The sequence below is a fragment of the Electrona antarctica genome, assembly GCF_951216825.1.
Source record: "Electrona antarctica genome assembly, chromosome: 14".
Lineage (NCBI taxonomy): Eukaryota > Metazoa > Chordata > Actinopteri > Myctophiformes > Myctophidae > Electrona > Electrona antarctica.
Window position 1 is genome coordinate 19,081,236 of NC_136795.1, and position 144,179 is coordinate 19,225,414.

A 144,179-nucleotide genomic window follows, 5' to 3' on the forward strand; every position below is an offset into this window, starting at 1 on the left:
TGCAGTGGACTATGCCGATCGGGTGTCCGCACTAAGTTCGGTATCGATATGGTGCTCCTGGGGGAGCCCGGGACCACCAGGTTGCCTAAGGAGGGGTGAACCGGCCCAGGTCGGAAACGGAGCAGGTCAAAGCCCTCGTGCCGCTCAGTAGTGGGTTCGCGCCTGTGAATAGACACTGCAGTGCAGCCTGAGTAATACAGCGAGACCCAGTCTTTTATGCCTTCTTCTAATACAGAGCTGAAATGTATAATTATTTCTCACATCTGTCAAAAAACGGCTTTCCTCTTCAATACTGGCAATAGTATTACAAATTACGTAATTTCTCTCAAAGATAAAAGCCCTAGAAGTGTCTGTGTCTCTCGCCGGGTGCAGTGGCGTGTGCCTGTAATCCAAGCTACTGGGAGGCTGAGGCTGGCGGATTGTTTGAGCGCAGGGGTTCTGAGCTGCAGTGGACTATGCCGATCGGGTGTCCGCACTAAGTTCGGTATCGATATGGTGCTCCTGGGGGAGCCCGGGACCACCAGGTCGCCTAAGGAGGGGTGAACCTGCCCAGGTCGGAAACGGAGCAGGTCAAAGCCCTCGTGCCGCTCAGTAGTGGGTTCGCGCCTGTGAATAGACACTGCAGTGCAGCCTGAGTAATACAGCGAGACCCAGTCTTTTATGCCTTCTTCTAATACAGAGCTGAAATGTATAATTATTTCTCACATCTGTCAAAAACCGGCTTTCCTCTTCAATACTGGCAATAGTATTACAAATTACGTAATTTCTCTCAAAGATAAAAGCCCTAGAAGTGTCTGTGTCTCTCGCCGGGTGCAGTGGCGTGCGCCTGTAATCCAAGCTACTGGGAGGCTGAGGCTGGCGGATCGTTTGAGCTCAGGAGTTCTGAGCTGCAGTGGACTATGCCGATCGGGTGTCCGCACTAAGTTCGGTATCGATATGGTGCTCCTGGGGGAGCCCGGGACCACCAGGTTGTCTAAGGAGGGATGAACCGGCCCAGGTCGGAAACGGAGCAGGTCAAAGTCCTCGTGCCGCTCAGTAGTGGGTTCGCGCCTGTGAATAGACACTGCAGTGCAGCCTGAGTAATACAGCGAGACCCAGTCTTTTATGCCTTCTTCTAATACAGAGCTGAAATGTATAATTATTTCTCACATCTGTCAAAAAACGGCTTTCCTCTTCAATACTGGCAATAGTATTACAAATTACGTAATTTCTCTCAAAGATAAAAGCCCTAGAAGTGTCTGTGTCTCTCGCCGGGTGCAGTGGCGTGCGCCTGTAATCCAAGCTACTGGGAGGCTGAGGCTGGCGGATCGTTTGAGCTCAGGAGTTCTGAGCTGCAGTGGACTATGCCGATCGGGTGTCCGCACTAAGTTCGGTATCGATATGGTGCTCCTGGGGGAGCCCGGAACCACCAGGTCGCCTAAGGAGCGGTGAACCGGCCCAGGTCGGAAACGGAGCAGGTCAAAGCTCTCGTGCCGCTCAGTAGTGGGTTCGCGCCTGTGAATAGACACTGCAGTGCGGCCTGAGTAATACAGCGAGACCCAGTCTTTTATGCCTTCTTCTAATACAGAGCTGAAATGTATAATTATTTCTCACATCTGTCAAAAACCGGCTTTCCTCTTCAATACTGGCAGTAGTATTACAAATTACGTAATTTCTCTCAAAGATAAAAGCCCTAGAAGTGTCTGTGTCTCTCGCCGGGTGCAGTGGCGTGTGCCTGTAATCCAAGCTACTGGGAGGCTGAGGCTGGCGGATCGTTTGAGCTCAGGAGTTCTGAGCTGCAGTGGACTATGCCGATCGGGTGTCCGCACTAAGTTCGGTATCGATATGGTGCTCCTGGGGGAGCCCGGGACCACCAGGTTGCCTAAGGAGGGGTGAACCGGCCCAGGTCGGAAACGGAGCAGGTCAAAGCCCTCGTGCCGCTCAGTAGTGGGTTCGCGCCTGTGAATAGACACTGCAGTGCAGCCTGAGTAATACAGCGAGACCCAGTCTTTTATGCCTTCTTCTAATACAGAGCTGAAATGTATAATTATTTCTCACATCTGTCAAAAAACGGCTTTCCTCTTCAATACTGGCAATAGTATTACAAATTACGTAATTTCTCTCAAAGATAAAAGCCCTAGAAGTGTCTGTGTCTCTCGCCGGGTGCAGTGGCGTGCGCCTGTAATCCAAGCTACTGGGAGGCTGAGGCTGGCGGATCGTTTGAGCTCAGGAGTTCTGAGCTGCAGTGGACTATGCCGATCGGGTGTCCGCACTAAGTTCGGTATCGATATGGTGCTCCTGGGGGAGCCCGGGACCACCAGGTTGCCTAAGGAGGGGTGAACCGGCCCAGGTCGGAAACGGAGCAGGTCAAAGCCCTCGTGCCTCTCAGTAGTGGGTTCGCGCCTGTGAATAGACACTGCAGTGCAGCCTGAGTAATACAGCGAGACCCAGTCTTTTATGCCTTCTTCTAATACAGAGCTGAAATGTATAATTATTTCTCACATCTGTCAAAAACCGGCTTTCCTCTTCAATACTGGCAATAGTATTACAAATTGCGTAATTTCTCTCAAAGATAAAAGCCCTAGAAGTGTCTGTGTCTCTCGCCGGGTGCAGTGGCGTGCGCCTGTAATCCAAGCTACTGGGAGGCTGAGGCTGGCGGATCGTTTGAGCTCAGGAGTTCTGAGCTGCAGTGGACTATGCCGATCGGGTGTCCGCACTAAGTTCGGTATCGATATGGTGCTCCTGGGGGAGCCCGGGACCACCAGGTTGCCTAAGGAGGGGTGAACCGGCCCAGGTCGGAAACGGAGCAGGTCAAAGTCCTCGTGCCGCTCAGTAGTGGGTTCGCGCCTGTGAATAGACACTGCAGTGCAGCCTGAGTAATACAGCGAGACCCAGTCTTTTATGCCTTCTTCTAATACAGAGCTGAAATGTATAATTATTTCTCACATCTGTCAAAAAAACGGCTTTCCTCTTCAATACTGGCAATAGTATTACAATTTACGTAATTTCTCTCAAAGATAAAAGCCCTAGAAGTGTCTGTGTCTCTCGCCGGGTGCAGTGGCGTGCGCCTGTAATCCAAGCTACTGGGAGGCTGAGGCTGGCGGATCGTTTGAGCTCAGGAGTTCTGAGCTGCAGTGGACTATGCCGATCGGGTGTCTGCACTAAGTTCGGTATCGATATGGTGCTCCTGGGGGAGCCCGGGACCACCAGGTTGCCTAAGGAGGGGTGAACCGGCCCAGGTCGGAAACGGAGCAGGTCAAAGCCCTCGTGCCGCTCAGTAGTGGGTTCGCGCCTGTGAATAGACACTGCAGTGCAGCCTTAGTAATACAGCGAGACCCAGTCTTTTATGCCTTCTTCTAATACAGAGCTGAAATGTATAATTATTTCTCACATCTGTCAAAAAACGGCTTTCCTCTTCAATACTGGCAATAGTATTACAAATTACGTAATTTCTCTCAAAGATAAAAGCCCTAGAAGTGTCTGTGTCTCTCGCCGGGTGCAGTGGCGTGCGCCTGTAATCCAAGCTACTGGGAGGCTGAGGCTGGCGGATTGTTTGAGCTCAGGAGTTCTGAGCTGCAGTGGACTATGCCGATCGGGTGTCCGCACTAAGTTCGGTATCGATATGGTGCTCCTGGGGGAGCCCGGGACCACCAGGTTGCCTAAGGAGGGGTGAACCGGCCCAGGTCGGAAACGGAGCAGGTCAAAGTCCTCGTGCCGCTCAGTAGTGGGTTCGCGCCTGTGAATAGACACTGCAGTGCAGCCTGAGTAATACAGCGAGACCCAGTCTTTTATGCCTTCTTCTAATACTGAGCTGAAATGTATAATTATTTCTCACATCTGTCAAAAAACGGCTTTCCTCTTCAATACTGGCAATAGTATTACAAATTACGTAATTTCTCTCAAAGATAAAAGCCCTAGAAGTGTCTGTGTCTCTCGCCGGGTGCAGTGGCGTGCGCCTGTAATCCAAGCTACTGGGAGGCTGAGGCTGGCGGATCGTTTGAGCTCGGGAGTTCTGAGCTGCAGTGGACTATGCCGATCGGGTGTCCGCACTAAGTTCGGTATCGATATGGTGCTCCTGGGGGAGCCCGGGACCACCAGGTTGCCTAAGGAGGGGTGAACCGGCCCAGGTCGGAAACGGAGCAGGTCAAAGCCCTCGTGCCGCTCAGTAGTGGGTTCGCGCCTGTGAATAGACACTGCAGTGCAGCCTGAGTAATACAGCGAGACCCAGTCTTTTATGCCTTCTTCTAATACAGAGCTGAAATGTATAATTATTTCTCACATCTGTCAAAAACCGGCTTTCCTCTTCAATACTGGCAATAGTATTACAAATTACGTAATTTCTCTCAAAGATAAAAGCCCTAGAAGTGTCTGTGTCTCTCGCCGGGTGCAGTGGCGTGCGCCTGTAATCCAAGCTACTGGGAGGCTGAGGCTGGCGGATCGTTTGAGCTCAGGAGTTCTGAGCTGCAGTGGACTATGCCGATCGGGTGTCCGCACTAAGTTCGGTATCGATATGGTGCTCCTGGGGGAGCCCGGGACCACCAGGTTGCCTAAGGAGGGGTGAACCGGCCCAGGTCGGAAACGGAGCAGGTCAAAGTCCTCGTGCCGCTCAGTAGTGGGTTCGCGCCTGTGAATAGACACTGCAGTGCAGCCTGAGTAATACAGCGAGACCCAGTCTTTTATGCCTTCTTCTAATACAGAGCTGAAATGTATAATTATTTCTCACATCTGTCAAAAAACGGCTTTCCTCTTCAATACTGGCAATAGTATTACAAATTACGTAATTTCTCTCAAAGATAAAAGCCCTAGAAGTGTCTGTGTCTCTCGCCGGGTGCAGTGGCGTGCGCCTGTAATCCAAGCTACTGGGAGGCTGAGGCTGGCGGATCGTTTGAGCTCAGGAGTTCTGAGCTGCAGTGGACTATGCCGATCGGGTGTCCGCACTAAGTTCGGTATCGATATGGTGCTCCTGGGGGAGCCCGGGACCACCAGGTTGCCTAAGGAGGGGTGAACCGGCCCAGGTCGGAAACGGAGCAGGTCAAAGCCCTCGTGCCGCTCAGTAGTGGGTTCGCGCCTGTGAATAAACACTGCAGTGCAGCCTTAGTAATACAGCGAGACCCAGTCTTTTATGCCTTCTTCTAATACAGAGCTGAAATGTATAATTATTTCTCACATCTGTCAAAAAACGGCTTTCCTCTTCAATACTGGCAATAGTATTACAAATTACGTAATTTCTCTCAAAGATAAAAGCCCTAGAAGTGTCTGTGTCTCTCGCCGGGTGCAGTGGCGTGCGCCTGTAATCCAAGCTACTGGGAGGCTGAGGCTGGCGGATCGTTTGAGCTCAGGAGTTCTGAGCTGCAGTGGACTATGCCGATCGGGTGTCCGCACTAAGTTCGGTATCGATATGGTGCTCCTGGGGGAGCCCGGGACCACCAGGTTGCCTAAGGAGGGGTGAACCGGCACAGGTCGGAAACGGAGCAGGTCAAAGTCCTCGTGCCGCTCAGTAGTGGGTTCGCGCCTGTGAATAGACACTGCAGTGCAGCCTGAGTAATACAGCGAGACCCAGTCTTTTATGCCTTCTTCTAATACAGAGCTGAAATGTATAATTATTTCTCACATCTGTCAAAAAACGGCTTTCCTCTTCAATACTGGCAATAGTATTACAAATTACGTAATTTCTCTCAAAGATAAAAGCCCTAGAAGTGTCTGTGTCTCTCGCCGGGTGCAGTGGCGTGCGCCTGTAATCCAAGCTACTGGGAGGCTGAGGCTGGCGGATCGTTTGAGCTCAGGAGTTCTGAGCTGCAGTGGACTATGCCGATCCGGTGTCCGCACTAAGTTCGGTATCGATATGGTGCTCCTGGGGGAGCCCGGGACCACCAGGTTGCCTAAGGAGGGGTGAACCGGCCCAGGTCGGAAACGGAGCAGGTCAAAGCCCTCGTGCCTCTCAGTAGTGGGTTCGCACCTGTGAATAGACACTGCAGTGCAGCCTGAGTAATACAGCGAGACCCAGTCTTTTATGCCTTCTTCTAATACAGAGCTGAAATGTATAATTATTTCTCACATCTGTCAAAAACCGGCTTTCCTCTTCAATACTGGCAATAGTATTACAAATTACGTAATTTCTCTCAAAGATAAAAGCCCTAGAAGTGTCTGTGTCTCTCGCCGGGTGCAGTGGCGTGCGCCTGTAATCCAAGCTACTGGGAGGCTGAGGCTGGCGGATCGTTTGAGCTCAGGAGTTCTGAGCTGCAGTGGACTATGCCGATCGGGTGTCCGCACTAAGTTCGGTATCGATATGGTGCTCCTGGGGGAGCCCGGGACCACCAGGTTGCCTAAGGAGGGGTGAACCGGCCCAGGTCGGAAACGGAGCAGGTCAAAGCCCTCGTGCCGCTCAGTAGTGGGTTCGCGCCTGTGAATAGACACTGCAGTGCAGCCTGAGTAATACAGCGAGACCCAGTCTTTTATGCCTTCTTCTAATACTGAGCTGAAATGTATAATTATTTCTCACATCTGTCAAAAAACGGCTTTCCTCTTCAATACTGGCAATAGTATTACAAATTACGTAATTTCTCTCAAAGATAAAAGCCCTAGAAGTGTCTGTGTCTCTCGCCGGGTGCAGTGGCGTGCGCCTGTAATCCAAGCTACTGGGAGGCTGAGGCTGGCGGATCGTTTGAGCGCAGGGGTTCTGAGCTGCAGTGGACTATGCCGATCGGGTGTCCGCACTAAGTTCGGTATCGATATGGTGCTCCTGGGGGAGCCCGGGACCACCAGGTTGCCTAAGGAGGGGTGAACCGGCCCAGGTCGGAAACGGAGCAGGTCAAAGCCCTCGTGCCGCTCAGTAGTGGGTTCGCGCCTGTGAATAGACACTGCAGTGCAGCCTGAGTAATACAGCGAGACCCAGTCTTTTATGCCTTCTTCTAATACAGAGCTGAAATGTATAATTATTTCTCACATCTGTCAAAAACCGGCTTTCCTCTTCAATACTGGCAATAGTATTACAAATTACGTAATTTCTCTCAAAGATAAAAGCCCTAGAAGTGTCTGTGTCTCTCGCCGGGTGCAGTGGCGTGCGCCTGTAATCCAAGCTACTGGGAGGCTGAGGCTGGCGGATCGTTTGAGCGCAGGAGTTCTGAGCTGCAGTGGACTATGCCGATCGGGTGTCCGCACTAAGTTCGGTATCGATATGGTGCTCCTGGGGGAGCCCGGGACCACCAGGTTGCCTAAGGAGGGGTGAACCGGCCCAGGTCGGAAACGGAGCAGGTCAAAGCCCTCGTGCCGCTCAGTAGTGGGTTCGCGCCTGTGAATAGACACTGCAGTGCAGCCTGAGTAATACAGCGAGACCCAGTCTTTTATGCCTTCTTCTAATACAGAGCTGAAATGTATAATTATTTCTCACATCTGTCAAAAAACGGCTTTCCTCTTCAATACTGGCAATAGTATTACAAATTACGTAATTTCTCTCAAAGATAAAAGCCCTAGAAGTGTCTGTGTCTCTCGCCGGGTGCAGTGGCGTGTGCCTGTAATCCAAGCTACTGGGAGGCTGAGGCTGGCGGATTGTTTGAGCGCAGGGGTTCTGAGCTGCAGTGGACTATGCCGATCGGGTGTCCGCACTAAGTTCGGTATCGATATGGTGCTCCTGGGGGAGCCCGGGACCACCAGGTCGCCTAAGGAGGGGTGAACCTGCCCAGGTCGGAAACGGAGCAGGTCAAAGCCCTCGTGCCGCTCAGTAGTGGGTTCGCGCCTGTGAATAGACACTGCAGTGCAGCCTGAGTAATACAGCGAGACCCAGTCTTTTATGCCTTCTTCTAATACAGAGCTGAAATGTATAATTATTTCTCACATCTGTCAAAAACCGGCTTTCCTCTTCAATACTGGCAATAGTATTACAAATTACGTAATTTCTCTCAAAGATAAAAGCCCTAGAAGTGTCTGTGTCTCTCGCCGGGTGCAGTGGCGTGCGCCTGTAATCCAAGCTACTGGGAGGCTGAGGCTGGCGGATCGTTTGAGCTCAGGAGTTCTGAGCTGCAGTGGACTATGCCGATCGGGTGTCCGCACTAAGTTCGGTATCGATATGGTGCTCCTGGGGGAGCCCGGGACCACCAGGTTGTCTAAGGAGGGATGAACCGGCCCAGGTCGGAAACGGAGCAGGTCAAAGTCCTCGTGCCGCTCAGTAGTGGGTTCGCGCCTGTGAATAGACACTGCAGTGCAGCCTGAGTAATACAGCGAGACCCAGTCTTTTATGCCTTCTTCTAATACAGAGCTGAAATGTATAATTATTTCTCACATCTGTCAAAAAACGGCTTTCCTCTTCAATACTGGCAATAGTATTACAAATTACGTAATTTCTCTCAAAGATAAAAGCCCTAGAAGTGTCTGTGTCTCTCGCCGGGTGCAGTGGCGTGCGCCTGTAATCCAAGCTACTGGGAGGCTGAGGCTGGCGGATCGTTTGAGCTCAGGAGTTCTGAGCTGCAGTGGACTATGCCGATCGGGTGTCCGCACTAAGTTCGGTATCGATATGGTGCTCCTGGGGGAGCCCGGAACCACCAGGTCGCCTAAGGAGCGGTGAACCGGCCCAGGTCGGAAACGGAGCAGGTCAAAGCTCTCGTGCCGCTCAGTAGTGGGTTCGCGCCTGTGAATAGACACTGCAGTGCGGCCTGAGTAATACAGCGAGACCCAGTCTTTTATGCCTTCTTCTAATACAGAGCTGAAATGTATAATTATTTCTCACATCTGTCAAAAACCGGCTTTCCTCTTCAATACTGGCAGTAGTATTACAAATTACGTAATTTCTCTCAAAGATAAAAGCCCTAGAAGTGTCTGTGTCTCTCGCCGGGTGCAGTGGCGTGTGCCTGTAATCCAAGCTACTGGGAGGCTGAGGCTGGCGGATCGTTTGAGCTCAGGAGTTCTGAGCTGCAGTGGACTATGCCGATCGGGTGTCCGCACTAAGTTCGGTATCGATATGGTGCTCCTGGGGGAGCCCGGGACCACCAGGTTGCCTAAGGAGGGGTGAACCGGCCCAGGTCGGAAACGGAGCAGGTCAAAGCCCTCGTGCCGCTCAGTAGTGGGTTCGCGCCTGTGAATAGACACTGCAGTGCAGCCTGAGTAATACAGCGAGACCCAGTCTTTTATGCCTTCTTCTAATACAGAGCTGAAATGTATAATTATTTCTCACATCTGTCAAAAAACGGCTTTCCTCTTCAATACTGGCAATAGTATTACAAATTACGTAATTTCTCTCAAAGATAAAAGCCCTAGAAGTGTCTGTGTCTCTCGCCGGGTGCAGTGGCGTGTGCCTGTAATCCAAGCTACTGGGAGGCTGAGGCTGGCGGATCGTTTGAGCGCAGGGGTTCTGAGCTGCAGTGGACTATGCCGATCAGGTGTCCGCACTAAGTTCGGTATCGATATGGTGCTCCTGGGGGAGCCCGGGACCACCAGGTCGCCTAAGGAGGGGTGAACCGGCCCAGGTCGGAAATGGAGCAGGTCAAAGCCCTCGTGCCGCTCAGTAGTGGGTTCGCGCCTGTGAATAGACACTGCAGTGCAGCCTGAGTAATACAGCGAGACCCAGTCTTTTATGCCTTCTTCTAATACAGAGCTGAAATGTATAATTATTTCTCACATCTGTCAAAAACCGGCTTTCCTCTTCAATACTGGCAATAGTATTACAAATTACGTAATTTCTCTCAAAGATAAAAGCCCTAGAAGTGTCTGTGTCTCTCGCCGGGTGCAGTGGCGTGCGCCTGTAATCCAAGCTACTGGGAGGCTGAGGCTGCCGGATCGTTTGAGCTCAGGAGTTCTGAGCTGCAGTGGACTATGCCGATCGGGTGTCCGCACTAAGTTCGGTATCGATATGGTGCTCCTGGGGGAGCCCGGGACCACCAGGTTGTCTAAGGAGGGATGAACCGGCCCAGGTCGGAAACGGAGCAGGTCAAAGTCCTCGTGCCGCTCAGTAGTGGGTTCGCGCCTGTGAATAGACACTGCAGTGCAGCCTGAGTAATACAGCGAGACCCAGTCTTTTATGCCTTCTTCTAATACAGAGCTGAAATGTATAATTATTTCTCACATCTGTCAAAAACCGGCTTTCCTCTTCAATACTGGCAATAGTATTACAAATTACGTAATTTCTCTCAAAGATAAAAGCCCTAGAAGTGTCTGTGTCTCTCGCCGGGTGCAGTGGCGTGCGCCTGTAATCCAAGCTACTGGGAGGCTGAGGCTGGCGGATCGTTTGAGCTCAGGAGTTCTGAGCTGCAGTGGACTATGCCGATCGGGTGTCCGCACTAAGTTCGGTATCGATATGGTGCTCCTGGGGGAGCCCGGGACCACCAGGTTGCCTAAGGAGGGGTGAACCGGCCCAGGTCGGAAACGGAGCAGGTCAAAGTCCTCGTGCCGCTCAGTAGTGGGTTCGCGCCTGTGAATAGACACTGCAGTGCAGCCTGAGTAATACAGCGAGACCCAGTCTTTTATGCCTTCTTCTAATACAGAGCTGAAATGTATAATTATTTCTCACATCTGTCAAAAAACGGCTTTCCTCTTCAATACTGGCAATAGTATTACAAATTACGTAATTTCTCTCAAAGATAAAAGCCCTAGAAGTGTCTGTGTCTCTCGCCGGGTGCAGTGGCGTGCGCCTGTAATCCAAGCTACTGGGAGGCTGAGGCTGGCGGATCGTTTGAGCTCAGGAGTTCTGAGCTGCAGTGGACTATGCCGATCGGGTGTCCGCACTAAGTTCGGTATCGATATGGTGCTCCTGGGGGAGCCCGGGACCACCAGGTCGCCTAAGGAGGGGTGAACCGACCCAGGTCGGAAACGGAGCAGGTCAAAGCTCTCGTGCCGCTCAGTAGTGGGTTCGCGCCTGTGAATAGACACTGCAGTGCGGCCTGAGTAATACAGCGAGACCCAGTCTTTTATGCCTTCTTCTAATACAGAGCTGAAATGTATAATTATTTCTCACATCTGTCAAAAACCGTCTTTCCTCTTCAATACTGGCAATAGTATTACAAATTACGTAATTTCTCTCAAAGATAAAAGCCCTAGAAGTGTCTGTGTCTCTCGCCGGGTGCAGTGGCGTGCGCCTGTAATCCAAGCTACTGGGAGGCTGAGGCTGGCGGATCGTTTGAGCTCAGGAGTTCTGAGCTGCAGTGGACTATGCCGATCGGGTGTCCGCACTAAGTTCGGTATCGATATGGTGCTCCTGGGGGAGCCCGGGACCACCAGGTTGCCTAAGGAGGGGTGAACCGGCCCAGGTCGGAAACGGAGCAGGTCAAAGTCCTCGTGCCGCTCAGTAGTGGGTTCGCGCCTGTGAATAGACACTGCAGTACAGCCTGAGTAATACAGCGAGACCCAGTCTTTTATGCCTTCTTCTAATACAGAGCTGAAATGTATAATTATTTCTCACATCTGTCAAAAAACGGCTTTCCTCTTCAATACTGGCAATAGTATTACAAATTACGTAATTTCTCTCAAAGATAAAAGCCCTAGAAGTGTCTGTGTCTCTCGCCGGGTGCAGTGGCGTGTGCCTGTAATCCAAGCTACTGGGAGGCTGAGGCTGGCGGATCGTTTGAGCGCAGGGGTTCTGAGCTGCAGTGGACTATGCCGATCAGGTGTCCGCACTAAGTTCGGTATCGATATGGTGCTCCTGGGGGAGCCCGGGACCACCAGGTCGCCTAAGGAGGGGTGAACCGGCCCAGGTCGGAAATGGAGCAGGTCAAAGCCCTCGTGCCGCTCAGTAGTGGGTTCGCGCCTGTGAATAGACACTGCAGTGCAGCCTGAGTAATACAGCGAGACCCAGTCTTTTATGCCTTCTTCTAATACAGAGCTGAAATGTATAATTATTTCTCACATCTGTCAAAAACCGGCTTTCCTCTTCAATACTGGCAATAGTATTACAAATTACGTAATTTCTCTCAAAGATAAAAGCCCTAGAAGTGTCTGTGTCTCTCGCCGGGTGCAGTGGCGTGCGCCTGTAATCCAAGCTACTGGGAGGCTGAGGCTGCCGGATCGTTTGAGCTCAGGAGTTCTGAGCTGCAGTGGACTATGCCGATCGGGTGTCCGCACTAAGTTCGGTATCGATATGGTGCTCCTGGGGGAGCCCGGGACCACCAGGTTGTCTAAGGAGGGATGAACCGGCCCAGGTCGGAAACGGAGCAGGTCAAAGTCCTCGTGCCGCTCAGTAGTGGGTTCGCGCCTGTGAATAGACACTGCAGTGCAGCCTGAGTAATACAGCGAGACCCAGTCTTTTATGCCTTCTTCTAATACAGAGCTGAAATGTATAATTATTTCTCACATCTGTCAAAAAACGGCTTTCCTCTTCAATACTGGCAATAGTATTACAAATTACGTAATTTCTCTCAAAGATAAAAGCCCTAGAAGTGTCTGTGTCTCTCGCCGGGTGCAGTGGCGTGCGCCTGTAATCCAAGCTACTGGGAGGCTGAGGCTGGCGGATCGTTTGAGCTCAGGAGTTCTGAGCTGCAGTGGACTATGCCGATCGGGTGTCCGCACTAAGTTCGGTATCGATATGGTGCTCCTGGGGGAGCCCGGGACCACCAGGTTGCCTAAGGAGGCGTGAACCGGCCCAGGTCGGAAACGGAGCAGGTCAAAGTCCTCGTGCCGCTCAGTAGTGGGTTCGCGCCTGTGAATAGACACTGCAGTGCAGCCTGAGTAATACAGCGAGACCCAGTCTTTTATGCCTTCTTCTAATACAGAGCTGAAATGTATAATTATTTCTCACATCTGTCAAAAAACGGCTTTCCTCTTCAATACTGGCAATAGTATTACAAATTACGTAATTTCTCTCAAAGATAAAAGCCCTAGAAGTGTCTGTGTCTCTCGCCGGGTGCAGTGGCGTGCGCCTGTAATCCAAGCTACTGGGAGGCTGAGGCTGGCGGATCGTTTGAGTGCAGGGGTTCTGAGCTGCAGTGGACTATGCCGATCGGGTGTCCGCACTAAGTTCGGTATCGATATGGTGCTCCTGGGCGAGCCCGGGACCACCAGGTTGCCTAAGGAGGCGTGAACCGGCCCAGGTCGGAAACGGAGCAGGTCAAAGTCCTCGTGCCGCTCAGTAGTGGGTTCGCGCCTGTGAATAGACACTGCAGTGCAGCCTGAGTAATACAGCGAGACCCAGTCTTTTATGCCTTCTTCTAATAGAGAGCTGAAATGTATAATTATTTCTCACATCTGTCAAAAACCGGCTTTCCTCTTCAATACTGGCAATAGTATTACAAATTACGTAATTTCTCTCAAAGATAAAAGCCCTAGAAGTGTCTGTGTCTCTCGCCGGGTGCAGTGGCATGTGCCTGTAATCCAAGCTACTGAGAGGCTGAGGCTGGCGGATCGTTTGAGCTCAGGAGTTCTGAGCTGCAGTGGACTATGCCGATCGGGTGTCCGCACTAAGTTCGGTATCGATATGGTGCTCCTGGGGGAGCCCGGGACCACCAGGTTGCCTAAGGTGGGGTGAACCGGCCCAGGTCGGAAACGGAGCAGGTCAAAGCCCTCGTGCCGCTCAGTAGTGGGTTCGCGCCTGTGAATAGACACTGCAGTGCAGCCTGAGTAATACAGCGAGACCCAGTCTTTTATGCCTTCTTCTAATACAGAGCTGAAATGTATAATTATTTCTCACATCTGTCAAAAACCGGCTTTCCTCTTCAATACTGGCAATAGTATTACAAATTACGTAATTTCTCTCAAAGATAAAAGCCCTAGAAGTGTCTGTGTCTCTCGCCGGGTGCAGTGGCGTGCGCCTGTAATCCAAGCTACTGGGAGGCTGAGGCTGGCGGATCGTTTGAGCGCAGGGGTTCTGAGCTGCAGTGGACTATGCCGATCGGGTGTCTGCACTAAGTTCGGTATCGATATGGTGCTCCTGGGGGAGCCCGGGACCACCAGGTTGCCTAAGGAGGCGTGAACCGGCCCAGGTCGGAAACGGAGCAGGTCAAAGTCCTCGTGCCGCTCAGTAGTGGGTTCGCGCCTGTGAATAGACACTGCAGTGCGGCCTGAGTAATACAGCGAGACCCAGTCTTTTATGCCTTCTTCTAATACAGAGCTGAAATGTATAATTATTTCTCACATCTGTCAAAAAACGGCTTTCCTCTTCAATACTGGCAATAGTATTACAAATTACGTAATTTCTCTCAAAGATAAAAGCCCTAGAAGTGTCTGTGTCTCTCGCCGGGTGCAGTGGCATGTGCCTGTAATCCAAGCTACTGAGAGGCTGAGGCTGGCGGATCGTTTGAGCTCAGGAGTTCTGAGCTGCAGTGGACTATGCCGATCGGGTGTCCGCACTAAGTTCGGTATCGATATGGTGCTCCTGGGGGAGCCCGGGACCACCAGGTTGCCTAAGGTGGGGTGAACCGGCCCAGGTCGGAAACGGAGCAGGTCAAAGCCCTCGTGCCGCTCAGTAGTGGGTTCGCGCCTGTGAATAGACACTGCAGTGCAGCCTGAGTAATACAGCGAGACCCAGTCTTTTATGCCTTCTTCTAATACAGAGCTGAAATGTATAATTATTTCTCACATCTGTCAAAAACCGGCTTTCCTCTTCAATACTGGCAATAGTATTACAAATTACGTAATTTCTCTCAAAGATAAAAGCCCTAGAAGTGTCTGTGTCTCTCGCCGGGTGCAGTGGCGTGCGCCTGTAATCCAAGCTACTGGGAGGCTGAGGCTGGCGGATCGTTTGAGCGCAGGGGTTCTGAGCTGCAGTGGACTATGCCGATCGGGTGTCCGCACTAAGTTCGGTATCGATATGGTGCTCCTGGGGGAGCCCGGGACCACCAGGTTGCCTAAGGAGGGGTGAACCGGCCCAGGTCGGAAACGGAGCAGGTCAAAGTCCTCGTGCCGCTCAGTAGTGGGTTCGCGCCTGTGAATAGACACTGCAGTGCAGCCTGAGTAATACAGCGAGACCCAGTCTTTTATGCCTTCTTCTAATAGAGAGCTGAAATGTATAATTATTTCTCACATCTGTCAAAAACCGGCTTTCCTCTTCAATACTGGCAATAGTATTACAAATTACGTAATTTCTCTCAAAGATAAAAGCCCTAGAAGTGTCTGTGTCTCTCGCCGGGTGCAGTGGCGTGCGCCTGTAATCCAAGCTACTGGGAGGCTGAGGCTGGCGGATCGTTTGAGCTCAGGAGTTCTGAGCTGCAGTGGACTATGCCGATCGGGTGTCCGCACTAAGTTCGTTATCGATATGGTGCTCCTGGGGGAGCCCGGGACCACCAGGTTGCCTAAGGAGGCGTGAACCGGCCCAGGTCGGAAACGGAGCAGGTCAAAGTCCTCGTGCCGCTCAGTAGTGGGTTCGCGCCTGTGAATAGACACTGCAGTGCAGCCTGAGTAATACAGCGAGACCCAGTCTTTTATGCCTTCTTCTAATAGAGAGCTGAAATGTATAATTATTTCTCACATCTGTCAAAAACCGGCTTTCCTCTTCAATACTGGCAATAGTATTACAAATTACGTAATTTCTCTCAAAGATAAAAGCCCTAGAAGTGTCTGTGTCTATCGCCGGGTGCAGTGGCGTGCGCCTGTAATCCAAGCTACTGGGAGGCTGAGGCTGGCGGATCGTTTGAGCTCAGGAGTTCTGAGCTGCAGTGGACTATGCCGATCGGGTGTCCGCACTAAGTTCGGTATCGATATGGTGCTCCTGGGGGAGCCCGGGACCACCAGGTTGCCTAAGGAGGCGTGAACCGGCCCAGGTCGGAAACGGAGCAGGTCAAAGTCCTCGTGCCGCTCAGTAGTGGGTTCGCGCCTGTGAATAGACACTGCAGTGCAGCCTGAGTAATACAGCGAGACCCAGTCTTTTATGCCTTCTTCTAATACAGAGCTGAAATGTATAATTATTTCTCACATCTGTCAAAAAACGGCTTTCCTCTTCAATACTGGCAATAGTATTACAAATTACGTAATTTCTCTCAAAGATAAAAGCCCTAGAAGTGTCTGTGTCTCTCGCCGGGTGCAGTGGCGTGCGCCTGTAATCCAAGCTACTGGGAGGCTGAGGCTGGCGGATCGTTTGAGCGCAGGGGTTCTGAGCTGCAGTGGACTATGCCGATCGGGTGTCCGCACTAAGTTCGGTATCGATATGGTGCTCCTGGGGGAGCCCGGGACCACCAGGTCGCCTAAGGAGGGGTGAACCGTCCCAGGTCGGAAACGGAGCAGGTCAAAGCCCTCGTGCCGCTCAGTAGTGGGTTCGCGCCTGTGAATAGACACTGCAGTGCAGCCTGAGTAATACAGCGAGACCCAGTCTTTTATGCCTTCTTCTAATACAGAGCTGAAATGTATAATTATTTCTCACATCTGTCAAAAACCGGCTTTCCTCTTCAATACTGGCAATAGTATTACAAATTACGTAATTTCTCTCAAAGATAAAAGCCCTAGAAGTGTCTGTGTCTCTCGCCGGGTGCAGTGGCGTGCGCCTGTAATCCAAGCTACTGGGAGGCTGAGGCTGGCGGATCGTTTGAGCTCAGGAGTTCTGAACTGCAGTGGACTATGCCGATCGGGTGTCCGCACTAAGTTCGGTATCGATATGGTGCTCCTGGGGGAGCCCGGGACCACCAGGTTGTCTAAGGAGGGATGAACCGGCCCAGGTCGGAAACGGAGCAGGTCAAAGTCCTCGTGCCGCTCAGTAGTGGGTTCGCGCCTGTGAATAGACACTGCAGTGCAGCCTGAGTAATACAGCGAGACCCAGTCTTTTATGCCTTCTTCTAATACAGAGCTGAAATGTATAATTATTTCTCACATCTGTCAAAAAACGGCTTTCCTCTTCAATACTGGCAATAGTATTACAAATTACGTAATTTCTCTCAAAGATAAAAGCCCTAGAAGTGTCTGTGTCTCTCGCCGGGTGCAGTGGCGTGCGCCTGTAATCCAAGCTACTGGGAGGCTGAGGCTGGCGGATCGTTTGAGCTCAGGAGTTCTGAGCTGCAGTGGACTATGCCGATCGGGTGTCCGCACTAAGTTCGGTATCGATATGGTGCTCCTGGGGGAGCCCGGTACCACCAGGTTGCCTAAGGAGGGGTGAACCGGCCCAGGTCGGAAACGGAGCAGGTCAAAGTCCTCGTGCCGCTCAGTAGTGGGTTCGCGCCTGTGAATAGACACTGCAGTGCAGCCTGAGTAATACAGCGAGACCCAGTCTTTTATGCCTTCTTCTAATACAGAGCTGAAATGTATAATTATTTCTCACATCTGTCAAAAAACGGCTTTCCTCTTCAATACTGGCAATAGTATTACAAATTACGTAATTTCTCTCAAAGATAAAAGCCCTAGAAGTGTCTGTGTCTCTCGCCGGGTGCAGTGGCGTGCGCCTGTAATCCAAGCTACTGGGAGGCTGAGGCTGGCGGATCGTTTGAGCGCAGGGGTTCTGAGCTGCAGTGGACTATGCCGATCGGGTGTCCGCACTAAGTTCGGTATCGATATGGTGCTCCTGGGGGAACCCGGGACCACCAGGTCGCCTAAGGAGGGGTGAACCGTCCCAGGTCGGAAACGGAGCAGGTCAAAGCCCTCGTGCCGCTCAGTAGTGGGTTCGCGCCTGTGAATAGACACTGCAGTGCAGCCTGAGTAATACAGCGAGACCCAGTCTTTTATGCCTTCTTCTAATACAGAGCTGAAATGTATAATTATTTCTCACATCTGTCAAAAACCGGCTTTCCTCTTCAATACTGGCAATAGTATTACAAATTACGTAATTTCTCTCAAAGATAAAAGCCCTAGAAGTGTCTGTGTCTCTCGCCGGGTGCAGTGGCGTGCGCCTGTAATCCAAGCTACTGGGAGGCTGAGGCTGGCGGATCGTTTGAGCTCGGGAGTTCTGAACTGCAGTGGACTATGCCGATCGGGTGTCCGCACTAAGTTCGGTATCGATATGGTGCTCCTGGGGGAGCCCGGGACCACCAGGTTGTCTAAGGAGGGATGAACCGGCCCAGGTCTGAAACGGAGCAGGTCAAAGTCCTCGTGCCGCTCAGTAGTGGGTTCGCGCCTCTGAATAGACACTGCAGTGCAGCCTGAGTAATACAGCGAGACCCAGTCTTTTATGCCTTTTTCTAATACAGAGCTGAAATGTATAATTATTTCTCACATCTGTCAAAAACCGGCTTTCCTCTTCAATACTGGCAATAGTATTACAAATTACGTAATTTCTCTCAAAGATAAAAGCCCTAGAAGTGTCTGTGTCTCTCGCCGGGTGCAGTGGCGTGCGCCTGTAATCCAAGCTACTGGGAGGCTGAGGCTGGCGGATCGTTTGAGCTCAGGAGTTCTGAGCTGCAGTGGACTATGCCGATCGGGTGTCCGCACTAAGTTCGGTATCGATATGGTGCTCCTGGGGGAGCCCGGGACCACCAGGTTGCCTAAGGAGGGGTGAACCGGCCCAGGTCGGAAACGGAGCAGGTCAAAGTCCTCGTGCCGCTCAGTAGTGGGTTCGCGCCTGTGAATAGACACTGCAGTGCAGCCTGAGTAATACAGCGAGACCCAGTCTTTTATGCCTTCTTCTAATACAGAGCTGAAATGTATAATTATTTCTCACATCTGTCAAAAAACGGCTTTCCTCTTCAATACTGGCAATAGTATTACAAATTACGTAATTTCTATCAAAGATAAAAGCCCTAGAAGTGTCTGTGTCTCTCGCCGGGTGCAGTGGCGTGCGCCTGTAATCCAAGCTACTGGGAGGCTGAGGCTGGCGGATCGTTTGAGCTCGGGAGTTCTGAACTGCAGTGGACTATGCCGATCGGGTGTCCGCACTAAGTTCGGTATCGATATGGTGCTCCTGGGGGAGCCCGGGACCACCAGGTTGTCTAAGGAGGGATGAACCGGCCCAGGTCTGAAACGGAGCAGGTCAAAGTCCTCGTGCCGCTCAGTAGTGGGTTCGCGCCTCTGAATAGACACTGCAGTGCAGCCTGAGTAATACAGCGAGACCCAGTCTTTTATGCCTTTTTCTAATACAGAGCTGAAATGTATAATTATTTCTCACATCTGTCAAAAACCGGCTTTCCTCTTCAATACTGGCAATAGTATTACAAATTACGTAATTTCTCTCAAAGATAAAAGCCCTAGAAGTGTCTGTGTCTCTCGCCGGGTGCAGTGGCGTGCGCCTGTAATCCAAGCTACTGGGAGGCTGAGGCTGGCGGATCGTTTGAGCTCAGGAGTTCTGAGCTGCAGTGGACTATGCCGATCGGGTGTCCGCACTAAGTTCGGTATCGATATGGTGCTCCTGGGGGAGCCCGGGACCACCAGGTCGCCTAAGGAGGGGTGAACCGGCCCAGGTCGGAAACGGAGCAGGTCAAAGCTCTCGTGCCGCTCAGTAGTGGGTTCGCGCCTGTGAATAGACACTGCAGTGCGGCCTGAGTAATACAGCGAGACCCAGTCTTTTATGCCTTCTTCTAATACAGAGCTGAAATGTATAATTATTTCTCACATCTGTCAAAAACCGGCTTTCCTCTTCAATACTGGCAATAGTATTACAAATTACGTAATTTCTCTCAAAGATAAAAGCCCTAGAAGTGTCTGTGTCTCTCGCCGGGTGCAGTGGCGTGCGCCTGTAATCCAAGCTACTGGGAGGCTGAGGCTGGCGGATCGTTTGAGCTCAGGAGTTCTGAGCTGCAGTGGACTATGCCGATCGGGTGTCCGCACTAAGTTCGGTATCGATATGGTGCTCCTGGGGGAGCCCGGTACCACCAGGTTGCCTAAGGAGGGGTGAACCGGCCCAGGTTGGAAACGGAGCAGGTCAAAGTCCTCGTGCCGCTCAGTAGTGGGTTCGCGCCTGTGAATAGACACTGCAGTGCAGCCTGAGTAATACAGCGAGACCCAGTCTTTTATGCCTTCTTCTAATACAGAGCTGAAATGTATAATTATTTCTCACATCTGTCAAAAAACGGCTTTCCTCTTCAATACTGGCAATAGTATTACAAATTACGTAATTTCTCTCAAAGATAAAAGCCCTAGAAGTGTCTTTGTCTCTCGCCGGGTGCAGTGGCGTGCGCCTGTAATCCAAGCTACTGGGAGGCTGAGGCTGGCGGATCGTTTGAGCGCAGGGGTTCTGAGCTGCAGTGGACTATGCCGATCGGGTGTCCGCACTAAGTTCGGTATCGATATGGTGCTCCTGGGGGAACCCGGGACCACCAGGTCGCCTAAGGAGGGGTGAACCGTCCCAGGTCGGAAACGGAGCAGGTCAAAGCCCTCGTGCCGCTCAGTAGTGGGTTCGCGCCTGTGAATAGACACTGCAGTGCAGCCTGAGTAATACAGCGAGACCCAGTCTTTTATGCCTTCTTCTAATACAGAGCTGAAATGTATAATTATTTCTCACATCTGTCAAAAACCGGCTTTCCTCTTCAATACTGGCAATAGTATTACAAATTACGTAATTTCTCTCAAAGATAAAAGCCCTAGAAGTGTCTGTGTCTCTCGCCGGGTGCAGTGGCGTGCGCCTGTAATCCAAGCTACTGGGAGGCTGAGGCTGGCGGATCGTTTGAGCTCGGGAGTTCTGAACTGCAGTGGACTATGCCGATCGGGTGTCCGCACTAAGTTCGGTATCGATATGGTGCTCCTGGGGGAGCCCGGGACCACCAGGTTGTCTAAGGAGGGATGAACCGGCCCAGGTCTGAAACGGAGCAGGTCAAAGGCCTCGTGCCGCTCAGTAGTGGGTTCGCGCCTCTGAATAGACACTGCAGTGCAGCCTGAGTAATACAGCGAGACCCAGTCTTTTATGCCTTTTTCTAATACAGAGCTGAAATGTATAATTATTTCTCACATCTGTCAAAAAACGGCTTTCCTCTTCAATACTGGCAATAGTATTACAAATTACGTAATTTCTCTCAAAGATAAAAGCCCTAGAAGTGTCTGTGTCTCTCGCCGGGTGCAGTGGCGTGCGCCTGTAATCCAAGCTACTGGGAGGCTGAGGCTGGCGGATCGTTTGAGCTCAGGAGTTCTGAGCTGCAGTGGACTATGCCGATCGGGTGTCCGCACTAAGTTCGGTATCGATATGGTGCTCCTGGGGGAGCCCGGGACCACCAGGTTGCCTAAGGAGGGGTGAACCGGCCCAGGTCGGAAACGGAGCAGGTCAAAGTCCTCGTGCCGCTCAGTAGTGGGTTCGCGCCTGTGAATAGACACTGCAGTGCAGCCTGAGTAATACAGCGAGACCCAGTCTTTTATGCCTTCTTCTAATACAGAGCTGAAATGTATAATTATTTCTCACATCTGTCAAAAAACGGCTTTCCTCTTCAATACTGGCAATAGTATTACAAATTACGTAATTTCTCTCAAAGATAAAAGCCCTAGAAGTGTCTGTGTCTCTCGCCGGGTGCAGTGGCGTGCGCCTGTAATCCAAGCTACTGGGAGGCTGAGGCTGGCGGATCGTTTGAGCTCGGGAGTTCTGAACTGCAGTGGACTATGCCGATCGGGTGTCCGCACTAAGTTCGGTATCGATATGGTGCTCCTGGGGGAGCCCGGGACCACCAGGTTGTCTAAGGAGGGATGAACCGGCCCAGGTCTGAAACGGAGCAGGTCAAAGTCCTCGTGCCGCTCAGTAGTGGGTTCGCGCCTCTGAATAGACACTGCAGTGCAGCCTGAGTAATACAGCGAGACCCAGTCTTTTATGCCTTTTTCTAATACAGAGCTGAAATGTATAATTATTTCTCACATCTGTCAAAAACCGGCTTTCCTCTTCAATACTGGCAATAGTATTACAAATTACGTAATTTCTCTCAAAGATAAAAGCCCTAGAAGTGTCTGTGTCTCTCGCCGGGTGCAGTGGCGTGCGCCTGTAATCCAAGCTACTGGGAGGCTGAGGCTGGCGGATCGTTTGAGCTCAGGAGTTCTGAGCTGCAGTGGACTATGCCGATCGGGTGTCCGCACTAAGTTCGGTATCGATATGGTGCTCCTGGGGGAGCCCGGGACCACCAGGTTGCCTAAGGAGGGGTGAACCGGCCCAGGTCGGAAACGGAGCAGGTCAAAGTCCTCGTGCCGCTCAGTAGTGGGTTCGCGCCTGTGAATAGACACTGCAGTGCAGCCTGAGTAATACAGCGAGACCCAGTCTTTTATGCCTTCTTCTAATACAGAGCTGAAATGTATAATTATTTCTCACATCTGTCAAAAAACGGCTTTCCTCTTCAATACTGGCAATAGTATTACAAATTACGTAATTTCTCTCAAAGATAAAAGCCCTAGAAGTGTCTGTGTCTCTCGCCGGGTGCAGTGGCGTGCGCCTGTAATCCAAGCTACTGGGAGGCTGAGGCTGGCGGATCGTTTGAGCGCAGGAGTTCTGAGCTGCAGTGGACTATGCCGATCGGGTGTCCGCACTAAGTTCGGTATCGATATGGTGCTCCTGGGGGAGCCCGGGACCACCAGGTTGCCTAAGGAGGGGTGAACCGGCCCAGGTCGGAAACGGAGCAGGTCAAAGTCCTCGTGCCGCTCAGTAGTGGGTTCACGCCTGTGAATAGACACTGCAGTGCAGCCTGAGTAATACAGCGAGACCCAGTCTTTTATGCCTTCTTCTAATACAGAGCTGAAATGTATAATTATTTCTCACATCTGTCAAAAAACGGCTTTCCTCTTCAATACTGGCAATAGTATTACAAATTACGTAATTTCTCTCAAAGATAAAAGCCCTAGAAGTGTCTGTGTCTCTCGCCGGGTGCAGTGGCGTGCGCCTGTAATCCAAGCTACTGGGAGGCTGAGGCTGGCGGATCGTTTGAGCGCAGGGGTTCTGAGCTGCAGTGGACTATGCCGATCGGGTGTCCGCACTAAGTTCGGTATCGATATGGTGCTCCTGGGGGAGCCCGGGACCACCAGGTCGCCTAAGGAGGGGTGAACCGTCCCAGGTCGGAAACGGAGCAGGTCAAAGCCCTCGTGCCGCTCAGTAGTGGGTTCGCGCCTGTGAATAGACACTGCAGTGCAGCCTGAGTAATACAGCGAGACCCAGTCTTTTATGCCTTCTTCTAATACAGAGCTGAAATGTATAATTATTTCTCACATCTGTCAAAAACCGGCTTTCCTCTTCAATACTGGCAATAGTATTACAAATTACGTAATTTCTCTCAAAGATAAAAGCCCTAGAAGTGTCTGTGTCTCTCGCCGGGTGCAGTGGCGTGCGCCTGTAATCCAAGCTACTGGGAGGCTGAGGCTGGCGGATCGTTTGAGCTCAGGAGTTCTGAACTGCAGTGGACTATGCCGATCGGGTGTCCGCACTAAGTTCGGTATCGATATGGTGCTCCTGGGGGAGCCCGGGACCACCAGGTCGCCTAAGGAGGGGTGAACCGGCCCAGGTCGGAAACGGAGCAGGTCAAAGCTCTCGTGCCGCTCAGTAGTGGGTTCGCGCCTGTGAATAGACACTGCAGTGCAGCCTGAGTAATACAGCGAGACCCAGTCTTTTATGCCTTCTTCTAATACAGAGCTGAAATGTATAATTATTTCTCACATCTGTCAAAAACCGGCTTTCCTCTTCAATACTGGCAATAGTATTACAAATTACGTAATTTCTCTCAAAGATAAAAGCCCTAGAAGTGTCTGTGTCTCTCGCCGGGTGCAGTGGCGTGCGCCTGTAATCCAAGCTACTGGGAGGCTGAGGCTGGCGGATCGATTGAGCTCAGGAGTTCTGAGCTGCAGTGGACTATGCCGATCGGGTGTCCGCACTAAGTTCGGTATCGATATGGTGCTCCTGGGGGAGCCCGGGACCACCAGGTTGCCTAAGGAGGGGTGAACCGGCCCAGGTCGGAAACGGAGCAGGTCAAAGTCCTCGTGCCGCTCAGTAGTGGGTTCGCGCCTGTGAATAGACACTGCAGTGCAGCCTGAGTAATACAGCGAGACCCAGTCTTTTATGCCTTCTTCTAATACAGAGCTGAAATGTATAATTATTTCTCACATCTGTCAAAAAACGGCTTTCCTCTTCAATACTGGCAATAGTATTACAAATTACGTAATTTCTCTCAAAGATAAAAGCCCTAGAAGTGTCTGTGTCTCTCGCCGGGTGCAGTAGCGTGCGCCTGTAATCCAAGCTACTGGGAGGCTGAGGCTGGCGGATCGTTTGAGCTCAGGAGTTCTGAGCTGCAGTGGACTATGCCGATCGGGTGTCCGCACTAAGTTCGGTATCGATATGGTGCTCCTGGGGGAGCCCGGGACCACCAGGTCGCCTAAGGAGGGGTGAACCGGCCCAGGTCGGAAACGGAGCAGGTCAAAGCTCTCGTGCCGCTCAGTAGTGGGTTCGCGCCTGTGAATAGACACTGCAGTGCGGCCTGAGTAATACAGCGAGACCCAGTCTTTTATGCCTTCTTCTAATACAGAGCTGAAATGTATAATTATTTCTCACATCTGTCAAAAAACGGCTTTCCTCTTCAATACTGGCAATAGTATTACAAATTACGTAATTTCTCTCAAAGATAAAAGCCCTAGAAGTGTCTGTGTCTCTCGCCGGGTGCAGTGGCATGTGCCTGTAATCCAAGCTACTGAGAGGCTGAGGCTGGCGGATCGTTTGAGCTCAGGAGTTCTGAGCTGCAGTGGACTATGCCGATCGGGTGTCCGCACTAAGTTCGGTATCGATATGGTGCTCCTGGGGGAGCCCGGGACCACCAGGTTGCCTAAGGTGGGGTGAACCGGCCCAGGTCGGAAACGGAGCAGGTCAAAGCCCTCGTGCCGCTCAGTAGTGGGTTCGCGCCTGTGAATAGACACTGCAGTGCAGCCTGAGTAATACAGCGAGACCCAGTCTTTTATGCCTTCTTCTAATACAGAGCTGAAATGTATAATTATTTCTCACATCTGTCAAAAACCGGCTTTCCTCTTCAATACTGGCAATAGTATTACAAATTACGTAATTTCTCTCAAAGATAAAAGCCCTAGAAGTGTCTGTGTCTCTCGCCGGGTGCAGTGGCGTGCGCCTGTAATCCAAGCTACTGGGAGGCTGAGGCTGGCGGATCGTTTGAGCTCAGGAGTTCTGAGCTGCAGTGGACTATGCCGATCGGGTGTCCGCACTAAGTTCGTTATCGATATGGTGCTCCTGGGGGAGCCCGGGACCACCAGGTTGCCTAAGGAGGCGTGAACCGGCCCAGGTCGGAAACGGAGCAGGTCAAAGTCCTCGTGCCGCTCAGTAGTGGGTTCGCGCCTGTGAATAGACACTGCAGTGCAGCCTGAGTAATACAGCGAGACCCAGTCTTTTATGCCTTCTTCTAATAGAGAGCTGAAATGTATAATTATTTCTCACATCTGTCAAAAACCGGCTTTCCTCTTCAATACTGGCAATAGTATTACAAATTACGTAATTTCTCTCAAAGATAAAAGCCCTAGAAGTGTCTGTGTCTATCGCCGGGTGCAGTGGCGTGCGCCTGTAATCCAAGCTACTGGGAGGCTGAGGCTGGCGGATCGTTTGAGCTCAGGAGTTCTGAGCTGCAGTGGACTATGCCGATCGGGTGTCCGCACTAAGTTCGGTATCGATATGGTGCTCCTGGGGGAGCCCGGGACCACCAGGTTGCCTAAGGAGGCGTGAACCGGCCCAGGTCGGAAACGGAGCAGGTCAAAGTCCTCGTGCCGCTCAGTAGTGGGTTCGCGCCTGTGAATAGACACTGCAGTGCAGCCTGAGTAATACAGCGAGACCCAGTCTTTTATGCCTTCTTCTAATACAGAGCTGAAATGTATAATTATTTCTCACATCTGTCAAAAAACGGCTTTCCTCTTCAATACTGGCAATAGTATTACAAATTACGTAATTTCTCTCAAAGATAAAAGCCCTAGAAGTGTCTGTGTCTCTCGCCGGGTGCAGTGGCGTGCGCCTGTAATCCAAGCTACTGGGAGGCTGAGGCTGGCGGATCGTTTGAGCGCAGGGGTTCTGAGCTGCAGTGGACTATGCCGATCGGGTGTCCGCACTAAGTTCGGTATCGATATGGTGCTCCTGGGGGAGCCCGGGACCACCAGGTCGCCTAAGGAGGGGTGAACCGTCCCAGGTCGGAAACGGAGCAGGTCAAAGCCCTCGTGCCGCTCAGTAGTGGGTTCGCGCCTGTGAATAGACACTGCAGTGCAGCCTGAGTAATACAGCGAGACCCAGTCTTTTATGCCTTCTTCTAATACAGAGCTGAAATGTATAATTATTTCTCACATCTGTCAAAAACCGGCTTTCCTCTTCAATACTGGCAATAGTATTACAAATTACGTAATTTCTCTCAAAGATAAAAGCCCTAGAAGTGTCTGTGTCTCTCGCCGGGTGCAGTGGCGTGCGCCTGTAATCCAAGCTACTGGGAGGCTGAGGCTGGCGGATCGTTTGAGCTCAGGAGTTCTGAACTGCAGTGGACTATGCCGATCGGGTGTCCGCACTAAGTTCGGTATCGATATGGTGCTCCTGGGGGAGCCCGGGACCACCAGGTTGTCTAAGGAGGGATGAACCGGCCCAGGTCGGAAACGGAGCAGGTCAAAGTCCTCGTGCCGCTCAGTAGTGGGTTCGCGCCTGTGAATAGACACTGCAGTGCAGCCTGAGTAATACAGCGAGACCCAGTCTTTTATGCCTTCTTCTAATACAGAGCTGAAATGTATAATTATTTCTCACATCTGTCAAAAAACGGCTTTCCTCTTCAATACTGGCAATAGTATTACAAATTACGTAATTTCTCTCAAAGATAAAAGCCCTAGAAGTGTCTGTGTCTCTCGCCGGGTGCAGTGGCGTGCGCCTGTAATCCAAGCTACTGGGAGGCTGAGGCTGGCGGATCGTTTGAGCTCAGGAGTTCTGAGCTGCAGTGGACTATGCCGATCGGGTGTCCGCACTAAGTTCGGTATCGATATGGTGCTCCTGGGGGAGCCCGGGACCACCAGGTCGCCTAAGGAGGGGTGAACCGGCCCAGGTCGGAAACGGAGCAGGTCAAAGCTCTCGTGCCGCTCAGTAGTGGGTTCGCGCCTGTGAATAGACACTGCAGTGCGGCCTGAGTAATACAGCGAGACCCAGTCTTTTATGCCTTCTTCTAATACAGAGCTGAAATGTATAATTATTTCTCACATCTGTCAAAAACCGGCTTTCCTCTTCAATACTGGCAATAGTATTACAAATTACGTAATTTCTCTCAAAGATAAAAGCCCTAGAAGTGTCTGTGTCTCTCGCCGGGTGCAGTGGCGTGCGCCTGTAATCCAAGCTACTGGGAGGCTGAGGCTGGCGGATCGTTTGAGCTCAGGAGTTCTGAGCTGCAGTGGACTATGCCGATCGGGTGTCCGCACTAAGTTCGGTATCGATATGGTGCTCCTGGGGGAGCCCGGGACCACCAGGTTGCCTAAGGAGGGGTGAACCGGCCCAGGTCGGAAACGGAGCAGGTCAAAGTCCTCGTGCCGCTCAGTAGTGGGTTCGCGCCTGTGAATAGACACTGAAGTGCAGCCTGAGTAATACAGCGAGACCCAGTCTTTTATGCCTTCTTCTAATACAGAGCTGAAATGTATAATTATTTCTCACATCTGTCAAAAAACGGCTTTCCTCTTCAATACTGGCAATAGTATTACAAATTACGTAATTTCTCTCAAAGATAAAAGCCCTAGAAGTGTCTGTGTCTCTCGCCGGGTGCAGTGGCGTGCGCCTGTAATCCAAGCTACTGGGAGGCTGAGGCTGGCGGATCGTTTGAGCGCAGGGGTTCTGAGCTGCAGTGGACTATGCCGATCGGGTGTCCGCACTAAGTTCGGTATCGATATGGTGCTCCTGGGGGAACCCGGGACCACCAGGTCGCCTAAGGAGGGGTGAACCGTCCCAGGTCGGAAACGGAGCAGGTCAAAGCCCTCGTGCCGCTCAGTAGTGGGTTCGCGCCTGTGAATAGACACTGCAGTGCAGCCTGAGTAATACAGCGAGACCCAGTCTTTTATGCCTTCTTCTAATACAGAGCTGAAATGTATAATTATTTCTCACATCTGTCAAAAACCGGCTTTCCTCTTCAATACTGGCAATAGTATTACAAATTACGTAATTTCTCTCAAAGATAAAAGCCCTAGAAGTGTCTGTGTCTCTCGCCGGGTGCAGTGGCGTGCGCCTGTAATCCAAGCTACTGGGAGGCTGAGGCTGGCGGATCGTTTGAGCTCGGGAGTTCTGAACTGCAGTGGACTATGCCGATCGGGTGTCCGCACTAAGTTCGGTATCGATATGGTGCTCCTGGGGGAGCCCGGGACCACCAGGTTGTCTAAGGAGGGATGAACCGGCCCAGGTCGGAAACGGAGCAGGTCAAAGTCCTCGTGCCGCTCAGTAGTGGGTTCGCGCCTCTGAATAGACACTGCAGTGCAGCCTGAGTAATACAGCGAGACCCAGTCTTTTATGCCTTTTTCTAATACAGAGCTGAAATGTATAATTATTTCTCACATCTGTCAAAAACCGGCTTTCCTCTTCAATACTGGCAATAGTATTACAAATTACGTAATTTCTCTCAAAGATAAAAGCCCTAGAAGTGTCTGTGTCTCTCGCCGGGTGCAGTGGCGTGCGCCTGTAATCCAAGCTACTGGGAGGCTGAGGCTGGCGGATCGTTTGAGCTCAGGAGTTCTGAGCTGCAGTGGACTATGCCGATCGGGTGTCCGCACTAAGTTCGGTATCGATATGGTGCTCCTGGGGGAGCCCGGGACCACCAGGTTGCCTAAGGAGGGGAGAACCGGCCCAGGTCGGAAACGGAGCAGGTCAAAGTCCTCGTGCCGCTCAGTAGTGGGTTCGCGCCTGTGAATAGACACTGCAGTGCAGCCTGAGTAATACAGCGAGACCCAGTCTTTTATGCCTTCTTCTAATACAGAGCTGAAATGTATAATTATTTCTCACATCTGTCAAAAAACGGCTTTCCTCTTCAATACTGGCAATAGTATTACAAATTACGTAATTTCTCTCAAAGATAAAAGCCCTAGAAGTGTCTGTGTCTCTCGCCGGGTGCAGTGGCGTGCGCCTGTAATCCAAGCTACTGGGAGGCTGAGGCTGGCGGATCGTTTGAGCGCAGGGGTTCTGAGCTGCAGTGGACTATGCCGATCGGGTGTCCGCACTAAGTTCGGTATCGATATGGTGCTTCTGGGGGAGCCCGGGACCACCAGGTCGCCTAAGGAGGGGTGAACCGTCCCAGGTCGGAAACGGAGCAGGTCAAAGCCCTCGTGCCGCTCAGTAGTGGGTTCGCGCCTGTGAATAGACACTGCAGTGCAGCCTGAGTAATACAGCGAGACCCAGTCTTTTATGCCTTCTTCTAATACAGAGCTGAAATGTATAATTATTTCTCACATCTGTCAAAAACCGGCTTTCCTCTTCAATACTGGCAATAGTATTACAAATTACGTAATTTCTCTCAAAGATAAAAGCCCTAGAAGTGTCTGTGTCTCTCGCCGGGTGCAGTGGCGTGCGCCTGTAATCCAAGCTACTGGGAGGCTGAGGCTGGCGGATCGTTTGAGCTCAGGAGTTCTGAACTGCAGTGGACTATGCCGATCGGGTGTCCGCACTAAGTTCGGTATCGATATGGTGCTCCTGGGGGAGCCCGGGACCACCAGGTCGCCTAAGGAGGGGTGAACCGGCCCAGGTCGGAAACGGAGCAGGTCAAAGCTCTCGTGCCGCTCAGTAGTGGGTTCGCGCCTGTGAATAGACACTGCAGTGCAGCCTGAGTAATACAGCGAGACCCAGTCTTTTATGCCTTCTTCTAATACAGAGCTGAAATGTATAATTATTTCTCACATCTGTCAAAAACCGGCTTTCCTCTTCAATACTGGCAATAGTATTACAAATTACGTAATTTCTCTCAAAGATAAAAGCCCTAGAAGTGTCTGTGTCTCTCGCCGGGTGCAGTGGCGTGCGCCTGTAATCCAAGCTACTGGGAGGCTGAGGCTGGCGGATCGATTGAGCTCAGGAGTTCTGAGCTGCAGTGGACTATGCCGATCGGGTGTCCGCACTAAGTTCGGTATCGATATGGTGCTCCTGGGGGAGCCCGGGACCACCAGGTTGCCTAAGGAGGGGTGAACCGGCCCAGGTCGGAAACGGAGCAGGTCAAAGTCCTCGTGCCGCTCAGTAGTGGGTTCGCGCCTGTGAATAGACACTGCAGTGCAGCCTGAGTAATACAGCGAGACCCAGTCTTTTATGCCTTCTTCTAATACAGAGCTGAAATGTATAATTATTTCTCACATCTGTCAAAAAACGGCTTTCCTCTTCAATACTGGCAATAGTATTACAAATTACGTAATTTCTCTCAAAGATAAAAGCCCTAGAAGTGTCTGTGTCTCTCGCCGGGTGCAGTGGCGTGCGCCTGTAATCCAAGCTACTGGGAGGCTGAGGCTGGCGGATCGTTTGAGCTCAGGAGTTCTGAGCTGCAGTGGACTATGCCGATCGGGTGTCCGCACTAAATTCGGTATCGATATGGTGCTCCTGGGGGAGCCCGGGACCACCAGGTTGCCTAAGGAGGGGTGAACCGGCCCAGGTCGGAAACGGAGCAGGTCAAAGCCCTCGTGCCGCTCAGTAGTGGGTTCGCGCCTGTGAATAGACACTGCAGTGCAGCCTGAGTAATACAGCGAGACCCAGTCTTTTATGCCTTCTTTTAATACAGAGCTGAAATGTATAATTATTTCTCACATCTGTCAAAAACCGGCTTTCCTCTTCAATACTGGCAATAGTATTACAAATTACGTAATTTCTCTCAAAGATAAAAGCCCTAGAAGTGTCTGTGTCTCTCGCCGGGTGCAGTGGCGTGCGCCTGTAATCCAAGCTACTGGGAGGCTGAGGCTGGCGGATCGTTTGAGCGCAGGAGTTCTGAGCTGCAGTGGACTATGCCGATCGGGTGTCCGCACTAAGTTCGGTATCGATATGGTGCTCCTGGGGGAGCCCGGGACCACCAGGTTGCCTAAGGAGGGGTGAACCGGCCCAGGTCGGAAAAGGAGCAGGTCAAAGCCCTCGTGCCGCTCAGTAGTGGGTTCGCGCCTGTGAATAGACACTGCAGTGCAGCCTGAGTAATACAGCGAGACCCAGTCTTTTATGCCTTCTTCTAATACAGAGCTGAAATGTATAATTATTTCTCACATCTGTCAAAAACCGGCTTTCCTCTTCAATACTGGCAATAGTATTACAAATTACGTAATTTCTCTCAAAGATAAAAGCCCTAGAAGTGTCTGTGTCTCTCGCCGGGTGCAGTGGCGTGCGCCTGTAATCCAAGCTACTGGGAGGCTGAGGCTGGCGGATCGTTTGAGCTCAGGAGTTCTGAGCTGCAGTGGACTATGCCGATCGGGTGTCCGCACTAAGTTCGGTATCGATATGGTGCTCCTGGGGGAGCCCGGGACCACCAGGTTGTCTAAGGAGGGGTGAACCGGCCCAGGTCGGAAACGGAGCAGGTCAAAGTCCTCGTGCTGCTCAGTAGTGGGTTCGCACCTGTGAATAGACACTGCAGTGCAGCCTGAGTAATACAGCGAGACCCAGTCTTTTATGCCTTCTTCTAATACAGAGCTGAAATGTATAATTATTTCTCACATCTGTCAAAAAACGGCTTTCCTCTTCAATACTGGCAATAGTATTACAAATTACGTAATTTCTCTCAAAGATAAAAGCCCTAGAAGTGTCTGTGTCTCTCGCCGGGTGCAGTGGCGTGCGCCTGTAATCCAAGCTACTGGGAGGCTGAGGCTGGCGGATCGTTTGAGCGCAGGGGTTCTGAGCTGCAGTGGACTATGCCGATCGGGTGTCCGCACTAAGTTCGGTATCGATATGGTGCTCCTGGGGGAGCCCGGGACCACCAGGTTGCCTAAGGAGGGGTGAACCGGCCCAGGTCGGAAACGGAGCAGGTCAAAGCCCTCGTGCCGCTCAGTAGTGGTTTCGCGCCTGTGAATAGACACTGCAGTGCAGCCTGAGTAATACAGCGAGACCCAGTCTTTTATGCCTTCTTCTAATAGAGAGCTGAAATGTATAATTATTTCTCACATCTGTCAAAAACCGGCTTTCCTCTTCAATACTGGCAATAGTATTACAAATTACGTAATTTCTCTCAAAGATAAAAGCCCTAGAAGTGTCTGTGTCTCTCGCCGGGTGCAGTGGCGTGCGCCTGTAATCCAAGCTACTGGGAGGCTGAGGCTGGCGGATCGTTTGAGCTCAGGAGTTCTGAGCTGCAGTGGACTATGCCGATCGGGTGTCCGCACTAAGTTCGGTATCGATATGGTGCTCCTGGGGGAGCCCGGGACCACCAGGTTGCCTAAGGAGGGGTGAACCGGCCCAGGTCGGAAACGGAGCAGGTCAAAGTCCTCGTGCCGCTCAGTAGTGGGTTCGCGCCTGTGAATAGACACTGCAGTGCAGCCTGAGTAATACAGCGAGACCCAGTCTTTTATGCCTTCTTCTAATACAGAGCTGAAATGTATAATTAGTGTGGTTGCCCTAAAGGGGCAACCAGACTATTGTAATCGTAACACTTTCTTTCTTTATTTCGCTAGAGTAACCCTAACTTTGTAGTACTACTCCTCCCACAGTTTTGATTGTACATACTTGAGCCATATGTCAAATTGACCGGAAAAATCGGGAATCGTGTGCTTGCTCATTGCTAAGAGAAATATTGTATAGTTTAATTGATATGAATTTATTTGTGCATTAAATTTCCCCATTGACATGAATGGGAAAATGCGAAAACTCACGTTCAAGTATTTTTTCCTCGGAGACCGTAAGCGATATAGTTACAAAACTTGGAGGGATAATTCGTAATACTTACTAAAATTAATTAACTTATAATTATATCGGTCGGCCTCAAGGTGGCGCTATAACAGCCCACTTTACGTTTTGGCTTATAACTCTTGAACCGTAGGTCGTAAATTCAAAATTCCTTTCTCCCTGTATTCCTTGGGCCATGACGCATCTACCCATATAGGCCACGCCCATTTGCGTCAGGATAGATTTTCCGCCATTTTGAATTTTCTTCAAAACACACTTTTATTTTCTAAATCTACAGATTTTGTCCGAATCTCACAGAAATCGGTACACTTGATCGCTGGACCTATCCGACCGCGTTTACATTTTTTTCAGATTTTTTTGATTTTTTTTTTGTCCGTATCGTTCGGCCTTAATCGTCGTCCGAATTTAGCGGGAGGGGCCTATTTTACAAAAATGCCACAAATCACGAACGGAATGTCCAATCCATCCCAAATTTGAATCAGATGTCGCGGGTGGTTTAATCAACCAAAATCCAAAAGCGATTCCATTTTCATCCATAGGGGGCGCCGCAAATGCGAAAAATGTAACCGTTTCTTGCAGAAAAATGATTTTTGGGGGGATAAATCCCCTCCGAATTACTTACGCATGATCGCAGGGGTGACGCGACATTGTAATTGGCTGGCAATATCAGTGGGAGGGGCATATGTAAGCCACTGCGGCAACCACACTTTGCAATTTTTTAAAATTGCGACCTTTCTAGTTATTTCTCACATCTGTCAAAAAACGGCTTTCCTCTTCAATACTGGCAATAGTATTACAAATTACGTAATTTCTCTCAAAGATAAAAGCCCTAGAAGTGTCTGTGTCTCTCGCCGGGTGCAGTGGCGTGCGCCTGTAATCCAAGCTACTGGGAGGCTGAGGCTGGCGGATCGTTTGAGCTCAGGAGTTCTGAGCTGCAGTGGACTATGCCGATCGGGTGTCCGCACTAAGTTCGGTATCGATATGGTGCTCCTGGGGGAGCCCGGGACCACCAGGTCGCCTAAGGAGGAGTGAACCGGCCCAGGTCGGAAACGGAGCAGGTCAAAGCCCTCGTGCCGCTCAGTAGTGGGTTCGCGCCTGTGAATAGACACTGCAGTGCAGCCTGAGTAATACAGCGAGACCCAGTCTTTTATGCCTTAATTCTAATACAGAGCCGAAATGTATAATTATTTCTCACATCTGTCAAAAACCGGCTTTCCTCTTCAATACTGGCAATAGTATTACAAATTACGTAATTTCTCTCAAAGATAAAAGCCCTAGAAGTGTCTGTGTCTCTCGCCGGGTGCAGTGGCGTGCGCCTGTAATCCAAGCTACTGGGAGGCTGAGGCTGGCGGATCGTTTGAGCGCAGGGGTTCTGAGCTGCAGTGGACTATGCCGATCGGGTGTCTGCACTAAGTTCGGTATCGATATGGTGCTCCTGGGGGAGCCCGGGACCACCAGGTTGCGTAAGGAGGGGTGAACCGGCCCAGGTCGGAAACGGAGCAGGTCAAAGCCCTCGTGCCGCTCAGTAGTGGGTTCGCGCCTGTGAATAGACACTGCAGTGCAGCCTGAGTAATACAGCGAGACCCAGTCTTTTATGCCTTAATTCTAATACAGAGCTGAAATGTATAATTATTTCTCACATCTGTCAAAAACCGGCTTTCCTCTTCAATACTGGCAATAGTATTACAAATTACGTAATTTCTCTCAAAGATAAAAGCCCTAGAAGTGTCTGTGTCTCTCGCCGGGTGCAGTGGCGTGCGCCTGTAATCCAAGCTACTGGGAGGCTGAGGCTGGCGGATCGTTTGAGCTCAGGAGTTCTGAGCTGCAGTGGACTATGCCGATCGGGTGTCCGCACTAAGTTCGGTATCGATATGGTGCTCCTGGGGGAGCCCGGGACCACCAGGTTGCCTAAGGAGGGGTGAACCGGCCCAGGTCGGAAACGGAGCAGGTCAAAGCCCTCGTGCCGCTCAGTAGTGGGTTCGCGCCTGTGAATAGACACTGCAGTGCAGCCTGAGTAATACAGCGAGACCCAGTCTTTTATGCCTTAATTCTAATACAGAGCTGAAATGTATAATTATTTCTCACATCTGTCAAAAACCGGCTTTCCTCTTCAATACTGGCAATAGTATTACAAATTACGTAATTTCTCTCAAAGATAAAAGCCCTAGAAGTGTCTGTGTCTCTCGCCGGGTGCAGTGGCGTGCGCCTGTAATCCAAGCTACTGGGAGGCTGAGGCTGGCGGATCGTTTGAGCGCAGGGGTTCTGAGCTGCAGTGGACTATGCCGATCGGGTGTCTGCACTAAGTTCGGTATCGATATGGTGCTTCTGGGGGAGCCCGGGACCACCAGGTTGCCTAAGGAGGGGTGAACCGGCCCAGGTCGGAAACGGAGCAGGTCAAAGTCCTCGTGCCGCTCAGTAGTGGGTTCGCGCCTGTGAATAGACACTGCAGTGCAGCCTGAGTAATACAGCGAGACCCAATCTTTTATGCCTTCTTCTAATACAGAGCTGAAATGTATAATTATTTCTCACATCTGTCAAAAAACGGCTTTCCTCTTCAATACTGGCAATAGTATTACAAATTACGTAATTTCTCTCAAAGATAAAAGCCCTAGAAGTGTCTGTGTCTCTCGCCGGGTGCAGTGGCGTGCGCCTGTAATCCAAGCTACTGGGAGGCTGAGGCTGGCGGATCGTTTGAGCGCAGGGGTTCTGAGCTGCAGTGGACTATGCCGATCGGGTGTCCGCACTAAGTTCGGTATCGATATGGTGCTCCTGGGGGAGCCCGGGACCACCAGGTTGCCTAAGGAGGGGTGAACCGGCCCAGGTCGGAAACGGAGCAGGTCAAAGCCCTCGTGCCGCTCAGTAGTGGGTTCGCGCCTGTGAATAGACACTGCAGTGCAGCCTGAGTAATACAGCGAGACCCAGTCTTTTATGCCTTCTTCTAATAGAGAGCTGAAATGTATAATTATTTCTCACATCTGTCAAAAACCGGCTTTCCTCTTCAATACTGGCAATAGTATTACAAATTACGTAATTTCTCTCAAAGATAAAAGCCCTAGAAGTGTCTGTGTCTCTCGCCGGGTGCAGTGGCGTGCGCCTGTAATCCAAGCTACTGGGAGGCTGAGGCTGGCGGATCGTTTGAGCTCAGGAGTTCTGAGCAGGAGTTCTGAGCTGCAGTGGACTATGCCGATCGGGTGTCCGCACTAAGTTCGGTATCGATATGGTGCTCCTGGGGGAGCCCGGGACCACCAGGTCGCCTAAGGAGGGGTGAACCGGCCCAGGTCGGAAACGGAGCAGGTCAAAGCCCTCGTGCCGCTCAGTAGTGGGTTCGCGCCTGTGAATAGACACTGCAGTGCGGCCTGAGTAATACAGCGAGACCCAGTCTTTTATGCCTTCTTCTAATACAGAGCTGAAATGTATAATTATTTCTCACATCTGTCAAAAACCGTCTTTGCTCTTCAATACTGGCAATAGTATTACAAATGACGTAATTTCTCTCAAAGATAAAAGCCCTAGAAGTGTCTGTGTCCCTCGCCGGGTGCAGTGGCGTGCGCCTGTAATCCAAGCTACTGGGAGGCTGAGGCTGGCGGATCGTTTGAGCTCAGGAGTTCTGAGCTGCAGTGGACTATGTAGATTGCAGCCTGAGTAATACAGTGAGACCCAGTCTTTTATGCCTCCTTTTAATACAGAGCTGTTTTCACTCGGTCCTGATTGACACTTAATTCATCTAAAGTTGATTGAGTATATGCTTGTTCATCTGCTGAAAATATTAGCCTAAGAACAAGGCTCTTTAGAATTTAAATTCTGAAAACATAGCCTACTGCATGTAAAAGGAGGCTGAACTTATAGTCAACAACAAACATTCATACATCAATTTAAAAATAAAATGTTTGTTGGAGAAAATTAACACATAATGTAAATAAAGATCACATATATTATCATTATAATATGTGATTACTAGGCCTACTTTAGACACAGTTCTTATGTTAAGTTGGGAGTTTAGATGCTTTCTCCCCATTTTCTTCGTTTTCTTTTTATGTTAAAGGGGAATACCACTCATTTTCAACATTTTACTATGTCATTAATATACCTTAGAGCTGTTGTGTGGACATAATAAAAAAAAGTCCCCCCATTCTGTGTTTCCTAGAACTGGAGGTATGACAAAAATCATTAACATTGTGAATCACATCTTGATGATGGTCACCTAAGCTTAAGGAGGGGTGAACCGGCCCAGGTCGGAAGCGGAGCCGGTCAAAGCCCCCGTGCTGCTCAGTAGTGGGTTCGCGCTTGTGAATAGACACTGCAGTACAGCAAGACCCAGTCTTTTATGCCTTCTTTTAATACAGAGCTGTTTTCACTCCGTCCTTATTGACACTTCATTGAGTAGAACTATACTTGTTTTTCTGCTGAAAATATTAGCCTAAGGAATCAGGCATCTCTTTAGAATTTCATTTCTGAAACATAACCTATACTGTAAGTGTAAAAGGAGGCTGAACTTATAGTCAACAACCTACACTTATGCATCAATTTGAAAATAAAAAGTTTGTTGGAGTCCGCTCCAACCTATTGCTTAAAGTCCCTAATGTTCGACATACAGTACATGTTCACGTGTCGTGCTTGCGGTTATGATTAGGTTTGGGGTTTGGGGTAGTTAGTAATAATAATGTCCGACATACAGTGTTCACCCGTGGTGCCACTCAAAGTGACTACTGGGTTATGGGATTGCTGGATGCATGCATGTTCTAACCCCTAGTATTATGCATAGAGTATAGGTATTATGTCTGTCAGAAGCAGTTGAGGGATGAAAACACCCGCGTGCCCCGTTTGCCCGGATGCGGGACGTGAGACTATTTTTTTTTCCTAGGACGGTGCCAAGCGCTTCGACAGTGATCTTCAAACCCAACTGGGCATCCTAAAAACCCAACGAAACAAGCTAAGAAACATTGTAACTACCATGACTAAATCAGCTAAAAGTAACTTTATCAATGATAAAGCAGAGGAAAACAAAAACAATCCTCGTGAGCTCTGGAAGCTACTAAACAATCAACTAGGCTGCGGTCAGAAACTAAAAAACAGGTTTTCAAACATAAACATCAAATCGAACGACACTCTCATCACTGACAAGCTTGATGTGGCCAACTACTTGAACATCTTCTTTACAAACATAGCAACAACTCTGGTTAACAAACTGCCCTCCCACTCTGGGCTCTTTGGTGTAGAGCACATTAAAACCTTCTAAACCTAGGTGTTTGTAAAGATGATTTTAAACTAGTTATGGTAACAACTGATGAGGTAATTAAGAAAATGAGTGCCCTCCAATCCCACAAGGCCACTGGCCATGACAATATTCCCTCCAAATTCCTCAGAGACTCAGCCATCTCTATAGCTCCAATTATCACCCACATAGTAAACCTCTCCATCAAACAGGGACAGGTCCCCCAAGATTTCAAACTGGCCAAAGTAACCCCCTTGCACAAGAAAGGGAGTAAATTAGACCCCGGCAACTACCGCCCTATTTCTATTCTAAGCTCCATCTCGAAAGTGATGGAAAAAATAGTCTATGAACAGGTTGAAAAGTATCTTGCCACAAATAAATTAATGTATGAGTTCCAATCTGGGTTCAGAACATCCCACTCCACTGACACATGCCTTCTCTATTTGAGCGACCACATCAAACATGAGGTGGATGCTGGCAAATACTGCGGCATGGTCATGCTGGACCTCCAAAAGGCTTTTGACACCGTGAACCACTCCATACTGGTTAACAAGCTTAAAGCAATTGGTTTCGATAGCACATCAGTGAGCTGGATGCAATCCTACCTGGAGGGGAGAGAACAGATGGTGGAGGTGAATGGAACACTGCCCCCCCCCCCCTCCCAGTGAGCTGTGGCGTTCCACAAGGAAGCATACTAGGGCCTTTACTGTTCCTAATATATGTTAACGACATGACTTCAGCTTGTGACTGCAACTTGTTCCTGTTCGCAGATGACTCGGCACTGCTAGTCTCAGACAGGAACAAACTGCAGGTTGAAAAGGCCCTCAGCTCTGAACTCGGTATAATCTGCACCTGGCTCGCTGATAACAAGCTATCTTTACACCTGGGAAAAACTGAATCCATTCTCTTTGGCTCTAATAGTAATCTCAGCAAGGCAAATGGCTTCTTGGTTAGAGTGGGTGACAATGTTATCACACGTAAAGATGAAATTACCTACCTATAGGTTCCATCCTGGAGGCTAATCTTTCCGGTGATAAAATGGCCACCAACGTAATCAAAAAAGTCAACCAAAGAACAAGATTCCTTTACAGGATCTCCTCACTGGTCAACAAAAACACCTTGAAGACCTTAACAGGAGCCCTCGTACAAGGTTTCTTTGACTATGCATGCACCTCCTGGTACCACAGCACCTCAAAGGCCCTTAAATCTAGGCTCCAGACTTCCCAAAACAAACTGGTCAGGCTCCTACTTGGCCTCACCCCCCGAACCCACCTCATCCCTGCCCACTTTGACAGGCTGGAATGGCTTAGGGTCGACGACAGAGTACAGCATCTTGCAATGGGTCTGGTCCACAAGATTCGATACACCACCAAGATACCCATGTACCTGTCTAGATACTTCCTTAACGTTAACGAAGTCTACACCCACAACACCAGAGGGAGTGCAACGAACCATGTACAACCCAGATTCGGTACAAACAAGGGACTAAATTATTTTCGCTCCTATATCACCAAAATGTTGAACGCCCTACCAACAGTCATTAAGACATGCAAATCCCTTGACTCCTTCAAAACCGCTCTCAAAGGGAACCTACGGATGGCTGCAATTCGAAACTGGCCCCCGTAAAATCTGAATCCCCCCCCCCTTTTCCCTCACTGTATATGTTTCTTTTCCCTTTTTACCTCCATTTTGATGAATTCCTGTTTTGTTCTTTGTCTATATAGAAGTGTCTATTTGTACGTCTCTAAATGTTTTGATGATGGTGGACCCTCTTGTAAACAAGTGTAATGCTTAATTGGGTCGTCCACTCACAGTTAACAGCCTTTGTATTGAGTTTGTGCTTGAAATGTACTGTAATTCTGCAAACTGTTAATACATATTTCAATCAATCAATCAAAAAGGAAGGAGTGCTTGTTTTACATCGGGAATGAGCGACCACGCGGGCGGGGCTTTCCCACACTAATACAACCACAGAACCCAATTTTGGCAGCCACATCGCTAGTCCAGTGGTCTAGAATCTAGACTAGAAAGTCGAACATCTAGACTGAGTCTAGATGGACCTCACGAGTTCTAATTCTACTGCTACTATGTCCAGCTATGTCCTATGTCCAGCTTTGAGGGTCAATCCGTGCACTGAAAACAAGACAAAAGTGTGTTAACACAAACATTGAAGACAAAAGTGAGGACTCAAATGGTAATAGTGGCCAGAATGAGATGATACATGTACATGACATATGATATGATGATAAGAGCGCCCCTCACTTCACACGGGTGTGATTTTTCCAACAACTGCGGACTACTTTTTTGGAAAATAAAGTCGTTTTTGTGAGGTTAGGGTTAGTGCGTTTTGACAGCTTGAGAACAATGTCGACGATGTCGCCCAAAATATAAATTATTATTATTTATTTATTTTTCAATTTTTGTGTGTGTGAAAAAAGCCTGGTGACGCGAGGTTACTTCCTCTTCTTCAGAGTATTCCTCTCTAACCTTAGCCCCTCAGTCCCTACTGAGGGAACACTCTAACCTATGATTGGACACATTTTGATGCCATTCACCTTTGCCAGCCAATGACGGTCAAGCATTTGCGGGTCGTGGGCGTTTCTTTTCGTCTTGTACAACGGAGAGGAGGCAGGCAGCAGCAGCAAATTAGCAATAGCAAAACGTGCGGCGGCAGGCAGACATTCAAGCATTGAAGCAGACGTCCATTTAGCAAGACGTTGACGGTACGTGCTAACATCTATATAATATCATGCATTATTATCAGATTGTGACGACTTTACCCAGTGAGTGGCCGAGAAGAACGGTAAAATATAGTATTAAAAGGCCTTCTTAATGTAGCGGCATATCGGGCAAAACGGTCCCGCAGCAACTAGTCTTTGTTCATTGAACCAAAACCTAGCTAAGGCTAATGCTAGTTAATGGAGAGAAGATAATGGCTGCTTTCCTCCAACCTAGACCATTGTGAAACTCGCTGTTTTAATCCCTATTTTGCGCGTGTGTATTTGGGGTTGTTTGTCTGAGGTCAGTGTTGGTAAACACAGACATTTAACCGGGTGGTGGTGTGTTCGCAAGACTGCTATGAGGCTAAAGTTAGCACGGAGAGGATAATTTGGGGGGTGGGGACTAAAAAGCCCCACCAGGCAGCAGCCACACATAGCGGGTTAGAATTAAAATGGCGTCTCGTCTGGACCGATTCTCTCCTCCTGGCGAGGCTGGTGTGGTTATCAGTGGCCTGTCTTACATTTAACTCGTCCATTTTGTGTTGTTCCATTTGATGCACTCGCAGAGTTAACAGATGGATGAAATACAACACGTGAGGATTTGATTGTGTAAGACAAAGGAAGAGGTTAGGTAACCAGTGGCCTCAGCCAGTCTTCATCTCTAGTACCGTAGTACATTTAAATCAGAGTAACAAATGGAACGTGGATCCATTTGGTTCCCTTTGTCCACTCAGGTGGATAAATTAACCTGCATACGTAAGGCGAAGATGATGTTGGAATGCATGATTCAACAGGTTCTACCTGGAACGGATCACTGCTTAGATTTATAATTTCAGCTCTTTCATTCTAAGACTTGCTAACATGTGTTTTGTTTTCATGTCATTCATTCCCTAGCCTAGCCTAGCCTTGTTTACAGACATACTGCTAACAGAGGGTAACAGAACAGACCATTAAAACGAACTGGCCTTTTTTAACACCAAATTCTTGTCTTCATTTTGGGTTGTATAACTGCTTAAACGTGGGTGTTTTGAATGTAACCGCTGCCCTGCAAGTGACGTCCCACGATTATTTAGGCTGGGTGCCTGGCAACTCATTTAGCCCAATCGGGGGTGCATACTTAGTTTAGACTAGTAAATACTGCACCCCACAATCATTCACATTTCTGCCAGTGACGGCACTTAATTTAACCTAAACAGAAAACTAATCTGTAAAGGTGTTAATTTGGTTACAGTATTTGTATCATAAATCTCTTGCTGTGTAGGCCACATATTCGTACATATATTTGGGTTGGCCGTAACGGAGTCTGAGTGGGTAGAGAATGCCACCTAGAAATCAGAATTTATAATCTGCACTACGCAGCGTTTAGTGAGTGTAGGTTTTGGTCAATGTTTGCCCCCATAATATGGAGGTTGCTAGGGTTCATGTGGTTTCTCCCTGTTCATCATAGCCATAAGCAGAACCCTTTCCATCTCTAGCATTCCTGTTGAACCATATAGGTCAGGCTCTCCACAAAACTGAAACATATAATTTTAAATTACTTAATCTCGTCTTGTGTCTTTTCTCCAAAAGGGGCCAAAGTTACTGTCCTCTGCTGCTGTGAAGACCTTTAGCACTGCCATTCACTGACTGGACTGAAGAGGAGTCTACTCTCTGCTGACCAACTATGGTAATTTAGTATGACCAGACATCAACCCATGGATACATGCCAATACTTTTGTAACAACTTTAAACCTTGCGCCCCTAATTTGGGCATGTCGATCAAATCAATTAGAACAGGAGTATTCAACGGGGGTCAGAAATAGCAGATCTACAAGCTTGTAGATGTTTTCAGCTAAGAGGTTTGGTTTAGAGGCAAAAAAGAGCAGACCATGTAGGGAGCCAAAGGTTGAGGTAATTGACCTTTTACATGGTTAAATGTCTGAAAATGCACTTCAACATGAATCCAACACTGAGGATATTGTTGTCAAACAAGTCTATGAAACTATCTATGAAAAAGTAATCTCCAACACAATTTTATACAATATGTAGTGGGGGGGGTCCCTGCTTCATCTTTCTCTCTCAGCTGAAGGCCTCGACAGAGTCTGTTTTGCCGTGTGGAGGGGTGAGTCAAAACGCACACAACAAACGCAATGTTATTTAGTCCTTACATAGTCCTATTGTAGGCTTGCATCTTGCGTAGGTCTATAATGTGCAATCAACTATTCGTCCACTAGATGGCAGCTATGACAGATTAGTTTGTACACACTGTAGGTACTGACACATGGCCACTTTATTTTTGTTATGAGTTGAGCTGTAGTTATAAATGTATACAGTGAGTTTTACACTATCATCATCATAATTTAAGTATATACCACTGCCTGTGCTGTCCAATCTACAAGCTCATACCGTGACGCGTTGCAAGCTTGAAACTTGTTTGTTCTATTTTAATTGACCCAGTTTTGCGTCTTTTGCTAGTGATGTAATCAAGACAATTAATCATTGCGTTCACACGGGGCAGATTAAACGATGCAGTCTACCATTAATTGTCAAAAGAACGGAAAACACGGTTTGTTGGTCGCGTCTCTAAACGGCCAAATTGTCAACAAATGGAAGCATAGGATTAGGAGACTTGTGTCGAGGACCTTCTTGGGCTGCGTTGGATTGGGGTTCGTTCCTAAGCTGACGCAAGGGGAGATTTCTCTCACCCTCTGTTGCTTAGCGCTTCCTGCGTCGATTACGTTCGACTCTGTAAAGCACTTAAGGGGTCATTGGCCTGACATTTTTGAAGACCCCTGAATTAGAACGTTAATTCTAACATTTTGTACTTTCTGACAAAATAGTGGTCGTCAAGGACTCTCCAAAATTGTTCAGCTTTTGTCGGTATGGGTCCCATGACATGATCAATCTAACCATATAGGAGGAATTTAAGGCTTGTGGCATCCTGTGCCAGTATGTTGTCACTCAGTACAAGCTGCTCTAGACTGTAGAAACACATGCCACTGCTTCCACTTCAGTGCCCTGCTGACTGTAAATACGTTTCGGCAACATGCATGCCTTATGTCAGCATTAAGCGCCATTGGTGTTTTTGTTAAACCTAACAAAACTGATATTAAAAGATACTAGCAACACAGATGTGACTTAATTGTGACCATGGTACAGACCTTCACATTTTTAGAAAAGTAAGCTAATGGTGTGAATTAAATGTTAATTCAGTCATTCTGAGGAAACCCCATTTGAATGTAAAATACAGTCATTCACACTTCTATTTAGGGACTAGATTTAAATCCCAGGGCACATTATGCGAAGAAAGGTGTTGCATTCCTCCTTTTGTATTCCCATGGGGTCTCTTCTGTCTGAGGGGGCGCTCCCAACACCCTCTCCTAGCTGGATAGTTTTTTTCCCCCAGTAGAAGTCTGACAGGAAACGGGGAGTGATTCTGCTAATAAAAATATAAATTTACCATTTACGGAAAAACATAAGCAGTTGAAGTATGGAGATGGAAGGTTTCTGCCCGACAGCAACAATGCATGTTAAATAAATCTTCTTACTGAAGAGCTGTCCTCTTTTCTGTTCACAGCCTCCTCCAATGCGGCACCGCGGCATTCGCATCTTCATGAATGACGATCGTCACGTCATGGCCAAACACCAGGCCATCTACCCCACACAGGAGGAGCTGGAGAGTGTCCAGAACATGGTGTCTCACACAGAGCGCGCCCTCAAGGCTGTGTCCGACTGGTTGGATGAACAGGAGAAGGGTACTACTGTTACCATCAAGACGGAACCGGATGCCACAGAGACTGAGAAAGAGAGGTGAAGGAACATGGAATGTCAGACAGTAGACAAACTAAACATAACCGTCACGTGAATCCTGGTTTATAGTTTGGTAATGATTTCGGTGTCACAGAAATGGCCCATATACAAGCTTATTGATCGGCTATTTTGGTGCGCAACACCATGACATACACCCAAGTATAAATAAGCATAGCTAGTGGAGCGGTGCTCGTTCCCTGTGGAGAGTGGCAGACGGCGGACGCACTGGAGAGAGAGCACATAATAGACTGTATACTGTACAAGCCAGTTCTCCAGCATTCATATTATATTAGTAACATTGCTGTATGTTTGTAAATGTGTGCAGTAATATCCTGCATATAAGTGCTGCATTTTCAGGAATCAATACATTTGTGTGCAATTCCTGGCATTCAGGCCCTGATGACATTCAATTATTAGATTATAATATAATCCTTCATGTTGCCCAGCCCTACTCTGCAGTGGATTGTTTTTTGTTAACACATTTTGCCTGCTTATTCATTTATATTTAAATATTGAACTCCGTGTGAAGTGAGTGGTGCAACTCCGTGTGGGGGTCCCCGGAAGTTCCAGACCCCCAGGAACGCGCCCAGGGGGCCGGACCAATTCCGGCAAGCCGCCCCGAAACGGCTTGCCGGAGAAATGACAGTTACCGTGTGGTACCCTCTACTGTACTGTACTGGCACACCCAAAATCATCATATATACAGTTAATATGTTTGTTGGGTTGCGCACAGGTGGTGAAAAACAACCATGCTATCTTCGTGCTCATACCCACCCAGCCAGGCACCCACACACATAGCTCCGTAAGGGAGTGGTTGCACCACTCAAATGTGTTCTAACTAATCTCTCCTTCCCTTCCTCTGGTGTCTTCTCTCAGTGACCCCAAGGAGCTGGCAACCCGCTCTCTGCGTGGCGTGATGAGGGTGGGCCTAGTGGCCAAGGGCCTTCTGTTGAAGGGAGATTTAGATCTGGAGCTGGTGTTGCTCTGTAAGGACAAGCCCACCATCACCCTGCTGAAGAAAGTGTCAGAAAACCTGGCAGTGCAGCTCCAGGTGAGAGGAGGTTGCATATTTATTTTTCTCAAAGGGCACCCAGTTTGATATAGATTAGGCCACAGGTCCTCATTTGATAAAATGTCTGTCTCTGGGAGCCCAGTCTACACTACAGTGTAATGTGTTGAGTTGAAGGAGAGCCCTAGTTAAAAAAAATCACACCCGTGTGAACTGAGTGGTGTAAGGTCTTATATAGACTGATCAACTGTGGTCTGACGTAATGTCTGACGTAATGAAATCACACCCGTGTGAACTGGGTGACCATAGCAACCATGCTCATGTTTTGGTACGAACAGACACGTAAACTAACAAAGCCAGTTGTAGGAGTGGTTTACACCACTCAAAAACAAGGTAACTAAGTCATAGATTGAGTGCAACGTAGTGCCTAGAGGAAACTTGGATACCAGGAAAACAATGAGCGGTATGGGCGTTTTAATTGCCTTATAGGTGTGCATCAGCAGTTTGTAGTGTGCGTGTAGAAACTATGCTGTTGAATGGGGAGGGAGGGTGCTACAGCATTCTAGATCATTGGTGGCTTAAGTGAGCATGCCCAGAAGTCAATAATTTGGTAGTTTCACTGGTCCAGTCAGTGGTTTGTGAGATTAGCTCCAGACACACAAACCGTCCAAGCCTCATGGATGGTTAGAGAGCCACGCTGTTCGATGAAATGTACAATGGAGAGGGAAAAAAAGATGTGCCGGTTCTATGCAATGGAAAAACACCATTAGTCCCCAACTGATCTGCACAACACAAATCACACGATAAGCCTTAATTTTCTCCTTCCTCTGTCATAGACTATTTCGGAGGACACATACGTGGTGACCCAGCACGTCCGCGAAGCCACGATTGTCATCAAGACCACGAAGGAGCCTCCACTCACCCTCACTATTCACATGACGTCGCCGCTGGTCCGCGAGGATGTGGAGAAGGCGGCCGCAGGAGGTAAGATGCCACGCAAGGGCTCCACGTCTTCCCCATGCAGCGGAGCCCATGCTGAGCAGAGAAGCCAAGCAGGCAGCCTAGAGAGATATTGTTTATTGGGCTGTCAATGGAGCTAGGGGATACGAGCCAGCTGTCATATAATGAACCTGTGCTATGTTTATAGCTCTTTAGACATTTGTCATAGTTCCATGTAATGTGATTGTACATTTTTTGATGGCCCAATATACAGTATAGGACAGCTAGTCTTAACTGACCACAATGACCGTCGGACATGGCTTTCTCTCCCCCTTTTTATGGTCAAAGAACCGACTATATGAAGGCTTACTGAGAATTTAACACAAAAAAACCAGAGACCACTTTGTTTGCATGTGTTTTTATCTTGATGATGAACGGTTTGCATTGCAGCAAAAATGACTGGCAAAAACAAAAGGAGTGATGAGAACGTCTTTGGTCGCTAGACCCAACCAATGGCTGCACAGTGTCTGGCATTCCTCAGTAGGGAAGGGGCGAAGGGTTAGAGATGGTGCTCAGGGACCCCTTTGACTCTGCATGGCTGAATGTCATGTTCGCCCAGTCACAGTCAAATACCTACCCTAATTGTTCACTGGGCTAGAGGAGCTTAAGGTACTGTAAACACTTGAAACCGGCTGCTCTTTTGGAGATGGGCTCTGAAAACATTCAGTGCTCGAGATAATGGTCGCTTTACTACAACAAGAAGATGGGGTTAAGCACTTTCATCCTGGTGTCCCTATTTTGGGCATGTCATCATAGTTGGGGAAAAACTGCAAAAATGGCAGACTTGAGCTTGCACATTGGCTATTTTTGCGATTCATCACATGACTAAGTATAATGGCGCTTAAATTGTTAACCATTTTTATACCTTATATACTTTGTTGACTGTCCCCCAGGGGTCTATCCATGGCCCACTCTTTTTCCCTCTACACAAACATCTTTTCACTAAAATTAGCTGATCTACAAGCTCACAACGCATCGCAGTGTGGTGCTTTGTGAGCTTGTGGCTCAGCTATGGTCACAGATAGTTCACCTATTATGACATGCCCAGAATAAGGATGCTAAGGTTCATGTGGTAATCAGTTGACCAGGTGTCAACCCCTTGAATTCATCTGTAACCCCATGCCAGCAGCCATACCCCAAGCTTTTGGGTCTTCTATTAAAAGCCATCAGTTTTGCTGCAGTGTGGACCTGTTTGAATATCCGATTTTTTTTGTGCATCTGATAACTGCTGCCTGTGGTTCCAATTCTGATTCTCTCTCTGTCAAGCCTTCTAGTTTGTCAATTTTTAGGGACGCTGGACCTTTGACCAACTGGACGCTCTCTGTCTCGGAAGGGGCTAAGTGCAGTGTACCCAGTACAGGGGCGGAGGGGAGGGGTTCTGCCTCCCGTTTAAAAAAAAAAAAAAAAAAAAAAATGCACCTCAGAACTTTAACCACTGGAACTGAGGCTTACATTATTGAGTTAACATGGAGATGCAACCTCCCTTTCTGACAGTTTGCTTATCACCCCCATACATACATTGTTTTCCAGGTACCACACACAAATCCACATCACATAGTGTAACTTGTTACTCCCAAGTAGTCTTTTTTTAGTTGAGGGACCATTCTAAAAAGCCATATTAACAGTGGGGGGAGGTTGCAAGATGTTTGGTTTGTTCTCCGACGGTAGGGGTCCCCCTCCTCTCCCCCCTATTCCTGCCTGTGGTTTGGGAAGGCTGCCTGTGTTCCCCCCTGGCCGGTCTGACAGAACCCCCCTTGGTCAAACTGTACCTTGTCTTCTTATTCCACCCGCCAATAGAAACGCTTTCAGTCAACGATCCTCCGGATGTTCTGGACAGGCAGAAATGCCTAACTGCCTTGGCATCTCTCCGCCACGCCAAGTGGTTCCAGGTTTGCATCTTGTCTTTATTTGTCTCTAAGAAAACAAACAAAACACAAAAGTAGTTTTGAGTTGGTTTTTTAAACTTCTTTTTTTCCATGTATGCTGTTTTTGTCTTTTATTGGGCCGTTGTTGTTTTTTTCTCTTTTTTTCTAAGTGTAACACTTAATGATACATACGAGAGTTTCTGAGGAAACCTTTGTCATTACATTTTTGTTGCTTTGCTGACTTAACCAGGTTCTATTGTAGTACCAATAGTCCATTGCTGCCTTTAGTCCCCATGCTTCAACAATCTCCCAGGCAATCATTTACATTAACCACTGCTGAATTGAAATTAACAAAGCATACAAGTTGCTTGAGTGATCTATATATCCAGGTGCAATATTTCTATAATATGGTGTGAGTTAGTCTTGTTATATTATTTCGTATTGGATACAAGCTACTTGTAGAGCACCTGCTTTACCATCAAAGAGGATGATTATTAGTTGTTTAATTTGCTAGAAAAGGCTGTGGATAACTATTCACACTACTGTGTCATCTTTGGCCTTTTCCACTTTTATGCTTGATTTATTCTGTCGCACGACTCGACGTGCACCAAAAATAGTTGCTTGTAGATCAGCTATTTTTGGCTCAGCACGTCCTATGACGAGTATAAATCAGATTTTCTGGTCAGCTGTCCATCACCTGCCGCTTGTTCTTGTAGAGTTTGTGGCCTCGATTATTCCCATGCTCTGTGGATATGTCTTGGTTTTCTTTGTGCCGCAATTGGAACAGGAATATTGCACCTCGTTTCCTATATTTGAGAGTCGCACGTATTGTCCTACTGATTTTCTCCCCAAAAAATGACCCACTGAAGTATCACTGCCATCACTTGTAGTAGTGAGTAGGTTTTGTTCATAATATGCTATACAGCCTCATTCCTCAACTAAATTCATTAGTACAGTTTACCCACACATACCAAATCTGCCATGCCCACAATAACTTACTTTCATCAATCCAGCTCTCTACTTTTAACAGCCATAAATGTCTTTGTACAGTTCACATACAGACCTTCTCTAATGTGTGCTATTACAGAGCCCTTGTTGATTTCTGCCATAATGACAAAAGTTAAATCCTTGTAGTCCGTGTGGCTTTGGTTTTTTTTTTGTTTTACTTTTGTCAGTTTGAATGTGTATCGTTATGCTCGTCTGCTTTTCCTTCCTGACGTCGTCCTATTAAGACTAAGGCCCCTCTGTCGTCCTCCCTCCCTCCCCCCAATACCTGCTTGTGTCCACAGGCCAGGGCCAACGGTCTGCGCTCCTGCGTCATCGTCATCCGTATCTTGAGGGACCTGTGCGCCCGTGTCCCCACATGGGCTCCTCTCCGCGGCTGGGTGAGTCTCGCCTTTGACATCCTCGCAAGTAAATTCTTGCAGGTTTTTGCAGGCGAAACAGGCCAGGGTGGTGTGTTGTTGTTGCCATCGGTACTATCCTGTTCCACAGCATCATGAGATCTTTCTCTTCCTTCCTACCTTGCAGCCGCTGGAGTTGCTGTGTGAGAAAGCTATCGGCACAGGGAACCGACCAATGGGCGCAGGAGAAGCCCTGCGGAGGGTTCTAGAATGTCTAGCTTCTGGGGTCCTCATGGCAGGTAGGCAGCTAGGTTAATCAAACTAATTCATTTAATTGACTATGAAAGAGTATTGATACTCCACCAGTATCCCTATTTTGGGAATGTCATTATAGGTGAAACGTTTTAAAAATATATAGTAGCACATAGTAACACATTTATTGGCGCCCTAAAGAAGGCAGCCTACAAATGACTCCTTTACCTCCAGATGGTTCTGGAATCTGTGATCCGTGTGAGAAGGACCTGACGGATGCCATCGGCCATTTGGATCGCCAGCAAAGAGAAGACATTACACAGAGCGCACAGGTGAGCTGTGGTCTGGCTGAAGAGTGAAGACAGATTTATTTAATTGAGGTCCAGTGTCATGCACTGAAAAATGCTATTTCTCGTTCGCAAAATGATGTCCTGTATAAATCAGGCATGAGGTGTGCGCCTTGTTCTTCAACAGCGCATTGCATGTGAAATTGACTGCGTCTTGTCTCTTGTGTCCTCAGCATGCCTTACGGCTGTCTGCATTCGGACAGCTTCACAAAGTGCTGGGAATGGATCCACTCCCCTCCAAGATGCCCAGGAAGCCCCGGAGCGAGACCATTATCGATTACACAGGTAGAAACAAACCCAACACCATATGGCTAGGAAGTATGATCGCAAGGTGTAGAGGGGCAACCTCTCCTATCCACAAGGTGGAGCAGTCCACCAAAGCATTATGGTCATCCAGTCAAACACACAGACTACATAATTTTTTGGGCCATAGGGTGCATGTGTTCACATTGAGTGACTGCAGTTTCTTCCAGTGGTGAAATGTCCCTTTAAGAAATTGTGTCCAAATGACCATCTATAGTATAGTATTCAATACAATGCAATTTCATAGTATAGTATTCAGTATTAAATAGTGCAATTTCTGTCCTCCAACATGGTATTATGTGACCAGCTTGTGTGCTGGAGGTTTGTTTCTGTACATATGGTGTGTGTTCGTACGTACATGCATACTTGCATACATGCATGCATACATGCATGCATATATCCATACATATGGTATAGTAGAGTGAAAACGTGGGAGAGAATGTGTCACAACCCAAGATAGAAGGTAGAGTCAAAATAAAATGAGTGGTTCTACCTTCGCTCAGCCTTGACAGAATGATAAGCTTATTGGCTTGTCACTTGTTTTGTTTGGTCTTCCTTTTTTGTTTTACTTTTCGTTTTTGTAACCTTGTTTCATTTTGACAACTTTGGCTCTTCTGTTTTCATTCTGTTTACTGAGCACCGTCTAGACAGTGTAGTTCTTTGATTTTTACTCTTTGTGTGGTTTTATTGGCGTTGCATAAACTACAGACTGCTATGTAATAAACGGAAGCGTTTTAAAAAATATGTCTGGTTGTTGTCTTTTCAGTGCAAATCCCGCCCAGTACGACCTACGCTCCACCAATGAAGAGACCAATTGAGGAAGAGGATGGAATGGATGACAAGAGTCCAAACAAGAAGAAGAAAAAGCTGCAGAAGAAGTGTAAGTGTTTTTCATTTTGAAGGACTCTCGGTTTCATTATGCAGATTAGGCCACAGACCTCATAGTATATATTTTTAAAATCTTCACCAATCTATACTGTAAAATTTTAACTCTTTGACAGTTACAGAACTGTAAGGGTCCATTTGGTTCCTAACTATCAGCCATTTAGCCCCTAACTATGGGCCATTTATCCGGGGACCCTGTAGAACGCCCTCAAGGACCGTTGACAACCAGTGACCTAGACTGGCAATAGAAAGCCCTCCCTCCTCCAGTGAGGACACTGCAGAGTCACTCTCCACCTTCCGCCCTAGTCTGAAAACCCACACTAACCAGGTTTCAGTTCAGTCTCCCTCTACGCTCGCTGGTATTTCCTATCATTGCCTCTACACTTGAAATTCTTCAACTATCTTTGATAGGTATGGTAGGTATGCTGCTTACTTGTTATTCTCAAAGTGTAAATGGACCACTAAAGGTTTTGCTGTGTTCCTATTACTTTAGAATGTAGGCCCTAACCCTCAAACACCACATGCTGTATAGTAATAATTAGTGCATTGCAAAAACCTTGATAAATGGAACTGTATTTTATGCGGATAGTACCAGTGTAAATAAGTGCTACTTTAAGTAACTGTTTGTGTGAATCCATTGGTTGTAATGTAGATCTGTATGAATCTATAGCAACTTCACTCAGCCAGCAGGCAACTGTGCAGAGCTCATAAGAAGACACAAAGAGCCAGACAGCAAGTTATTTGATTTAATCGTATCAAGGACATACTGTAATACACGGCTTCGCAACGTTGGGTCTGGGAACCACCAGGAGTACAAATGCATCCGTTTAAACACTGGGTCAATTTGTACCCTCTAGGCATGTTCCTAGTGGTTAATTTCACTGACGTGTACACGATATTTTTTAAAGTTTTTTTCCCATAGTCGAAAATGTATTAATCAATTTATTTATAGAAAGTAACACCCAGAAAATGTTGCACATTTTGATCTATAGTACTCACTGAGTTCAACAAACTCGGAGGATTTTACAGTACTGTCGACTGGGTTTCCAGAGGTCTGTGGCATGTCAAACTGGGGGCCCTTGAAATGAAAGACTGAGAATCACTGCTGGCTGTCTTGCCTAATATGTTGTGGGGGCTTATCATGAAGTCATTGGTGTATAACTTACCTTTCATTCGTGCCAACTAGGAACCGGGAAGTATTGTATTTACTTTAAAACGTCTACTTCCCACTTCAGAGTGTTAAAAGTGGTTTGAGGATTCTGTAAGAATCTGTGATGGCTCTTTTGCGTAAACAAACGTTTTGTTCAAACTTTCATTTCACCTTTTGTCTCTCCCTCCCCAGCCCCAGAGGAGAAATCTGAGCCTCCCCAGGCCATGAACGCCCTGATGAGGCTGAACCAGCTGAAGCCAGGCCTCCAGTACAAGCTTGTCTCTCAGACAGGGCCCGTCCATGTCCCGGTCTTCACCATGGCCGTAGAGGTGGACGGCAAGGCATTCGAAGCCAACGGCCCATCCAAACGCACTGCCAAGCTCCACGTAGCTGTCAAGGTGAGCACCAAGACTGCTTTAAAGAAGAATTCCATGCTAGAAGGCTTTCTTACAAAGAGGTCCAGGTGTTTTTTTGTGCAAAAACTCCTTATTGGCTATTTCCCCTACCATAAACCCTCAATGAATTAGATTGAATTGAATGGGGTGTTGTGCTAATTCGCTTATTTCCATCGAAATAAGTATTAAAGTGTGCCGCTTGGGATATTATTTACATTATGAAGAGAGGATATATACAAAAAAATAATAATTTTGAGTGATGGAAATACGCAAATTAGCACAACACCCCAGAGCCCCATTCAATTCCAATGCAATTCATTTAGGGCTTATGGTAGGGGAAATAGCCAATAAGGAGGTTTTGTACAAAATAACACCTGGACCTCTTTGGTGGGGACGTAACAACTACAAATAAAGGTAAGAAAGCCTTCTAGCATGGAATTCTCCTTTAAGGCTGATTTGTAATTAATTTTACGGCAGTATCTACAAACCTACTGTGAGCTTGTAGATCGGCTACTAAAATGCGAGTGTTTCCATACCACAGGGTTCTAAAAGGACGTTTAAGTAAATCTGGGTTGAAAACAAGCATGGTATTTTATAAAAGTCCAGGCGGAGTTGCCCCTGAGATTGTAATTAAATTTAAGATATAACCCGACTGGGCTAATGAATGTACAACTAGTTCAGCAACAAAGGGGTGGACAGGAGACATTTCTGCCCCTTACGAATGCACTGTATAATTCCATGCTGGTGGAGTCAGAACCTTTGAGTATTGGGATCTGCCTTTAGAGTGTGCTGTGGTGCTGACTGTGTACCTTTCTCCTCACCCTAACCTGCTAATTGTCTGCATGGACACCCTTCAGGTCCTTCAGGACATGGGTCTTCCCACAGGGGTGGAGCTCAAGACCGCTGAGCCTGTCAAAGCGGAGGAGCCAACAGCAGTTACTCCCACTGTCGACGTACCAAAGCTTGTTGTCAAACAAGAACCCGACACTGCCACCACAGGCCAAGCCACTACAGAGAGCACTGATGGTGCTGCAGAGGTACAACACATACCATACCATTACAATACAACATGTAATGTGGCACAAGGCACAAAGTGGATAGGTAATACAATATACAACATAGCATTACATTGCTTGGTCGTAAACCTAAATGTGACTGCATGTGCAGGGCTGAGACTGAAAAAACAAAAACAAATTCCCCTTACAGTATCTACACAGTCAATACATTCCGATTTAGATTTAATTAGTTGAAAGTACAGTACATTTCCTGTATATCATCATGAATAACGTTCATGCAGAGCGCTCGCCAGCAGGGACCAATTCTGACGAAGCACGGCAAGAATCCGGTGATGGAGCTGAACGAGAAGCGGCGCGGCCTCAAGTACGAGCTCATCTCGGAGACGGGCGGCAGCCATGACAAGCGCTTTGTGATGGAGGTGGAGATCGATGGGATGAAGTTCCAGGGCACCGGCTCCAACAAGAAGGTGGCCAAGGCCTACGCTGCCCTGGCCGCTCTGGAGAGGTTGTTCCCAGAGGGCTCTGTAACAGAGGCCTCTAAGAAGAAGAAAGGACCACCCATGGTAGGCCAACAAGCACTGATCCTAATTATGCTACTGCCAGTATATGGATGCATGTTTTTGTGCATGATTCCACAGCTTTCTGTGGAAATACAAAATCTGGGGGCAATATCAAAAGTTGCATGTAAACACAAGCAAGGAGGCCATCACAGACAGAAATTTTACAAATCTGCTACCTCAGGAATGTGCTCAACTTGAGAGCCAATAAAATTATCTGGGAGCTTATCATATAATGCTCCTGTGATCACGCCAGAAGGCGTTCTCTCCCAAAGCGAGTCACCTCGTTCGTATTATTAAAGAACCGGGTTTACGTTTGTAACCTATAGTTTTTTTTTAATGCTAACCGAACACAGCCGAAACGTTACATCTTGTTCTTAGTTGAACAAAATGATGCTTCGCTCATTATGACCATTTTAACACACCTTATAGATCAGATATTTTCTGCAAATTCTGAGTCTACATACATGCCATGTTGAAAAATATTCTTTCTCTTTTTAGCATGTCCCAGGCTTTGGCATGATGGGAGGCCCAATGGGCGGCGACTCGGCCAACCACCGGGGTCGAGGGAGAGGAAGAGGAGGCCGAGGTCGGGGCCGGGGCTTCAATAACGGTGGAGGCTATGGAGGAGGAGGTAATGAAACCAAAAAGACAAATCTCTTATCACTTACTTTTACCTCGATAAAAAGAATTGTGCTTGTGCAGCACTGGAATTTAGAGTCACGCGTTTGTCTAATTACTACATTAATTATGTGTGATCCAATTAGGTGGCTTCGGGACCTACGGTTACGGGAACAATGCCAACTCTGGATACAGTAAGTATTGGGTTATTTAAATATTTCTCCAATGTTTGGAAGTACTCACTTCTTTCTGCGTTGCAGTAAGAATCTTATTGGCTTGATGTACTTTGTTGCACGCTGTTTCTCTCACCAAAAATAACGAATCCACAAACTCAAACCATGCTGAGATGAGTTGTGAGCTTGTAGATGAGCAATTTTCGGTGCACAGCACCAGCGTGCAGCTCAGTATAAATGTGGCTTCGGAAGATAGTGGACTACAAGAAAAATAAAACACTATACTAATTTTGTTTTAGTATAGTCTGACTGCTCAAGACGCAGGATCACAATTGGCAACGTTTAGAAACAATGTGATGTGTATTGGGTTGTTCGCTTTTGAGTGATTTTTACATTTCTCTGCTTTAAGCCACAGGAATGTGTTCTTTTGACATCCCCCTCTCTCTTATCAGAGAACCCCCTACACGCATACACACACTTTCCCTCCTAGCAGCCTATTCTGAGGACTGACCAGCATGAGCGTGACAGGAGCAGAGAAATCTAAACAACCCAACAAATTAATGAAAAGGAGAAAAAAAAGCTTGAATAATCTGACCAAAGGAATAATTTACAACTGCCGCCTTTTTTAATGGCAGATCAAATAAACTAAATCTAATTTAATTTTTCCCTTCTCTGCCCTGTCTCACTCTTTAGGTGACTTTGTCTCAGACTGCTATGGCTACCACGAGTTTGCGACATAGATTCCCTCCCCCTCCCAAATCTTTTAAAAGACAAAAAAAAGAGAGAAAAAGAAAATCCAAACAAAGCTTGTAGAGAGGAAAACGAAACACAAAAAAACGGCTCACTAGTCTTCCCAGCGGCATCGGGAACTCTCCACCACAAGTTCACACGCTGGGAATCCAGTCGCATCAAGCCCTTCTGCCATGTCTTGCCAAAACCCACATCATGTCTTGCCCCTACACCTCGGAGAGACTTCATGCCCCAGAGAGCATGTAGCTGTAGTCGCCTTCCATTCTCTCACTGTGGACGTTATCGGACAACCCGGATCGGCCCAAACTACAGCCTTGGTTTATAATAGAAATTATCTTAAGTGTTGGACCATAACGGGGTTTGGTATTTGGGTTTGGTGTATTTTCTTTTTTTTTAAATCACCTGGACGAAAAGGATGAATTGCCTTTTGGGGGTTGTATAACATACTGCCTATTGGATACTGCTACTTTCTACTGGGCTCTCTTCATACTTACTTAATATTCTGTGAATGGTTCTAATTTGATTGTGTTGATGCCTTTGTACCAATCAATTTCAATAATTGTTGAATTATGTCTTTTTTTATTTTGTTAGTTTGTTTCCCCGTTTGAGAATGTCACATTGCAGTTTTTTGTCAACAGCACTGCTAACAGTCATTGCTACTGAATGCATGATGAATTTGAATACATGATATTCCTATTTTGGTGAGAGTGTTATATGCTGGCGAGTCACAGCATCTCCTGACTGTGACGGTACAATGCATAGGTTGACTGAGGCTGTGTTGGCACAGTTTGCACAAAAGACTGGCTGAAATTTGAGAACCTCTAGTATGGCTGTGAAGCTGTTTTTATATTTTGTTGCTTTTCTTTTTTTTTAATAAAATAAATGTGATGTCCCCATTCAATATTGTGGAACTATGTAGTCATTTAACACATTTCGGTGAAAATAGGCGATCTACAAACTCGGTGTGTCACTACGTGTTATGAGCTTGTAGGTCGGCTATGTATGGCGAATACATTGGGTTTGGAGGTGGAAAAGGAGGATGCCTACTGCCTAATATAGACTCAGAACTGGTCAATGAGTGTGTAAATAACGTTTTTAATGTAATGTTGAGTGTCTTGTGACTAGGTTGTTGTGCATACTGGTCAGTGCAATAAGCTGTGTTCATGTCTGGCTGCGTGGCTTCTCTAAGCCTTTTGCATATCATTTTCACCCAACTATCAGATTATTACAACAATGGCGGCACGAACGGAGGAGGCGGTGGTTCTAACGCCCAGTCAGGAGGCCCGCAGGCCAACTCTGCGCCCGCCGCAACGCAGAGCTCCTACGGCTCATACTACCAGAATGACAGCACCTTCTCCTCCACCACATCTGCCGTCTCCAAAACCCCAGCCAAGAAGACCCCCATGCTCCAAGGAGGTGGGAAGACCACATCGTTCCCTGGCCCTCCTGGGGTGAGCGGAGGCACCACAGGGGGCTACCAGGCTGGTGCTACCTCAGGCCAAGGCTCATACAACCAGTACAGCCAGGGCTTCGGGCAGGGCAAGAAGAACTTCAACCAGAATGCCAGTCAGGGCGGAGGGGGTTATTCCTACAGCACTGCCTACCCTACCCAGGTGACTGGTGGCACTGGGAGCAGCGCAGACTACAGCTATGATGGTGAGAGCTAGCATGACACTAGTATTAACAGTTCTGATGCCCAGGACGTCCACACACGACTTATCAAATTAAACCGCGGGGTGCACGTGGGCACGTCTTGAGGTATTTTTTATCGATATAAAACAATCCATATTTTGGAAGCTGCTAGGCAACGCCGTGCTCGGACCCTCCCGACCTGTGTCACGTGTGCGCACACCCATCACTTCAATTGAGACCAGGAAGTTGTACATGCACAAATTTGGGCATGTACAACTTCCTGTTCTCAACCAAGGAAGGGAAGTGGTCACGTGACTGGGCTGCGCCATGACACTTTCATGGGAGCCAAACTACCCGAAAGTTTGGCAGAATGCACTGGAGTCAATGAGAGCTCAGTGACCAGTTCATGAACAAACATTATTTATGAACAATTGAGACCTTTTGTAAAGTAATCACTTCTGGAAAATAACAGAAGACATGTAACACATTATTTTCTCCTGTGTTGTTATTCGATGTGTACACTAATTTTTATAGAGGTATGGTATCTAAAGAGCACAAAGTACCTTTCTGATCGCACTAAGTATCGCGAAACTTCCCACCGTTTCCATACCTGCTGCTGTTTAGATCCTCAGATAAAATGATATTCTGTGCACATCGAAAAGTAAGTGATTAGAAAACAACCTGTGATACGTCTTCTGTTTTCCAGAAGTGATTACATTACAAAAGGTCTCAATTGTTCATAAATAATGTTTATGAGCTGGTCCAGCCGGCTCCATTCACTACCATGTATTCATTGCACTTCCGGTGTAAGGCTGAACGATTTTGAGAAAAAATCTAATTGCGATTTTTCTGACCAATATTGCGATTACGATTTGACTCGCGATATATTTTTTTTTAAATCACACCCATGTGAAGTAAGTGGTGCAACTCCGTGTGGGCGTCCCCGGGGGGGTCCCCGAAACTTCCAGACCCACAGGAACACGCCCAGGGTGCCGGCCCGGTTCAGGCGAGCCGCCCTGTGTCCGAAACGGTCGAAAAATTACAGAGTTAACGTGTGGGGGTCCCTGTACTGTACTGTACAGTCACTGTACTGTAATGTCACACCCGAAATCATCATATAGGGCCTATACAGTTAGTATGTGTGTGTGTTAGGCTGCGCAACAGTGACACTTGTGTGAAAACCAACCAAATGCTATTTTCGTGCTCAGACAGACCCAGCCAGCCAGCCACCCACCCACCCACAGACACACAAAGCTCCGTAATGAAGTGGTTGCACCATTTAAAAAGTAAAGCTTCAATTTAGTATTCACTGTGTCCCTTTAAAAAGTAATGAAACATTACCAAATGGCATACCATTCATTTACTTTACCAGGCAGTGATGTCAGGATTCACATGATGTGAGACAGCTCAAAATAATGTAGGCTAACCAAATTGACCTGTGTTTAATTAACTACAATAAGAATGTGTTAAAATTGTAATGTTAGAAAAAATTGTAAACAGCTCTCTGGATACAGACCATAAATGTAATGTAATTTCCAGACTTTCTATTTAAGTGCAATTGCTATTAGGCTACAGTTATCTAATCATCAGAGCACAATATTGTGATTCTCATTTAATATTCACATTTAGATATTATGTAATGTTCAATTGATTTATTTGTTTTTGAGGGGCACTATAGCCCCTCCAATATCCAGCCTTTAGTGTATGGTCACAAACGTCCTACACAAACATTAAATTCCCATTATGTCAGTGTCTGAGCAAAGACATAGGCCTAGTGTCTATTTTACGTCATGATGATGATAAGAGCGCCCCTCACTTCACACGGGTGGGATTTTTTTAACCAAATAAAAGCATATGCATTGCATAGGCTATCAATTATTAGAGATAATTTTGTCTGAGGTTTAAGACAAGCTCATAACTTTAACTTTAATGTGTATTAGCTTGTTGGCCGGCTATTTACCCACCACGGGTCCTGGTGTAAGCTCTTTTTCAATGACTGCTCTACTCTGATCTCGGTACAATTTCGCGGACCTCGCTCAGACAAATCATTACAAATGTACATGCACCACAATGGAGACCGGTTCACCAGAATCGGGGACGACGACGACAATGTAGCATTAAAATAAACAGGGGACAGACAGGACAGCGCCGTGCCATGCGAAGTTGTGGTGTTGCCGTGGGATGTTTTTACTGTCGCTGCACCATGACAGGTCTTGCACAAAACTCTCTTGTTGGACGTCTGTAACGTCAAAACCAAAATAATGCCATATCCCCGAAGTGCCTGATCTCTTTGGGATTAAATTGTGCGGACTTAAGAAAGTTTATTCGGGCTCCGCAGACGCTATGCTTGCATCTGCTCCTCAGCTGGTGCTGACTTCTAGCATTAGCATCAACGCACTGAACACAGAGTAGACGTAAATGATTACTTTGTTTTGGGCACTGGGGGAGCGTGTACACATCTACACATGCACTGCAGTCACATGCACTGCAGGGACACTTCTGATTGGTTAGAATAGAGCGCACAGTACAGCCTTGTTGTAAATACTGGATCAGACGTGCTCCGGGTTGAATATTATGATAAAAAAAAACGCAGCCTTTGCGATTTGCTAATCGTGTGGTTTCAAATCGCAATTTTGGTTTGAAAACGATTAATCGTTCAGCCTTATTCCGGTGTGAGTTTGGCTCCCATGAAAGTCCATGAAAGTGTCATGGCGCAGCCCAGTCACGTGACCACTTACCTTCCTTCTCAGAGCTTCCTTGGTCTTGGCAAGGACTGTCTAAAGAGGACGAGACGCGAAGACAACATGGCGTCGTACGGGCGACGCCATGGTGCTCCATGGAAGGAAAGAAACATGTGCAATTGGCTTTATGCAGCCAACACTTCTGCGTTCAGCTTCCTTGGTCTCAACTGCGCATGTTTATTTCCTTCCATGGAGCAACATGGCGTCGCCCGTACGGTCTTCGCGTCCCGTCCTCTTTAGACAGTCCTTGGGTCTTGGTTCCTTGGTCTCTTGGCTCTCTGCGCATGTTTCTTTCCTTCCAGGGAGCAACATGGAGTCCACCGTATGGTCTGCGCTTCCTAACCTTATTTAATTAACCTTTGTTGACGGCCCGACAAAACACCCTATTTTCTCTGAATCTACGGCATGGTGGTGATCATAACAGCGATGTTGTGTTCTAATTTCTGACTTAATCATGCATTACAATATTAACGCTTCTAAAGAGAGATCAGACTTACTAGTGATTATCTATTAGTTTGATTAACTGTTTATATTTGTGAGTGAACGTTTTAATAATATTGTGGTGTTCCCTCTTGTGTCCTTTTACATCACTGGTTCTCAAACTTGGTCTGGGGATCCCCAGGGGTCCTTGGACCAAATCGACCCTTCCCTGTAACACTTGAATCGGTGGTGAATCTGTTAAACAATGAGGATTTACGGTCATGCATATCAAACCCATTGAGACCTAAGGCCCAGTAGGTTCTCAAACTGCTTCTCAAACTTTCATGTCAAGCACCTTTATTTGGCCACCGACCCCCATCTTAAAATATTATTATTTCCGTGGACCTCTAGAAGCAAAGATTTGACTTAAAATGTTGGCTTTAAAACATTATGTTCAAAGATTTGCACAAATTTGAATAGCCAAAGCATAAAATAATGGATAAAGTGATTAAAATCTAAAATGACGGATGCTTTTCTGGTCTTAACCCATTTTGGGCGGGAACCCCTTTTGGTGTTGGCATTATGTTATGCTTTAGCTATTGAAAAATAGCAGATCTACAAGCTCATAGTGCGCCACCAAATGGCGTGCTACGAGCTTGTAGGTCTGCTATTTTTGAAAAATCGACTGACATAGAAACATAGCTTTTTCAGAACTCAGGATGTAGAAGACATTTTTAGAATCTGATCTCAGGTCAAAATGGGTTAATGGGTTAAAAACATTTATAATCACTGTTGCATTAAAACCGTTTTATGGAAAATGTGTCATCTCAACGCTCTGATTTGCTCGTAGGTTACAACACCCAGACAAATTACAACACACAGGGAGGCAGCAACAACAACCAGGCCTTTGGAACCAACCAAGCCCCGTACCACAACCCAGTGGGCTACGGCAGAGGAGACCCCAGCATGAACTACCAGTACAGATAGACGGTGTCCAACCCCATCCTGTTTGTGCAGCCTAGCATCCCGTCATACCACCACCACCATCAGCAGCATCAACTGCCCTTCCACATCCCCGGTCTCCAACCCTCCCCGAAATAAACAAACTGACCCATGGCTAGTTTACACTCCACGCTTCTCATGTGCTTCTTGGATTGGCTAATTGTCACTGGTGTGGGCACAAATTGGACATTTTCCTTTTTTGTCCCTTTTCTTTTTTTTTAGATGTCAGAGCTGAATTGTGACTGAATAATGTGGTCTGTTCCAGTGGTCTGCTCGGTGTTGAATCTAGTCTAGTGTAAAGAAGAAATAATAATGTTTTTTTTAATATATCAAACCAATCACTGTCCTCATCACCACATAAGAAGGGTGATGCTGCAAACCATTGTTTCATATTATAGTTTCTTTATTGAAGGACAGGTGTATAGCTGTGGCTGACTTTTCCCCCTCATTTGACTACTGAGGAATGTTGTATTTCTTTCTGTTAAAAAAAAAAAGTACAATAAGCCTGAGAACTAGTTTTGCTCACTGATTGTTTTATTTTCTCTCTTGCTTGTAATTTTGACTTCTTTTGTAATATTTTTCTTTGCGTGATGTTGGTTATTTTTAAAAGTCCTTTTGGAGATTACTGGAAAGACATGTTGTGATGTCAGGTCCACATTTTCTTCTCAATGTAGCTTCTGGGTTGGGTCGGATATTTTCTGTTAAACATTGTATAAGAAAGTGTGTTTGTATCAATTAAAGGATTTTTATTTTAAAGAACGAGACTGGTGGCATTTTTAAAGAGTATGTTCCGCAAACATGAGAACAATTTGTGGTGAAAAGAAGCTCTTTGAGTGTTGATTTAATAGCTGGTAAGGTCTAGGGCCTAGGCCTACATAATACCATTTGCCATATGTCTGGTGTCACTCCAGTTATACCATATCATGTTTTCATTGCCCTTCCTGAAGTCCAATCAACAGGAAATCATTGGTAAGGACATGCCTGCAGTGGTACGATCTTAGTATACTCTAAGGGTACGATGAGTTTCTATATCCTATGGACTCAAAGCAGTGGTTCTCCAACCATTTAAAGTTACAAGCCTCCATTTGGTCACCCACCCCCTTAAAGGGATAGTTCAGATTTTTTAACTTAAGCTGTATGAAATACTTGCCATTAATATAGTGGTTGCAACTGTAGTAATTGATTGCCCTGGGAGTTCTGCTCTGGTTTTGGTGAAATATTAAGTAGTTCCGGTCATTTTGTGGGGGGCACAGGGGGCCACGCATTAAAAGTAAATTAATCCACAACGTAATTTGTATTGTTGACCTATTTCTAAATATTAGTGCAACCTTTGTTCATTTTGACCCCTCTATCACACAGAACTGTTTTTTGAAGTTGAACGAAAGTTATGATATTTTAGAAATAGGTCAATACAAATTACGTTTTGTGAATTAATTTTACTTTTACTGCGTGGCCCCAGCGCACCCCACAGAATGACCGGAATTACTTAATATTGACCAAAACCAGAGCAGAACTCCCACCACGGGACTCGGGCAATCAATTAATACAGGTGCAACCACTATATTAATGGCAAGTATTTCATACAGCTTAAGTTAAAAATCTGAACTATCCCTTTAAGGACGCCCCTGGCCCTAATATTGTGAACCACTGTTTTGAAAGGCAGCTTCATGGGATTTCTCCATCTAGGCCCTGCTGTTCTAACCTGACTCCGCCAGATGGGGCAGCAGAGAGTACACTGGGTTCCCCCCTCCTGCTGCTGCCCCATCTGGCGGAGTCAGGTTACTGCTGTTCTGCCTTAACTAGAACAGTGTGCACAAATCTCCACCAGGTTATCTAGCCTACCTGCAGGGTCCGCAAACTTTGGAAGGCAGTGGGAATAATACAAATAAATCTTAACTTTTCTTGAAGAAGAATCAGAAAATGTCAATTACAGTTGTTAGGACATAGAGCCCAGAGTTTATTATATAAATGTTTCATTATTCCAGATTGTTATTAATTATTATTCAAATAAAATATATTTATACAATACAATCTTTCTGTTTTGCCAATGGTTTTGGGGCTGGTTTGCAATATCTTCACAGACAACCAGTGGGCCCTGGCCCCATAGGTTGGGAATCGCTGACATAGAGTATCGGGCTCATCTTTTACTGATCATACTCTCAAGCTTCGATAGAATTCTGCATGGAGCAAGGAGAAAATATTGAGTATATTACAAAAGTTTCTGCTGTCCAATGAGTTGAACCTTTTATTGTTATGATTGAAACGTGTTTGTTTCACATTGACATTGGGTTGTGTTTGGACAAACCTTGCTTTCTCACACATCCCACAATAGCTGTGTTTACATGGACACTTTTCTTACAATCTGATTAAAATAAACCTGATTGAAGCTTAACATAGGTACATTTGTTGTAGAATTGAATAAATGGAGGAATAGGGAAAGTGCAAGAGGATAACAGGGTCAGGGTGTTACAGGAGAAAGGATCGGGGAAAAGGGTGCGGTTCTTTCCTTTGTCTGTCACTTTATACTGGGGCAATACATTGTAAATGTATGTGCACGTACCCTTAATGTGTGTATGTACCCCAGTGGTGTGTGCGTTCAAACAAGATACCTTCCAATCAACAGTCTGCGTTGGCCCAGAATTGTACATATTAGGGAAAGTCTATAGTGGTCTTTGTGTGCTTGTGACGTGCGTGTGAAACATGCGTGAGGTATGCGGGGGGGTAACTTGTATATGGTCAGTGAAAGATGATTCCCTTCAAATTATGTGTCTGTGCTTAACTATGCTATCAGTGTGTGGCTGGGAATGTGTGGGTGCCGTGCGTGTGCGTGCATGTGACCCTATGAGTCTGTGTATATGTGCTGTACTGTATGGCCTGTGTGTGTGTGTGTGTGTGTGTGTGTGTGTGTGTGTGTGATGGCCTGGTTCCCTGAAATATGCCACAGTAGTAAACACAAACTTTGTGTGAAATAAACAAAAACATGAAATGCCATTGATAATGAATGGCCATTTTTACGTATAGTGTAACACAAACATGGGAAAAGGTAAGGTTGTGTTCTTATCATTATGCACCGATACACGTCCTTCCTGCATGATCAATAATTATAGCCCAATGACATGTATCATTTTAATAACAAGTAGGCCTACTTTGTTTTTCTACTGTACTTGATGCTAATACGATTGCACTTTGACTTGAGAAAGATTGCAGGGACCTTGTACTGTGGCAGCGGTGGCCGAACGGATTGCAGAGCGGTCTTGATACCGGAAGGTCGCCAGTTCGAATCAGCGGTCCGACACGTTAAAATTACCACCGCTGAAGTGCCCTTGAACAAGGCATTGAACCACTATGATGAAATGTTCTATGAGCAGGGCCTGGTTGGAAACAAGTTCTTGAGCTTAGCCCAGATACCCTGGGTAAATATAGTAATCATTTCATTTCATTTCATTACTATTTCTATATTGTGGTATTGCTATACTTTTACACTATTTCTTCCACCACTGTTTGTCCACCAGATGGAGTCATTGAGCTAGTAGAAACTCTCTTCTCAAACGACTTAAATGGACACTCCAGATTTTACTGTGTGGCTAGCTACTTGTGCAATAGTATGTTCCAACTTCCTTTACATTTTTACAGGCGTATTAAACAGAGTTATAGGCCTAACTCATGTACAATTGGCCTTAGCTCTGTTTGGAACCTCAATATCTACGCTGCTACGCTGAGGTTCCGCAGAAAGCTATCCCTGCACAGGTCGAAATTGAGTCGAGCCCGTCAACAAACCGTGGATTAAACCCTTTTCGCAGGTATCAGAACCAAGATACAGTTGATAAACTTAGGGTAGGCACGTAACATTTTTATTAGGGTTGTCCCGATCGGATCGGTGATCGGAAATCGGGGTCGATCACGTCATTTTCAAATGATCGGAATCGGATCGGTAGCAAAAACATCATGTGATCGGGACATCCCTAATTTTTATATAGGGGTGAAACACTTACAAAAGCAGTCAGATAACTCACGAATAGATTAACCAATATTTATTATAGAATCAGAATACAAGTGTGTATATAATATATTATCTTGGCGCTCGGCTCTGCTGCAATTTTCTCACTGCTCAGCATAATTAAACACCATCAATAAACATAAAGAGCAGGGAGATAGATATACAATAACAACCCCCCATGGGGAACAGAAATAACAGAGTGGTGCTGGGGTGGCGGTGGGAGCAAACAGTGCATAACAACAACCAGGAACCATATGCAGGAGGAAGGCATGCAGTCTAGGTGAGCTTAAATACCCGCCCAATTGGTCAGCTGACTGCCACATCAGCAAATGACATGTGGGTCTGCAAACATTGTATACACCCACATAGTAATGCAGCATAAACCCCTCAAATACATTTATGTCCATTGAGCATAGCATGAACACGCTTGAGTATATCTGACTGAACTAACTCCGCAAGCTACGCTATTTGTTTGTCAGCCAGTAGGCCTACCATGTTTTCCCGGTTTTTCCAATGCAATCTTTCGGAAGACAGGGGTTGACTGGACTAAATGTGTTATTTAAGCCTGATTTAAGCGGTTGTTTCACCCCTATCTAAAATGTTACGTGCCTATCCTAAGTTTATCAACTGTATCTTGGTTCTGATATATATCATATATTTCTGTAAACAATACTGGGAAAAGTGTTTAATCCACTGTTTGTGGACAGGGTCGACTCCATTTTGACTTGTGCAGGGATAGCTTTCCACGGAACCTCATCTCGGAGCTAAAGCGTATAGCAGCGTAGATATTGAGGTTCCAAACGGAGCTAAGTTGGCCTGTATACACAAACAAAAGTAAAACAATGTAATCAAATCACACTTTTTGGCCATGAACACTGAACAGATATTTGAAGTTAAACTAGGCTACATAACAAAATATTATTACAGAATGTGTTATTTTGAGGGGCGTATGCCCAGCTTTGTGTGTGCGTGTGCACCCCATATCGATGATTTGATTGGCTGAGCATGGAATGTGTGTGCGTATGTGTGTGTGTGCACGTGTGTGCGTAGGTCTGCATGTGTCACCCCCTCCACCGATGACTTAATGTACATGCAGATGGCTTAATGTGTATGTCTGATTTTATTTATTTAATTTCATTTAAAATTTAAAATTATGTATATTTATTATTTAATCATTTAGAATGGAAGTCAAATGGGCTCACAATGTCCAAAGTTGGGCACAGTCCGGGATGTCATCGACTATAGACCCATGGTAATTCAAGCCATCTATCAAATCAGGCTGAAACCTTTCCCAGGTATGGAGTCATACGTCATAGGTACATCATAGACGTCTGGCATCACAGACTGGTTTCTTTTTCATGAATATTTAACAAAAAGAGATTTCATTGACATCAGACCACTATACCTCTGTACCTGGTCCCCCTCCCCTTTTCCCTCTACACCAAATCCCTTCACAGACAATAGCCTGTCTACAAGCTCACTGTGCACCATGTTGTGAGCTTGTAGACTTACCATTTTCACAGAATGTTCACCTGTTATGACGTACCCAGAATACAGACACTATAGGGTTCATGTGGTGAGCACATGTGCCAGAAAGAGTTGAATAAGCTGTCCAGTGGGCACATAATAGGAGAAATAGCAGTGTTAAAGGAGAATTCCATACTAAAAGGCTTTCTTACCTTTCTTTGTAGTTGTTACGTCCCCACCAAAGAGGTCCAGGTGTTATTTTGTGCAAAAGCTCCTTATTGGCTATTTCCCCTACTATAAGCCCTAAATGAATTCCATTGAATTGAATGGGGCTATGGGGTGTTGTGCTAATTCGCTTATTTCCATCGCTTTTTTTTTGTATTCATAATGTAAATAATATCCCAAGTGGCACACTTTACTACTTATTTCGATGGAAATAAGCGAATTAGCACAACACCCCATAGCCCCATTCAATTCCCATTCAATTCAATGCAATTCATTGAGGGCTTATGGTAGGGGAAATAGCCAATAAGGAGTTTTTGCACAAAAAACACCTGGACCTCTTTGGTGGGGACGTAACGACTACAAATAAAGGTAAGAAAGTCTTCTAGCATGGAATTCTCCTTTAAGCTACACTGTAGCTTTAAAGGTACCTGTAGGTTAGACCAGTGCAGTACTTCCTTTCCAGGGACACCGCTGACCATTCGGTTTTCCTATACACATGATATGTTTGTGTTGTTGAGGCCACGTAGTGAACAGTGAGGAGAGGTGAAGTATTACTCATCTTTGTTGTCTGGTATGGAAGCGCTCCAGCATCGCTCGCAGGATGTTTCCCGGGATCTGTTGATGCTGGTCAATGAGGGCCTGGACGGCCTGCTTAACTTTTTCTGCCAGCTCATCAGCATTTACGTCAGGGTCGTATGGGATGGGGTCACCCAGGTAAGTACACAATTTGACGGGAAAGCCCCCATACACGGGAACTATGGGAAGCCGGAATCTATCGTACATCCAACGGAAAAATCTCAGTGTTCCCAGCGATCGGAAGCTTTCCCGTACATTCTGAGTAAACATCGGAATGATCTGCACTTTTGCGGCAATGGCAACCTTTGCAAAGCCCTTGCGCTTGCCCCAGAGCAGCGGGTATGTCTTATCACTGAACAATGCCTCCCGGACTCCGCCCGGAGCGATGGCCAAGAGATGACCACTCTGCAGGGCCCGTATGCACTCCTCCTGGGGTCCATGGAACACACTAAACACCTCTAACAGCAACTTGAAGCCTGGGATCTTGAAGAGGAAGTGGTCAGCTACAGAGTGACAGGTGCGTCCTTTCTGGATGAAAACATTGGCCAGGAAGTAGTAGTAGTCAATAGGGATAGCTCCATGGTAGTACACGATCAACGCTGCGCCCTCATTGGGGATCTTCTCCATCCCACAGATTTCATATCCGTGCCATATGGCTCCATGTCCCTCCCACAGTATCGCCAGGGTCTTCCTGGCTCCGTCCCAGAAGTTGTCCGAGAGTAGAGCCTCTCTCAGCTTGTTCTTTCTCTTGTAGACATGGAGGAAGAGTATGGACATATAGATCAGTAGTATGATGAGGATAGGCAGTATGAAGACGATGGCCAGAGGGGTGAAGACCCACATCGAGTACTCCCGAAAGCAACTGAAGGCTGCCCACTCGGCCCACCATGCATGGAGCAGCATCAGGAAGGAGATAGAGTCCTCTGCTACCAACAGGCGCGGCTGATCGCCGTCGTCTGACATCCTGCAAATGACAACTAGGTCAGTTGGTCAAACCGTAGAGAACGAGACAGCATTGGGAGGAGATATCCACACATCTGTTTAGTCACACATCTTCGATCTGTTTGTTACTTGATTCTGCTTTTCGGGGTGAGCTGGAAGCTAAATCTGACCTAGAGACATCCTTTAAGAGGCCAACAACTCGTGGCAAGACAAGACTAGAAGTCCAACAGGCCCGCTCACAGGATTGCGAAAGTGAACGGCTTGTAATCGTGATTACATTAAACTCTCTAGTTAGATTATATACCATGATATATATAATCTATAAAACAGGCCAGGGAACGGAATTGTGATTGGGGTGAAAATGAGTGACAAGACAGATGGAACGATATAAGCAGTGAGCAAAACGACATCACATTGACATCACTGTCAGCCAATCAAGCCGGATATAAAGTTCAAGTTGTGTGTCTGGACAGATTATGCCCATGTATGGAAATTCCTGACATACACATCACAGACTGACCTCAAAACCACCTGCAAAAAAATGCCCGTCTGATATATATACAGTATAAACAGACACAGTGCTGATGATGTCATACTCTTGACATACGGTAGTGTGCCTTTTTCAGATAATCGTGTGTTATCTGAGGGCATGTTCACCCCTGGGCTTATGCTTCACTAATCCTTGTTCATAATGCTTGTCCATAATGCTCAATAGGTTTTTCCCTCACAAGTCAGGCCACACAGACAACGGATAAGATAAGAAGCGTGAAGAAGCATGTGATGCATGTGATGGCACGGTGGCATACGGCTATGGATGGCTGATGGCTGAATTTCTTGCACATAGCATGTAATTGCACTGGGTGCAGCCACAACCATAATTACCGTCTGGCACAGTAGGGAAGGTTGGTGCGCACATATCCAATTCAGTCGAACAATTCCGTAGATTGGTGGGGCATTTAAAAACCTTATTGTTCTAAGAATGGACAATAAGATCCTCATTAGGGAGATGATCTTTACCTCCAACTAGATAACACTTAACACCCATCCTTCACTCTCTCTTCCTCAGATCATTATGCACGAATCCCAGTTATGGAAGATTTGGTGTCGAGGTAAATAAGGAAGCACGCCAAGTGCAGATCCCTGGGGCACCCCGGTCAACAAAGTTTAGGGTTTCATTTGCTAAACCATTACAGGCCTGTAGCTGTAACCTCTATCTAATGAAATGCTTGGAGAAACTGATCCGAAACACATGTCTTATCATCACTCTTGGATCACCTCCAATTTGGATAAACAAAGGTATGCATTAAAACTATGCCATATTTCTTTAAAGGTTTGGTATGCATTAGGCCACAGACCCCTAACTCTCTTAGTTACAGACCTGTAAGGGTTCATATGGTTACTAACAACCCTTGGGGTAGTTAGATTGCGTTATAAAGCCACTGCTTTATAACGCAATCCAGACCTGCACTATCCAGTCAATCAAGAAACTACAGCACCTCCAAGTCCCATCACCACTGGATCCATACTGTAACTTGGTCTCCAAACAGTTGAGTCAACAGTCACAGGTTGATGTCATTTGATGTTTTCCCGAGAAGAGAGAGGATATTGGGTTGGAGAGGTAAGAAGAAAAGAAAAGCACACAGGATACAAACAGGATAAATAATCAAATATATACACATGTACATATACAGACACAAAGCAGGCACTGTATTGTTTTTAATGACCAAAATAAATAAACTCTACTCTACTCTACTCTAGATGGCATGTGTGTAGTAGCAGACAGTATTGTACATGATGTTTAGAAAATGTCCATGTGTACGCAATCTACGCATGTCCTTTTAGGAATGTGCATACAGGTATGTACACAAATGGTCAATATTATTTACCATTAAATTGGAATTGTGTTAAATGAATTTGCCTTGAAATTGATTATCACGCTGATGTTAAAATTACCACCGCTGAAGTGCCCTTGAACAAGGCATTGAACCACTACGATGAAATGTGTTCTATGAGCAGGGCCTGGCTGGAAACAAGTTCTTGAGCTTAGCCCAGATACCCTGGGTAAATATAGATTTCATTTCATTTCATTTCATCATATCGTATGATTTTCATACCATTTAGCCAGCAAAACTCATTGGTATTCCCACCCACAAATTATACAATTGTGTCACCTCATCTCTGACCCGCAAAGCACTCAGAATCACACTCTACCTGCACTTTGTCTCCCTTCTTGTAAGTATATACTATAGTGTAGATTTGTGCAAAAAGGCCTGTTTAACAAGAGCTTTGTTCCCATAGCCATATGAGCTTTAAATTAAAACCCTCCTCTTAAATTACAAGAAATCCAGTCTGTGGTTGTGTAAAGTGGCAATCCACGTCTTTGTTGTGTGACCCCTGTAATTACGTGTTTATGAAGGCTACATCCTGTATTTTGGTATATGTAATTCTGTACGATTATATCTATGTATTGCTTGTTTGTGTTATGTACTGTATGCACATATTGTGGAAAATAATGAATCTTTCTATCTATCTATCTATCTATCTATCTATCTATCTATCTATCTATCTATCTATCTATCTATCTATCATTTTGCAATATATCATAGATTCATAACCTTTTGAATACTTGTTAGACAAGTCTATTCAAATGTAGTGTCAAATTGCTGTGCTGACGGCAGCTACATGTAACGTAGCCTACTTCAATTGTCCTCTCTGGATATAACACGTCATTTGTGGTTTACCGCGTAATCGTGGCATCTGGTCGTTCTTTTCTTTTTCTGTTTCGTCACAAGGCCACACCTCTCCTGGTGGGATCTCCTCATTCTTTGCAGTCTTATGCCAACTTCACATCCTTCACATTACAATTCATTTAAATAGAAAGAAAAATCACTTGTGTGAAGTGAGGGGCGCCCACTGTATTTATATCGGCCATGTGATGTCTTACGTCGTCATTTAGTGCCCTAAACAAACATTAGTAGACTGGCTGGCAAACGATTTACATCATAAGTACTCTAAACATGACGTAATCTTCAAAAGCATGCATTGGAGAGGCCTTAAAAAATAATGGGTTTCAATTCAAACCTTTTAATTTCAAGCACCCCCAGTTCGGTATACAGTATACACGTATTACTCCATGGACCCTGCCCATAACTCTGGCAGTGAACAAATGGAACCAAATGGACCCACTAGATCTCCTCAAGGATCCCACTTTGAGAACCACATAAAACCTTTTAATTTCAAGCACTCCCAGTTCGGTATACATGTATTACTCCATAGACCCCACCCATAACTCTGACAGTGAAGAAATGTAACCAAATGGACCCCCTAGAATCTGCTCAAGGACCCCACTTTGAGAACCACATCATTTTGAGAATGTTTCCACTAGACCTTGCGATAGCGGAGGGACTGAACAGGGGATGCTGTTCCCCTGGTCGTGGCATTTGCATCAGCGATTCCCCTTAGGGTTGGTCTTGTGAGTGACCAACCCTTGTCTGGGAGCACACTCTCTAGGGAGCACAGCACACAGTGTATAAACCTATCTGAGTGGTTGAGTCAGGAGAGTGGGTGCGGCCGCCCTTGAAACTGTCTGGAATGCACTTGATATGTATGCTATTAGACAAAATGTCAAATAGCTTTTATGAGGAGACATATGTTAGATATATTTAGTATTCCTGGTCCCGTAAGCTTCTATGTGGTTTTGTTTACAATAAATTGCTTTGGTGTACCACTGAGCAGGTTGTGTCATAAATGTGATAGGAAATAGTTCTCAAAAGTGAAAAATCTTATAACCCATCAGAATTACCGGTATGTACATACAGCTAACACGTGTCATTGTAATGACATGACCTGTATTTCCGAAACACGTGACATGGGAATGTTCGATATCAAAACTGTCTGTATACCTGCATAAAAACAGAAGAAGATAGAAATGCTTCAAACTCACACACTGCTGGTCAATATTGCACATTATGGACTGAAATATCGGAATAATCTTCCTCTCATCTAGGCAAGTAACAGTATGTTCTCTTTGCCGTACATGTCAAGTAAATAACTATCAGAAATGCATTCCATGTAACACCTGTGGCCTTCATAGTACGGCCTTGTGCGGCAGCCAACTGGTCTGCATTATCACAACTCTTTATTAAGGATTTCTAGATAGTATATGACTGACTTTCTGCATTTTCCGCACTTTTTCATTTAAGTTACTGCATATAGAGCCAGAGCGTGCAATGTCTTCCCCTCAACTTCCTAATGCCCAATACCATGCATGAAACCAAATGCCTATTATGTGAGCTGGAGTTTTGGTGAGCACCAGTAGTAGACTGTCTTGTGTGTGAGTCACGAGGGCAAGATGGGAGGCAGCTGATGCTCCTCCTTCTTGTTGGTGTTAATCATGGCGTGCATCAGAAGTGGACGGGGCAGTCCTCAATCAGCATTCCAGCAGACGCACAACGTAGACATGATGCAAACAAGTGGCTTGGGGACACTGTTGCTGATAGCAGCGGCTTGCTTGAGAGTCTTAGGACTTGGTTGCGCGTGGATGTCACGCACCAGTGCGTAACTAAGTGTAAATCAAGTATTACGCAAAGTGGAGAGCTTTGGAGACACACGTACGAGGAATGTGGGTGGATTCAAAACACCTTGTTGCAAGTGTAATTAGTGTACAGATGGGTAATATGGATCTCTGTCGGTTTTCTGCTCTATAATTATGTAAAGTGTCTTGAGACAACTTGTTGTGATTTGACATTTTAATAAAATTGAATTGAATTGAATTGAATTGAATTGAATTGAATTGAATTGAATTGAATTGAATTGAATTGAATTGAATTGAATTGAATTGAATTGAATTTAATTGAATTTAATTGTAAATTACAATGGAGAAACATTTTTGTAATTAATACATGAATACGTATAGACAACTGTGCTATGCACAGGTCTCCGCCAAGTCAGGTACTGTAGGTAATTGTGGGCCAGCAATGTGCAGAATTCAGTCTTGACTATTAACCATATGTGTACCGATTTGCGTGATGTTTGGATAACATCTGTAGGAGTAAGCAAAACATAGTCTTGCCATGCCATTGGCCTGGCGGAGACAATCATGAAATGAAGCAGGGAGAAACCATGTAGTGGCTCGTACTCGGGTGGAGAAGGCACAGATTCTATAGATCTCAACTTGACTGATTGCAAGGGCTTCCTCATAGGCCAATCAGAACCTCAGCTTGACTGATTGGCAGAGCTTCCTGAAAGGCCAATCATACCCTCAGCTTGACTGGTAGGACTTCACATGGCGTCATGGCGCCACATCTGGATGCACCGATGTATCGGCCACATATCGGTATCGGTCGATATTTGCCGGTATTGGTCGATACCGGTATCAGCAAATCAAACTGGCATAACCGATGGCAGTAGCCGATATTTATCTTTTGTTGATAAGCATACATTTTGCGTTTGCTATGTTGGTGTGTTGGTTATCTGCAGCCATACCAAACTGTAGATTCTGAACATTTTTGTCTTGTATTAGTCCGGCAGCCGGGGGTGTGGAGTGGGAAATTTGGTGTATATAGTCTTTTTTTATTGGCCTACAATATTGTCTATATACATACATTCATGAATCCACTTGCTGACCGGCGGTCGGTATTGAGCAATTTGTTTTATTGGGGTTTATGTATGTGACCATACCATTGACATATATAAGGCAAAAATGTCAACATTTCATTATGCTTTAAGTAACATGTGACATGTCAAACTAGGGCGTTTTCATGATTTTGAATCCATTCCAACAATTAGTTTTGCACAAAAAACACTCCTTGGGCTACAAACCAGCTAGCCACTTCCAAATGTGCTCAAAATGTGCTGACCTCTGATTTGTCATTACGGCTATGGCCGTTTTTAGCCCAAGGAGTGTTTTTTGTGCAAAACTAATGCTTGGAATGGATTCAGAATCATGAAAACCCCCTAGTTTGACATGTCACATGCTACTTAATGCATAATGAAATTTTGATATTTTTGCCTTTGGTCACATATAAACCCCTATTAAAAAATGCTCAATGCTGACAGCTGGTCAGCAAGTGGATTCATGAATGTATAGTATATTGACAATATTTTAGGCCTATAAAAAAGACTATATACCAAATTTCCCACAAAAGAAGCCTGTTGACTGCCAGACTATATTGAAGTTGTATGTTTCCTGAATCCCTGGCACTAAAGCCAATACAAATAAAAACAACAAAAACAAAATAAACATATATCTGTATCAGTAGGCCTATCGGCTAAATTGTTATTGAGGGGCACTAGCCCCTCCTATGTCCAGTTTTGAGCGTTTGTGTAAACACAAACATTGAAGACGAAGGTGAAATTTGATTGGCCGGAATGAGATGATGATGATGTATGACAATAAGTGTGCCCCTCACTTGGCCGATACCGATGTTTTAAACATCATCCCTATAGTTCTTATATTGATACATTTGAATCAACCTTCTTCTCACACACACACTGGATTTGACCCTTACGTACACACTATATTAAACATGTCTTTATGGCCTTGGGCTAATATACTGTATGACGCAGTCTCTGTCAACAATAAAACTCATTGAAGGTTAAGCACCACGCCTTTGGGCGTCACTGCGTTCAAAGCAATGTCGATGAAAAAGGGAAAAGGATAAATTACACAGCCATAGCCGTTGTTCTCTCACATTGTGATGCATTATGGGTCACAGGGGTTGCCTTCACAGAGGGACCGTAGCCTATGGCTGGTGTAGAATAAGAATAAGGTTTAATAATAAGGTTTACATTATACAATGTAAAATCTTCTGTGTTAAAGGTGCTGTAAGTGCTATGTTTTGTTAAAAGGTTAAAGAACTAGCAAGATATGGGGGAGCCATACCTTTGGTTGCTGGCATTCAAAGCAACCAAAGGTATGGCTCCCCCATATCTTGCAAGTCTGATCGAACCCTACAAACCAGACAGTGGCCTTGTGGTTAGAGTGTCCGGGCGGACACGGTTCGATCCCCGGCCGGGTCATACCAAAGACTGTAAAAATGGGACCCAATGCCTCCCTGCTTGGCACTCAGCATCAATGGGTTGGATTGGGGGTCAAATCAACTAATGATTCCCGAGCACGGCGCACGCTGCGACTCACCGTTCCAAGAGATGGGTCAAATGCGGAGAACAAATTTCACTGTGGTAACGTCTGTGACTAATCGTACGACTTTGACTTTGACTTTGACTTTGAAACCCTCCCGCGCACTCAGATCAGCCAAGTACCTTCACTAAAAACCCCTGGACAACGCTCCACACGTCCCAAACTCTTCTCCCTTCTGGCTCCAAAACTATGGAAAGCACTTCCCATTACAATCAGAACTGCAGCCTCATTCCCCATCTTCCAGCCATAGTCTGAAAACCCACCTCCTCAGACTCCATCTTGGCCCGTAGCACTTGCCCTAGCCCTGACCTAGGCCCTGACAACCTTACAGGCGTATGCAAAGGCTCAATTTATGTAACTTAGATAGCATTTTATGTAGACATAGCACTATAGTATATATGCATAGTTTAATTATATAGATATTCCACTGTTCTTAGCTTACGTATGATTCATGATAACTACTCTTTATGTATGTGATCTTGCCATGCTTTTTGTTCTTGCTTAATGTAAATCTTTCTGGATTAAGCGTCTGCTAAATGCCTATATGCCTAAATTGTAAATTGAACTATGTTAGGACAGTCTCCCCATCTCTCAAGCTCTTTAGTCAATATATATCAGGTGGGTTACACACATTACATCCAATCAGGAGAGAGAATCCCACAAAGATCATTTATCAGCTTTTGTTTTACTCCTCATTTCAATGTTTCGTCACTTCCAATGTCACTTCTTTATCGCTGACCTGAAAAAAAAATTTCTGTTTACTAAAGAGCTACAGAGGCGGGGAGACCCCAGTTACTGAACACTAGTTTTATGGATTCACTAAAGACAAGTGTTGGGACAGCTCTTGATTGATAAATAGCTCATAATTTGTAGCAGTTCCCCTGCGAAAATATAGCGTCATGTTGAGCTGCTTATGCCCGGAAGTCTGTGTGACTTCAGGGCACTATGTGTGACTAAAGAGCGTGTGGAGTGTGGCTGTATATTCATGATGTTGTGACGATGACGCATATCACAGACTCTATTGTTTGCACTTTGTAAAGACGGTGACATGCAGGTCAGCTCATCAAGATGTTGACTGGGACAGTCACACACACACACACACACACACACACACACACACACACACACACACACACACACACACACACACACACACACACACACACACATACATACACACACACAGGCCGTCGACGAGGGCCCTCCAAAGTTCTGGGTCACTGGTATTATTTTCTATCTGCGACCAGGCGTATCCCTGGAGATTGGAGATTGATCTCGCCGGCAGGTGTTTTGTTGGCCTCTGTTTCTCGGTGTTTGACACTGGTTTGCGTAGTGACGGTGGACCTGATCCATCTCCCATCTTTTTGTGGTTCTCAACTTTTTTTTCCTTTTTTTCCCTATAGGACCCCCAGTTTGTATTACGGACACCCATACCGCTGAGAGTTCTCTTGGCGTTATGGCCCCCTTTTGTACCTGTCCTGACTATCAAGTATAGGCTGGCTGGCTGGCTGGCTGTCTCTGTGTGTGTGTGTGTGTGTGTGTGTGTGTGTGTGTGTGTGTGTGTGTGTGTGTGTGTGTGTGTGTGTGTGTGTGTGTGTGTGTGTGTGTGTGTGTGTGTGTGTGTGTGTGTGTGTGTGTGTGTGTGTGCGTGTGTGTGTGCGTGTTTATCCAGCTGTACACAGGACTTCAGTAGGAGTCAACATCATGCCTCCTGGTTTTGGGGGGTTTGTCCAGGTCAAATAGCACAGCAGCATAACACATAATAATGATTGATTTGTCCAGCCATCCGTTCAGTTAATCCATGACAGAATGAGAGGACATAAGGATCAGCATCACACATAATTAAAACTCTACTACTCACATAGTCTAACAGGGATTCCAACACCTAAACACCTAAATAGTAGACCCCCCTATAGAGGGTATGCGCATGCTTAAAGTGAATGGCACATCGAGTGGCAAATCGAGTGGCAAATCGAGTGGCAAAGCAACATGCAAAGTGTGTTTAACATTGTTTAACGTTGTTTAATGCAATCAGATAGGACTTTTCTGTGTGGATGTATGGGCTGTCAAAGCCAGAAAGTAGTTTTTTGCCACTCAGTAGGCATTCCTGCATAACTTCCTGGTTTGATGATGATGTCACACGCATACTCTCTATTGGCTTAAAAACAAAGGGGTAAAAAGTGGAAAATAAGTACCGATTTACAAGCTCATGTCCAAGCTCATGTTGCATTGCACAATGCAAGGTATTTTTGAGTGGTGTAAACCACTCCTACAACTGGCTTTTGTGTGCATAAAAAAATGACCATGGTTGCTATGTTCAAAATAATTTCTGACGTAATTAAATCACACCCGGGTGAACTGGATGACCGTAGCAACCATGGTCATTTTCTCTGCGCAAAAACAGCCAGTTGTGAAATCACATCCAGGTGTGATTTCATTACGTCAGACATTACGTCAGACCACAGCTGATCATGCTATATAAAACCTTACACCACTCAGTTCACACGGGTGTGATTTTTTTTATACGAATGATATATTATCATTCCAATCTTAAATGTTTTGCCAATTATTTGGGGGCCCACTTTCCCCCGCGGCCCCATGGGTTTGGATTGCACTGCTTTAGTGTATTGACCACTGCACTGCTTTAGTGTATTGACCATTGCACTGCTTTAGTGTATTGACCACTGCACTGCTTTAGTGTATTGACCACTGCACTGCTTTAGTGTATTGACCACTGCACTGCTTTAGTGTATTGACCACTGCACTGCAACGTGCGTCAGTTGTTCTTCCTGAGTCTAACATCCTACCTCTGACGTGTCTTTTCTCCTTTCATACCATTAAAGGACCACTTCACCACTTTTCAACTTCTCTTCCTATAATTGGTCCTAACTAATGTTCATGATAAAATACCACCATTTCTTTCTACTCATTCTGTGTCTCATAGGAAGGCTGTGGGCAGTTCAGAAACCCGTCCACCAGTGACATCATCAATGGTGAATCCAAGCTAATAGAAACGGCAGGCTTTCTTTTCCTGAAAAGTTGCAATGCAAAAGTTGAAGCCATCGTTCTCACGATAATAAAAATCTAAATATATTTAAAAAAACATCTGCCTAATGATGATGTCACTGGTGGACGGCTGTCCGAACTGCCCAAAGCCCTCCTATGAGACACAGACTGAGTAGGAAAAAATGGTGGTGTTTTATCATGAACATTAGTGAGGACCAATTATATTTAGAGATGTTGAAAAGTGGTGAAGTGGTCCTTTAAGACCTGAGGCCGATTCTACAAAATGCCTTCAAAATCAGTAGTTCTCGCCCTTTCAGGATTTTTCAAGAATGTTCAAAAATAGCAGATGTACAAGCTTGCAGTGTGGCACGAAGTGACGCGCTGTCAACTTGTATATCTGCTATTTTTAAATAGCCAGCACAGAAATCGAAAGATGCTTTCCCGGGTTTAATGGGTTATTCTCCATTAGACTCCGTATTCTCTCTCAAAAAATAAAAATAAAATTAGAAATATTTGCCTCATACAGTAAATACATTGTAAAACATAACTATGCCTTTATGTCCAGCCTCACAAAAGTGGGCCCAGCCCTAAAAGGTGTGTAATGTCAAACATGAAGGTGTGCAAATGAAATGTCTTGTACTCCAAAGATTTTCACTGAATATCACATTGTAAAGCAGCTCATATACGTCTGTGGATTTTCACATACACCAACAAAAGTCATGCTGGTGTTAATGTTGTCATTTTCACGTTTTGTCCAAGTGTTATCCAAATGCACAACAGTTGCACAATGCTGTGCTGTAATAGAGAATTTATATTAAAACTGTTAAAATCGTCCCACACACTTTTTACTTTCTCAATTGCAAATGTTTCTAGTTTATTGGTGTTTAAATAATGTGTTATAAATACAATTCATTACTATTATTAGTTGGTGTGTTGATGTGTGAAGTGTGTTTTATTGTTATTTTTGAGTGGTGTAAACCACTCCTACAACTGGCTTTGTTAGTCTGTGCAGAAAAAATGAGCGGTTGCTATGTTCACCCTGTTCACCCGGGTGTGATTTCATTATTGAGTGGTGTAAACCACTCCTACAACTGGCTTTGTTAGTCTGTGCAGAAAAAATGAGCATGGTTGCTATGTTCACCCTGTTCACCCGGGTGTGATTTCATTACGTCAGACATGATTTCATTACGTCAGACAGGCTATATAAGACCTTACACCACTCAGTTCACACGGGTGTGATTTTTTTATATATTTTTAAATATTGTGCAAATAATATTGTACAATAATAATGACATGCCCAAATAGGCACGATAGAAAGTGGCACAATAAAATGGCAAAATAATCTGATGAATAAATGTATATATATTTAACAATTTATATAGGCTTTCCAATTGGTCTCCCTGACGCCTGGTGGTGGCTGCCACTTTGAAAACCTGTGGTCTAACTAAACTGTCATAATCATATGACCATGTCCCCTGCAGTGAACCATTAACCCATGTTGATTATAACTTGACTAACTGGAGATTCCTTCAAGTGAAGTGCCAGACAGAGATTACACATATGGTGCAGCTTTGCAAGACTGTAGTCTCTACGCTACTCTACAGCAAATCAAAAGCGCAAATTACTCAAATACAGTTTTAAATGTATGAAACGTGTCTCATACAGGAGATAGAAAAAACTCTAATCCTCACTTGTGCAGGAACATGTGATTATGAGCTTCAGGCATGTTAGGCTACTTGTCAACCACTAGGTGTCCTCTCTACACCATGCAGGCCAGGGGCTAAGTGCCTGTCTCAAGGAAGAGTAAGGTGAGACCTCTTAGTCTGACCCCTGGTCTGACCACCTCCAACCACATAAAGTAGCCTACTAGCCAACATACAGTAAATTACAGACAGGTTAAATAACGTTGTATTCATTAACACAAGTTCCAGATTGCACCTTTCATAACGCAGAGGATACTTCATTGTGAAGCAGACACGCCTCCCGTGTTTGGTCTCCACCCCCAGTATAAAGAGCTGTGAGTTTCAGGTGGGAGTGCTGTCAGTAGCTGCGCTGTTGCAGTCAGTGAGATAGACAGACAGACAGACAGTCTGTGAAGTGAAGACGCCACTTTTATTCACCTGCTACTGACTGCAACAGCGCACCTGAGACAAGTTATTTTATATTATACCAACATGCAAGTGGATTCTTTATATTTCATAAACCCGACGAGCTATGGGAAAATGGGAGTTAACAATGGTAAGTCAACTGTCACTTTTACAGAAATGTGGATTTGAAAATGAAATTGATATACATTTTAAATGATCTAGTTAAACAATATTGTGATATTTCCTAATAGCCTAATAGCTGTGTGTTGTAATGTAGCGCCAGCATACTCAAATAAATTGTTGTAAATTCTCTATGCAAACTGACTGTAGACTTCTAGGTCCACTCATATGCTATAGAAAGATATCCTCCTTGCAGCTGTTGATGGTCAATCATATGTACGTATGTATGTAGGTCATGCTGGCAGGCAACTGAACATTATATCATGATGTATAGCTATAGTGGAGCCACCTAGGGCCACTACACGAGGACGTCGCGGGCTGTTCCCCGCCTAAGTTTGTGAACGATATAAAACTTTATTCTTAAAGTAGGCTATATGAAAGCGTTGGTATTTCACACAGGTGTTGCCAAATAACTAATTATCTTGATCAGATGCGCATATGCGTCATATCAATTTAATGAGCAGAGCAGTGCTGCTTCTCTCTCTGAGTCTGCACACACTGACTGACCAGCTAAAGTGTATGCCTACTAAACCATAATATATGACAAACCTTGGATTAATTCTTCTGAAAACAGCAGCAAGCACAAAGTAAGTGTGTGAGAGAGAGAGAGAGAGAGAGAGAGAGAGAGAGAGAGAGAGAGAGAGCTCCTCACACACAACTCCTCTCTCGTGCATGCCTGCTCAATCTCAGCAACTGTTTGCGTGCGTGCGGGCTGCAGATCGGCTATTTTTGGAGAAGAGATTTATAGACATTATGTGCAAATATAAAATAGCTGTGATACTTATATGTAAGTGGTTATGGTGAAATAAACCATTAACACTGGTTAGTTTGGAGGGGCGAGGGGACTATGACATCACCGTTTCAGCAAATTAGGCGGCATTCGCTGTACACACGGAGACGTGAAAGTCGCGTCTCCAAACTTTCCCACTCTGGAAGGTAGTTTCAAAATTAGCCGTTAAAGTCCCCCAAAACGCCGTCTCCGTGTGACAAAAAGGGCAGATCGGCTAATTACTTGCCCCAGAAACACCGAAATCGTCCTCGTCTGTACATACTGTACAGTATCAGTTTGATACTGTACATGCCACCTTATACCCAGGTCAAATAGCATATATATATGAGAACCAGTGGCCTACAATAGTCGTGACTGTGATTTTAGTCTACTTTAGTGATTTAACGATGATCTGTCAGTTATTAATTTTCCCATCATGATTCATGACAATCTAATGGGCTGTGAGGACCAATGCACTGACTGTGAAATCCAGAGTTAATATGAGAATTTAATGAAATGAACAATGAGGATTTTGCTGTGTGTGTGGGTTCTTGTGTACAGCCCTCACGTCACATGTAAACTGGTGACATGGTTATTGCATAAAGGAGCTGTCTCTTTGTCTTAAGAATTCACTTTGTTTTGGTTGATACTACCCTGGAAGTGCCTGTCGTTCGTCATTACATCTGTCATTAAAGAGAGGGCAAACGGACACAACTTCAGATATTTACATACAGTAGTCCATATCTATCAGTTGCTTTTTGAGTGGTGTAAACCACTCCTACAACTGGCTTTGTTAGTCTGTCTGTCTGTCTGTGCTCAAAAAATGAGCACGGTTGCTATGGTCACCCAGTTCACACGGGTGTGATTTCATTACCTCAGACATTACGTCAGACCACAGCTGATCAGTCTATATAAGACCTTACACCACTCAGTTCAAACAGGTGTGATTTTTTTATATAATTACTTAAATTGAGAACTTTTGAAATGTGACCAAAGGCAGCAGAATGGAATTGTACAGTGATGACATTATGAGTGGAGGAGGACGTTGCTAGTTGTTGTACATACTGTATTGTCAGTGCTTGGTACAATATTGCCTACAGTATATTGGACTATAATTTACATTGTAAATGTCTCACATATATGCAACACTATAGAAGCTTTTATATTGTCAATAGTAAAATGAATTAAATGTATATTGATACTTTAGTTTGTTTAATAGAGTGTGTAAGTTAACCAGGGTGTTTCATAAAGAGTGTGTGTGAGTTAACTGAGTTAACTGCCCCATTGATTGGACAGACCTAGGATAGAAAAAAAAAAGAAAAGGGAAAAAAACCCCAAAACTGTATGTCTACATGTGAATGGGCTCGAGGCTTGTGCAATACTGTGGCTGTCTTGGTTTGCTTTCCTTTTTGCTTGTTTTTCTTTCTGTTTTGCTTCCTATGGTATGGTGTGGATGATGGCATAGATGAACTGGAGGAACTCCCCCCCCCTTCAAACAATGATTCACAACATTGATTTACCTGTATATATTTTATTGTTTATGAGAATCCCAAATTATAACATAGATAGGTAGGTATTGTGTTGGATGGATAGCCCTAATGAACAATGGTGCATGTTTGTGTAATGTCACCAAAAATCCTCAGTGTTAATGTATCCACTCTGAGCCCTACCAATGTAACCAAATGGACCCTTCAGGGTACATTTGTACCAACAATGTCAATGAATTGGTCATGTGCTCTGTCAAGTGTAACCAACCCCCCCCATTCATTAACAGTGATAATTTAAGACGTGACAGGTGGGTAATGTTGTTGTCATGTGTCCTGCAATGATGAGCTTGGAATAGAAGATATTATATTGTAAACTGCCCACAAAATCTCCCCGCCCAACACACTAGACACAAATCTGGAATCTGCAATATCTATGGGCTATGGAATCAGTGTGATAAAGGAGGTCCGTGACATGATGACCTACTGTCCTCTGTGGCCTCCAGCAGAGGTAACACTATGTTCTAGTTCGTTTTGACCGTAGAAAGAAACCTTGGGGACTTGTAATAGCATTCAGAGAAGTCTGAAATGTGAGCTTTTTCCTCTAGGTTATATGACTGATGAAAATCAGGAAAAATGGCAGTGAGACAGAGGTAGAGTGGCTGACTGGCAATCAGAAGGTCCTGGTTCGAACCACAGCTCCACCAGGCTTCATGTTGCCTGGTTAAGTGACCCAGAGCAAGACACTTAATTTTTTATTTTACTTATTATACACAGACAGTAAAAACCAGTAGTGTCAATTTAACTTTAACTATCAGAGTTACAACAGAAAATCTGTGCTGTGTGTCACTGTAGTTGTCACAGTCTAGAGGAGAGCGAGCGTTTATTTATTTCTGTGTTTCCAGTAGTTTCTTTGTCTGCGTTTTTGATTTATGCAACACGGCCGGTCTCATTATACGACAGACAAGCCCGCTTTCATTCAAACACACACAGCGGAACTTTTCATAACGGCTGCATTCATAAACCTGTGTTCCTTTCCATTATAACTGCGTCGAGTGCTCTTGTAGCATTCTGAAGGAGGCGTTATTGTGAATGCACTGAGGGCTCTCACTGAAACCAAACAAGGTCTCAATGGCTGATATTATCATAATGGAAAAATATGTGTTTTCTCTAAATCAATTTGCGTAAAGCTCCAAGAGTGTACAATTGGTACACTCTCACAGTTACATAAAACGGAAAACTTTCCAGTTTGGATTGGTGTAACAGAGACACAATATTTTATCTAATGGGGGTCAGTGGCCTCATGCATATCAAACTGGGGGCCCTTGAAAAAAAAGAATCACTAACAGACATTTATTTATTATTATGGAAGTTGAAGCCGGGCCCCCATGACATCATATCACACAATGAAACCAAGTAAACCGTTGCACCTCTTGTCAGTCCAAGTCCCTTGAAGTCTTTCTAACGCAGTACAGACCTGAGTAAGGGTCCATTTGGTTCCAACCGTTCCATATTTGTGCACTCTGTGTTTAATTTACACTCGGGGCTTTTCCTTACCTTTCATCGCTCTTCCATGTCTTGTCAGGGAGTGACGGCGCTGAAATAGAGACCTTGCTGACATTTACACAATGTTTAGTATTTTTATTCAGAACATTTTGCCTACGATGCACTAACCTTTTCTAATCCTGTATTTGTCCATAAACATGGAAGTTCAATACCTGGTCATTTGAAGGTACAAACTGCTTAGTAAGCAAAAAACCTTAAAAACAAACAAACATGCTGGCTAATGTCAGCATGTGCATTTTAGGAACACGGTGTAATTATTGTCTGTTGGCTGTGTTTTGACTGGATGGCTAGTCATTACATGCTACACAGTGTAAGGGCAGCCTGTCACACACGTAATTCATACACGTCATCATAGCCAACGCAAGCCGAGGCTTCACACGCGTAGCTTCAACGGTGACCAGCCGTTCTGGGAGCTTGGTTTACACGCATATAGTTTGGCCAGGGGTATATATTTTGGTCACTGGCATGAGTGCCATTTTTGTGGTGTGTGCGAGTGTTTGGCTCACTGAAAGAAAACTACAAGCAAAATGGCTGCCGAGTGGGGTCAACGACGGCACGTCTTTCCTATTGGTTGATACATGGTCAAAGTTCACCAGTGTTGAACTCCACCCTGGCCTCCACGTGCGTCGGAATTTACACGATTCAACCAAACATCTACCACTGACCCAATGGTGAATCTCCTCACTGGCCAGTGGAGAGCTTTTGCTCATATGAGCTTCAGGCAGTACTACTTGGTCAACCAGGAGGTCTCCTACCCGAAACCAGGGTCTACATTGTTCAATGGAAGCATAAGGAGAGAGACCACCTCCAACCATTGCAGATGTACAGCACTAGTTGTATTGAATTAACATGCTCTTTTATACAGATTAGTTAAAATAATGTTTTTGTCATTAAAATAAGTGGAGTTCAGCTTTAATTTATAACTCTGAGAGGGTACAAATGTAATCAAATGGACCCTTTGGCTTGTTAAAGTAGAAGTACCAGCACTCAGGATTTGTTGCATGTGTTTGCTTGGCCACCACAAGACTGACATGGTGGTTTTGACTGGGAGGCTTACAGTGTTGTGTTGCTTTGAATTGTATGTGGCATTACCCTGAGGTGAAGTTGGTTGGTTGGTGTTTCAGTTGTATGTTTGTCTGTCTCTGACACACTTGCTGGGTCGTGCAAGCTGTTTGGTTATGGTGGTTTTGTTGCTATTTTTATCACCTCAAGGTTCAACCCTCTGACCCTCTAATGTTGTGACCAGTCACACAACTAAATATATTTTGTGTTGACCCATATAACTGTACTGTGTATTTCAAGGAGAAAGAGCTATTTTAGACCACTGGAGGATATCCAAGTTGCAGGCCCTTTCTCAGTGTGCATGACTGCATCTACATAGGCTTCTGGTGTAATCGTCTAAGCGGCGATCTGCACGTTTTGTACGAAAGTATCATCAAAAATATACTTTCATTACAAATGTAAAAGTAAACGTTATACAGACTGGTCAATTTCACAATAATAATGGTATTGGATTGTAATTAGTATAATAATGCATTAATGTGTTCATCACTTAATGTTGCAGTTGGTAAACATGGCAACACATTTTAATAATAATTGATAATTTTATAGCGCTTACTGCTTACACAGTCAACGCCAGCAACGCCACTTCCACATTCACATAACAATAATGATTCCACTTCATGTATGTTTTGTATTCATAATCAGAGTCTGCAAAGTATGTCAAGTAAAAGTGAATGAATTACTTTCCACCACTGTGTACCAGTGCTACAGTATATAAAACGACAACGACTTGTGTTTTCCAGAACCCAGTTCAGGAGTGGTGCGATGAGTCCGAGGATGGGGTGGTGTACGGGGTCACCCTCCGGCGCACGCCCCTGTCCCCCGTCCCCGGCGGCGGCGACGCCTGTCCCGGCTCGGGTTTTGTCAAGTACCGCACCCGCAAGGTGCGCCGCCTGAAGGCGGCCACCCTGGAGCGTCTGGTGAGCCACCTCCTGGAGCCCGGCTGCCAGCACTACAGCAGGATCTTCTTGTCCACGTACAGAACCTTCACCAGCACCACCGCGCTCATCCAAATGCTCTTCCAGAGGTAACGCAACACGGGAGGAGGGGTTCTGTCCCGACTTTGTTATGTCGGTGTTGGCCATGTTCATTTTGTTGACGACTAAATATCAAAATCTAAGACGACTAAGACTAAAAGAGACTAGACACAGAATTCACACCTGACCAAATCCACATGTTAAGAAAAAAGTTTAGATGACGCGACCAATCAGAAGTGTGCCTGAACTAGTTATGGACTAGGCATACACACGAAGGCGTATGTTCATAGTTCATACACTTTGTACACACGCACAAAACCTCAGAGGAAAACTACTTTCATCCATTGGGACTGCCTTCTATACAACCTTATCCATCGACCTAGTTTCTGTCAGTTAATGTAGTTGAACTAACCTATTTACATTATAGCTGAAACTCTTTCCTTTTATTCAAAGTGACACGCATGTTTGCATGCACGGCACGCATACACGCACATGCACCCACACTAAAATGACTGGAGCATCAACCTTTTTTTGCATTAAAGCAGGGCTTTCCTTTCTCCAAGAAAAAAATGGGAGGGGGTATGGTGACAAAAGATGACAAAGTTGGGGTCTTAAAGACAAAAACGATGTACTTTTAATGTAAGGCACCAGTGAACCTAATGCCCCCATACTTTCAAAGACGGATGAAAGGCCGTACTTGAAGTTGCTGACTGTATAAGCTAAATGACCATGCTGCATGAGGGCAGTATTACACATAGGCCTACAGTAGCCGCCCTGACAAAGCAGCAGTCTCTTAGCATCTTTGATGTCCTGATAATGAACACCTTGCAGGTGTGCATTACCTTAGAACTGTGTACAACAAACATCCTGAGTGGCCTTCGTGTGCATTTAGCAGGAGAGCAGGTTTGTGCTTGTAGAAAGACAGGAGAACGTACAGTAGAGAATACACTGCAGGGTTATTATAGCTAGCTAAAAGTGAGACTAAAATAAAACAATTGTTAACTAATACAAACTAATGCAAAAACAAAACAACTAGAACCAATCAATTTTTAAAATGAAAACTACATGCAGTTGTAAAAATCACACCCGTGTGAACTGAGTGGTGTAAGGTCTGTCTGACGTAATGAAATCATGTCTGACGTAATGAAATCACACCCGGGTGTGATTTCATTACCTGGCTTTGTTTGTGCAGAAAAAATGAGCATGGTTGCTATGTTCACCCTGTTCACCCGGGTGTGATTTCATTACGTCATTACAACAGGGTGAACATAGCAACCATGCTCATTTTTTCTGCACAAAAAAGCCAGTTGTAGGAGTGGTTTACACCACTCAAAAACTAGCTAAAACTAATCTGAAATAAATTGAAAAACAAAATAAAACAAATGAATACTTGAAAACTATAATGAATGACTTTGATGCACAGTCACATCCTGTAGTCTGTGTTAAGCCATTCGTTTGTAACTCTGAGTGTACAAATGTGAGGTTACATCTGTACACTTAAAGGAGAATTCCATGCTAGAAGGCTTTCTTACCTTTATCTGTAGTTGTTACGTCCCCACCAAAGAGGTCCAGGTGTTATTTTGTGCAAAAGTGCATTATTGGCTATTTCCCCTAATATAAGCCCTCAATGAATTGAATTGAATTGAATGGGGCATTGGGGTGCTAATTCGCTTATTTCCATCGCTCATCGCTCTCTTCATAATGTAAATAGTATCCCAAGCGGCACACTTTACTACTTATTTCGATGGAAATAAGTGAATTAGCACAAAAACCCAACCCCCATTGAGGGCTTATATTAGGGGAAATAGCCAATAATACACAAAATAACAGCTGGACCTCTTTGGTGGGGACGTATAACCACTACAAATAAAGGTAATAAAGCCTTCTAGCATGGAATTCTCCTTTAAATGGACCCTGAAGACTTTGCTGTGTAGTGTAGATGGCCTGTGGAGAGGAGTGTAGCCAAGCCCACAGTGGTCCATTCACAGTGCCTGTGTGAATGTGTCCCTGTTTGTGTCTTTGCAGGGACAATGCCGCCTCAGATATGGACAACAGTGAATGCTACAGGAGGTGGGTGGATGACTTTTCCCATGACAGCCCTCTTTCAACTCATATGCTGCATATGAAAGCGTGCGTTATTCTAAAATGAGAAGTCCGCCATCTGACAAAGTGGTACAACATAATATTTGATAGCAGTAAAACAATGTATTTCAAAACAGTTGTTTTCCTTTATATTCAACTGATTGCATTGAGTGATGAACTTAAAGCAACAATATTGTTTTGCAATTACCAGTGATCCATTTTGTGACTGGTTCCCCCTTTCTCTCTAATTTATCTAAAACTATGAGTTTTCAATATTGCAGCATCTGACCTGTACAATTAATTGAAATATGTATTTATTGTATTCACTTAAGAATCCAGTAGGCAATAATAGCCTGGAAGCCCCAGAATAATCTTATTATGCTTGATTTATACTCGAAAATGCACTGGAATGCATTGGCCATTGTGAGCTTTTAGATCGGCTATTTCTGGCTAGATCTGCTCTTTTCAGATTCATACAAAGTATACATCTTATCTGTCGGGTGGAAACCTCATATGTCTAGGGAAACTGTTACTCTTTAGGATTCAAATTCAGAAGTAGCAGATCCACATTTTCGCATTTCGGACGCTGTAATATGATCAAGTTAGAATATGGCGATAAGAGGTTTCTGCGCGACGGCAACACCATCAGGCTTTAAACTTTAGACTGAATGCACTCATGTCTCCCCAGTCCGGTGTTGACCCTGTGAATGCACTCATGTCTCCCCAGTCCGGTGTTGACCCTGTGAATGCACTCATGTCTCCCCAGTCCGGTGTTGACCCTGTGAATGCACTCATGTCTCCCCAGTCCGGTGTTGACCCTGTGAATGCACTCATGTCTCCCCAGTCCGGTGTTGACCCTGTGAATGCACTCATGTCTCCCCAGTCCGGTGTTGACCCTGTGAATGCACTCATGTCTCCCCAGTCCGGTGTTGACCCTGTGAATGCACTCATGTCTCCCCAGTCCGGTGTTGACCCTGTGAATGCACTCATGTCTCCCCAGTCCGGTGTTGACCCTGTGAATGCACTCATGTCTCCCCAGTCCGGTGTTGACCCTGTGAATGCACTCATGTCTCCCCAGTCCGGTGTTGACCCTGTGAATGCACTCATGTCTCCCCAGTCCGGTGTTGACCCTGTGAATGCACTCATGTCTCCCCAGTCCGGTGTTGACCCTGTGAATGCACTCATGTCTCCCCAGTCCGGTGTTGACCCTGTGAATGCACTCATGTCTCCCCAGTCCGGTGTTGACCCTGTGACTGCACTCATGTCTCCCCAGTCCGGTGTTGACCCTGTGAATGCACTCATGTCTCCCCAGTCCGGTGTTGACCCTGTGAATGCACTCATGTCTCCCCAGTCCGGTGTTGACCCTGTGAATGCACTCATGTCTCCCCAGTCCGGTGTTGACCCTGTGAATGCACTCATGTCTCCCCAGTCCGGTGTTGACCCTGTGAATGCACTCATGTCTCCCCAGTCCGGTGTTGACCCTGTGAATGCACTCATGTCTCCCCAGTCCGGTGTTGACCCTGTGAATGCACTCATGTCTCCCCAGTCCGGTGTTGACCCTGTGAATGCACTCATGTCTCCCCAGTCCGGTGTTGACCCTGTGAATGCACTCATGTCTCCCCAGTCCGGTGTTGACCCTGTGAATGCACTCATGTCTCCCCAGTCCGGTGTTGACCCTGTGAATGCACTCATGTCTCCCCAGTCCGGTGTTGACCCTGTGAATGCACTCATGTCTCCCCAGTCCGGTGTTGACCCTGTGAATGCACTCATGTCTCCCCAGTCCGGTGTTGACCCTGTGAATGCACTCATGTCTCCCCAGTCCGGTGTTGACCCTGTGAATGCACTCATGTCTCCCCAGTCCGGTGTTGACCCTGTGAATGCACTCATGTCTCCCCAGTCCGGTGTTGACCCTGTGAATGCACTCATGTCTCCCCAGTCCGGTGTTGACCCTGTGAATGCACTCATGTCTCCCCAGTCCGGTGTTGACCCTGTGAATGCACTCATGTCTCCCCAGTCCGGTGTTGACCCTGTGAATGCACTCATGTCTCCCCAGTCCGGTGTTGACCCTGTGAATGCACTCATGTCTCCCCAGTCCGGTGTTGACCCTGTGAATGCACTCATGTCTCCCCAGTCCGGTGTTGACCCTGTGAATGCACTCATGTCTCCCCAGTCCGGTGTTGACCCTGTGAATGCACTCATGTCTCCCCAGTCCGGTGTTGACCCTGTGAATGCACTCATGTCTCCCCAGTCCGGTGTTGACCCTGTGAATGCACTCATGTCTCCCCAGTCCGGTGTTGACCCTGTGAATGCACTCATGTCTCCCCAGTCCGGTGTTGACCCTGTGAATGCACTCATGTCTCCCCAGTCCGGTGTTGACCCTGTGAATGCACTCATGTCTCCCCAGTCCGGTGTTGACCCTGTGAATGCACTCATGTCTCCCCAGTCCGGTGTTGACCCTGTGAATGCACTCATGTCTCCCCAGTCCGGTGTTGACCCTGTGAATGCACTCATGTCTCCCCAGTCCGGTGTTGACCCTGTGAATGCACTCATGTCTCCCCAGTCCGGTGTTGACCCTGTGAATGCACTCATGTCTCCCCAGTCCGGTGTTGACCCTGTGAATGCACTCATGTCTCCCCAGTCCGGTGTTGACCCTGTGAATGCACTCATGTCTCCCCAGTCCGGTGTTGACCCTGTGAATGCACTCATGTCTCCCCAGTCCGGTGTTGACCCTGTGAATGCACTCATGTCTCCCCAGTCCGGTGTTGACCCTGTGAATGCACTCATGTCTCCCCAGTCCGGTGTTGACCCTGTGAATGCACTCATGTCTCCCCAGTCCGGTGTTGACCCTGTGAATGCACTCATGTCTCCCCAGTCCGGTGTTGACCCTGTGAATGCACTCATGTCTCCCCAGTCCGGTGTTGACCCTGTGAATGCACTCATGTCTCCCCAGTCCGGTGTTGACCCTGTGAATGCACTCATGTCTCCCCAGTCCGGTGTTGACCCTGTGAATGCACTCATGTCTCCCCAGTCCGGTGTTGACCCTGTGAATGCACTCATGTCTCCCCAGTCCGGTGTTGACCCTGTGAATGCACTCATGTCTCCCCAGTCCGGTGTTGACCCTGTGAATGCACTCATGTCTCCCCAGTCCGGTGTTGACCCTGTGAATGCACTCATGTCTCCCCAGTCCGGTGTTGACCCTGTGAATGCACTCATGTCTCCCCAGTCCGGTGTTGACCCTGTGAATGCACTCATGTCTCCCCAGTCCGGTGTTGACCCTGTGAATGCACTCATGTCTCCCCAGTCCGGTGTTGACCCTGTGAATGCACTCATGTCTCCCCAGTCCGGTGTTGACCCTGTGAATGCACTCATGTCTCCCCAGTCCGGTGTTGACCCTGTGAATGCACTCATGTCTCCCCAGTCCGGTGTTGACCCTGTGAATGCACTCATGTCTCCCCAGTCCGGTGTTGACCCTGTGAATGCACTCATGTCTCCCCAGTCCGGTGTTGACCCTGTGAATGCACTCATGTCTCCCCAGTCCGGTGTTGACCCTGTGAATGCACTCATGTCTCCCCAGTCCGGTGTTGACCCTGTGAATGCACTCATGTCTCCCCAGTCCGGTGTTGACCCTGTGAATGCACTCATGTCTCCCCAGTCCGGTGTTGACCCTGTGAATGCACTCATGTCTCCCCAGTCCGGTGTTGACCCTGTGAATGCACTCATGTCTCCCCAGTCCGGTGTTGACCCTGTGAATGCACTCATGTCTCCCCAGTCCGGTGTTGACCCTGTGAATGCACTCATGTCTCCCCAGTCCGGTGTTGACCCTGTGAATGCACTCATGTCTCCCCAGTCCGGTGTTGACCCTGTGAATGCACTCATGTCTCCCCAGTCCGGTGTTGACCCTGTGAATGCACTCATGTCTCCCCAGTCCGGTGTTGACCCTGTGAATGCACTCATGTCTCCCCAGTCCGGTGTTGACCCTGTGAATGCACTCATGTCTCCCCAGTCCGGTGTTGACCCTGTGAATGCACTCATGTCTCCCCAGTCCGGTGTTGACCCTGTGAATGCACTCATGTCTCCCCAGTCCGGTGTTGACCCTGTGAATGCACTCATGTCTCCCCAGTCCGGTGTTGACCCTGTGAATGCACTCATGTCTCCCCAGTCCGGTGTTGACCCTGTGAATGCACTCATGTCTCCCCAGTCCGGTGTTGACCCTGTGAATGCACTCATGTCTCCCCAGTCCGGTGTTGACCCTGTGAATGCACTCATGTCTCCCCAGTCCGGTGTTGACCCTGTGAATGCACTCATGTCTCCCCAGTCCGGTGTTGACCCTGTGAATGCACTCATGTCTCCCCAGTCCGGTGTTGACCCTGTGAATGCACTCATGTCTCCCCAGTCCGGTGTTGACCCTGTGAATGCACTCATGTCTCCCCAGTCCGGTGTTGACCCTGTGAATGCACTCATGTCTCCCCAGTCCGGTGTTGACCCTGTGAATGCACTCATGTCTCCCCAGTCCGGTGTTGACCCTGTGAATGCACTCATGTCTCCCCAGTCCGGTGTTGACCCTGTGAATGCACTCATGTCTCCCCAGTCCGGTGTTGACCCTGTGAATGCACTCATGTCTCCCCAGTCCGGTGTTGACCCTGTGAATGCACTCATGTCTCCCCAGTCCGGTGTTGACCCTGTGAATGCACTCATGTCTCCCCAGTCCGGTGTTGACCCTGTGAATGCACTCATGTCTCCCCAGTCCGGTGTTGACCCTGTGAATGCACTCATGTCTCCCCAGTCCGGTGTTGACCCTGTGAATGCACTCATGTCTCCCCAGTCCGGTGTTGACCCTGTGAATGCACTCATGTCTCCCCAGTCCGGTGTTGACCCTGTGAATGCACTCATGTCTCCCCAGTCCGGTGTTGACCCTGCTCCAGACATGGTTGGACGAGTACAGCGAGGACTTCAGGAGTCCTCCCATGCACGCGGCACTCAGGCTGCTGCTGGATCACCTGCAGATCAGTGCGGCTGTATCCACCAACATGCGCTGCCAGCCCAACTACTGCTCCTTGGCCGGACAGGCAGAGGAACTAATGAGGAGGTTCCAGAAGGAAGGTAACTACACCTCTGCAGTTCGCACGTGTCATTGAATGTGTATGTTCCACCGATGTCCAATTTGTTTTCTGTTACACACTGTTTTTGTGGTACATTCATTTCTAATGAGCGATAGATTTCCTCCTGTCCTGTTGAATTCCATATCACGTCCCGGATCATATGTTGGGATTTAAAGTACAGAAGTACTACAGTATGAAGAAATGCTGTCAGTCTTGTTTGGGGGACAATGGACAATTTGATTAACTTTACCTGTGCTGTTGACCAATCTACTTGTGGACTACATAGGGACAAACATTTATTGAGAAACTAATTTGTCATAGCTGCACTGCAGTAGGAAACAGGACAGATACAAATTTCAGCACAGCGATAATATTTAAGCTTCAAGGGTAAAATATATAAATAATCAAATATTTTGTTCCTATCCTTTTATTTTATGTAGTCCAACTCTTCCTTGAAACTAGAAATGCTGTGAGCTTGTATAACTAATATCACTCTCTCTTCAGCTGTAATTGTGTGTGATTTAACAATAAAGTTGAGTTTGAGGTAGTAACATACACAAAGTAGAAATACGATAAAGATGTATTCAATAATAGTATAGTGTGTGACCGTGTGAGTCCTGATCTGGCTGCATTTATCTAAGAAATGCACAAATTTCACATGTTTTTTGATTTGTCGATGTTCCAGAAATGGAGACAACGAGGCATTCTGCCCAGGCAGATATGGAACAGGAAGAAGGCTCTTCTGGCACGGAAGGATTGGATTGTGAGACCTATCAGGAAGCAAGTGACATCATGGATTTCTCCGTGCACGCCATCGCAGAGCAGCTCACCCGCCTCGACTCTGTAAGTGAGAGGAAATGCTCTGAAAGGGCTTTGTCACATCTCGTTTTGACGTGACCTCAATCAGGATCGGTTGTTAGTGTAACCACTTTCAACCTGGTGTACTTACACACTAACACACACATTTACACTCATGTCTTATGCTTTTGAAAAATTATGTACATATTATGTATGATGTATATGCATTTTTGTCTATAAAAAACTCAAAAGAAAATGTCAGTGAGGATCAGCCCCTATTTTGGCCCAATAGATAATAGATAAGCTCCCAATGCATTGTGACACGCTGTGAGCTCGTATATCGGCTATGTCGCTTGATTTGCTTCACATTGAGAATAGTAATACTCCCTACACTAACGGAAGGTTGCTAAAGGTGACACATCACTCACTACTGACTAAATCCTTCTCTGTATGCCAAGTGTTTTTCCTAATATTGTTTTTAATTGTTTTGATGACCTGTTATTTTTTCATGTTGTATTGTGTCTTGATGTTTTGTTGTTTTGATGTCTTTTATGATTACTGTTTTATAACCTGTCTGTAAAGCACTTTGTAACTATATGTTTGGAAAGGTGCTATACAAATAAAATTAATTCATTCATTCCTTCTCACTGTGTTCCAGGCTCTGTTTGTTAAGCTGGTGCCTTACCAGTGTCTGGGCTGTGTGTGGTCGCAGAGGGATAAGAAGCCCAACATGTCCCCCACCACCCGGGCCACCATCGCCCAGTTCAACGCTGTCACCAACCGGGTCATCACCTCCTTGCTGTGCCGGCCCCCCCTCGCCACCTCCAGCCCCCCCTCGTCCCGCAGGACTCGCACCAGCCCAGCACAGAGGGCCCGCATCATAGAGAAGTGGATCCGAGTGGCACAGGTTGGTGACGAGAGTGACTCGAAGCCACTGTGGCCGAGATTCAAAGAGCAACTTAATGGTCTGGCTTAGCTTGAACACACCTCCTTCACATATTTCAAAAATGCATTCCAGTGAGTCACGGACACGCACACACGCACACACGCACGCACGCGCACGCACGCACACCTGGTATTGTACACGCCTGGTTACATCATGACTGGTGGGGATCAGCAAAGGAGTATGTTGCAATAATCACATCTTGTGTATGAAGAGTCTTTAGTGTTGGCAAAACATATATTTTTTAAATTGGTCTACTGCTGTAGATTGAAAAGGCATTTTCAACCTATAGACGGCAATGATTGGTGCTGTAAAGGTGCATTCACACCATATGTGACGCCATATTGTTAATACTGTGTCTGAGTGACACAATCCAATATTAAGTACATTTTAAGTTGATTGACATCGAAATACATACATCGTAAATACACATGTATGGTGTGAATGTTTATATCCAGATTGGCAATGCGACAGGAAGCCACATTAGCTTGCCAGATGAGCGAGTGTTGCAACAGTGTTTTGATCAAGTCAAGGTCTGACTCCTGATGACTGCACTCCCTGAACCATTCCATAGGAGTCGGATCAGAAGCAAATTCAAAAGAAAAAGTGTGTGCAAAATTGGGTTAACGGTGCCGGAGATTAGCTGTAGACAAACGGACACTCACACACAGACACACACACGGACGGAGTGCAAAACATACTCTCTCCCCATGCCTTTGGCCTTAAAAAAAATATATATATTTAAAAAAAAATTAAAACAAACAAACATATCTAAGAAATTCCATAAATAAAAATAATATTAATTAAGAAGTAGTGAATATAGCTGATGTACTTGTAGATCTTATATTTTCAATAGTCCCGGGCAAAAGTCTAATCTCTCTTTTGAGTCTCGACCTGAAAAGTTTGGGAACCACTGCGTTTAGACTAGAATGAGTACTGAATTCCAACACTGCTGTTCACTTGTTGCTCCTACAGGAATGTCGGCAGCTGAAGAACTTGTCCTCTCTCAGGGCCATCCTTTCTGCCCTTCAGTCCAATGCTGTTCACAGGCTGAGGAAGACCTGGGCTGCTGTCAACAGGTAAGGGACATCATGTTTTTAGGTTTCATTTATTCCCGCAATAAAAATGGTACAAAAAGGTAACATTATTAAAAGACAGAAATAAGTGCAGGTGAGAAAGGAAACCCATATACCTTATACAAGGTTCAAGGTTCTCGCCTAAAATAATAAACAAGTAATAAGTTAAACATAGTAATCAAACAGACATGGAAACGACAAGTACCTTGTGTGTAGTTGAATGTGTGGGTGCGTGTGTACGTATGTGTATGCAGAAGTAGGGCTACATTATATGGTAGAAGCAAGTGGAGAGTCTTGATTCATCAGGCTGGCCCTCAATCTAAGGGCAGATTCACACTGAGTCTGTTTGATTCAAACTGTTCCCGAATACGATTGCCTGGTCCCATCTGGCCATGATTCACATTGGCCTTGATTCTTCCGCACCCGAGTACACTTCACGCAGCATTCACACTACCACAACATCTGCCAAGTGGTCCCGAGTGCGCATCCGGGACCATAGTCTGTGAATATGCCTGTAGTGTAAAGTTACTGAGTGAATATGAGGAGTTGCTAATAAGTGTGTGTATTCCAGAGTAAAGAACCTCTGTCTTTAATGGAGAATTGGCCATGAGTTTTACGGCTGAAGGGAGGATGGAGATTGTCTTATTGTCTAGTATTATAATAATGAACTTGAGAGTTGGTCTTAAAACCCATGTCTGGGTTCACATGTGCCAACCTTTAGTTAGTTATTACTGTTGTTCCGTACGGGTGTCACGCACCGAAAACAGCCCGTCTACAAGCTCACAATGCATTTAACTGTGATATTCTTTGAAGACTGGCTATTTTAGATGAGTGACTCCGACACGCATCTAAATCGGGCTTAATTGGATGATCTCACTCATTCAGTTGGAATGTATTGCCCATTCTTGGCCAGGAGACCACTGGTGGTGTAATACAACCGTGCACGGATGTCGGACACGATGACAACTGAGTCAGACATTTCAAACCTTTGGTTTTGATCCAAGCTCTATGACTTATATTGCCTTGTATCACATGTTTTTCTTCGTCATCATTATTTTAATGAGGGCGATGAACTTGTTATGTAAGACTAAAGTGCAAATGTTGCACTTTCAATGCGACCCATATTTTATGTCACTTCGGGACCTAAAACACTTTAACATGCCAATAAAAGTTGACAATGTCACGGATAATTGAACCATAATATGTCTATATTCATTTTCTCTGTTGTAAACATGTCGTCTAGGCCCAAATAGGTGCATGTGAGTTGCATGGTCCTTGACCAACAAGTGTGTTTATGACACAATGAGACCTCATTAGATTGGCCTAGGTCCAGGAATGTAAGACTGTTGGTAGGTTCGGACCAGCTGGCTACTGTAATAAATGTTTGTGTGTTTTTTGTTTTTGTTCTTCCAGGGAGAGTATGGCAACCTTTGACAACCTATGGGAGACCTTCCCTGATGAGAACTGTGTTCTCTCCAACAGAGAGATCCTGGTGGAGGTAAGAAGACCAGCCAAAATTAGCTTATTACAAACAATGTTATGTCTTCATTCCATGTTAATTTAGTGGATATGGTCCAAACAGCTGGCGTAGCGGTCCAGGCACCTATACTAGGCTCAATGTAGCCTGTATATCTGCTGTCGGGCAGAAACCAGATAATTCCTTTCAGGAAATGAAAAATATACTTTTTTCAGGAAATGAAGAAAACCATATATATATTTTTTTAAAGAAAGCAATACTGCCTAATCAAAGTTTGTATTTTGACTTTATATAAGGGAGACTAAAAAGACTAAAAACCTTTTAGTCTTCTCTGAAGAAGGCTCTGCCGAAAAGCGTCAGCGTTCGCAAATAAACATGAGAAATTGCATCTGAGCCATTCTAGCATCTTTTATTTTGGAGTGCCGCTTTTTCCATTTAGTTGGTTTATGAGTGGAGTTAGCCGTCTTGTCAGAAGCACTTTTTAATACTTTTCATTGGTTCAATATTTTTTTAACCAACACACAGACATAAAGGGTATTCAATAGAATTTAGATTTATGAGTGAAAAATAAAACCTGATGAATGGAGTTGACTGGTTTCTACCGAAATACTCCACTTTGCTTGACCTGACTCCGCACTGCTCCCTTCTGTTTCGCTCTACACATAAATATCCAATAGTTGCCAAGACTACAAGCTCACAATGCATCAGCATGCGACGTGTTGTGAGCTTATAAATCTGCTATTTTCACTGCATGTTCAATCCAGAATAGGGACGCCAGGGTTCATGTGCTTTATTGCTTATAGAAATTTATATAGACGTTTATTAGCATAAACCAACCTTTTACAGCCTTGGGTCGCATGATTAATGTTCAGCTGTTATGTGTTGGCAAAGACGAGCCTATCAATTTGGCAGAGTGGTGTTGCTTCTACAGAAGGCCTGTTAAAGGTATTTAACAGGCCAGACTGTTAAATCTATCAATATTTAACTGTGATGTTAACCACTGTGGGACATAATGGTTAGTTTTTAAACGAACAGAACAAAGAACAGTCCAGGAGCAGTCACTTGTTCACAAGAGAATACCAGTTTTCAGCTAGAACCCAGCCCATATATCAGTCTGGCTGATGTATCGGCCATTATTTGACTTACTTTAGCTGCCCTTGGTATTGACAATTATGCAGCTGATGTGTCCTGATTGGTAACCACAAAAAAAAGAAGGAACATCAGTGCATTACTAGTTTTCTTGTTCAAAGTATAATTAATGTTAAATATTATTTTCATAGTGTGTGTGTGTGTGTGTGTGTGTGTGTGTGTGTGTGTGTGTGTGTGTGTGTGTGTGTGTGTGTGTGTGTGTGTGTGTGTGTGTGTGTGTGTGTGTGTGTGTGTGTGTGTGTGTGTGTGTGTGTGTGTGTGTGTGTGTGTGTGTGTGTGTGTGTGTGTGTGTGAGATATATATATATACACATACATACATACACACACACACACACAAGATAAGATTAAAGACTTACTTGGCTACTTACTTATTAATATCATTTTTACTTGAGTTAATGTTAAATGGCTTAACAGGTGTTCAATAGTATGTGAGAGTCCGACGTCCGTAAGCACACAGCAAGGGTTAATTTCCCATGTTCCTTCAGCCATTCTCTTCAGAGGTGTTGCAGTGAAAAGACTGCTAAGTCAATATGGACTTGGATCCTGCACTTTTTGTCCATGAAAGCCAAACTAACTAATGTGTTAACTGCTTCACAAAGGTTTGGAAATGCTTTGAAGTGTCTCACAGCTTTGTTTAATCTATTTACAATTGAAGTCCTTTTCAGACACTCCCTAATTTATAAAGGAAGCTTTTATCTGGGTAAACTGTATCCCGCACGCACACTCAAACAAATGAATGAACGCATGCACTCACAACAGAATGCTTCAGTCTTGTCCTGGTGTTGCTTTGGACAAACGAGGCACTGTGCATAGGCAAACTCACTGTACACAGCTGGAAAAGAGTCCTGTTACCCCTCTACTTTCAGCATATTCCAATTTAGTATTGAAATTTAGATTATACTCAATTTATTGTAGGTATATTTTATATATATATATATATATATATATATATATATATATATATATATATTTCAATGTTTTTTTTTTGTGGCTTTCGCCTTTATTTTATATATATTTTTTATGGAGGGACAGACAGTAGGCTGACAGGAAATGGGGAGAGAGATGGGGGGGGAAGACATGCAGTAAAGGCCGTTGGGATCGGGAGTCAAACCCGCGGCACACTGCATTACCAGCCAAGGTGCCTGGACCACTGAGCCATGGCCCATGAGTCCGGTATATTATATTATTGAGTCCATATAGTCACTCCTCCAGTTACAATCTAAGCATTTAGCGGATGTCCTTATCTAGAGCAACCTACAAAGTGCAAGATAAGAATAAATGCTGTAGCTCTAGTCAAACAATAACAGAGAAAAATAAGTGGTTGAGGAACTAGTGCTAAGAAAACAAATGCAGTACTGTATGTGCTACAGAGTAACTACAGGGTAACGAGTAGACGTCAAACCTGCCATCGACGCATCTACATGATGTCACTAAATAACATAACTAGCATCTATTTGAATCAAAATAATAGTTACAAGCAGGAAGTGCAATGATAATAAGTAAGTGCTCTGGCCTGAAGTGAGTTTACAGACAGTGGCAGTAGATGAGGAGTGACTCTGCAATCCTTCCATGCAGGCTTGGAATTTCATCGTTTTAGGGCATTTGGTGTAGTCCATTTTTTTAGGGCACAAGGGCTAAATGCCTGCCCTGGGCAGCAAGGCCATCAAATTAAACAATGATTTGTTTATGAATATTCTATTTAACCAACAAGAGCATTTTGAGACCGTCTCTTGTACAAGTGTGAACAGGCGAATTCACAGTATTGAGTATCGGCGAAAAAAATAAATAAATACAGCTTTTCAGCATTCAGTATCTCAACGAGACACTGGTCTCTAAAAACATATTGACAGAATGAAGCAAAGGAGAAAACTGTGAAATCAGCTGGCACACTGGAGCAGTACGGACAGGGCAATGCACACACACACACACACACACACACACACACACACACACACAATGTACATAACTCTTAATATTGCTGCAATTGCAACTGCTTAATTCCAATGCTTGTTTCTTTCTTTCCCCCTTTTCCCCCTTTCTTGAAACTACAAATGATAGAGCTTGTACGACAACTGCTTTCGCCCACTTCTATATAATTTTCTTTACACCTGTCATGATTAAATTATAAATGATGCATTTATATAGTGTCAATAAAGTTGAGTTGAGGTGCTTGTCAGAGAAAGGCAGTGATTCTTGTTGGCGTTGTATTCATTTATTCGACGATGGCACCCTGTAGTCACTTGTAACATTGAACTAAACATAGCCCCAACCCCCCGTGTGATCTTTCCTCACAGGATAGGAGCCAGCCTGCCATGTATAACGTTTCTCCCAAGTGGTGTCCTATCTCCAAACAGATGCCGGTAAGCCATACCTCAGTGGAGTGAGTGAATTTACATCTCTGCGTCCATAAACTGAGGTCTAGTTCAAGGTCAATGTTAAGCCTTCAATAGCTAAAAAAAACTTTAGTGAATAAATGGTGCACTAGGATGCATTAGGCCAGTGGTTTTAAAACTGTTTGTGCCCAAATCACACCAGTGGGCAAGTTTCACTCCTGTGTTCATAGCGAAAATAGTCCAAATACACATCTTCAAGCTCACGATTACAATTTGTTTTTAAATGTGTGAATGTGGATGTGTCTTGCGGCACACCGTTTGGGAGCCACTGCATTGGGCTATAGTAGAGCACCAATGGATTAATGTGCAAAAGAAGGAAGAACTGTTTCTAATCATCCTTGCTCGTTGGAAAGAAGGGATTCTGGTGTTGTCCTCTAGTATATTCCCACAAGGCTAGTGTGATGCTGGCTTCTCATAAGTCACATGTGAAAAGAAAATGTTCTCGTGTTACAAAACTCTGTCGAACCAAACCACAAGTGACTGTTGGCTCGCTCAGGGTTGTTAATGGGTCTGACGTGGCAGGGAGTCGAAACCTATCTTTAGTCCCCCTCAGGGCTGCTGCTGACAAGTTTGAAATGGCCTTGGATTACCAGGATTAAAAGCCAGTAATAATTAGAGCAGACGGGTCTTTTTTTTATGAGTCAGTACAGTACATTTCTCCATGGCTGTAACACGAGCCTACTGTGTTCTACATCTGCAGTCTGCAGATGGGACTTTCTTCATATAAAAGGTCCATGACATTCGATACCGTTTCGGCTGTCCCATATCGATATTTCCAAATCAGGGCCGATCACATCATTTTCAAATGATCGGAATCGGATCGGGAGCAAAGAAACGTATCAATATTATATCCATATCATGATATTAGACTGGATATTGTCTGGGATTTTGGATATTGTACTATGGCATAAGTGTCTATAAAAATCACACCTGTGTGAAGTGAGGGGAGCTAATATATTAAAGTCTAACTCATGTTGATCAGGTGATATAAAACAAACGGTGCAAACACAAACATTAAACGCCATTAACAATAAATGGACAATATGACTTAATGAGGCACATTATGACGTAAACTTTCCCTTCATTGTCAATGGCGTTTACAAAACAAACATTGAACTAAAGACAAACATTAAACCTGTATATAGGAGGGGCTGGCGCCCCTCAAAAATAATCACACCCGTGTGAAGTGAGGGGCAATAATATATTAAAGTCTAACTCATGTTGCTATGATTAGGTGATGTAATTATGATGTAAAACAAACGGTGTCAAAACAAACAGTAAATTCTCTTTATTGTTAATGGGATTTAATGTTTATGTTAGGGACAAGATGATGTACATTTTCCCTTCATTGTCAATGGCATTTTTAAAACAAACATTGAACAAAACAAACTTTAAACCTCTCTTCATTGTCAATGTCGTTTTTAAAACAAACATTGAACTAAAATCAAAAAATAAACCTGTATAGAGGAGGGTCTAGCGCCCCTCAAAAATATAAATATCCGATCGGGAAAAATCTATCGGCAGATACTCAAAATCAAATGATCGGAATCTGATCGGGAGCAAAGAAACGTGATCGGGACATCCCTACTTGAGACCAAACATTGCCTGGCACACGTCTGCTGTTGTAGACTAAAAAAACTATCACACAGTATGCTCCATAGACACAATTCAACTTGCACTACACATCATGTCTGTTTTTGTTTTGTTATCTTCTTTCCAGCAGAGCAGCACAAGTGCCGTGGTTCCCTACCTGGGCACCTACCTCACAGTCCTCACCATGTTGGACACTGCCCTGCCAGACACCCTGGAGGTAAATACTGTAGAGCTGCAAGGCTGGCCATTATTTTCTTAGCCATTATTCTATCGATTACCTTTTTGGATAATTGAGTATCACATTTCTTTTGTATACATCAATGAATAGACTTTTTATAATCAACCACATCGATTCATCTGATTAACCACTTAAGTAGTAGTAGTATTATACTCTGTAAAAATAGTGGGGAAAGGGCCGGCCGCATGCCACATATACAGTAGGCTCTGGCCTGACAGTGCTTTGCGTGTTCGAGTCCTGTTCATGACGACCTTTGCTGCATGTCTCCCCCCTTCTCTCTCTCCATCTCTCCTGTCAATCTTCACTTGTATCTATCAATAAAGGCAGAAAAGCCTAAAACAAATCTTAAAAAGAAAAAAAAAATAGTGGGGAATCTGGGATAAAAAGCCCATCTTCAAGCGTACAACGCGTCACATTGGGGTTAAGTGTCGCTCATGGACACACTCTGATACATAGCAAGCCGAGGGTTGAATCCTTCCAATTCCCAGGCGGCCTCTCTACCCACTCAGCTACAGTAGCTAGATATTCACATGAGGAAGTGATTGCAAACACACAGAGGCCCCACATTCATCAAACAGAAATATATGTCTCATGTAATTTCCCCCAGCACATTAAGTTTATGGTGTCTACTTGTCAAACGCCCTTATTTACATTCCTTTTTATCACATTCTGTTACGTTCTTCTCAGTCACTGTAATCTCTGATAAAGTGTTAATCACGTGAAGCACTGTATTTTTATTATTGTTTTGACAGATGTTTATTGTTTTGACAGGGGGAGCTCATAAACTTTGAGAAGAGGAGAAGGGTAAGCATTTACTCTTTATGCCCACTTCCATATTATAATTTTTAAGATTCAAGGTGAAAAAAGGTGTTTGACAAATATGTCAGCAGTGTTATCACCTTGGTAGATTCTGGTCTCTAGGCAGGATGCTTGACTAGGTATACAGAGCATTATTTTACAGTGCAGAATGGGAGAGATAAGCACACTTATTTTGTTTTGCTCTCCATTCACCATTCTCTCTGTCTCCTTGAGAGAATTTATGACTGTTCAAAGTGTCTTGCCGTCTCGTGTCCCCCCACAGTTATGTAACTAACCGTACAGGTTACAAGAGTACAGTTTATCCTCTTGTGTGTCTGCGGCACACTTTATCTTTAATTGTGTTCGATTTATCTCCTTGGCAGGAGTATGAGATTCTCTCCCAGATCACCCTGCTCCAGGCCTCCTGTGCCCAGTACAACCTGCCTCAACACCCCAGGATCGATGCTTGGCTGCGGGAACACAAGATGCTCACTGACCTGGAGAGGTGAGGTGGAAGGGTGCTTAGCCTGAAGTTGCATGCAGATTTTGTGCACAGGAAATAGCCGATCTACAGGCTCATAACGCGTTGTGAGCTTGTAGGTTGGATATGTTAGGTGCACGACACTGGCACGCAACCCATTGAAAAATGTCTTCTAAATCCTCAGTTTTCAGAAAAACTTCTGTGTCAGTGGTTCTCAAACCTTTTGTCCAGGACCCCCACACATATTATTTAGTCGCAGACTCCCATCTCAAAATATTTTGTTTCAAGAACCGCCAGAAGCAAAGATTTTTGCTTTAAAAAAAATGCATATTATTTAAAAATAAATCCTCTTGAGCTCTTGAGCTTGTATATCTGTTATTTGTGAATATCCAACCCATTTGCTATATACAGTAGCTAAAATCTAAAATGAGATTCACGTTCTTAATGGGTTAGAACCCCCTCTCTCTCTACAATTATGCGACACAACACTGCCCCGTCTGTCTCAATAAAGACTGCTTACTACTAGTACTCTTTACTGAAGAGAATGTAATGGATTCCCCTTCATTATATAGTATTTAAAGCCGCAAAACAGACCTTATTTTAATGAATAAAACATTATTTAACTAATCTGATTGGTAGAGTACATTAATACAATACACGTAAGATGTATTACATCAGCAGTGGCTGGAGGTGATCTCCCTACTTTTCCATAGAGAAATGTAGACCCTGGTGCTTGAACTTGAAGCTCAAAAGCATAATATCTCCCCTGGCTAAATTGGGATTTTCCAGGAGACCAGGGTTTACACATGAACCCCTTTGCAAGAACTGGTATTGTTGATTCAGCACAGTTTTTTTTATATCAAGAGAAGGAAGACGATCTGGTTGGCCCATATAGGATCATATTCCAGAGTGTGTTATTTTGAAAGCCAAAGTCACTGGTAGTAGTTGTATAATCATCTGAGTTGTGCAATTGGAAGGTTCATCTATCAGAGTGTCATGTGAAACACTAGGTCCACACACTGGCAGGTTCACACAAGGTGGGGCCGTTTCTAATAACATCCAGTATTTACAAATGTAGGTTATGTGAACTAGGTTAGCTGGTTACCCAAAGTGTAATCTGAGTTCCCAGAAGTTCCCAAAGTGTGATGGCTGCAGGGATTGAATCGATATGTTAACAGCATTGTTTATTTTTGTCGTTTGACAGTTATGAGCTGTCGATTCGCCTGGAGCCTCCAGTGGACCTGTGTTCACCAGGGCCCTGGAGCCATCGCACTCTCACAAAGAAACTCACTTCGTAAGTACAGTACCTATCTACACGTCTAATCTACACTACACGCTCACCTGGTAAATCCTACTCACACAGAGGTGAACATGCAGTCTTCATATAGACGTTTGAAGCACATTTGTACTAATGGATGAAGTATTTATACACATCACTATTTCTAGCTGGGCAAAGAAGACCGTCACCATATAGTCAACGTGCCTTCCGGATAGTTAAATATTGGACAGGGAGGTTATTATATGTTATTATAGACTCTGCCTCGTTCCTCGTCCTTTGAAAGTACCTTGCTTATTAGAAACCCGTATAGCTCGTTGAGAGGCCAGGACTGTCTTAGAAGAATGAAGTCTGCACACTGGGTCATGCTCCAAAGCTTAAACATTTATTTTGGTTCCTTTTTACACCATTGGACTTTGGAGCATGATGACCCAGTGTGCAGACATTATTCTTCTTTGTGGATTCTGACCTCAGCCCAGCACCTGGTTTTCAGTGAGTGCTTTATTGTTGTGTTTTGGTACCGATTTAGAGACCTTGAGATACAGGAGTCATTTCAAGGGTGTTTTTCAATCAATATAACACATTCACTCCCTGTTTGTATTTTTATTTATATTCCGTCATATGGCGCTGTCAGGCTCCAAGAATAGCAGATCTACAAGCTCACGTCACATCGCAGTGTTGAGAGCTTGCATATCGGCAATTTCGGGTCCACGACAGCATCATGCAACGATGCATAAATCAGGCTTTTGCCTGCCAAAGAGGCAACATCATATAATATTTAAGCCAGTTGTTCAGAAAGCCGGTGTGTTTGTGTTCAGCCTCTTGACAGTGAATGACAGTTCCAAGAAGATGCTACCGGACCAGATCAGTGTGTCGTCTTCTGGATCCAGTGGTTCTGACATGGAAGACCTCTCGTCCAATGGAGGCTGCTCCATTAGACTGCAGGTGTGTACATGTGTGTCTGTAGCGCAATAAAAACTGCTGGGCAAGGTCTCCACATCATTATTTATTATCATTTTGTTATTTATTGTTTAAGGCTGCAATCCGGAACTTATTGTAATGAATAAAATGCTCGTTTCAATCCATCTGAAGTATGGTGGAGTATGTTAATATAATGTATAACTAGTAGGCCTACATCTGCAATGGTTGGAGGTGGTCTCACTCACCCTTATCTTCTATTGAGACGCTGTAGGACACCTACTGGTAGTACAGCTTAAAGTCCAATATCTCCCTTGGACATGTGGGGATTCCATCTCAGAAGAGTGGTAGACTTTTGGATTTCCACATGGAATTAAAGCGTTTCCATTCACATGTCACGATAATTCCTTTGCTCGAGCTCAGCTTTTCCACATTAAGCGAGTGTCAAACTTTTTTTTCTCTTTTTTGCAATATTGAAAAGTTTTCTACGTGATGCATCATAATTCCCTAAAAAAAGGAATGGAAATATTGCTAATGTGTCGCCTCACGTTCTCATACTGTATGTGTAATCAAGCGTGTCTTTGTTCAGAGACGCGTTGTCCCAAATAGCTCTTATAGTTAATAATCACAATCACAGTTAATAATTGTCAACCCAATTCTGAACAGCTGAGAAATATATTGAACGCGCCTCGAAAGCTGGAACGTTTAATCACGACACAATAGATACTCATTGACGTGCTGTTGAAACTGGCATGGGCACTTGAGTGAGAGTGGAATGTCCATTGAGGCAGGTGCTTAAACTGTTGGTTTAATGGGGTGTGGGCTGGAGCTTGATGAACACAGTAAATCCTTAGTGTCGAGTTATCCGTTTGTAACCCTGAGAGTGTACAACATGTAATGACCCTTACAGCTCCATTTGGTTGTTTGTATGCTCTCGGAGTTAGGAACTCACTGAAATTAATTTCTTTCACTTGTTCTGTCCATCTTCATCTCCTGCTCTCTCTCCTACCCCCCCCCACCCCGCCCCCCCCTTCACTCTGTCTCTCTCTCTCCCCACAGCCGCTTTCCCTGTCGTGTAACAATGTCTGCGAGGCCTTTTCCTCCTCGTCCTCTTCGTACTCCTGTTCCATGTCTTCTCCCTGCTCCTCGGCGGACTCCTCTATGGAGGCTCCTACCTCCTCCTCTTCGTTCTTGTCCCCTTCCTCCTGCTCTTCATCCAGCTCACAGCCGGACCTCTGTGCTCCGGTCGTGGTTCACCATCTTGTCCCGCCCGAGTGCTTCTCCCCCAAGCGCTCCGCGTCCCTGACCATGCTGCCGGTGTATAACCGGCAGGTGGCAGACTCCTGCATCGTCCGGGTCAGCGTGGACCTGGGCACACACAACGGAAACATGTACAAGAGCATCCTGGTGAGTTGGACGAGGGTGTGATGAACACAGACCGCACTTACGTTGTGAAATGAGATTGCCCGTGCGGTGTGGAGCTGATAGGATTTGCCCGGGTGCTCCAGCAAACACAATAGACCTTTTTCACAGCAGTCATATTGACATAAATAGTTGTGTGATGATACTAATTTACCACTGTATATACTTTGTCATACGACAAATGAAATAGCTCATATACAAGCTCACAACGCATCGCTAAAATGGTCTGTTGGCATTGTGTGTGGAAAGCCAGCAAGGGAATATATTCTTTGTATTAGCAACTTATGATAATTAGTCGACCAATGACTAAAAGTGGGGGTGTGTTCTTACAGTTGTAAAAAAATAAAAATGAAAGGAAAAATGAAAAGATTGGAGTCTATTTTAATGTGCTGAACAAACCCAATGGGAAAATTGATATCATCATTTATTGGTGGGCTGAGTTTTGTAAACTGATGCAGGACATGATGATTGAATTGACATGCTGGTAAAGAGTGTCAGAGTGTAAGCTATATGTTATAACTTAATAATAATATAGTCTCGATAATGAGTAATGGCTGCTTTATAGATGGGTTTTCACATGCTGTGCAAGCGGTCCCTACGGCTAGCTATTAGTGTTGTATTTTTTTCACATCAGCCTTTAGTTTATGTGTAACAAAGTACTTTGGTTCTTTGCGTGTCCTTCACAGTTGACCAGTCAGGACAAAACTGCCCAGGTAATTCGAAGGGCCTTGGATAAACATCACCTGGACCACATGAGCAGACAGGAGTTCACTCTCACACAGCTCATCTCTCCAGGAAGAGGTAGGAAAATTATGTTTAACCTTTAATTCAGCCTTTAGTCTGCAAAGTGAGCGACTGAAACATCATTGAATCATGTCAGTGTTCACCATAGAAGGCTTCCACTAAAATTTCTGTTTTTTTTACTCTTACTTTTCAGAGCTGCTCATACCAGACAAAGCCAATGTATTTTATGCCATGTCCACTGCAGGCAACTTTGACTTTGTTCTACGTAAGTTCTCGAAGGGCCAGAAGATGCCGCTGAGGGCAACGTGCAGTTTGGGTCGCTACACTAAATAGCGCCTCCCTTGTGGCATGAAGGCCGAAGAACAGACAGACGGACTGAACGCTTGAGTGGAAATGAAGTCATGGAGTAGTTGTTTTTGTCTACTTTTTGGATTCCGAAAGAGTCCCAATGTCAAGTAAAGAACGGTAGCTGATAATGCAGTGTCACTTTATGGATTAAAATGAAGACTTCAGGAATCTGGGGACATAGTTTTAATTTTAAATTTTAAACGGACTAAACTGAAAACACTTGGACCAGAAAAGCTTTTAACTCCTTGGAATTAATCTTATTTGAATCACTACTGATGAACTGTGACAATGGAACACATTCCCTGCCCATTTCCCCTGGACAATGAGCTCCTTACGAACATCATCCCACAATGGAAGCACATGAGGGTGACACTGCAAAGAGCAGTGACCCATTTACTGTACATGTGAACACTGAGAAACGCCTGACAGTTTACCAAGGCGCCTGAGCCAAAACCAAGGGTTAAAATGGCAGGTAACGGTAACTATAGACACTAGAGAAGAAGCATCCTGGACTGTATTCCATTGTGAAGTCAGAGGTGGGAATGTGCATCTAGAACGCTGGTTCCAAAACACCCAAAAGAGAAGCTCACAACAACCCAGGGGTTTTCAACCCTTTTCATAGAAAGGCCCATTATTTATTGGGCATTTGAGCCACGGACCACAATTTAATGACATTTAGCCTCTCAGACCCAAAACTAAAGAATATTTTGTTGTCGTTGGATAAGACGACTTGTAAATTAACTGATTCAGATTTTTACCAATAATTAAACTTTTGAGGGTGTAAAATCAAGAGTTAAAGATCTATAAGGGTCCATTTGGTAACAACTCTCCATTTAGCTGGGGACCACCTGGAACCCCCTCAAGGACCACTGGTGGACCCTGGACCACTGGTTGAAAACAACCCATCACAGTTGTGAGATAAGATTGTAGATTTGTTTTCTAATTTATGGAATTTGTTTGATTTTACTTTTTATTTATTCATGAAATATTTTTGAAAAATCATTGAAAATCTTTTTCATTCATGACAAAATGGCATTTTTTTATGTTTTGAATTAATATCAAATCAGACTTTATTTATAGAGCACATTTACAACAATGGAAAGTGCTGAACACTACAGGGTGAAAACTAAAACATCAAGAACGTATGCAAGTGCAACATCACATACAGTAGGCTTACAACAGCTAAAGAATGTTTTAAAGTGTGTTTTAAGAAGGCATTTAAAAGTCTTAATAGGATTAATAATACAAAAGAAAATGTAGGAAACTAATAATTTAGGGATATTTACTCATGGCCCATAAAAAAAAGTGTTCACGACCCACAAGTGGATCCCGACTCCCGACCCAGTGTTTGGGAAATCTGTGTTCTAGAATCTAGACGGCTATCTTTCTGTCCTCGGTCCGTGCCAGCATCACCGTGTGAAACGGCTGATGAAATATGAGGCATAGAGGAACTGTGGCCACAACGACTGGCTCGATGGCATTCCTGTCATGGTCAGAGAGATGTTGATGGATGTACAACTTCTTCTTCAGTTTTAGTGAAGGCCATAACTTTTCAGGACAGAAGATCTAGCGTTAGTTGTGTTAATGAGCTTAAGCTCTATTTTATACTTTGTTGTGCAGTGGTGTCGTGCGAAAATAGCAGATATACTGTACAAGTAGATGTAGATCATTGTGAGCTTGCTGATCTACAAGTGTTTTGAGCTTGTAGATCAGTTATTATTTTTGCCTAAAAAAAAGAAATGACAAGTGTGTGTGTGTGTGTGTGTGTGTGTGTGTGTGTGTGTGTGTGTGTGTGTGTGTGTGTGTGTGGGAGAGAGAGAAGAGTGTGTGTGTTGTGCATGCATGCTGAGTAGATTTACTGTGTTGCTGCTCTAAATTAATGTGTTCATAATTGTCAGGTGTTTTTGCATTGTATTCTATTTTAATGTCTTACTATCACTGTGTTTTTTGTGCGGTACTAGCCCCTCCAACATTTGACTGCTTGTGTTTGGGTGTGTATTTCAGCACGGCTTGGGTGTTTATTTCAACACGGTTACTGTGTCTATTAGTCTATTTCAGTGACGTAACCCAAGGCACCGCTCACTTCACACTGGGTGTGATTTTTTTTATTTTTATTGGTGAATTGTGCATTTGCTGAATTATGTGTTCTCTTGGTTGTTTTCAAACACTGATCTACAGTACATAGCTTTAAAAAAGAAACAAATCATAGTTAGTTGAGCTATGAATATTTGCAATGTTAGTAACAATGAACCAAATTTCTGTCATGGTCTGAGAGAAAAAAATAATGCATATTAAAAAAACAATTAAGACAGTCTAATTATGGTGTGGCCTCTCTGTCTATATTAAGCCATCTGTAGCAAGTTGAAGTGGGTGTGTTGAATTGGGCTAATTTTGTAGACATAGCCTAAGTACTAACAAACAAACCAATCCTCTTCCATATCAATAAGCATGAGTCAGAGAGATGTTGATGTTGTTGTCAATGGTTACACAGTAATCATGTGTTCATTTATTCATTTGTAACGGAGTTTACAAATGTAACCAAATGCAATCTAATCACTGCAGATTGTATTACCATATAGGCCTATTGTATAGGCCTGAATTAGTTAAAATACAAATGTATTCATTAACCACTGAAATTATTGATTGAATATTTTATCGACACATTTTAAAGGTACATGCAGTACGAGTTAACCAAATGGATGACACAAAAAGCCAGAGGCTTGTTTCCATTGTGGTCCATTAAACATTCCAAGCTAATAACTGGACAAAACAGTGCAACAAAGACAGCTACAGTAGGCCTACAGAATATAGAACATCTAAATACACATTTAAATAATGATAAATAAATTCATGATGATCCTATATAGTAGTATTTGGATATACAGTGACCGGAGTCCTCCTGGAGTCTATACTAAAGTACTGTAGGTGAGGTCAGAGAGACTTGCTGTATGGTCGGTATCAGCCAAGAACGTGAGAGTCTATCCCTGTTAAAGTGCACTAACTAGTTTAGACCCCTGGGAGATGGATTACTGAGGTGGAGCTACTGTACACACCTCAGCTCCCAGTAGCCTACTTGGCACGACTTGCCACACCCAAGCCGTGCCACTCACTAGACTAGGCTCTTTACACGGGCACTATACAGTCTATACTAGGCCAGTAGGTCTCCTTTGTCCCCCTCGAAACTAATCCCATGCACCAAATGCAGAAGCACAGTAAGTGCTTCAGTAGATAACTGGTAGGTAAAGGGTGAACTAAAAAATTAAAATAAAAACTTGTGTAATGGCAATAGGTTTTGAATAGTTGCAAGGATAATGGAATGACGTCTTTTCATGCAGTCTGATCATGTTGGGCAGCATTTTTAAGACGAGATAAGATAAACGTTTAGCCTGGTGAGGTTCAGGTGTCATAGAGGCAGCACTGGCTCAGGAGGTATTTTGGCTGCTTGGGAATCATATGGTTTCTTGTTCAATCTGTCAGGCTCCCCCTAGTGTTGTAGTGTCCTTGAGCAAGACACAGAACCCCAAGGCGGTTTGGCTCATAGATCAGCATGACATGACTGACACCTAGTGACAGTTTGTTCACACTGCAGAAGGCTTCAGAAAAGCACTGCATGGTTTCCTGAGTCCAAACACAGCTGTCAGTTGAGACAGATCATTGGAAATTTGAAGTAGCTTAGACGGTAGACTAAAAGAGTGAAATAATTTGAAAGAACTTGACACTGACATGATGGAAGTTGAGTACAGTTTATTGTCAGTGAAAATAACTCACAGACATTTGAAATAGAATTTAATTGCCATATCGTCCTCAAAATCACCATGACAAACAATTAAACTCCATTCTTGTCAGGTGAGTACAGTTAGCTGCTTTAGCATTAACATTTAAATGCAATATACATGAATAGTGCGTGTAGGCCTACCGTATTTACATTTTGTTATTTTATTTGAGAATTATAGGCCTGTATGCCGCCTATAGCAAAAACTAGTCGGGAATAAATTAGGCACTTGTGTGTGATGTTGCTTTTTTGCTTTTAACACAGTTCAGTGTTCGAGCGCGCGCAAAGCATTTGTAGGCTATAGACGGTGTCGGTGGTTAAACTTAAATTATATAAAATAAAAAAAAGGCTAGCCCAGATGTAAGCCTAGGATAGCTACTGTAGGGCCTCATATTGTGATTGAGATGTTCACTCAAGGGCGCTATGAATGAGCCTACACAAAAAAATTTGGAAAATGGGCGTACCTACGTGTAAACTGTAAAGTAGCCTATCTACATGATTTGAAGATTTTGAACACATCACATAATTATCAGACTTACATGTAGCTTCAACTTCTTGTTTATGCCCAAAATGATATGCATAGGTTTTGTAGAAATGTGTAGCCATTGTAGAAATGGCATTTTTGATTGATTGAAAAATGATTGAAAAATGTATTAACAGTTTGCAGAATTACAGTACATTTCAAGCACAAACTCAATACAAAGGCTGTTAACTGTGAGTGGACGACCCAATTAAGCATTACACTTGTTTCCAATAGGTTCCACCATGTTCAATTCATCAAAAACATTTAGAGACGTACAAATAGACACTTCTATATAGACAAAGAACAGAACAGGAATTCATCATAATGGAGGTAAAAGGGAAAAGAAACATATACAGTGAGGGGGGGAAAAGGGGTGGGGCAAAAAGGGCATCACTGTTTAGGCCTATTGTTAGCTATTCATTTTATTTCAAAATAACTTAGGCTTCAGGGGTTTAAACATTGTAAACAGTGTTTATTGGAATCTTGTGTCACCTGTCAGAATCAATCTTTATTGTAACATCACATTACAAGTAAGGTGGGTGAAAAACGTGGTTGTGCAGGCTCATCATTGCAGTTAAAAGGATAGAGAAAGAGAGGTGCATAAAGTGCATAATTTGACCAATGTGAGTGCATAATAAATAAAAGGTCATAGGCCTATGTATGTACGAATGCATGAATCAGTTCAGTCTTTGCATGAGACTGCTCTTGTTCAGCAGTCTGATCGCTGACAAGTAAAAGCTGTCTCCTCTGTAGACCTAGAATGTCTGTGATCATTCATATACTTCGTAAATTCTGTATCACAGGCATAGATCGGTTGCACCCGCTCCTGGTAAAAATGAAACGTGCGCGGCATAAATGTGATAAATGCTTCGTTTGTACTCGCCCATTAAATAATTCCAAAGAAGTGGAGTGAAATATTGTCCTCTAGTTTCATATCCATGTGAAAGTTCTGGCACAAAACGTTCATTTAGTCAAATATCTCCACTTTTTCACGAGCTGCACCCGGACGGCTTTCTCTCCGGGCGAGGGCCCGGACTGATCGATGGATTGAATTTACCAATCAATTCCTGTTGATTATCACAAACGTCGTCATAAATTGACCAGGGAAGCACAAATGTTTGGGGCACACAATTGGCAGGTGGTGTGATTAAACCCAGCACCTATCGCAAGGCATCTGCCAATTGTGTGCCCCAAACATTTGTGCTTCCCTGGTCAATTGGTGATGACGTTTGTGATGATCAGAGGAAGTTTTGATTAATTCAGTCCAGCTGTCATTCTGGGCCCCTCGCCCGGAGAGAAAGCCGTCCGGGTGCAGCTCGTTCTACCGCTGCAACCACAAGTCATGACACTGATCTATGGCTCCTGTATGTGGAATACTGTACCAACTGTATGTAACAACAGACATTCTAGGGCTATCTCCTCTGCAGACTGCAGTATAGGCTACTGGCACACCCCCTGAATGAGACCTGGAACTGCCAAACAGAGCAGGAGGCCGGGTTGTTAAGAAGGGGGGCTCCCAGGGGAATGTGCCAAGTAGTGTAGAGGAGGGCGATATGGAAAAATATAATATCACAATATTTTTTTCAAGCAGCAACACAACATTATCACGGTATTTTTTCATGCTGTTTTTATGGTTAGTTAGCTGTTTTTCAAGGTACAATAACCTACAAGGTAACAACAACTAAAATAATGAGTAAGAGACCAGTTAGAGACCAAAATACGAACAAAACCATCATTCTACAGAAGTATAAATTAGAACTGCAAATCATAGAATGTACATTCACTGTATCACGATATGTGCAATAAATCTCTGAAACGGCATATGGTGGAGACATTCGTCTTGACGATATTTATCACGATATCGCCCACCCCTAGGAGAGGGGTGGGTGTGTGTGTATCATGTGTTTAACAGCGTTCTTGTCAAAGTATTTTTGATTATATATTTGCGCTTAAAAATGAGAGTAATTTGTGTTATACAGCATGAATTCAAAGTTTGGATTATTCTTGCGGTATGGGGACTATAAAGCTAATTTGAGTCTATATGTGGTAGGATCCACTCCCTATTTAAAGCAGGCTGCAAGAGACAGACATTCAGTCATATTGAGCAGAAAAAGCATTAACAGCCTGAGAGAGAGAGCTGCCTGGGCCCTTATTTATGGCATAGCCTTTTTGTCCAGTGAACTGCTGGGTTTGTTGTCTGTAGTTTTGCTTATGTCTTTCCATAAGTCTATTTACATTTCTGAGTGGTGCAACCACTCCTATAGACAGCTATGTGTGTCCCTGGATCTGTCCCTGGATCTGTCTGAGCACGAAAATAGCGTTATTGCGAACGCAGTGATTGCGAACGTAGTGAGCATTTACTATGAGACCCAGCAGATCATGTCTGTCTGTCTGTGTGTCTGTGTGTGTCACGCTGTAACACCACCCGCCCACCACCAGAGGGCGCAGCTGTATCACACACAAAAACACACACACACACATGCACACGCACGCACGCACGCACACACACACACACAAAACATAACTTAAAAAAAACTTAACTTAAAAAAAAACTTAACTTAAAAAGGAAAAACTTAAAAAGGAAAAACTTTAAAAGGAAAAACTTTAAAAAAACTTAACTTAAAAAAAAACTTAACTTAAAAAAAATCTTAAACACAAAAAAAAGAGAACTTAAAAAAAACCTTAAAAAAATACGTAATTTATTCTAATTGTTTTTGCAATTTACGAGCTGCGTTCGCTTCCCGCGTTCGCGCGTCTTACTTGTAGTATTTGTTCACCACCTAGTGTCACTGTTGCACAGCCTAACACACAGACACACACAGGCCAGGGAGGAGGGCTAGTACAGTACAGTACAGTACAGTACAGTACAGTACAGTACAGTACAGTACAGTACAGTACAGTACAGTGCAGTACAGTACAGTACAGTACAGTACAGTATCTCTACTGCATGGGACTTTTCCTAGAGGTTTTGGGTAAAAATAAAGCACCAAAAGCTGCACTTCTGAACTCCAAATATTTTATTTTGTAACATTTTGGAAGAAATATAGCCAATTTGACATTTAGGTGCCCACTCTTCCTGTTACCTAGGACAGAGCAGATCAACCATTAAGTTATGAGATCGACAAACCAATTTCTCATTATCCAGAACCACTTTTATAACAGTGCTTCCCAAACATTTATGATTCGTTTTTAGAAAGGTTTTTGAAATAATTAAAAAAGTAGGAAAAAGCAGTCCAGTCCCTGGCCCCTTGGGTTTCTGACAATGTGCCCCCCTGAACAACTTAGTTATATAGCCCTGACATAGGACCACAATGGACATGTGAGGGACCAAGCAGTCAAATCTTAAAGAGGACACAGGTTTTCAAACTCAAAGTTTGTTTTAATTTCAAAAGTAACAAATAATTAACAAAAGTTTCAACAACTGAAGTGGTAGGGCCCTTGAGGTCAACGTAACATAACTTAAATGAAAATAATGTTGAACCAAACAGGAAATGAACTCAACCAACAGACCTGTTCAAATGATACATGAGGGAGACTTATATAGTGGTGGACCAAACCAATAAATACACAAAGGGGTGGACAGCAATTAGAGCCAACTGGAATCCCTAAACAATTCCCAATTCCCCCCTTCTCAATCAAGTATGTTGGTATGGTCCTCTGCATCACAGCTGACTCCACCCCCTGCCCCATATGTTGCCATTTCAGGAACTAAATAAAGAACAGAACATTAGTACAACAGTGCATATTGTCACCAAGCCATTTTCAAATACTGATTGTGTTTTATGCATTATAATATAATATAATCATTGCAAATGTCAATACTAGAGGTTAGAGTAGAATGCCAATGTGAGTGTGGGTTAGAGGAGTCTCATCTCACTGTGGGGCTGGGATCACAGCCCTCACAGGACAACAGGACTTATTTTGTGTTATCCTTTTAGCCTTAATGCACCTCGTGCTGTTTACATTTCAGACAAAGTAATCAATCAATCTGCATACAGCCCAGGAGATGCCCATGGCCAAGTCTGACCCTGGTCATCACCTACTACTACACTACTGAATGAGTCAGAAGGAAGTTCGCTCAAGGTAGGAGACTTGTTTTATATTCCTTTGCTGTTGCTGCTTGTGTTGTATGCTGTGTAGTGTGTAATGTGATTCATTGTTGTTACGCTTGTTATTGGGAGTGGGACCCGTTGACTGGGTGGCATTGTAACATTTTCAGGTATTGTTTCTTGCTCTGGAAATATAGCTGAATTGAAGACAGATGTGCATCTACAGTATGTGTGTTGTGTCTGTTTTTGAAGGTTAGTGGCTGTGTTGGTTCATATGATTTCTTTCTTTCTTTCTTTCTTTCTTTCGTTCTTTCTTTCTTTCAAGAACATTCTATATTTCTTTGCTGCTTGTGTTGTATGCTGTGTAGTGTACTAATTAATGTGATTCAGGCTGTTGCTCTATTGCTGTCATATTTGGACCCAATCACTCGTGGTCGTGGCAATGTAGCATTTTCAGGGACTGTTGATGTGATGTGAATGTGCAGTGTGTTTGTTGTGTTGTGACTTCAACTGACTGTATGTGAGTGTGCTATTTTCCATTAAAAAGTTCAAGCTATATAATAATACAGTAAATGAACAAAAGCTACCACCTGAAATGAAAGAATTCTTTACAACAATAGAGAAGGCAGGCACACAACAATGTCCAATGAACATCAAATCTCTGAACAACAGTAACGCTAGGTAAAGCTTTATTAAACCCAAGGGACACATGCTTCTACAGTACATGTGCAGGACAGGTGCAGTTTGATGTTGTCGTATTGTCTATAGGCTATGCTATGGTTCTGGTGCTCCATCTGCAAAATAAAAAAATATTAATCATCTAGACATGCTTGTGGTGTATAAGAACAGTGTTTAATTCACTGTGTATATTTGTTAATTTTTTGTATTACTTAGCAATACTGAGTTATATTATGGATTTCTAATTGGCGTCACAACTGGCATTACTGTAAAAAATGTAATGTTTTTTCCTCTCGTGTCAAAATGTTGGCTCTCCCTTCTTGCAGACTGCAGAGGCTAAAATAAGTCATCATCCATACCTTGTGGCTGCTTGATCGCATCACACGACAAACACAGGGAAACTTACAGTTATACATCGATAGATTTTATTTCATACTTGAGAGGCTTCCAGCATTGACAATAGCTAGAGCTGGTTTCAAAGGCCATAGGCCATTATTTTACCAAGTAGCTCTGCTTGCTGGTTGTTGTAATGGGGGATGACCAATTGAGTGCTTCATTTTTCTGGAATCTCTCCTTGTGGTTACTGATTAGAGTGTCCGCCATGAGATTGGGAGGTCAGGGTTCAATTCCTTGGCTGGGTCATACCAAAGACTATACAATGGGACCTGAGGAAGAAATCATTGTTATTATGATATATGTAACCTTATTTCCAGTACATTATGTTGTTCATCTTATGTTATTAATCTCTGTGCCCTATGGTACATAATACTTTACATTAATATGTCTCTCTTATGCCTGATGGCTGTTGTTGTTTGTTTGTACAATAAGGTACAATAATGTAATTATGTACAATATTACGTACAATTATCTACTTCAAACTTTGATGTAATCATTGTCAGTGATGCAGCCAGCAGTGATACTTCAGAACTTTTCACTGATTTCCATATAATAACGTCAAAGCAACAGATAATGTTGTCCTATTCTGCATTTTGTAAATATCTGATGTTGTCCCTTGACTCCCTTATATGTTGACCTACCCTTCCTGTATAATATGATTCTGTATAGTGTCTCACTTTGGGGATCATAGTTTGTTGCAAATTAGGTTAGCAAATGTAATTTCATTTAGTTGAAAATAGAACCTTGAAATAACGCACGCTCAACATAGAGCACATTTTCAGACTTGAGTGGCGTATTCCCATGCAGAACTAAGCCATAAGAGCAAGATCGTGAACATGTGTGTGTGTGTGTGTGTGTGTGTGTGTTCATGTGTGTGAGGGACATCCATTTTGGTTGGGCTGTTACATAATGCTACATTTTCATCAAAGAAATACTCAAATATTACGCAATAACCAGTGACCACTGCAATATGTAATAATATTATGCAACTATGTTATGTGTGTGTGTGCAACAGACAGTTACCTCTCATGGCCAGCTGGGTCCGCCAGTGTACACAAAGTGTGAAATCTATTTTCATGCTTACAACAGCATTGTCCACAGTGAGAGTAACATCTATCATCCACTAGATGGCATAAGATAGCTTTAACTATCATCAGCGCTCCAGTTGGTTACAAAGATGCTATACAGTATACAGTATACAGTACACACCATGTGGCTGCAGTAATCCCACTGCCACAGACTGTCATGATGTAGTCAAAGCTGATATTATATCATTTATTTGATATTGATATTTTAATTTGCAATGATTAACTTAATGAAGTAAACTTTATTTTAACCCAGTATAGAGCATGCAAATACAATAGCCTATAACTTGCACACCTGCAGTAGTTGGAGGTGATTTCCTTCCATTGAGACATGTAGACCCTGGTGTTGTTGGGATGCGATCATGGGACACATGCTGGTACAAGTAGTACTGTCTGAAGCTCATAAGCACAATCTGTCCCCTGGACAAGGGGATGAATGGTAGGCATTTCATGTGTGAGAGAGAGAGAGAGGCAGGGTTCAAATCACAGGTAGAGGACACTACACTTATACGGACTGCTTCAATATTGAGTTATTGGTGCGATTGAGGTGTATGCATTGAACGTGTTTAGTGGAATGACACCATGAAGGTTGCGTGGCTTCATTCTATTCACTGTTCTTTTTTGAACATGAAGGAGTATAGTGGTGGACGTGGTGGTATATACTCAAGTGTAATAAAAAAGTCAAGTATGGAGTATAGACACACACACACCGCTGTGCGTGGGCAGATTTACATGTAGTACTACTACTCTGAGTATTGATAGGTGTGTGCTCATGTGCGTGTGTATGTAGACGCGTGTACGTTGTGTGTGTGTGAGAGAGAGAGAGAGAGCTGCACAAGTCAGCACTTCTGAAGGAGAAAGAGGATGCAGCTGTGCTCTCATGCATTATGCATGTGTGTGATGTCCAGCCATGGGCTGCACTGCATATGTGACCTGCATGTTGCTGCCCTTACTATCAGCGCACGCCCAAAGTACCTAACCGCTCTTATCTTTACACACCTAACAGGACTGGATTTGATAGGGGGCACGGCGGGGGGGGGGGGGGGGGGGGGCAGAATCCACACCTCTGCTTTCGATATACCAGCTGGGGATACATAATTATGTTTAGTCCATGCTTCAGACTGAATTTAAATATGGGGAATGTATTTAATGCAATTTAATAAAAGATGTATTGACCAGTGTTGGACAGGAGGAGTAGGAAGGAGGCTCTACTACGTCCTCCCGATGGGGGCTCCACTCCTCCCTGCCAGGCCATACAACAGCAGCGACAGCACACAAATGTGTGTGCGGAGGAATTCATTGGCTTGACGCCTAAATTGGGGAGAAAAAGGGCTAAAGCGGGTCCACACGCTCATGTGTCACATCACAGCGAGTTGTGAGCTTGTAGATCTTCTATTTTTGCCACTGCCGTACGAAGAGTAAAGCTTGTCCCCCACTCTTATTTCTTTTAAACAAATCAAATTCCCTGCTTAACAATGGCTGCTGTACAGGTGAGCTGCTGGCTCCTGATGTGGATTTACACAGGAGACGGGGTTCAGCGGTTTTCTAACGAGGATCGATGAGACGCAGGGCTTAGATGTCAATGAAATGGATGGCGTCTCACCTCTCCCGACCTCTGGAGGATATCGTCGTATTCGGGTGGAAACCCTGTATGTCTAAAACCCATTCCTTTTTAAAATTATTATTGCGCCAATATTTCTATATTAAATATTGAAAATAGGGGTGTGTTTTTCACTACTCTTGTGCAACACTCTTGTATGAAGTAGGGCATTCGTTTAGGAAAAACATAACGTCACTGTCGGGTGGAAACCTCATGTCCAAAACTGTTACCTTTCACGATTAAAAAAAGAGAGAAAAAAAAGAAAGTAGCAGATATACTATACAAGCTCTAAACATGGCATGAAGCAATGCATTTTCAGCTTGTCTTTAATACTTTTGTGTGATGCTGTACTATAGGATCTCATTAATTCATGAAAAAACTAAACAAAAAAAAACATTTAATATCTCCATATCAAATACGGAGATAAGAGGTTTCTGCCCAACAGCAGTGATTTGAGGGTGTCTCCAGTTGGTTGTGCTCATGTTGTGTTGGCAGGGATTCTTCAACACACCCTGAATATTAAGTAGTTTGCTCACAGTGAGCCTGCTTGGAGGTTCTTCACTAATGTTTCTGCACAGCAGCGTTGAGCTCATGTGATTAATATCAATTAAATGGTACTAGGAAGGTGAATGCAGTATTGAGCATCTTAGAGTTGCTTAGCGCTTAATTTGATGAGGTATCCTTTTGTTGACCATAACTGATTTACTTTTTTGTACTATAGGCATATATCCAAGACAAATGCCACACATGGCTGTAACAGTGGTGCAAAAGTTAAGGGAACACAATTTAATCAGTCATTTAAAAATAATAATCTATAATCAATAATGTATTTAAATAATTGAAAAGGATCATAGTCAGTGTCATGGTCAGTATCTTGTCAGTATGGTCAGTGTCATGTTCAGTGTCATGTCAGTATCTGTCTTTATAGGCAATTTTTTAAAAGTCAAAAGTATGAAAATCTACAAGCTCACGACACGTCGCATCACAACATTGTGAACTTGTAGATCTGATATTTTCACAATTTTTGCAAGTACAAAATAGGGATTAAGTGGTCAATCAATTTGTTGATAGGATACATAAAATGTAAAAAAATAAGTAATGTGCTTCTTGATTGTCGATTAATAGAAAATAACTTGCAGCCCCAGACTGTGATTTTATGTTCCGATATAAACTATGATAGCTGGAAGGAGAAGGGGTATAATGATGCCTTGTTTCTTCCCCCTGGGCTTCAAATGACATCCCATTCACAAGAGAAAACAAAGGAGAAAAAAAAGATTTGGACAAATTGTCCTGTGTTTCAAAAATAGCAGATCTACACACTCATAGCACAAAGTGACTCGCTATGAGCTTGTATATCTGCTATTTTTTAATAGCCGAAGTATAAAATAAGTTAAAGTGGTTAAAATGATTGACGCTATATTAACTAATTTAGCTGGGGACCCCCTGGAACCGCCCCCCAGGAACCCTGGGGGTCCCCGCATCCCACTTTGTAGAGTGGCTGTTGTAGAGTGTGTAAACTCAACCAGAACCAATCAAAAACGAACAAAGAAAGTGCTCTCATCTGGAGGAGCGAGAGAGAGAGAGAGAGGGAGAGAATGGCTGGCGGCTGGCCTGGCACCCATGCTTTTATAGCACCCTGGGAGCACTGGCCAGGTGCTCCCAATGCACCTGGCCACCTAATTGGAACCCAGCCCATGCAGCCTAAATGGTCCGTGGGAAGAACACAGACAAGGGGAATACACAGACACACAACACAGGCCAAATGGCTGTGACAAATTGCACAAGTTCTGATAATTTGTGTCTAATAAACACTGAGGCCCATGTGTGTACACTCAATGCATGTTACGCAACTTTCAAGTTGAACGTCTTCTGGTGTTTGAGGCTGTTGGCATGTTCATGACTGTCATGGGATGCAGCCGAGGCTCTCATCTGTTTATAGTAACAAAGTAATGCAAACCATAGAGGCCGTCTACTGTGTGTTTGGCATTTTTATTGTTTCCCGGCGGAGAGCGATTAAAAATAACTCAAATCATGTGGAACTTGGGATCTACAACATGGGAATGGCATGGTTCCAAGGTGGATGTCGGACTCCATGTGGCCACGGCACCCATCTACGAGACATAAGACTCCACATTTTCAGCCTGACCATAGTCCATTACAAAATTAGTTAAATAATTCAGAATGTATAAAAAAACCATACATTCAAAAATAATACAAAACATAGAGATCTGTGGCCTACTGGCAGTAATCAGTTCAGCACTTTGTACGATTTGCTTTGGACAAACGCACACACACACATTTAGATTTTTAAAAACTAGCAGATCTACAAGCTCGTAGCGAAAGTATAAAATATGGTTTAAGTGGTTAAAATGATTGACACATTTTGAAACCCCTGGTCCCCGGACTCCACTTTGAGAAACAATGCTCTATACTACTTAACTTTAATTACTGACCCGTAAGGGTCCACTTGGAGCCCCTGGTGGTCCTCGGACCTGACGTTGAGAAACGCTGACCTACATGCATTAAAAAGCATCTCCTAGCTTTATGTCATAAACGGCATGGTAGCATGATGCAATCATCCTCTGACTGTCATGTAACGATTAATAGCAGCATAAACAGTTGCAATTAATGATTTTATTGTGTTTTTGTCGTTGAGCAACGGAGCAGGTGAATACAAATTACATTTCTGTTTGGCTGTTTGTGTTTGACGTTACACAGGGCAGATATGACAAATCCCCTAAATATACAAAGAAATTACTGGCATATTTTATAACTTAATACTTATTAATACAAAAAACATTCATAGTGGAAAAAGCCGAACTACAAGCTTCACGGGATGCTATTTCCACTATTTGAACATTTTTGAAACCATACAGTATATGAAAACATTTCAACAAGGAAACGATTATGACGACCATGCAAAAATAATTGCGATTATCTCAAATAATTGCTATTAGACGATTATATAATAATAAGGCCTATAATTGTGTCAACCGAGTTGAGACACACACACACACACACACACACATACAGACACAGACTGTCGGCCCACAAGGCACCTCTGCTAGCCACGGAGCTGTGACGCAACACTGTCCTCCTCACAGCGATGACACACTAACTGTCCTCCTGTTCACCCTGTAGCACACAATGACATTCCCTTGGTTTGCACTGCTTACACTGTCAAATCCTCAGTGTTGTTCGGTGTGCAAATACAGCTGAACCAAATGGACACTTATGGGTCCGTAACTCTTGAGAATGTGCAAGCGGAACCAAATGGTCCGTCATCGCTAAATGAACACTCAGGGTTTTATTGTGTTGGGCAGGAGGAATGTATGTAGGCATGTGTCGACAAACAACCGGGGGGTGCGTGTGCGTGTGGTTTTCTTGGAAGAGGAAGTTTTGCTGAGAACAGCTTATGTAGTTTCATTTAAAATACAAACACACTTGAAGCCAAGGTTTTCACAGAATCTCATTGCAGGGCTATTCTGGCCTCGTGCACACTACAGTAGTGTTAGTGTATATAATACCCCAGCCTTAACGCCACCTTGCACAGAGAATCAGACTTTTTTGCACAATAAAAAAGGACATCTAAAAAGAAAAGGCGTTTCTTTGTGACCTTTTGCACACCTACTCCAAAGCTGCTGTTGATCCGGCCAGAGGCTGCTGCATGATTTGTTTCTTTTCTTCATTTGTTTTCATAAGAGTTATAGGTTGTCCGTGGCCTAATCATTAATGCATAGTAAACTTTGGTGTCCTTTAAGTTTATGTGGAGAAAATGCATGGAGATACTTTTTTGGCCTATACTTGGAACCTTCCACAAGACCACACCGCCACCGCCATACTCCAGAATGACTGACTTTCTTTTCGTAATTCTACTAATGTAATCATCCCTATACTTAATTACCTGCCGTACTTTAAAAGCACAAAGGCATTTCAGCCTCTTCAATCAGCATCATCATCTCATGAGTGATTCGTCACAAGATTATATAAAAAGGCGTTCTATATCGCCCACCGTTGGTGGCTCTTCCTAAGGCCTTGTCACATTCTGTAGGAGAAGCAGCTCGTCACGTGTGCCTTTTTATTGCTCTATTTATAAAACAAGCCCATACTTGGAGCTGCTCCTCGCGTGCTGCTATTGATAGATTTTTCTTCGTGACATTATTTACAGAGCGGTGACACTGCCTCCTTCCTTTAGGAGAATGTTGGTTAACTTAATGGGTCAGGTTCTCGTCCGATGGGTCAACTTTGACCCAGTGTCCTAATAACCTCTTGTACTGAAATCTACACCGTAACCGTTTCTTTTTCCTTCTTGCAAATAATGCCGGTGAGAACACGTATGTCGGTGTACTTACCTAATTGAAGAAAGGCTGAAACTGTATGGTCAGCATCACATTGGTCTCCAATACAGTTTTGGATTTTTTTTTTTTGAAATTCTAAGTGCTGGTTTATATGTTGGGCTAAATGGTAAATGGTGCATTTATATAGCGCCTTTATCCAAGGTGCTTTACATAGTGCATTACATTCACCCATTCACACACACATTCATACACCGATTGCGGCGGAAGCCATGCAAGGTACCAACCAGCACATCGGGAGCAATTTGGGGTTCAGTGTCTTGCCCAAGGACACTTCGACATGTAGCCAGGAGGAGCCGGGATTCGAACCGCCGACCCATGGATCATTGGACGACCTGCTCTACCTCTTGAGCCACAGTCTCACCCGGGCTAGAGTCGAGGCTGCCCTATACATCCCCAGATTCACAAAGAAAAAACATTTTGAAGAACCACGTTCATGAGACCATATACAGCATCAGTGATAAGTTAAGCATCATTTTGTCTTTTCCTCTAAAAAGTACATTTTATATAGTACATACGCTGTGTTTTGCATCCGTCCTCAATACCGCAATGTAAAATCCTGAGTGGTAATTTAACTCTGACAGTGTACAACTAAGACACAGAGGGTCTATAACTCTCAGTTGAATGAACACAGAGGATTTTACTGTACATTATAATTCCATGCAGGGACTGCAGAGAGTGTTAGAGAGGCAGGGGCTGAAATCCCGTAAGAGGCCACTTTTGTTGTTCGGTGTGCAAATTCAAATTCAATGTCAATAAATATGACGGTTGCATGGATGCAAAGTAGTGGTTGATGTCTGGACAGGCATGCTGTTGGTGTTGTGTATGGTGAGATGTGTGCAAACGGTGTGGTTTGGTAGGAGAAGGCGGACAAAGGATGGTGTGTTGCGCTGTCTATTAGGGTGGCAGGATTTACTTAAGTACTGTAGGCTACTTAAGTACAATTTGAGGTAATTTTACTTTACTGAGTGTTTCCAACTTTTAGTTAGTTACTTTAGTTAGTTACTTACAAAACACGCATTAGCCACTTCCGCCTATTTAAACTATTTAAAAAGAATTGACGATCTTCAAGCTCACAATGTGTCGCATGCTTGTAGACCTGCTATTCTCAAAATATTTTTATACTGTACATTTTATACATTTGAAACTGTGGGAGAATCTGCATAATGGATATGTTTACTTTGGGTACTTTAAGTATATTTTGATGCCAATACTTTTGTACTTTTACTCATACGCTAAACATTGAATTCTGAAGTAAAAAATACTTTTACCACATTAATGACAGGGACAGTCAGTCACTCACACACCATTTTGATTGAATATTTTATTAACACCTTGAGGGCCCGGACCTATTTAATCCATTAATAAAATGTGCCCATCATTTATAGCGCCCGGACCACTTTTACCGGCGCACCGGAAGTTGTTGTGAATGTCTGTGTAGCAGCTAACAATAGCCACACCACTCTAGAGTCGATTGACAACAACGGGAGGTAAGAATAAATCTATCGCGACTAGCGACTGGACCGTGGAGCGCCGTCTAACACAGGATCTTTTTTCATAATTAGACTGGATGATTTAGATCGCGAGTTATGAACGTTTTAAGATTTTCGTTTTCGTCCGCTAAACAGGCAGGGAACATTTTCGATGACGTGTCACTGTTGTGCAACACCGAGGATTGGGCAACAAGCGCTCCTAGGCTGTGGAGCGATGCGATCGGTTTTTATATCATTAATCTCCGTCCCGTTTATCAATCTCCATCTGGGGCACTTGACCATGAACTTGAACTTGAACGGTGGCACAGATGTATACAAAATACTGCTAAAAGGATAACCCAAAGAAGCCTAGGGCTTGTTTCCATTAAGGTCCATGCTTCTGTCACTGACTCGCTGCTGGTTCTTGCCTTCAAGAGGCACTGAAACACAGTTTCCTTTTGATCTGCGAGGCAAACAGAGAGTTCCACCTACTGGAAAGTTGTTCCTGCTATTATTTTATCATTAGGCTTTCACAGAGAGGTTAATGTCTTTTTAAATACGTTCCTGACCCAACCCATATGTTTTGGGCGTATGCACTTTGTGTTGTATGTTTGCGCGCGCGCACACGTGTGTGTGTGTATGAGGTTGTGCACACGCGCTGGCGTGCGTGTATGCGTGTGTGCGTGCGTGCGTGGCTCCAGTCACACACACACGCCTGGCCCCAGCACATGGCCGCCTATACCACACACTCCCAGGAGTCACGTGCCTGCCTACCCAGTCTAATTCTAACTCACTCTCGGACAGAAACCTTGTATCTCCATATTTCATCTTTTTGGTAAATTAGTGCCGTATCAGTAACAGCTCCACAAGCTTGTAGATCTGCTATTTTTTCCCCCAACTGAAAGTGAATGTGTTTCTGTGTGTTTTATAAATATGAAACCAAAAGTATTGAGCTACATTGTCCATTGGAACGCAAGTTTGTTTTTTCCAATTTCCTGAAAAGAAACTGTTTTGGACATACAAGGTTTCCATCCCTAGCCTATACATTAACACAATATGCTATGTCGTACGATGAAGTATAAATTGGGCTTTACTCTGAAACTAGCTTTCTTTTCTCTTTTTTACCAGCTGATTCGAAGAATCGGGCTGGTCTATATTAGGATGGGAAACTTGCAACACTAGATCGACACGAGATCATTCTGCTGAGTGTTGCCAAGTCTGCATATTTCCAGCCAGGTCTGCATGCATTTCCAGCCTGCATATTTCCAGCCTAACGTGGAGGCTGCTTAGCTTATTTCTGTCACGACAGTTGGCAACACTGGCAACCATACTGACGAGTACTTCTTGCTGAGTGTTGCCAAGTCTGCATATTTCCAGTCTGCATATTTCCAGCCTAACGTGGAGGCTGCTTAGCTTATTTCTGTCACGACAGTTGGCAACACTGGCAACCATACTGCCGAGTACTTCTTGCTGAGTGTTGCCAAGTCTGCATATTTCAAAAGCCCACAAAAAACACCTTTCAACACACAACTTACACACACTCCAACTCGCTTATAATTCGCGGACCTGGCAACACTGCCTCCCCTCGCGCCATTGGCTCAGACACACACGCACACACACGCACACACACACACACACGCCTGGAAGCCACCGCCCACTGTGATCTCTCCTCAGGAGAAGAGAAACAGCGGAGGAGGAGGAATTGTCGCCTCACGATTTTGCTTCTTCCTTCTAAATCTCTGTATATAAAATATAGCTAACTCATCGAAACTCTTAGTTACATCTATATTGTTCTTCGCCAATAGTTGGTTTGTGCCAAAGTATTACGACTATAGAGTTCGCATTGGCCAATTCCATTGCCACGCACATTCACAGCCATTTTCCATTCCATCGCGGTGGTTTGACCCAGAGCCAACTCATAGAGTTACGACATTGAGGGGGCAGAAACCGAGCGCTCGAGCGCTGTTCATGCAGGCTGAACTGAACAGTTTCGGGAGACAAACACAGCAGTTACTTATGCACCATGCTAATGCCTGCTAAAGCTAATGTTGACAGCCTGTGTGTGTGCGTGCTTGCAGCTATGGCTTGCAGGAGAGAGAGGCAGGCGGAGCGGAGGGGTCTCGTCTCGCGCAGCGTGTGTGTGGAGTTTATGCTTTGAGAATTTCTGCCCTCTTCCATAGCATTTGCAACAAACAAAAACATTCTCCCATGTTGATAAGAGTATTTTGAAAAGCACTAAAGCAGTGGTTCTGAACCTGTGGTCTGGGGACCACCAGCTACATGATGGAGACTTGGTAACCATATGAACCCTTAGAGATCTTTAACTCTTGCGAATACAATTAAACCAAGTGGGTCCTTTTGGTTCAATTTCACACTCTCAACAGTTGAAAATGTGTTAAACATCTGCATTACTTCTACACAATTTGAGAATGTAGCAAAATCAATTTGATCAACATTGGCCTGTTATCTCTCCTAATGGTACCAACATCAATACAGTTCTTTAGTTTGGGTCTGGAAGGCTAAATGTCATCAAATGGTGGTCCGTGGCTCAAATGCAGAATAAATAATGGGCCTTGATATGACAAATCTTGACAACCACTGATTTAAGGTATATTTAGAACGGATAAAAATATGCAATTAATTTGCGATTAACTATGGACAATCATGTGAATAATCGCGATTACATATTTGAATCGATTGACAGCCCTATTATTATATAAGACAGAGGCAACAATTGTGCAAATAGCCAATCCACAAGTTCACAACGACCTCGGACATCTGCTATTTCACAACATTTATCTGTGGAACCATTCTGTTGCTTGTCTGGGTGGGGGGGTCCCCAGTTCAAATATGATTACTTTGGCGGGTCACAGCCTGAAAAGGCTCCTAAAATTGCTAGCCTACCACCTTGATATTACCAAAAAATTTGTTGGAACTTGTTGCCTTATCTAACTATTCATTGATTCACTCCCAAAATCCATTTGGCAAAAAAAAAAAAAAATCACACTTGTGTGAAGTGTGGGGCGCTCACTTCGCATTCTCTCATGTTGGGCTAGTTGGTGTCAATGTGATGTATGTTTGCTCAGCAGTTGCTGATGTCTGCTCAGGAGGTTTGAGTGTTTACTCAGACCGAAAATAAATTAGAGGGAACATTGCCACGGACCACCGCACCAACCTCCGCAGGGACCCCCCTTATATTAAACACACATCTATACGGAAGCTGCTGGTTATTATTCATATTGAATCAATTCTTGAATTGAATTGATTGAATATAAGGGGGGTCCCTGCGGAGGTTGGTGCGGTGGTCCGCGGCAATGTTCCCTCTAATTTTTTTCGGTCTGTTAAATCAAGCTACAGACAACACATTCCAAATAACCTCCATTTCCTCTAATGACTTGATAGTCACCAATGTTTGGTTCCATTTTGTACTAGGCTACACTCACCTGGACAGATCCTGTTGTTGTTTACACACACACATAAACAGACACAGATATATACATTTCAGATAATAGCACAATTCTGAAGATTGTAATCAGCTGGTAATTAATTGATTTGAATCAATTCTTGTTTCTTTCTTTTCATTTGAACAAGAACGCGCACCGTTGCTCTGCCTGTTGCTTTCTTGGACAATGGCAACCTTTATGATTGTCTGACTGTGTATGTAGACTTTATGTAGATATCATTGTTATGCTTGAGCAACATGTAAAACAAATAGTAAGGAGACGGGCAGGCTTTATTTTTAGTAGCACGCCTTGCTCTGCTGTGTTTTCTTTTTTTTATAAAAAAAGAAAAGAAAAATCGTTGTAGAGATTTCTTTCTTCTATCCCTGGGTCTGTTGCTGGGCAGTTTTCCTCGAGGATTCTCAACACTGCCTAGTCTGCTTTGTACTTTGGTGTATAAACATGTCCAGACTACTCACGTCTGAGTTACTAGAACTGAAATGCTCTCTGTGCATGAAGTTACACGAGGGAGAGGGAAAATAGCCTCTACTGCCTGTACTGTGGGTCTTTTGAAAAAGAGAAAACGGGAAGACCTCTCTAGCAAAGTGCCGGTGAATGAGGCCATATATAAAGTACATGGTTTTTACAATGCTATCCAGTTGCTTGTTCAATCATGACACAGATTCTGCAGTCCGCGTAAAAATAAATGATGTAAATTAAAAACATGGTCTCACACCGCTGACTCGTTTATTTCTTGTACACACTGTCACTAGGCTAGAATTGCACACATTTTGGTTCACATTTGTTAACAAATTATGGTGCTATACTTTATGAAATATATTATTTTTTCTCCAATTTCTGAAATTACGTCGTACCGTCAGGCCGTCTTTAAGAGGTGGTGAACAACGGTCAAATCGGGTACAAACCTTATGTAATCATACGGATATGGAGTCACACATGACCTATGGAGTCACATATTTACAGTACACCACATGTAAAAGGTATGTGATTTAAAATCCCCGATGTGTGTCGCCTCGGAAAGATGTGTAGAAAAGGAAGGAAGGAGGTGATAATACATGCTCGAATGCTCGAGCTCGAGCTCGAGGTGATAGTGATAATGTTCTCAGAAGCTTTTATTTGGTAAAACACGAGATTAAATCGTTACAAAGCAATGGCGTGTGAAAAAGTACACGTGAGTTGTCTGTTTCAACCAAGCCTCCGTAGTCAATCCTGTTTAGGGCGCCAGATTGCTCAGGACCGGTCCTGCCTACAGGGATCAAGAAAGGTACTGTGATATTTATGTTATCAAATGTACATTCTTCTGCAGGCTATGGTGCTAAATATCAAATATCAAAAACAAATGTGTACTAGTTCCCAGACTGTGACAAGGACGCTCAAGTTGCTCTTCTACACTGTTAAAATCCTGAGTGCTAATTTAACCCTGAGATTGTACAAATTCACCCACATGGACCCTTAAGGATCTGTAAGTCCAAATGGGCCCTTAAAGTGTAGTAACTCCACCGGTTGGGAACCGCTTCAGTTCAGAACCTGTTTTTAGTTCATGAGCCAAAATTGGAACATTAATTATGAATTGAGTGGGCAAAACCATACCTATATTAAATTGTTTATAGGATCAATATAAGTAAATTAATATATGATAACCCTTCAACAGTAGTAGCTTTTTAATGTTTTTGCATATTTTCTTATATAATTTCTAATTTGCATATTAAAAAATGTAAGATTTGTAAAACTATAAATCATTGTCTTTGTAAGTAATCAACTGGGGAAGTTTGGTGATAGCAATTTAATATGTATATGGTTTTGCCCACTCAATTCGTAAATTAAGGTTCCAATTTTGGATCATGGACTAAGAACCAAAAATAACTGAACCGGTTCCCAACCGGTGGAAAAGGGGCCAGAGTGTCCAAGTGGAACCAAATGCGCCTGGTCCAATGTGATTCCATGCACAGTTACGTTTTATGTATATTTATTTAGGTTAGCGTAGAGCATGTGTGTCTGTTTCTCAACCTTTTCAGGCCGTGACCCCCAAAATAATCTGATTTGAACTGGTGGTGACCCTCCAAAATAATAATATTTGAACTGGTGGTGACCCCCCAAAATAATCATATTTGAACTTGGATTTGAACTGGGCACCCCCACCTTGACAAGCACTTGGAATTATAGGAGTTTTGTGTGACTCTGTGACTCTGTTCCCCGGATAAATATTGTGAAAATAGCCGATCTAGATCAGATTTTTTCCACAATTGTTGCCTCTTTCTTATGTTATTTGACAATTTGGCCAATGTTTGACCACTTTTATAGTATAGTTTGTTGATTACTTTTGATACAGTAATAGTATTTGATCTATATTAAAAAGTCCTTTAAGTGCCACTTCACATGTCAGCCCTGACCCATAGGTTGAGAAGCACTGTGGTGAAGCTGTGGCGTCGCCGCTGCCATCATTAGGGTCTGTCTCATCAGAGAATGTGGAAAAACCTGGCCCAGTTACTGGTTCAGTGACCCTCATTTCAGCCGCCTTCCTTCCTGAGTCATATCCCGGCTTAACCTGTCTCTCTGACTGCTGAGTGCCTGGCAGAAATGTAGTCTGCTCTGCTGCGTGTTCTCTGGTGTCTTTGCAGGCATTGACACTAAGGGTTGCCCACCTGCCCCTGCCAGGTAGGCCTAAATAAAACGTTCAGGCAGGTGGAGTCTCCTTGCAGGTTGCCCGACTGGCAACTGCGTTTGATTGGGGAAGAAACTGTCTTTAGTCAAATTGAATAGTTATTGAGATATTTGACATACAAATTGATGCATGTCCGTATCTCACGGCCCCAGAAAGTGAAGTAAAACAATATGTGATAAAATGAATCACTATTTACTTTTCGGGCAAGTGGGCATGCCTTTTGGGCATGTAGAACAGGGGTTCTCAACGTCTTTGGCTGGGGACCCCCGGAAATGCTTTGGCCATGTCTTGCGACCCCCGCTCCCCCAGAGGGGGGCCTCCCCACCCCCAATACAAATTGACTGCTACAATAACCTTAATAATAGAGAAATACATCATAAATAAATACTAAAACCAGATATAATAATTAAGGAAAGTTTATGCATGCGCTATGTCTACAATGTAGAGTAGACTCTCAATTTCCATTTTCCAGCCATTCAGTTGCAAAAAGAAAACGTCTCTTTTTTATTTATTTTTATTTAAAAATAAATAATAATCTGGAGAAATACTTTCGGGACCCCCCGGGGGGTCGCGACCCCCAGGTTGAGAAGCCCTACTGCTGTATGTGCTGCTCTAACCCAGAGGTTCTCAACCTTCCTGGATCGGCGCCCAACTTGAGAATCTTGAAAGCATTCGCAGTCCACTTCACACGGCAGCCGTTAAGTGGTCAGACAGGTGGGCCGTATTTATGCATGGTTTGTTTGTTGTTGCATGTGTTCCGTCATCAATAAATTTAGTTGATATTTATCGGTTTTCAAGGTTTTATAGACACCCGTGTGAACTGAGCGGTGCAGGCTGCTCAACAACACCGCTGGCTGGCTGCCAGTGGTATAGGTATTGCAGCTGTTTGTACTCCAAACAGACAGACAGACATACATACAGACATACACACATACGCGGCCAGTCATTGGAACAGTTGGGCACCGCTCAAAAAACAAAATATATATATTTTTTCATACTTTCTTTTAAATATTAATGTTTTGCCAATTCTTTGGTGGGCCACTTATATCCTCACGGCCCACCAGTGCGCCCCGGGCACAGGTTGGGAACCGCTAACCTTACCCATGACACAATGCACTGTAACACAACACACCCCTAAACCCAATTAGTCTCAAACGTAACCTATATGTAACAGAGTGGGGTAAAGCTGGCCTGGCCTGGCCAGCGGGGGGAAAACCCTGGCACTTGCAGGTTTGGCCACCTCCTGCCTTTGTTTAAATAAACAACACGTAGAAAGTTAAGCACTCACGCATGGCATTATGTTGGCAGGGCCTGAAACTGGAGCAGCGACCGGCCGTGGCACACTTTCACAGCGCCCAGCGGCATAGAGACGCCAAAACGCACACACGACCCAAATAACAACTGATACTCTCTCTCCTGCACTATCGTTCTCATTCCTTCCAGCTTGCCCCGGTAAATATGGCGTTGGCAAAATGCGCGTGCACACGCGCGAGAAAGAGTGTTTGTCCTGAGGGGCCTTGCTTTACGTAACCCACCCGTCTTGGTCCAAGACAAAGGTGTACCGTAAGTGTAACACGTTTGTTGCTGGCCGCCATGTGAGAGAGCGCTCACATGGAGCCCTGCTGCTCCACTGGCCTCGCTCTCTCCCCCTCCCTCCCTCTCCAGGTGTTTGGATTAGAGGAGGAAGGACTGAGTGGAGAGGCCCCTTCTGTAAACTGTACACTCTCCCCGCCCGTCACTGTGTACATTTATAGTTCACCCTGGACCTTGCCTCAACAACACTCTCTCTCTCTCTCTCACTCTCTGTTTAACCACTTAATCCATATTCTATACATAGTCGTGCGACGTGTCGCGCGAAAATAACAGCTGACATGCTATAATGTCATGCCCAAAATAGGGTGTTTAAGGTCCCTCGGATTTTATGGCTCTGCTTTTCTTAACTTTACAACTTCGATTTTTCTTTCCCCCTTTGTTTCCAAGTCCCTTCTCCGGAGGAGAGGGGATGTTTGCGCTCATGTGTTTGACCTCTTTGCCCGTCTAAGACACAAGCCTTGTGAGAGTGCACGTGGCGCTGTAAAAATGCATTGTTGCATAAACTTCAATGGCGGTTCTAAACACCATGGCTAACAATCTCCTAGATGCATTCCAACAGCCATAAAAACACTTCTTAGAGGCTTCACATTTTGTCAGCAAATTTTGCACCCTGTCGGGTGGAGTGGATGTGTTCTTCTCTTCTTGTACGGGAGACTAGATGACATGTTCGTAAATGATGGCTATAGTTATAATAGCACTGTGGCTGACGCAAAAACCTTGGAGTCAAAGTGATGCTATTTTCAGCCGCCGGCGCTCAAGTTGTGCCGGTCGATTACAGGGCCACGTTGCTTCGCAACAAATGATGCAAGGATGCAAGCAGAGCCCTCGAGTGCAGGTTTAATATAATTATTTTGTTGTCACAGCAAAAGAAAACAACAGCAAAGACAAATCACTGTCTTTCTTTTCTTAACCACATGAACTCTAGTGTCCCTGACTACATATATATTCTAGAGGCCAACATTTGCCAAAAATAGATGACCTACGATCTTACAAGCCTTGTAGATCCGGCTATATCCCGCAAAGATATTTAGTGTTGATGGGAAAAATAGGAGGCAGCCTACAGTAGAGCCAGAGTTAATATGGCATCTGCCATCCGACCACATTCTTCAAATGGTTGGAGATTCTTCTGCCCCTGAGGCCACCGTGATCTTTGGCAACATTCGCAGGAAAAAGGTCAAAGAACAATGTCTTATTTCAGCGTTTCTGAAGAATTTGTCTTCTCTGAATTCATCATGCTTGTACTCTCATTAGGGCTAATAGTATTTCAGCTGTTACTGAGCTGTGTGTGTGTGTGTGTGTGTGTGTGTGTGTGTGTGTGTGTGTGTGTGTGTGTGTGTGTGTGTGTGTGTGTGTGTGTGTGTGTGTGTGTGTGTGCGTGTGCGTGTGCATGGTTGGTTGGTCAGCGGTGGTCATCTTGCAGGGTTGTTTTCAGTGTTATTACTGTACAGCAGGAAGCCTGTAGTTGTCTCCTTTGACACCCTATACAAGCAACAGGAAGTGTCCTATTTGTCCCTGGGGATACTCATTCACTAAGTGTGTGTGTGCGCGTGTGTGGGCTTTAGGGGTCGTAATGACCAGTGACCTCATGATTCGATTCATTGCGGTTTGATAAAGATATGCTGCGATTCTGCAATTCATGATATAGTTATTGATCATCATTGCGGGTTGTGCTTTTTGGGCTCGTTTCTAAAGTGTAGTTGCTTATTTGGGCTTCGCTCCTAATGTTGTTAAACAAGTGGTTTGTAAACATTTTCATGGTTAAGGAGCCCCAGATGAATATGTACTTGTCTGCAGACCCCCCTCCCCCCATCTGAAAATATCTTATGCCAGGGAACCCCCATTCAAGATTTGTGTTGTTGAAATGTTTCAAAATTATTCCAAAATTACCTTTTATTTTTCAAGATATCGTTTTTCATTGTTTTGGAAAATAGCACATCAACAAGCTCACAACACGCCGCGATGAGCTTTTAGATAGACTATTTTCAAATAGCCGTTAGCCTATTCCTTTGGGCTTGTTGTCACAGAAATGATTGCTAATTTACTGTCTCTCGCAAAAGCTGGCAAGGTAGGATCTAGTACTGAGGATGTCCACAGTGCCGGGCATGCAGGGAGAACGCGGTCCGACCGGCCCGCTCTCCTTTCAGTCACTTGAAGCGGACGGACGGCAGGGGCCCTGCTGGCTTAGACAGATGGATGGCCCCGCTGACACTAATCCACTGTATGAGGTAATGGAGTTAGCCTCTGTTTGTGCACACTAGCCCTGTCCCTCCTCACTTACCGACTGGCCTACTTACAGGAGACTTACGTGGCACCGCGGTGAAACAGTACACGCACGCACACACACATACACACACACACACACACACACACACACACAGGAGTGCAAGCGGGAATTTTTATAAGCGATCCCATTGTGAGTGAGTGCACAGAAGTTGTTTAACAAAGATAAGGTTGTGAATTGATCATTAATGAAACTAGGCCTTGTGTGTGTGTGTGCGTGCGCGTGAGTTTGTGTGTCCCTGTACCTTACATACAGTACTGTACTGCGCTCCGTGTTTCTGACGACAAAGTGGATTGCCGTTACATATATGCCGTGAACCCGCCATAAACCACGCACGCTGCTTTTTTACAATAGGGTGAGGTAATACTGTACCATACAAACAAGATACTGAAACACTAATTAGTATGAAAGAGACGTTTCCTTCCCAGAAACGTGTGTGTGTGTGTGTGTGTGTGTGTGTGTGTGTGTGTGTGTGTGTGTGTGTGTGTGTGTGTGTGTGTGTGTGTGTGTGTGTGTGTGTGTGTGTGTGTGTGTGTGTGTGTGTGTGTGTGTGTGTGTGTGTGTGTGTGTGTGTGTGTGTGTGGACAGTATATTTGAGTGCCCCAAGCAGGTGGCACATAAAGCTTCATTTATACTTCGTCGTACGGCGCCTCCCCCCCCCCCCCCCCCCCCCCCCATAACCAGGTCTACAAGTTCATTGGAGATCCGGTATTCTCGGCAGCATAACTCTGGTCTGAGAGGGCCTGTGAGGAACTCTGTGAACCCATACGGACGTAAACAAACACAGTGATGTCAATACCCCCAACCCCCCACACACACACACACACACACCCCCCCTCCCCACCTGTCGTGTCCCGCTCCTCCCCGCTCATCACCAAGCCGTCACCACCCGGGGGGGGGGGGGGGTCTCACAGTAATGCTCCATCGATATAGCGGCAGTTCCCGGCCTTTTATCCTTGGAGCCTTCCTTCCTATGTCTGACAAGAGCCGAGATGGCAGTTGACACAGACATGCTCAAATGTGCATGCATGCACGCATGTATAAGCGCGCACGCAGACGTGTTTCTCAGACATGTTTGAATAATAACAGTGTTATTACCATACTACCTAAGAGGAACTCTGTGACCCATAAGGACATAAACACATTCAGTACACAGTGATGATGTGAATACCCCCCCTCCCCCCTCCTGTCATGTCCATCATGCAGCTCCTCCCTTCACCATGATGTTACACCATCCTGTACGGCTATATCACATGGAGAACACGCAGGCAGCAGAAGCAGTGGATGGAAGCGAGGACTTGTTTAGAAACTAGAAAGTCTAACCACGTGTTGTTGTTGTTTCTCCATGAATATCGTTTGTCCTAGTGAGACACAAACACAAAGTGTACATTTTGAACAAAGTCAGACAGCGATGTGTCTTTAGCCGCATGCCGTGTTTTTTCCGTGCTCACCGCGAACCGCTCCAGCGCATCACGGGAAGGGAAACTGCAAAAGCTGGCCCCGCTGTGGGAAACTAAAGCTGTGCGCGGTTGTAAAGTCACTGACACATCATGGCCATAGTGCACAGGCGAAAACGGCACTTCCCTAGGGTAGGTAGGTAGGTACCCTCACAAAAAACAAGCAGTAATCCTGGTCTCTAAACTGCCTCCCCCTGGCCAGCCGGGGCACCTGATGGAGGGGAAAGGAACTGGTTGGAAGAACGTGCTCCTTCCACGCGCTACGTCCAACCAGGGAAACTCCCCCTGTCAGGTGTAAAGGAGCGACTTGGACACTCATGCATGAAGGAAGCATGAGTTCAAGTCCGTTGCTCTCCCCAGGTTGGCGGAGGGTGTGTAGAGCCCAGGATCACATTAGATAATTGACAAAATGGGTTACAAAAAATGTTTAAAAAAGGAAAAAATAAGAAAACGGCACTTCCGCATACGTCACGGTCACAGTCTATGACTTGGCCACCTGAACTGTGCACGAAGTTGTGCACGCACAACGTGTACAACATCTCAATTGTATAGATGGTCAGGAAAATGTGTTGTGATTTGTGCACTTTTTGACCACATCAAAACAGAAAAGACATAATGGGTTGTGGAACACCCCTTCCTTTTGGAGTGTCGCTTACGTCGGTACTCACACTCAAATATGTACTTCATCAGGCAAACGGACTGTACCACAATGGCAAATCAAAGGCATTGACACATTTCTGGTGTAGTTGTAGCCAAGAGTCCCGATGTTAAGATTGAACTGTTCCTTCCCTCCATGTCATCATGACCCTGAGACCACTTGTCCTCCTCTGCTTCTCAAAATTTCAAATAAGCATTAAAAGTAACTTGTAAAAGTGTAAGTGTAAAAGTGTGTTTCAATAAGGGAATTCAAACAAGGCACCGACTCAAGCAGGGTTTTGCAAAATTGCAAAAAGGCTGCTCCAATTCTGTCTTTAACTTGGACTTGGAACAGCTGCTTTGCTCAGGCTATATGCATTTGTACATACAGTAGGGGGAGATTAAATTAAATAAATGTAGGTCAGAACCGGGCCAATCTTTTAACATTGTTAAATTGATTCCAAAAGAGATTGGCAGCCAGCATATTTGGCAGCCAGGTGAAATGATGTGATAAAAGAAGAATTGAGCCAGTTAAAAGCCTAATCCTAATGCCCGGGCAGTGCCCAATGGCCACCGCCGCAGAGGCCCCACGGGCACGGCTCTATAAGAAATAAAAGCATGAAATGCTGCCCCCGACTGGTTGCACCGTTGCAGCCCTCCTCATCAAGTCCAATGCGGCCCTCAGCCCAAAATGAGTTTGACATACCTATGGTGTCAAAAAGCGGCAGCTAAATGTAGAAGGACAAAGATGGAGCAATTTCCTGACTTGGCCGATAACAGGCGGTCGTTGAACACTCCCAGCAAGGCAAGCGTTCATGCTGCCTGAGTGACAATTTTAAAGAAGGTTGCTGTCACTCACATGAGTTACCAGCATTAAACCAGAGTGAAAACAACTCCTTACACAACCTTGGACAATAAAAAGGTTTTAGACATGGGTCTATAGCTCTGGTTCTCAAAGTGGGACCGGGGGACCCCTAGGGGTCGTTGAGTGGGTTCCAGGGGGTCCCCAGCAAAATAATCCCTATTTAATTGTTTTATTTTTATCTACAATTGTCTACAACAGGTCATGTTGTGAGCTTGTACTGTACATTAAGATTTCATATCATCCAAAAATGCTTATGACAAAAACTAAAACTAAGGGCATTTTGTCTATCATTTCAGTTGGTTTTTGGTGTTTTGTTAAACACACAATACAGTGTGTGTGTGTGTGTGTGTGTGTGTGTGTGTGTGTGTGTGTGTGTGTGTGTGTGTGTGTGTGTGTGTGTGTGTGTGTGTGTGTGTGTGTGTGTGTGTGTGTGTGTGTGTGTGTGTGTGTGTGTTGTTTAAAATCCCTCTCTCCTGCGTAATCTCCTGGGGAAAAGGGCTAATGGAGAGACCACAATTATGACTGGTTAGTGGTTAGGCCTATGTAGGTCAGAGGAGAGAGACAGAGAGAGATACATTAGACTGTGTGAGAGAGAGAGGGGGAGATTGAGAGAGAGAGGGGGGGGGGGGGGGGCAATAGAGCAACAAGTGATTGAAAGCAACACGGATATGGACAAAGATACCCAGTAAAATCCTGAGCAATAATTGAACTCTTGAGACAACAGACAAGTGTTCCATCCGTGCACTCTAAGGTTTACAGGCCCTTGCACGGGTCCCATCCAGGTTCCATTTACAAACACTCAAGGATTTTTACGGTGCACGCGGCCGGTGTTCTTTGTACGATGACCTGGTTCCCAACATGTGTGGGGGGTCCGTTACAGTGTCCCCCACCCACCCCACCTCACCTCACCTCACCACCCCTCAGAAGCCTGACCCTGTTGGGTCCCTCAGTGGTGGTGACACCCGACCCCGGGTAACACACTCCCCTCCACTGTGCTGTTGTGGAATGTCCTGATGGGTTTTGGCTCACCCTCGTCTCAGGTCTCACGCTCACCTGAGGCCCTCCTCCTCCTCCTCTACCTCCACCACTAGCCGCCTCCACCTCCACCTCTGTTGTTGAAGCTCACCTGAGGCCCCCCTCCTCCTCCTCCTCCTCCACTAGCCGCCTCCACCTCCACCTCTGTTGTTGAAGCTCACCTGAGGCCCCCCTCCTCCTCCTCCTCCTCCACTAGCCGCCTCCACCTCCACCTCTGTTGTTGCTGTTCCTGCCGCTGGTGTTGTTGTTGTTTGTGTTGCTGCAGCTACACTTTGTGTCAAACTGGATCCAACTGGATAGAAAAATGGGTTCATCCGCTTTGTGTGCCAGGCGGAGAGACATGACACCGTCCCTTTCTGGGGGGGGGGGGGGGACTGTGAAAGGAAAGGATGCAATGGATGCATGTCACAGGGTGTTTATTGTGTGTACGCACGTGCATCTTTGAGCGTGTGTGTGTGTGTGTGTTTACGTCCATCAATGTGTGTGTGTGTGTGTGTGCGTGTGTGTGCTCGCGCGCATATATAGCACCTTTGATCAAGGTCAACGTTGCATCTATTCATCACAAATCAGAAACAATATGTTAAAATATGCTGCTTGTAGCCGAGCGGAGAGTATTGAGGTCAACCACATGAGCGTGGGTCCATTTGAACCCTCTCGGAATTATCGACGCTATATGGGTCCATCTTGTTCCATTTGCATGTTTTTCTGTGTGGTCCAAAACCCAAATGGACTTGACTTGTCTGTCTCTTGACACTTTTCATGTCTAAATAAAACAAAACCTAGACTAAACAAAGACCCTTTCAATAACGCTGTAGAAGTATAGGATGAACCTATAGCAGTCACCACTCAGGGCTTGTATATTCGTCGTCCTCTTAATGCCAAAAGACAATCCCGGATAAGACGGCACTGTTCTGTGCTGTCACTGTCACACAAAGGGTTATTTTTTCCCCTACACGGTTGCATAACAGGACACCAAATTCTGCACGACCTCTCCAGTTTCATATCCCACCATATCTGATTTATCTGCCTGGGAGAAGACCCTTCTCCTGGGCTTTATCTCTGTGCTGCGAGCTTATACATCTGCTATTTTTGAGCTTGTACATCTGCTATTTTTGAGCTTGTACATCTGCTATTTTTGAACATTTTAGAAAAATCTTGAAAGTGTTTGAAAGATTTTGAATTAACACAAATCCTCTCTTCTGGGGGGGTGCATGCTTTTGGTTAGACATACCATTGGTCCGATATCTCAAACCCTCACTATAACCCTAACCTCCCACGGGGCAGCACACCTAAACCTAACCTTAACCCTCTCCCAACCCTTAACGCACCCCTCACCAACCTTAATCCGGTCGTTTTAACGCACCCCTCACCAACCTTAATCCGGTCGTTTTAACGCACCCCTCACCAACCTTAATCCGGTCGTTTTAAAGCACCCCTCACCAACCTTAATCCGGTCGTTTTAACGCACCCCTCACCAACCTTAATCCGGTCGTTTTAAAGCACCCCTCACCAACCTTAATCCGGTCGTTTTAACGCACCCCTCACCAACCTTAATCCGGTCGTTTTAACGCACCCCTCACTAACCTTAATCCGGTGGTTTTAACGCACCCCTCACCAACCTTAATCCAGTCGTTTTAACGCACCCCTCACCAACCTTAATCCGGTGGTTTTAACGCACCCCTCACCAACCTTAATCCGGTCGTTTTAACGCACCCCTCACCAACCTTAATCCAGTCGGACCAATGCTATGTCTAACCAAAGTATATATATAATTATATATCAATTTGGGGGTCCTTAGCACTAAAACGTTTTATAACTGCTGATTTGGACAGCATTTGTACGCCATCTATAAGAGGGTCTGTACGTTGTCTGAGTCTGGACTGGCCGGACTGATCCGCGCAAGATTTATTAGGAACACTGTAAGTAGGCCACTGAAGCATCATGTTTCGCATAACGTTTTATACTTTCTTTCTATAATGGAAGTCAATGGGTCTAATCTCTCAGGAACACATTCGAGAAAAGATATGTCATACATACATTTTTATGGGTCACAAATAAATACCCACTTTTGTTTTATTTTGTATATATTTTTAAATTTCCTATCATTTCAAAAGATGACAGGCTTAGCTTGTCACATGATGTCAGAATCATCTTGGAGTCGCGCTGTTCCCAGATGCATCCCCAGATCCACGTGATTTTTATTCCATTTTTACTAAAGTAACAATACTGCAAAATACTCTG

At 44.9% G+C, this 144,179-nt stretch overlaps 3 protein-coding genes and 1 long non-coding RNA gene across 12 annotated transcripts; 2 read left to right on the forward strand and 2 right to left on the reverse strand.

Moving 5' to 3' along the window:
• Nucleotides 1-40,306: 40,306 nt before the first annotated feature.
• LOC306936472 (interleukin enhancer-binding factor 3 homolog) lies at nt 40,307-62,464 on the forward strand. Of its 7 annotated transcripts, none has more exons than XM_079519971.1 (18): nt 40,307-40,456; nt 42,023-42,119; nt 44,010-44,242; nt 45,119-45,293; nt 46,088-46,235; nt 48,048-48,139; nt 49,405-49,500; nt 49,646-49,757; nt 49,912-50,042; nt 50,231-50,342; nt 51,127-51,240; nt 52,588-52,793; nt 53,648-53,827; nt 54,088-54,369; nt 54,865-54,997; nt 55,131-55,178; nt 57,129-57,563; nt 61,551-62,464. In XM_079519971.1, the coding sequence occupies exons 2-18, from the start codon at nt 42,117-42,119 to the stop codon at nt 61,685-61,687; spliced, it is 2,637 nt and encodes an 878-aa protein (XP_079376097.1). In that variant the 5' UTR covers nt 40,307-40,456; nt 42,023-42,116; the 3' UTR covers nt 61,688-62,464. The 7 variants fall into 7 exon arrangements, with proteins under 7 accessions (XP_079376097.1, XP_079376098.1, XP_079376099.1 ...); XM_079519972.1 differs by having other exon boundaries at nt 54,865-54,992; nt 55,129-55,178; XM_079519973.1 differs by having other exon boundaries at nt 54,100-54,369.
• A 5,482-nt stretch (nt 62,465-67,946) lies between these two features.
• On the reverse strand, nt 67,947-68,930 carry LOC306937040 (DGAT1/2-independent enzyme synthesizing storage lipids-like; the record flags this gene model as incomplete). The annotated part of the gene is made up of 1 exon (XM_079520714.1): nt 67,947-68,930. One exon carries the CDS (start codon nt 68,928-68,930, stop codon nt 67,947-67,949), a length of 984 nt encoding a protein of 327 aa, XP_079376840.1.
• Nucleotides 68,931-81,060: 12,130 nt separating this feature from the next.
• On the forward strand, nt 81,061-111,736 carry LOC306937343 (ral guanine nucleotide dissociation stimulator-like 1). 3 transcript variants are annotated; one of them, XM_079521052.1, is made up of 17 exons: nt 81,075-81,294; nt 86,948-87,231; nt 89,207-89,251; nt 94,164-94,363; nt 95,048-95,205; nt 95,819-96,067; nt 97,079-97,182; nt 98,593-98,677; nt 102,102-102,167; nt 103,921-104,010; nt 104,803-104,835; nt 105,213-105,334; nt 106,515-106,604; nt 107,405-107,531; nt 108,564-108,911; nt 109,613-109,727; nt 109,864-111,736. In XM_079521052.1, the coding sequence occupies exons 1-17, from the start codon at nt 81,271-81,273 to the stop codon at nt 110,001-110,003; spliced, it is 2,280 nt and encodes a 759-aa protein (XP_079377178.1). In that variant the 5' UTR covers nt 81,075-81,270; the 3' UTR covers nt 110,004-111,736. The 3 variants fall into 3 exon arrangements, with proteins under 3 accessions (XP_079377180.1, XP_079377178.1, XP_079377179.1); XM_079521053.1 differs by having other exon boundaries at nt 81,076-81,294; nt 103,924-104,010; XM_079521054.1 differs by lacking the exon at nt 89,207-89,251 and having other exon boundaries at nt 81,061-81,294.
• On the reverse strand, nt 110,500-112,329 carry LOC306937345. Its single transcript, XR_013791594.1, has 2 exons — nt 111,161-112,329; nt 110,500-111,123 (listed from the first exon to the last, which is right to left on the reverse strand). It is a non-coding gene; the product is annotated as an uncharacterized lncRNA (long non-coding RNA).
• Nucleotides 112,330-144,179: the final 31,850 nt, after the last annotated feature.

Coding starts and splice junctions, on each gene's coding strand:
- LOC306936472 (XM_079519971.1), top strand. Junction 45,294..46,087: donor ACCTGGCAGTGCAGCTCCAG/GTGAGAGGAGGT, acceptor CCTCTGTCATAG/ACTATTTCGGAGGACACATA. Junction 53,828..54,087: donor GCACTGATGGTGCTGCAGAG/GTACAACACATA, acceptor ACGTTCATGCAG/AGCGCTCGCCAGCAGGGACC.
- LOC306937343 (XM_079521052.1), top strand. CDS start 81,271: ATGGGAAAATGGGAGTTAACAATG. Junction 96,068..97,078: donor AGTGGATCCGAGTGGCACAG/GTTGGTGACGAG, acceptor TTGCTCCTACAG/GAATGTCGGCAGCTGAAGAA. Junction 108,912..109,612: donor ACATGTACAAGAGCATCCTG/GTGAGTTGGACG, acceptor TGTCCTTCACAG/TTGACCAGTCAGGACAAAAC.